The following is a 144179-nucleotide window of genomic DNA, read 5'->3' as shown; positions in this document are numbered from 1 at the left end:
TGGACCAAAGATTGAAAAAATGTTGGACATATGGCGAATGGTTAAACCCTCTGTTATTCCACTACCAGGGATGAGCCATAAAAAGTGTGTGATCGCATCCACCAGTACCAATATCTATCTATTGGCATTCTGAATTCTGGGTAATGGTCCGATATAATCAATGAACACCTTGTCAATTGGTGCATTCTTCCTGGTAGATTGCAGCAACCCTCTGCGCGCTTTAAGAGTTGGGTTTGGACTCCTTACATACATGGCATTGCTCTACTAATCTATGAATATCCTTATACAATGTCGCCCAGGTTAGATGCTCCCGAATCTTAGCAATAGTCTTGGCTACTCCCAAGTGACCTCCCACCATAGAATTATGGAAAAAATCGCTGTTGATATGCGGACTGCCCACTGGGCAATACATCCAGTTCTCCTGGGGCGGGCCAGTACCCAGCTTAATGCCTGGTTGTCAGTCTCTAATTTGAAATGTCTATGTTCTGGGTAGAAACGAAACCTTTCTAAAGTGAAGAATACTGCCAATGCTTCCCATTCGTACACAGAATATTTTAACTCGGCAGGCAAGAGTGTCCTGGATGCGTATGCTATCGGATGACATTCACCTTCATTGTCCTGGAGCAGCATAGCTGCCATCCCAGAATTAGATGCATGCATCTGAACAATAAAACGCTTACCAAAATCTGGTACAGACAACACAGGTGGGACCTGCCCCACTGAAAATCCACGTTCTTCTTCCAAAGTTGGTTTAGTGGAGGCACTACTTGTGCAAAATGGGGCACAAATTTACGGAAGAAATCAGCCATTCCTATAAATTGGGCAACTCCCTTCTTATTGGTAGTCTTAGGAGGCAGAAACTTATGTAGATCCCTCATTCTCCCCTGGTCAATCCTCACTCCCCTTGCCGAGACCAAATGACACAAAAACGAAATCTCCTTGCGTGCCAAACTTACCTTAGGAGGCTTGACCATGAGCTCAGCTTCTCGCAAGCAGAGTAAGATTTGCTGAAGGTGCTCCTCAAACGTAGGACTATATACTACCACATTGTCAAGGTAATTATAAACAAACTTGTATTTGAAATCCCCCAAGATGTTATCTAGTAGCTGATACAGTACTGCCGTGCCCGTGGACAACCCGAATGGGACACGATTAAACTCATAAAGGTTCCAGCCTGTGCTAAATGCAGTGACTGGTTTAGACTCTTCAAATAACGGAATGTGGTAGTAAGCCTGGTTGAGGTCCAGGATGGTAAAGACCTTTGCTCCCGCAAACCAGGTAAAACAATGGTGCAAGTCAGGCAACGCACCAACTCCAAAACAACCTTCTGGTTTAATCGTCTACAGTCCACCACCGGATGATACGCAGCCTCTGCCTTAGGCACCAAAAACATTGGAGAAGCATACGGAGAGGTCGACTTCCTGATCACTCCTTCCTCCAACATCTTATCAACTACTGGCACAATGCCTCCAGCTTTGGCAGTAACAATCTATACGGTGATTGTCGAACTAGCACATCATCAATCAAGCATATATGGTAACAAATTTTATCTGCTACACCCCAGGTTATTAGTCAGCACATCAGGAAAACGACTCAGAAGCACCAAGAATTCCGCTGCCTCACTACCTGGCAAATGACTGAACCCAAATTCAGAATCCTGAATAGATATATTGTTTACCTCAGTCTGACCCTGGAATGAACACAAACGAAACTTCTTTGGAGGTGCGATCTGAATATGAAACATCCTACTGGCGTAATCTAACACCAAACACATCCGTTGTATCGAATCAGAGCCCAATAACAAATTAACGGACAGGTTTTCCACCACTAACAAACGAATTGGCCACAAAACCCTTGTATTGATACACTTCCCCGGCAACAGCCCATGAGGGGGCAACCATTGCCCATTAACCGCACGACACCCCTCTGAGGTCAGTTGCTAGGGAGGTAGCTTACATACTGCTCGATACTTCTGATACCGTTGATGGTCTAACAAGGATGCACTACTGCCAGAATCTACCAACACCCAGACTGGTTCATGGTTCAAGGTGCTGCACACGAATGGCAGCAACTGGCTACCAACTGATCTTGTGCGATTACATTGCTTCATTGGATGCTTCTGACTAAAGGTGTCCCTGTTCTTTAATCGTCAGCTACTCAGGCGCAGTTTCCGTCTCTCTGGACAAACGCACCAAATGCTCGAAACTCCCACAACGAAAACAGCTCCTATTCCCAACATCATTTATCTTTCATTCAATACGATCAGGTTGCACCCAGGTAGCTAAAGGATCTGCCTCTCACACACTGGCTCTCTTACTATCAGCAAAACGGAGCTCCTCAATCTGATAAACCAAAGTCTCAATTTAACTGAAGACAGTTGGCTTAGGGGCAAACATAACCCATGACGTGCCCTCTGGTCCATTTCACTTATATTTATCTCCACCACAGTAATGGTGACACGAATTTCATCAATATACTGTTCAAGGGTCTCAGTTTGACGCTAGGCATGATAAAAATATTGGTCTGCCAAATCAAGCTTAATGCGTGGAGTGAATTTACGTTCAGTGATCTTCTGCCGCAAATTGGGAAGGCTACCCTTATCTCTCAACAATACTTCACTAATAATAATACTCAATAACCCCTTTGACAAAGGATAAATCAGTTGAAGAATAACTCGGTGGTCAAAACCTAGTGCATCCACATGCATTTCCAAACTTACCAATAAGCACAGAACCTTCACGGCACACGGCAACTCGCCTAACACCTGAATGCTCAATCGCTGAATTAAAAAAAAAAAAATAGGATTGGGTAACTTAACAAATGGCTTGAACAATGGCTGCCCAACGTTCGTTAATTTCCCTGTCAGCACTGATTCATTCACCGGTTCTTGTACCAGTGTACCTCCTCTTACACTCTCTTCCCCCTGCAACCCTGCTGCATTAAGATTGAACTGCAATGCCATAGCCCTCTGACGCAACTCCCAAATATTGGCGTTCTGTTTAGGAGTAACCTTCAACTGTTCTAAATCTCCCAATCTATTAACCCAATGAATGTGCTGAGATTGAACCCAGCTAATCTGTGTAATGGAATGGTTACTATCTCTCATAAACTCGAGATTCTCTCGCACACCGGAAAGTGACACAGCACACATGGGCAACACTAAACCTACCTCACTAATGCCTTCCACAGGCGAGGCATACCAGACAGTCCAAAGCTCCCCACAAACACGCACTCAAATCTCTCACCGCCCCATAAGTTGGCACTCCACGTACCTTAAGCTCATAAACTAGCTGCTCTCTCCTCAACTGGCTCAAACTGGCTTAGTCCCAGACACCCCCTGGGCTGCGGGTGACTCGCTTCATTGTCCTGTAACATAATACAGCCTACAGAGATTGCTCACACAAAAAATACAAGTTCAGATAAATAACCTAATTTATCACCAGATACAACAATGGATGGTGATGCCTTACCCAGGGACCCCGAAACACAACTACTCTCTGCTACCAATGATGTGTCAGCACAGCATGGAATTAAACTTTTACACAATGAGAAGAGCTCAGCACAATAGGCTGTTAGGAGGTAGGACTGGACCAAGTGACACATCAGGCAATCACCATTGACAGTTGCACTGAACATTTATTTGCTACTTTTAAACAAGACAAATAACAAATAAAACCATCAACACATTTTTAAAATTACCATTTATGTGAGAGCAAGTTACTTCAAAATTTAAACATTCATAAACCAAGGCACTTATGGCCTATTACACATTTAGTGAAATGAGTTAAAAATTATTTACTCAAGAACCATGATCAACCTGAAGAACAATTTACTAGAATCTAATGAGGAAATGTATTCTTTCCTTATTGCAGTGATTGGTATTACCAAAGTAATTCAGAGTACAGGCAACAACAAATCACATACCATGGTACACAACCATGTTACTTAAATGGCAGGCACCCTACAATGTAGGATATAAAATTTCGTGTGACCAAGTAACCTCGTGGGATTCAACAAACTTCGCCAGAAGTACGCCCGCCCACTCAGCTGTTTCCAGTACAGGCTCGGCATGGACCCCCAAATGGGAGTAGTTATGGTCATGAATAGGCACGAAAAATCCCAGAACTTGAGGGTATCTACATCAGACTGACACCTACCTCAAGTAACTAGAAACACAATAATTAATTACAGCACATCATCTGTAGAATTAATCAACCTGTTGATGAACATTAGATAAGCAGTATAAATCTATTATATTTTGTGCATAAGACCAATTATACATTAAGCCACAAGCTAACTAGATACATGGCCAGCCGACATGCACAGGCAAAAGGGACAGAAAGTACACAACCGCACAAGTAGGACCTAACCCAGGACCCCCACACCTGCTACCAAGACAAACAAAAGAAGTCCCAATAAAACGAAATCAAATGCAAGTAACTAGCATGCAGGCTAACAGTATATCAAGATGCACCCCCCCCCCCCCCCCCCCCTTACCGAGGGTGCAGAAGTCTGGAAGTTATTGCTCATGGTGGCACCAATGACATCTGTCGCTTGGGTTCTGAGGGCATCATCCTCAGTTCTTATGGTCAGTTGGCAGAAGTGGTTAAGACTGCCAGACTTGCTCATGGGGTGCAAGCACAGCTCATAGTTTGCAGAATTGTTCCCATGGAAGAGGCCAGGTGATACGGGATGATTTCGATTAGATTACATATTGGTCAGACAGAGATTCTGAAATCAGATACTGGACTCTAAGGCATACCCAGGAGCAGATATAAACTCGGATCACAATGTAGTAGTGATGAAGAGTAGGCTGAAGTTTAAGAGATTAGTCAGGAAGAATCAGTATGCAAAGGAGTGGGATACAGAAGTACTAAGGAATGATGAGATATGCTTGAAGTTCTCTAAGGCTGTAGATACAGCTATATGAAATAATTCAGTAGACAGCACAGTTGAAGAGGAATGGTCATCTCTAAAAATTGCAATCACAGAAGTTAGAAAGAAAAACATAGGTACAAAGAAGGTAACTGCAATGAAGCCATGGGTAATAGAAGAAATGAAAGAAGGAAGTACAAAACTGTTCGGGGAAATTCAGGAATGCATAAATTTAAGTTGTTGAGGAATAAGATAAATAGGAAGTGCAGGGAAGTTAAGACGAAATGGCTGCATGAAAAATGTGAAGATATCAAAAAAGAAACGATTGTCAGGAGGACTGACTCAGCATACAGGAAAGTCAAAATAGCCTTCAGTGAATTTAAAAGCAAGGGTATTAACATTAAAAGTGCAACAGGAATTCCACTGTTAAAAGCAGGGGAGAAAATGGATAGGTGGAAAGAGTGCATTGAAGGTCTCTATGAGGGGGAAGATTTGTCTGATGTGAGAGAAGAAGTAACAGGAGTCGATTTAGAAGAGATTGGGGGGGGGGGGGGGGGAGGCAACCATTATTAGAATCAGAATTTAAGAGAGCTTTCAAGGACTTAACATTAAATAAAGCAGAAGGGATAGATAATATTCTGTCAGCTTCTCTAAAATCATTTGGGGTATTGGAACAAAATAACTATACATGTTGGTGTCTAGAATGTACGGGTCTGGCGACATTCCATCTGACTTTCGGTAAAAATCATCTACACAATTCCGAAGACTGCAAGAGCTGAGAAGTGCAAGAATTATTGCACAAGCAAAATTGAGAATGTGTTAGATGACAATCAGTTTGACTTTAGGAAAGGTAAAGGCACCATAGAGGCAATTCTGACTTTGAAGTTGATAATAGTAACAGTACTAAAGAAAAATCAAGACACATTTGTAGGATTTGTCGACCTAGAAAATGGTGCAAGATGTTCGAAATTCTGGGAAAAATAGGGCTAAGCTATAGGGAAAGACTGCTAATATACAACATGTACAAGACTTAAGAGGGAATAATAAGAGTGGAGTGTGAAGAATGGAAGTTCTCAGATTAAAAATGGTGTAAGACAAGGACGTAGTCTTTCATCCCTACTGTTTAGTCTGTACATCTAAGAACCAATGATGGAAATAAAAGAAAGGTTCAAGAGTGGAATTAAAATTCGAGGTGAAAGGATGTTATTGTATGATTCACTGGTGACATTCCTATCCTAAGTGAAAGTGAAGAAGAATTATACTGAATGTGCTGAATGGAGTGTACTGTCTAATGAGTACAGAATATGGATTTAGAGTAGTTCAAAGAAAGGCAAAATTAACAAGAAGTAACAGAAGTGGGAACATTAGGATTGATGGTAATGAAGCAGATGAAGTTAGGGTATTCTTCTACCTAACCTAGGCAGCAAAATAATCAATGGCAGATGGAGCAAGGAGGACATCGAAACCAGACTAGCACTGGAGAAAAGGGCATTCTTGACCAAGAGAAGTCTACTGGTAACATTGACCTTACTTTGAGCAAAAAATTCTGAGAATGTACGTTTGGTGCCCAGCATTGTATGGTAATGAAACATGGACTGTGGGAAAACCAGACCAGAAGAAAACCAATGCTTTTGAGATGTCCTACAGATGAATGTTAAAAATTAGGTGGACTGGTAAGGTGAAAAATGTGGAGGTTCCCCACAGAATCAGAGAGGAAAGGAATGTGCAGAAAACACTGACAAGGAGAAGGGACAGGATGATAGGACATCTGCTAAGACATAATGGTATGACTTCCATGGTACTAGAGGGAGCTGTAGAGGGTAAAAACTGTAGAGGAAGACAGAGATGGGAATACATCCAGCAAATAATTGAAGACATAAGTTGCAAGTGCTACTCTGAGATGAAGAGGTTGGCATAGGAGAGGAATTTGTGGCGGGCCACATTAAACCAGTCAGAAGACTGATGACTCAAAAAAAGAAAGGTGGGGGTGGGGGGTAACAGGCTCGATTGGATCCTTTGGTTTGGGACTGGGTGCAGGCTCCATAGATTCTGTGATGGTCATATCTGCTGAATTTCTGGGCCTGTGTTATATGGTGCAGAGTTGTAGGACTCCGCTTGATAGGTCAGGGGTGCACTACACAAAAGAAGAATCTGCATGGATATCGAGTACTGGAGGAGAGCACATGAGGGTTTCTAGGCTAGGAGGTAGTTTGAGGTCTTCTAATGAACGCTCACCACTCGATACAGAGAGTAAAATTTTATCGCCTACAAAGTAGACATTTAGACTGTCAAAATTTTAACAGTGAAGTATAAGTATTTAACAATAAATTATTTTAACAAAGTTCCCAAATTGTTGCCCTCCAGGAAATATCTTGTGCTTCAATTATTCTCAGGATCAACAGTTGGCTGATGCCCAATGTAGGAAGCTTTGAAATACTTATCAAGTCTAGGAACTTTCACTGAAAAGACAGATTAGTGCCATAGGAGTGGGAGAGATCATTGCAGTTGATAAACTTATTGTGTCTGTTGAGGTCAAATTTGAGTGTGACAGTGAAGTTATAGCGACACTTGTAACTCGTCTAGATGAAATCAAGTTAATTGTTGGATGTGTTTCCGGCCATTCAGTTCTGCTGTGGCAGTTTTAGAGTCATCCAAGCAAAGTCTATGGGAGTGGAGAAGAAATACCCAGATAATACAATATTAGTGGGGTGTGACTTTAACCTACCGAGTATAGAATGGTACATGTATGTATTCAGTGAGTGTGGTACAGTCAGTTTTATGAAGTACTTCTGAACACATTTTCCAAAAACAGCCTTGAACAACTAGCTAGAGAACCACAAGCAATGCATATATTTTAGACCCTGTAGCCGACCTTTCATCAGTGTCAGAAAAGATATGGGGATTTTGGTGATCATGATGTCATTATAGTGATGATGGTTACTAAAGTTAATAAATCCCTCAAGAAGGCCAGGAGAGTGTTTATACTAGAAAGAGCAGATAAGCAGTTGTTAGCATATAACTTAGACAACAAATGGCCATCATTTAGCTTCATTATGGGCGATATAGAGGAATTATGGCCAATGTTTAAACTGTCCATTATGTGTGGTGTATTTACCATTGAGTCAGCCATAGTGCCGCTTCAATATTACAGCAGGGAGCAATTTTTGTACTTAGGCTTATCGCCTGTGTCTGTCACACTTATGGTAAGGATGGTTTGGAAATGGACACGAGTCTCCATCAAGAAATAAATAAAGATACTTCTCAATGCAACTTATGATGGAACTCCAACCACTTATTTCAGAGTTTAAATTGATTGCAAGTTTCGCTCTGGAGGTGTATGTGCGAAGTAAGTGGATAAAGGGTGGAAAAGACACTCTATGGTTTAGTAATCAGATTTGGAAAATGCTGGAGAAACAGACATTGTTGTATTTTCAATTCAAAAAAGAGTGCAAAAAAAGCTGACAGAAAAAAGTTAGTAAGAAATCCGTGCTCCGTCTGTAAGACGGAACTTAAGAACTTAAGAAAATTGTGGTTGTACATGAAATCACTAAGCGAGGTGTAGGCTTCTGTCCAGTCACTCACCAACCAGTCTGGGGCAGGAGAAGATATTTAAAGGAAAACTGAATTTCTAAATTTCACATCAAAGAAGTTATTCACACGTGAGTATCATAACTGTGTTTGATTTTTGTACAGACTCACGCATGGAGGACATAGACACTGGCATCTTTGGCACAGAGAAGCAATTGAAAGAATTGAAAACAAGTAAGTTGCCAGTCCAGATGGAATCGCAACTAGGTTGTGTAGAGAGTACTCTGCGGCATTAGTATCTTCATTGCCCTGCATTTATTGCGAGTGTCTCACCCAGTGAAAAGTCCCAAGCATGTGGAAAAAAGTGCAGGTGACTACTGTATATAAGAAAGGTAAAACAAGTGACTCACGATATCCAGTTTGCTGCAGAATTCTGTAACACATTCTGTGTTCAATGTGGCACAGACAAATAGCAATATTGTGCATGACCTGCTGAAGTGTCTGAGCATTGACACTGTCGATGACCTCGTGAATGGCTGTTTTCAGCTCAGCAATGGTTTTGGGGTTTTTCTGTACACCTTGTCTTTAATATGACCCCACAAAAAGGAGTTGCATATGTTCAGATCTGGAGAATATGGCGGCCAAACGAGGCCCATGTCAGTGGCCTCTGGGTACCCCAGAGTCAGAATGCGGTCCTCAAAGTGCTCCTCCAGGACATCAAACACTGTATTGCTTTGATGGGGTCAAGCTCTGTCATGCATGAAGTACATATTCTTGAAATCAGGGTCACTTTGGATAATTGGGATGAAATCATCTTACAAAACCTTCACATACTGCTCGGTAGTCACCGTGCCATCAAGGAATATTGCACCGATTGTTCCATTACTGGACATTGCACACCACATGGTCATCCATTGAACTTGTGGATAACATTGGAAGCTCACTGAGGCTTTTTTGCGGATGATGCTGTAGTATATCAAGAGGTTGTAACAATGGAAAATTGTACTGAAATGCAGGAGGATCTGCAACAAATTGATGCATAGTGCAGGGAATGGCAATTGAATCTCAATGTAGACAAGTGTAATGTGCTGCAAATACATAGAAAGAAAGATTCTTTATAATTTAGCTACAATATAGCAGATCAGCAACTGGAAGCAGTTAATTCCATAAATTATCTGGGAGTAGGCATTAGGCGTGATTTAAAATGGTATGACCATATAAAATTAATCGATGGTGAAGCAGATGCCAGACTGAGATTCATTGGAAGAATCCTAAGGAAATGCATTCCAAAAACAAAGTAAGTATGCTACAGTACACTTGTTCGCCTACTGCTTGAATACTGCACACCGGTGTGGGATCCGTATCAGATAGGGTCGATAGAAGAGGTAGAGAAAATCCAATGGAAAGCAGCGCGCTTGGTTACTGGATCATGTAGTAATCACAAAAGCGTTACGGAGATGATAGATAAACTCCAGTGGAAAACTCTGCAAGAGAGACGCTCAGTGGCTTAGTATGGGCTTTTGTTGAAGTTTCGAGAACATATCTTCACCGAGGAGTCAAGCAGTATATTGCTCCATCCTACGTATATCTCGCGAAGACACCATGAGGATAAAATCAGAGAGATTAGAGCCCACACAGAGGCATACCGAGAGTCTTTCTTTCCATGAACAATGTGAGACTGGAATAGAAGGGCGAACCGATAGAGGTACTCAAGGTACGCTCCACCACACTCCGTCAGGTGGCTTGTGGAATATGTATGTAGATGTAGATGAAGGGAAACAAACGTATTCCTATATTTCCAGAAATCATTTGACACAGTGCCCCATCGGAGACTACTGACGAAGGCCCGAACATGCAGTTTACGTTCCCAGATATGTGAGTAGCTAGAAGGCTTTTTAAGTAATAGAATCCAGTGCATTGTCCTCAATGGTGAGTGCTCATCACAGGCAGGGGTTTTGTCAGGAGTGCCCTCGGGAAGTGTGAGAGGACTATTTTTATTCTCTATGTACATAGATGACCTGACAGACAGGGTGAGCAGCAGTTTACAACTGAGAAGAGGGCTGTCTGGTGGACCACAGAGGGACTAGTTGGAGGCATGACAAGACTACCCCCAGGTGTGGACTTGGGAAGCTGTGGGGCAGGGAGAGTGGAGGGGACAGTGAGCGGGAAAGGAGAGGAGCAGGGAAGGGGGAAGACGGGTGTGTGCATTGGCAGAGGATGGCACAGAAAGAGGGCGAGGGAATGTGAACAGGGAGGACGTCATAGAACGGAGGGACCAGAAACTGTTGGGTGGGGGAGTGCGCAGGTTGCCTGAGGTTGAGGCCGGGATAATTTTGGGAGCAGAGAATATGTTGTAAGGATAACTCCCATCTGCACAGTTCAGAAAAACTGGCGATGGATGTGAGGATCCAGATTGTGGCTCGAGTTGTGAAGGAGCCATAGAAATCAAGCCTGTTATGTTCAGCTGCATGTTGTGCCACAGCATGGCCTACTTTGCTCTTGGTCAAAGTTTGGCAGTTGCCATTCATCATGGTGGACAGCTGGTTGGTAGTCATACCAATATAAGACGCTGTGCATTGATTGCAGCCGAGCAGGTATATGATATGGGTGCTTTCACACCTGGCCTGGCCTCTGATGGGGTAGGATAAGCCTGCGACAGGCCTGGAATAGAAAATGCTGGGTGAATGGACTGGGCATGGATATCTTTCCTGTGGCAAGGGGTTGGAGTTGCGAGTGGATTAGAGATGGACTAGCATCTTGGTTAGAATGTCCCTCATTTTGAGGCATGCTGATAGGTAATCAAAGCCACAATAAAGTATTTGGTTAAGTGTTCCAATCTGGGATGATATTGGGTGATGAAGGGATTACTCCTTCGTAACTTGTTCTTGGTGGTGGTGGTGGTGGTGGTGGTGGTGGTGGTGGTGGTGGTGGGAGGATTCCGGGTGTGTGTTGAAAATGGCATGGGAGATCTCTTTGCAGACTAGGTCTGTGGGATAGTGCCTTTCTCTGAAGGTGCAGGTGAGACCCTCAGCATTCTGGGCAAAGGAGTTCTTGTCACTGCAGATACACCTTCCCTTGGTGAACAGTCTGTTATGGGAGGGATTTTTTTTGTTTGGAAGGGATGACAGCTGTTGAAATGAAGGCACTGTTGGTGGTTGGTGGGTTTAATGTGGACAGAAATGTGGATGGGGTCATAAGACAAGACAAGAGGTTTGACTTTTGAGAGGCTCGGAAGATCTCCTTTAGGTGCCTTTGGCTCTGCCACCGAATTGTTTGTATACTTCCCCTTCAGAGGAGAAGTAGTCGTGAGTTAGGATAAAGTTAGTAGAGTGTATGAGGAATGAGGTAGTGGATTTGGAGTATGAAGGTCATTGGGAAAGGTAGTGTTCAATGGTGGCAAGGCTATGGGCATGAGAGATGTTAGTGTATTGGGAATTGGTGTCAGCAGTGAGAAGTAGGGATCCAGGTGGTGAAGGAGTACGGATGGTGGAGAGTCTGTGAAAGAATGGTTGGTGTCTTTGACGTGGGAGACTAGATTATGGTTGGTTGGTTGGAGATGTTGGTCAATAACAGCGAAAATTCTCAGTGGAGGCACAATAACCAGCTACGATAGGGAATCCAGGATTTGTGTGTTTTGGGGTAGCATTTGAAAGGTGCGTATGGAGGGCTGTTTTGCTCCTCATCTCCCCCCAGCCTTGTGATACTGCACCTGGTGGCTGTCTTGTCATGCCTTCTTCTAGTCTGTAGCTCTGACAGCGAACACTCCTTTCTCCTGGCATCCATATCCTGCTAGCCTCTCCTCTTCCCAGCATATAGTTGCTTCTGCTGAATGTGACAGTTGCATTCTGGTAGAAGCTGCCGGAAAAGGCAGTCGTGTGTGAGGTGTGCTTGGCATGTGTGAATGAATGTGTGTATGTGCTCTTCCTTTTCTTAAGAAAGATAACTGTGTGACAGTCTTTTCATTGTGCCTATCTGCATCTCAGCATGTCATCTCTTCGGCAAGTAGCAATCCATCTTCTTGCTTATATTGTTGATACTCCGACTTGGAGTTTCCATTGTTTAATTATCATTTGTCATTTAGAAATAGGGTGGATGAAGAGTTAAGGCGAATGCCACAGTGGTGTCTTTCAAAAGAGGTATCATTGATTTCTTTCCATATCCCTCCCTAATATGAGCTTGTGATCCATCTCTAATGACCTTGTTGTCAATAGAAAGTTAAAAATTAATCATCCTTCCTTTTTTTATCTCAATACTACACGAAGCTTCACCAGAAAGATAAAAATCTAAAGGGTGCAAGGTCAGGGCCATGAGGAGGATGAGATAGGAACTCTCAACCCACTTTACCAATAGTTTCCAGCGACAGTCGGGATGCATGAGATCGAGCATTGTCTTTCAAAACTAACGCACCATTCCTCTGTCATCCCAGACATTTCCATTTCAGTGCAAGCTTGACTTTGTTCTCAGTCATGCCTGATACTGCAATTGCTTCTCCGAAAAATTACAGGAAGTTGGACCATGGGTAGTCCAGAAAGACGATTACATAATCTTAACTGCCAACAGTTGCATTTTAAATTTGTTGCAGATAGGCAGTTCAGGGTGCTTCTGCTACAAGCTTTGACTCTTGTACCATGGTTCAAAATTACATATTTGTGTTTCATCACAGGCAGAAATCTTGTCCAAAATGTGTCTCGTTCGCTATTGAAAGAATTTTTGAGCATGGTGCAGATGTGAAATATATGTTCCTTGTGATCAACAGTAAAACATCTGGGAGCTCAACTTGCACAAGTCTTACAGTAAGTAGTTCAGTTAAGAGAGCTGTACCAAAAGTAAGGTTATCGTATCTTTTACAAATAGAAGACATTGTTTATTGTTATTAATTTATAAGTCATTGAAAAGCTTACATCTTGTCTATTTTTCAATGTATTTTCCATTTTTTCGACAAACTTTTGAAGATGATGCTCCAGCTTTTGTATTACTAAGTCAAAGAAGTCTCCCGCAAACCTGTTGAGGAAGTGTATGACCTCTGCTCAGACTTAATCATCGCTCTTGAAGCATTTGCCACCTAAGTGTTTCTTTAGGTTGGTGAAGAGGTGATAATCGCTGGGGGCTAAGTATGGGCTATACGGAGGATGGGGCAAATTTCTTCAAATCTCCTGTGTTTTACAAGTGACGTGGGGTCGAGCATTGTCATGAAGAAGCAATAGTCCTTCCTTCAGCTGTCGTCTCTGGCGATACTGGATTGCTCATCAGAGTTTGGTCAATGTTTCACAATATCTGTCTGAGTTTATTGTCATTCCAGGTTCCATGAAACTGATGAGCAGTGCCCCCTTCTGATCCCAAAACACAGAGGCCACAACCTTTTCTGCCGACTGCATTTGTTTGAATTTCTTTGGTGGCGGAGCCGGTGTGACGCCACTGACGAGATTGTCATTTTGTTTCGGGGGTGTAATGAAACACCCATGTTTCATCTCCCATGATGATAGAGTCCAGCAACTTCTCCTTGTTGCCTCCCCTCTCATATTGTTGAAGAAACTTGCGAGCACAGTCAAGGCGATGCTCCATATGTTCATCAATCAGTATCCTGGGAACCCAGCAAGCACACACCTAGTGATAACCCAATGTTTCTGTAAAATTCTTTCAGTTGTGCTGTGAGAAGCTTCAGAAATGCGATCAACAAGTTCACGGACAGTGACCCTCCGATCTTTGAGCAGATCGCTGTTGATCTTATGGACAATCGCGTCCGAAACCGGCAGTCTTCCATTCCATTGTTCATCATGAACTTCCATGCGACCCTCAGCAAAAGCCCTGCCCCATTTGCAGACATGCTGAATGGACATGCACTCCTGAACATAAAACTCAGTTGCAGATGAGTCTCCACGGGTGGTAACTTCCTTCCGTGGAAAAACCAGATTACTGCTCGAACCTCGCACTTGGCGGGAGCGGCGATCAACACTTCCATCTGTGACAGCTGCCAAGCCAACACTGAGCAACGTAGTGAATCGTGGACAGGCGGGCTCGAGAGTGGGGGAACCACTGCGCACAGCACTGTTGTTGGATTTAGCCTAACACCTTCCCTCGAGGCTGTAGCTCATTGGGAACTTTACTTTTGGTACAGTTCTCGTAGTTTTGAACGATGGAATGGATTTGCCCATTTACTTGATAAGTTTCAGCATTTGTTGAGCTGTAAGTCATCAATCCTCTTAGATAAGAGAATCTCTACAAGCTTGCAATGTTGAGGTCGATATTGCTACTGGACACCTGGAGCAGTGTTCCTCTGTTACACTTTTGCAGCCACTTTTAAACTTTTCCACTCACACATTAAAACTTGTGCAGTTCTTGCAACTACCAACATATTGTTTGTTCATCCAAAAGAATATTTCTGACAGTTGTACACTTTCTGAAAGTAAAAATCGTATCACAGAACTGTTTTTCAAAAGTTTTTCTTCGATTGGACACACCATCCTAATGAAGACCTTAGTTGTTATGTTTACGTAAATATTAATGAAACAAATTACTCACTCTTCACAAGGTTACCAGCCGTACTTACTGAAGTTTCAGTTCCCTGCATAAGAATTTGCCTTCACTGAATATATATGTGTGTGTGTTTAATTACTGAATGACCTTTGTTTCAGCTTAGATGTTAAGCCTAATTCTTTATAGGTGTCCAGGATAACTTAAGACTAGATGCCTCATGATAAAATAAAACTATATGTGTATGCCTAAATGAGAGGCATGATTCTGTTAGCGACTAGCAGTGTACCTTTGCTGCTATCCATTGATTTTTTTCTGATTTTCTAATACAGTATACATTCACTTGCCTTTTTAACAAATTCATTTCCATTACTTCTCATTGATGCTTGTGTCTTTGTCAGTGGTTGTATATTACAGTAAAGTACTGTAAAATAAAATGCCGTCACAGATGTATGTATTTATTTTGCACAGATCATCCCAGCGGAGTGTTAAAGGTTACGTGTACAGCAGCAGTGACTCCCGCAGTAGCATCTCGCGCAGTGCTTCTCGCAGCAGGTCACGATCTAGCCATTCGGATTCAAGTCGTTCAGGGTCTAGATCTCGGAGTTGCTCCAGCAGCTCCTCATTCACTAGCAGTTCTACTACCCGCTCTCGATCACCTTCTATTCCACGCCGCCGTGGCTCGCCAAGTTTCCTTGATCGTCGTCGTATCACCAGGTTAGTAAATTAAATAGGGGATTTTTTGTTACATTAGTGGCCATCTTGAATGATGGTTTCATGTTTATTTATCTAGTGAGAATTCAGTTGTCCAGGTATGTGGAAGTAGTTCTTTGTCTGAATGTAAATATGTTTTAAGAAGTATGACACTATTTATCAGTAGATACCCTTCACATTGCAACTTAACACGAAATGTTGTACTACAGTAAAATTAAAGGAATCCGTAAATTGTGCGAGTAAAAACAGAAGAAAAATGTTTTGGGGTTTTAAAAGTTCATTATTGAGCATTTCTTTTTATTCTTTTATCATTCATCTGCACTATAAATATGAAACTGTTTGATACTTCACATAGGTTCACTGCTGCCTCCTAAGTAATTAAAGTATGATAGTAATCGTACCTTCATCAACCATTGTAGCCAAACCATATAGTTAGTTTCTTCGGAAGCATCTCCAGAGAGCCCTCATTTGAAATATAGTATCCATGCAAATACATTTTGTACTTAATAATAAATTTCTTGCAGAGCAGAGTGAAGACATTATGTCTTCAAAAGAACTAAGTGTGTTAATAAGACTTATTGAGGGCTCTGTTGCACTTTTGGCAGAGTTCCTGTTATTCATAGTTAGTGATAAGCAGTAGGAGATTAGGTTTCATTACGCTGTTTGTGTGTATTGCACTTAAAAGCTTCTTGCACTGCATATGTTTCTGATTGTAGCTACAATCTATTTTGTAAAAAAAGATAGAAAAAAAATTGTTATATCGTGCATGCTAGGCTTTTAAAAATACAATTCCTTCATTTGAAACTTGAGATTTTTCTTCAGTTGTCTTTTACGAATCCAGCTGTGCAACCTATTCAACATTTTGAGCTGGTATTTATTAAACAAAGAGTCATCAGCATTATTTTAATGTTAAGCATTATCCCTTCTGTTGATGTAGTATTTTCTTAAAGGGGATTTTTGACTAAGAAAGTGCATTATCTTAGAATAATTTGATGTACCTCTTTGAAATCTTATTTTATGTGGCCCCATCCACTAGTTACTTTCTCATTCTTTTCTTTAAATAATAATAATAATAAAAGACAGCATTTACTGTGGTTCTGCACCATCTCCAGTTGAATCTTGACCTCAGTCCTGTCACAGCACATAGTCTTTTGTTTTAACAACTGAAGTAATAACATGATACAATATGACAACATTTGATCTATAAAGTTCATTTATGCTGTTTGGGAATACATTGCTATGCATGGACACAACCGTTTTTCAGTAGGCATTGTTTGTCAGTAGATTCTGTCTAAAATGTTTTAAGTTATTTAAGTCACCAATGACTTTAGCTATACAGTAGTTGTTGAAACCTTCTGCAGCATAATATTTACACATGTTTCTGACTTATTACATTTGTAATGTGTAGTTTGCATTTTGTGACAGGGATGCTGGAAAATCCAAATCAAGGTCGAGTTCCAGATCATCTCTAAGCCTTGATTAGCCTGCATCATGGCAGTATAGGATGCTTGTGACATGAACACATAGTGACATGATCTATTGCTGCTAGTGTACATTACTTTTCATTCACAGCTTGTAAACACAAGGACTACAATCTCATTGTCAAATAGAGACCGCGACTGTGTTACTAACTTGTCAGCACAGTCATTCAGAGTGTATATGTACATATGTACCCATGTACACAATTTATGTGTAAATTATTAAAATTTCTTTTATTTTTGTGTTGTTTTATTTTATTTTATCCCTTTTTCTTTTATTTTCACAGTGAAAATCACATTAACTTTATTTTCTATCATTTTCGTATATCTGTCCACCAGGAAAATACTAGGTACATGACACACACACACACACACACACACACACACACACACAAAACTGAATGGGATGGTATGATATTCTTGTCATGGAATAGAATTTACATTACACCTAGTGGCTGCACAGTATCTCAGCTTGTTAGTTAATAAGCACTCAGCAGATGTACATTTTATATAATTTCTGTATGAAATTAGACAGCTTTTGAAATTGTATACTGTGAACATAGTTTGTGTAGTAAAGAGAAAAGACAGAGTTGGAGACTTTGTTTCTTTTATCTTCAAGCCAACAGAATCTTCTTCCTCCTGCATGTGCAAAAAACAGTAGAAAGGATATACTTTTGTATTGTATACAACACTCACTTGTACCAGGTAAGTATACATATGTGCAGCTTTTTGTAATATTTTTCTTTTATTTAGTAGTACCTCCTTTATAAATTTGTTCTCTATTCCATGAGCACAACAGTGAGGAGTAGCAACCATAATGTAATAATCCTGCGGAGTAAGTGGTGCCTTTCAGGTTTTATATTATTTGTGCATAATTCATTTGTGTATTTTGCAAGCTCTATTGCTGCCACCTGTTCTGGCAAAAGAATGATGTTGAAAAGATCACCAAGAAGAATCCACACTTCTGAAATATCAAATTAATTTCTAAATGCAGCAGTGATACAGGAATGACAGGCAAAAAAATAAACTTTATACAATTGATAGTATTAGAAGAAACTTGGGTAACTAACTTCAAACCACCTATAGTCCAGCATTATTCATGACTTGGTCTTCAGAGTGAGTGCTGTTGTGCATGCTAAAGAATTGCTTATTATCACTGCAATGCATAACCAGATTTTCAATAAAATTCATGTTCTTATTGCTGATCACTTTCCTGTATTTACTGAATTCACTTTATAGTCTGCATTCAAAAAATTATATTTTAAGGTAGTGTGTGCACTTATTACAGCAATATTTATTATCAAATTCAGCTTACAGTTAAAATTTGATATTTCCCTGTCTTGCCAGTTTTAACCTATCTCAGATATTAAAAGTATTGAATTATTAAAATTACCTAATATATGAAAAATTACTGTTGTGAAAAGGCAGTATATCTTTTCCAGAAAACACGAGCCATAATGTGGCAGCTATGCATCATTATATAACAGTAACACAAATCATATCAATAACACTTGCCTTGGATATACCAAATGGGTTGTTGATGGATATTGTAGTGGCTAGTTCTCATATGCCCAACAGGCAGTCATGTAGTGCTAGGTTTAATTTGGTTGAAAGCCACAGAAACAGCCAAGTACTTGCTTCTTTAGGTATGGCTCTTATAGATGGCACTTTTAGGCATTTTCTTCGGTATAAATGTTGTGTGAATTGTAATAATAGTGGAAATTAAACAGTTTTAATTAAAAAGGCACACATCTGTATTTAGCATAATGCATTTCTGTCTTAAAAAAACTGAAATAATAGAGCAGCAGTGGACCAAACTTGTTGTGTTCCTACAGATGGACTTTCTCTGCTGACATGATATAAACTTTAAAACATATCTTTGGTGCTGTTGTCTGTCTTCATTTGTGCACAGACAGCATGACTTGCTGTTAACCACTACAGGCATTGCGTGTTGTCAGCCTCCAGAAGTAAGCTATCTTACACTACTTCTCTCTACCAGAGGGCACCAGTCGTTGAAGTCCAAGAGACTGCGTAAAAACTTGAGTTACGCAGGGCCTAGGCACGAGTGATAATGGTGCAAGAGAAGGGCACAGCCAGCTTATATTTGAATGTAATGCATTTGTTATATTTCCTTTGAAATGTTTGCATATACATTAATCAGTGTACTACTTACTGCACTTAAGCTATGCCATAAGTTCTTAAAATGTATAGCAAAGTTATTTCTCATTTTGTCAATATTCTACCAGCTGCAACAATTGAACAAAACTTTGGTGGTAACTGAATTGGAATGTTGTGAGATTATGTCATAAATTGCATGAATTAGTTTGAAATGTAGTTTCCATTTTTGCTCTTGGAGAATCTCTCATGGATTCCTTTTCATCATGTTAACTTCCATATTGCTTATTCTTAGTAACCCATTTCCTATTCTTGTATGAATTTTCAAATTCTGCTGCTTTGTATTTCTTTAACACAATGGTGGACAGACACAGCATGTACCACATTCCAAATAACAGCCATTACATAAAGAATAGATTGCTACTTACCATAAGGATTGACGCTTTGAGTTGCAGACAAGCAGAACAGAAAGACTTGCACATAGAGCTTTCGGCCGAAGCCTTCTTCAGAAAAGAAAGGAAAACATACACACATTCACACAAGCAAGCACACGTCATGTACACATAACCACTATACGCAGCATTCTGTGTTGAACAAAAGCAGCAGTCTGGAGTGGGGCAGGGTCCGGATAGGTCAAGAGAAGAGTGCTGTCTGGCAGATCTTGCAGGGACTAGAAGACAGCAGGATATAACTGTCAGGCACAGTGTCAGGATACTTGGCGGCGAGGGGTGTCAATTAGCGGAAAAAGAGAGGAGCAGAGAAGGGCGAAGACTGGTGGATTCATTGATAGAGAGCAGCCCACAATGAGGGTGAGGGGATGTGAATTGAAAGGAGATGATAGGGCAGAGGCTTTGTGGGGACCGTACATTATAGGAGGTTGTGGGACAGAGAATGTGTTGTAAGGATAACACCGAATTGCACAGTTCAGAAAAGCTGGTGGTAAAGGGGTGGATCCAGGTGGCACAGGTTGTGAAGCAGTCACTGAAGTCAAAACATGTTACATTCAGATGCATGTTGTGCCACAGGGTGGTCTGCTTTGCTCTTGGACACAGTTTGACTGTGGTTGTTCATCCTGGTGGACAGGTGGTTGTTATTCATACCAATATAAAAAGCTGTGCCATGATTGCAGCAGAGCTGTTATATGAAATAGCTGCTTTCACAGGTGCCGTGCAGGAGGTCCTGGGTTCAATTCCCAGTTGGGTTGGGTGTTTTTTCCACCTGGGGGCTGGGTGTTTGTGTTGCCCTCATCATTTCATCATCATTCATGAAAGTGGTGAGATTGGACTGGGTAAAGATTGGGAATTTGTACAGGCGCTGATAACCACACAGTTGAGCACCCCATAATGCAAACATCATCAAACAAGTGGCCTGGACTCTGATGGGGTAGGATAAGCATGTGACTGGACTTGAACATGTAGTGCTGGGCAAGTGGATTGAGCAGATCGTGCACATGGGTTTTCCACAGGGATGCTATCCCTGTGGCAAGTGGTTGGGTTTAGTAGTGGCACAGAGGAGGACTAAGATGTTGTGGAGGTTGGGCAGATGACGAAACACCACTTTAGGGAGAGACTGGAATAATCTTGGGTACAGTGTCACACATTTCAGGGCATGATGACAGATAATCTTTTTGCTGTGCCTGTCTGCTACTCAATGTGTCATTCTTAAGATGAGAAGCTCTCTATCATTTTTAGAATTGTTGATATTCCAACCTGGACTTTCCATTGTTTGACTACAAATAACTATATATTTTGTTCCTTGTTGGCAGTTGAATCATCCCCTTTACAGCGTCGTCATTATTCTTGATTTGTTGTTCCAGGAAGCTAAATGTGTTAACAGATGAGTGTTTTCTAATTTTTCCTGTTCATCCTGGGTCCTTAATTCATGAAATTATTCACATTGATGGATCTGTTTGCAATGACATTGATATTTTTTCCTGCCGTACACTGCAATATCATCATCCCAGTCTTTTTTGTTTATTATAGTTATCTCAAAGACTTCTTATATCTTATTCATAGCCATTCTCTTTATATTATCGTGTGGTAATCATAATCTTTTACATCATTGGCAAATGCCAAGGTGCGTATTCTATTGACCATCCTAAATGTTGCTTTCGTCATTTTGTATATTACAGTGATCAGTATTACAAGGGAAAAACATAAAACTTGACATTGAGAACAGGAAGCAGGAGTTTATAAAATACAATGTTCATCTTGTAACGAGAAGTACTACAAATATGCAGGGAGAACCTTCTTGATGAGATGTAAACAACACGGAAATAACTTTAGGCTAGGTGTTACAGAAAACCAGTAGTGGTTAAGCATGTGTATCAGACAGGCTACCCACTAAAAGAAACTGAAGAGGTTTTAGAGGCATTTTACTTTCAGACAAAGGGAAAGAAACTTGAAACAGCAAGCCACCAAGACATATTTAATAATTTGCTTGGTGTCAGATGAGACAGCCAGAATGGAATCTGAGGTAGTTTCACGATATCAGTATAGACACAGTATGTGTGTTAATCTTTCACGTATAACTAATGTTAACATACACTTTGTCAAAGCATATTTTTTATCTTTGTAAGGGAAAGTAACAGTGTACAAGGTTATTGTACTAGAAATCAACGTATGTGGCAATAAGCGATTGTGATTGGAGACATTGCAGAAGAAGAAGTAGTATGGCGAATGAGTGATAGTGTGATGGGGCAGGACAGAGAAATGCCAGTTAGTAGTTTTATAGTAAAATTAAAAAGTTACATATTTGGTCATTAGTCATATGTGTTTGATCCGTGGTTGGTAATGCCACTCATGTAAGTGATATTCATGGTATATTCTCTTTCAGTTAGAGCGAGTGTGAGTTTCATGTTGAGTAAAACTACCACTGCAGCTGTATGGTTGCTTTATTTAAGAAGCATGACAGATTTATCAACGTTATTTACCTCAGGTGAAGTCAGTTACAACATGATACAGGAGTACAATTAATATTAAGCTTTTCCCCAATTCCTGGAATTGCACTCCATTCTAAACCTCTTGTCGCAGCCCATGGTAGATTAATATGGAAGGGAGCCCGATAGCCTGAATCTTATACTAGTGGATTAGACAAGTAAAGTACAGGGCAGTGGCCAGCCACCAGCACTGCCCAGTACTCCACTCATCTGGGGATGGACTGAAATTCCAGGTATTGCAGAAAAGTTTGGTATCAATTGTTCTTCGGTATCATGTTGTAACTGTCTTCACCTAATAATGTAACTAATGTTACAAAACCAGTAGTGCTTTTTAAATAAAGTAACTGTACGACTGCAGAGGTGTTCTTTAGTCTACATGAAGTTTTTTACCTATGTATGTCGCTGGATAAATTTTTGCATTCAACCAAAAGTTTGTTTCAAGAATTTGCTCATTGAAAGTTGCATGGTTATAATAATTGAAAATAAGATAAACTTGCATATTTTGCACTACATTGATGAGATGTCATAATTCAAGAAAGTTATGATAAACTGGTATTTATATGTTAGTAGCTGCTTTAGACTATAATTTAAAAACATCTACTAAAACTAAAGCATTAATATTCTTAGAAACAAATAATTTCAATTGAAGGTCATCTTCAATGGGATGTGATAATTGCTGTCATTTCAGATATACCACTGCCACATTTTTAGTAACTTGAGGCAAAAGTGTTGTTAAATAGACTGAAGTTACCAGTTGATGTGCACTGCAGTTATGAAGTTTTCTAATGTTATGTCACTTACTACAATACTGTGAGCATTAGGATGCTGCTTTCCAAAGAAATCCTAAAGTGAATATGTGAGCATCAGTATGCTCCTTCTCAAAGAAATCCTAAAGTGAAAACAGTTATTACGAAATGAAGTTCCTAAGCTTGGAAAAACAGAAAATCTTTATTTAAGGGGAGAACCAGTAATATTAGGGAAAAATAAAGATTAAAATAAAAATGAAAAAAAAAACAAGTTCCTTGAATTCTGGAGGATTGAATGCCACATCAGAATCATACAAGAAGAAGGTGTGTGGGAAGTTCACTTGAAGCATGGCAAGTTAAAAGAAGAGATTGTATAAATTACAATATTTGTAAACACAAAGTTTCATATTGTAACATATATTGTATGGAAAAACACTGGAAGATTATGCTTTTGACATACAATGTGGAAACAGTTGACTCTGTCAGGAAGGTACAATCTACACCACAAAAAAGCTAAGAAAATATTATTACTTTGTAACCACTTAATCTGAATATGCAGTTGTTCCAAAACCTTGACTGTGTCATTACACTGAAAGCATCACATTAAACCAACATATTACAAAGAGTAGCCTACCCACTTTCTATGTTTTTGGGAAAGCAGACCTGTGTAATCCTTACTATTAAAAATATAAAAGGGGGAAACATTCCATGTGGGAAAAATATATCTAAAAACAAAGATGATGTAACGTACCAAACGAAAGCATTGGTATGTTGATAGAGACACTAACAAACACAAACACGCACACAAAATTCAAGCTTTCGCAACCCATAGTTGCTTCATCAGAAAAGAGGGAAGGAGAGGGAAAGATGAAAGGATGTGGGTTTTAAGGGAGAGGGTAAGAAGTCATTCCAATTCCGGGAGCAGAAAGACTTACCTTAGGGGGGAAAAAGGGACAGGTGTATACACACACCCATCCGCACCTATACAGACACAAGCAGACATATGTAAAGGCAAAGAGTTGGGACAGAGATGTCAGTTGAGGCGGAAGTACAGAGGCAAAGATGTTGTTGAATGACAGGTGAGGTATGAGCAGCGGCAACTTCAAATTGGCGGAGTTTGAGCCCTGGTGGGTAACAGGAAGAAAGAATATATTGAATCTTCAATATATTCTCTCTTCCCGTTATCCACCAGGCCTGTTGCATATCATCACATTCCATCAGTTGTCGTCACCTTGTTACACCAATATGATTCTTTATGCATTCTTCAAGTGTGGGTACCTAGCTACATATCCTGCATAGTTTATAACTCGCAAATGTTCGCCTTCAATCTTGGTACTGCGAACCATTGTGATCACTATTGCGCACCATTATTCATTCGGTGTTCCTGGTGCAAGTTAATGGTTTGTTTTGAACATTTCTTGAATCTTAACATTGTTCATTTTGTGAAGTGTAATATATAAATCTCATAGAAGGCTGATCTGTGCACCTCCCAGACACTCATTTTCTGCTGCCCTCCTGACGCACATGGTAATTCATTAGAAGCTAATGTTTTTCCCAATCATTACTGTTAACACAACACTTTCAAATGAGCCTTACTAAAGATTGAACTTATGACCTTGCACTCAAGGGGTTCCATGTGAGTCACAGACACCAAAAAGACTGCTATAGATTTGGGTTTTCAGCCAAAAGACGTTTTTCTTAAAAGTAGAAAACAAACATACGTGACCACATCTCTGGCCACAACAACCAGCCTACAGTCAGATATGGTGGTCATGTGTCAGTGGCTTGTGCTTGTGTGAATATGTATGTGTTTTCTAATTCCGAAGAAGGCTTTTTGGCTGAAAGTTCAAATTTAGAGCAGTCTTACTGTTGTGCCTCTCAGCACCTCCTCTTTATGGCGAGTAGCAATCTATCATTGTCATTGTTCCATCCCATATTTCCACTGTTTGACATTCAGTATCAACTTAATCTAAAAATAAAAATGTCTGGCAATATCTTCCACTTTTTGACCATACCTAACCAATATCAACCTCATGAAATTGCTTTGCACTTTCATTATTGTATTTTGCATTTTTTATTCTCCTCTATGTCATTTTTTATCTGCTGCAGGTTAAGTGTTTGCTAACCTATAATCTGTGACCCCCAATACAGAGATACTATTCTGTTCGTACTAACCCACCTTCCTTCACGTACCTTGTGGGTACCTTTCATCTTCGGTTCTGACTGTTCGACTACTTCCGCATTATTTTATCTCCATTATAGCCATTCCCCACATCTTGTTCTGCTTTTACCATAAAGAAAGTACGTGTGGTTCTAAGCTTGTAATATTCTCTGAGTGTTACTTTGTATATTTTTACATACATTATGAGTAACAGCATCACCTAAAGACAGCTACATTTTCTGGGTTTATCTGAAGTTTCTATCATTACTTTTCCACTCACTTTATGTATTACTTTAGAAATAAAATATCAGTTAGTGCCGAAATAAAAATGGTTGCCAAATATCTATACTTCAAGTGAAATGTAGTTTTAACACATTAAAAAAGAGAAAAACAGCATACACATACCAGTGATGTGTTTACCGCTAAAGTTTACAGTAAGAAAGATACTGTTATCTTTATTTATGGCCCATTTAGAACTTTTGTACTCATCTTTTCTTAAAATACGTGATGTTGACATGCATCAGATAACTTTTTACTCAGTGCGTGCTCTTGTGGATTAGTTACTGCTTGAAGATTGTTTGTTGTACTTATCCTCTTTAAGAAGAATTGTTACTTTTGTGTAACAATTCTTCTAAGTAAAATTACAGTGGTGCATTAATGTTTCGATGTCGTAGTATATATTTTAATGAAAGGTGCATACTAAGTCTGCTGTTTTGTCCTTCTGGTTGTGTTTTAGAATGCAATGTTGATGCATGAAGTTCATAGAATTTTCTTGAATATGAAAAATCATGACATACCACAGTCTGTGCAATACATGTACATAATTTACTTCGGCAGCTTAAAATGTGTAAGGTCAGGACAAGATTTATAATATCTGCTTTTCCTAAAAAGTTATTTATTTCAGTAGGCTCTTTATACAAATTAACTTATTTTGATGTTTAGGAAAGTTCCAGTAGAAAGAAAATAACTTAGGGGTAAAGGAGACTAGTCAAAAGAATTTATCCAAACATAACCACACCAAATGACCAGTTTTGGATTTTATTTCTCTTGTTTGAGATAATAATTGCACATATCATCATATAATCTCATAAAGAAAACTTCACAATACTTCAGTTTGCTGAACAAGACAATTCCAAAAATCTCTTTCCTCAAGTTGTCTTGAGATTATAGACATAAAATTGTGTTTGATATGATCCAAGATGAAAGTTGGGGAAACAGTTTCTTTTGTATGATAATTTGTGGTTGTTAGTTTACTTCTTGATGCACTATACCAGTTTTTGTGCAAGGCATGTGGAAAATGTCTATATTGGTTCAGACATACACACTGTTAATATTCTTGTGTTTTATATGGGCAGCCACCTGAAAAAGAATTACATTTATTGCAAACTGATGGCTTACTTAATTGAGTAACATAAATCCATTATAATTTTGCTTTTATGTGACTAGAAGATACACACTACATTAAGTCTGACCAGCCATGAATTGATGGCACTTGAGGTGAAAGTGTTACTGGTACTCGTGCATCCACCACAGAAGCAGTATAAATGGGGTATTGCACTAGACAGATGTGGGCAGCCAGTACTAGAACCTGGAGGTACTGTGTTGTAGGTCTTGAAGAAATTTGTTTCAGTACTTCTGTTGATTAATGCAACATGTAAATTACATAGATGTGCCCTTACATTATGTTGGAAGCAGTGGGTATGGGAAGCCACAAACTATTGCCAATGAGGGTCTCAGAAACCAGACATATCTTTTTCATAGAGATGGAGACCTGTCCAACACACTATATATGACCCAGTCTTGATCAATTAGTATTCCTTTATTACAGTAAGAAATACAGCAGCCAGCCACTTTTATATATTTTTTTATTTATGCCAATGTGTGATTCAGGCTTGCACTCATCTGCAATTGGCATATTTCATATCTCAATCATCAGTTAGCACATACTAAAAAGAAGAGTGGAAAACTAGCTGCAGTATTCAAATTGAAGTCAATGTTTTTAAAGATATACTAACTGAAGGTTGAGGTACATAAGACACCAATGGAAGATGGGCAAGAGCCCAAAACACATATACATAAAAAGTAGGTGGTTGCTGTATTTCTTAAAGCAATTAGTAATGGTTTTTCTGTCTTAAGTCTTGGTTTCACATATCTAGAAGGCAGTGAGAACACACTGTCCCATGTCCTGGAAACATGCTATCATTATATGATTTTATTTCCATCTTGAACTATGGTTCTCCACAGCCCCCACCCCCCTCCAGATGCCAGTAAAATTTGGAATGCTCATGTCACGAAGAACAAGCACATGTAGGTTAGCATAGTATTCTGTGATGAATCTCATTCCACGTAAGTACAGATCACATCTGTGTGAATGCAACATTGTTCATCTCGCTCATTTACTGCCAAGACCTTTAATATAGTATAGTGAGTATTCTTTCTGTTGTTTATATTTCATCAATTGTTTTCTAGTATTGTATTAATGTAAAAGATGTGTCTGCATTGTGGGTTCTGTGTAAAACTGCTTTTTTCCAAGAAGCCTGTGGATCGTATAAATAGTAAGTATATTAAACATACTATCAAAGATACGGGAGAAAAACATACAGAATATAGAATTCATTTTAATGAAAGTTACCTGCATATTTTTATATAACATTGTCGGAGAACAGCGATCTTACTGTGGTATAATTATTTAAAACAGTCTTGATTGCAGCTGATGTTAACTTCTGATTGGTTTCAGCCTTTTAGTTACGGGCCATCACCAGAGTTTGCACCATCCAGATCTTGCAAACGCTGATGGTGGCCTGTAATGAAAAGGCTGAAACCAGTCAGAAGTTAACATCAGCTGCGATCAAGACTACTTTTAAATAAATTTCAAGTTACCTGCTCCTCTAAATGATCTAATGATTTAAAGACTTTTCAAAAACTACAGTATTTGTTGATAACCCAACCATACTAACCTGGGGTGCAAACTCAGCTGTGCGGGGGTATAACCTAGATTGTCCAGAATAGGCCTATAACTTGTTTAGGGCAAACTGTTTCTCTGTGAAAGCAATTTAAATGTCCACAAGGATGGTACCCACTTAATTAAAAAATATGCAATTAGTGCAAGGCGGTGTTAGTTAATATTGATGGCAAAATTTTCAGCTTACTCCCACATAATGTAAATGCTTAAGAAACAGGGAATTTCAAAACAAAATTGCTGTTGTTTCTGTTCAAATGTTATTTCTGTTTTGTTGATGAGCTTGCAAATAGAAGCTTACAAAATGAGTGATTGTCATACAGTTCTGCCTTTCTGTTTCAAATGCATGCACAGCAGATCATTATAATGTAATGATTGTGTATCTTGTATATGCATTACTGGAAGTGTACCAACATTACGTTTGTAATATTGTCCAGACAAAGGTTGGTTTGTATGTGGAGATTGGAGGCTTGCCTGCTCTGTCAAGCAATATATTGATGCATATATAACAACAGAGTACATGCTGTTACAGACACAAGTGTTTTGGAGTATACTGTTCAGACACATTGGTGAACATACACATCTGTTGCAGACAGCACACATTGCTGAATATGTGGCTCCACAATAGACAACCCGTATGTGTTCTTAATGTTGAACAAAAAATATTGTCAGTAACATATGGAGTGGGCATGGGATCATAGAAATTGGCTTGTGGACTATTTAGTACCACCTGTAGCCTTTACTGAGCGAGGTGGCGCAGTGGTTAGCACACTGGACTCGCATTCGGGAGGACGATGGTTCAATCCCGTCTCCGGCCATCCTGATTTAGGTTTTCCGTGATTTCCCTAAATCGTTTCAGGCAAATGCCGGGATGGTTCCTTTGAAAGGGCACGGCCGATTTCCTTTCCAATCCTTCCCTAACCCGAGCTTGCGCTCCGTCTCTAATGACCTCGTTGTCGACGGGACGTTAAACACTAACCACCACCACCACCACCACCTGTAGCCTTTCATGCGTGATACGTAGGTTGGAACTTAAATAGTGGCAACACTGCTGTCGAGACACTATGCAATGGGATGTACTATTGTCACTGGTAGCACATATTGTTGACATACCTACCTTACCTCCGAACAAATGAACTCGGCTGTCCCATGTCACCAGCGTGCGCACAATCGAAGGAAACGCGTTCACTTGTGAGCGAGCGGTCTAACGTAACAGTGTCACTATGTTTTCGAAACAGGAACAACGGAGATGGATCAAGATTGAATGTGCCAGAGGTCCTACAGCATGACAGTGTCACCAATGTCTCCAAGAGGCGTGCGGGGAATCGGCATTGCCTTACAGAACAGTGGCACATTGGGTGAAAGCCTTCAGCGAAGTTGGCAAACAGTGGTAGACATCCTTCGGGCAGGTCATCCTAGCATCTCTGAAGAAGAAGTGCATGCTGTTGCCACATTAGTGGACAGTGATCAATGTCATATGATTTGTGAGCTCGCTCATGAAACCAGATTAGTGCTTACGACTGTGCTTCGCATCCTGAAGCAATGCCTGGGCATGTGAAAAATTGGATCATGATGGGTTCCACATGAATTGACGGAAATGCAGAAATGGATATGTTACGACACTGCTCAAATGCACTTGGAGTGCTACGAGTGCGAAGGAGAGGCTTTCTTAGACTGTACTGTAACACTCAATGAGACATGGGCCACACCATACAAGCTAAAATTGAAATGCCAATTCAGCAAATGGCGTCATTATGGGTTGCCACGAAAGTCAAAAGAGCGTCAGAGCTCCAGTATGTTGAAAGTTATGGTGATTCTCGTGTATGACTGTGATGGTGTTACCCTAACGCATTATGTTCCTCCACGGCAAACCCTCAGTGCACAGTATTACTATTCGTTTCTGGAGCATCATCTGCAACCAGCTTTGTGAAAGAAGCGGCGACAATGCGCAGGTGCATACAGTGCAAGCTGTGGCTGCTCTGTTCGGTTGATGGGTCTGGGAAGTACTGTACCATCCACCATACTCCCCAGACTTAAGTCCTTGTGACTTTGATTTGATTCCAAAGATGAAGGAACCACTTCATGGCATTCGCTTCAGAACTGTTCCAGAGATTCGACAGGCAGTAGACCGCTCCATTCGCACCATCAACAGACCAGGCTCTGCTGACAGTACATTACATCTTTCACATGCTGGAAACGAGTTCTACACAACAATGGTGATTACTTTGAAGGACAGTAACAGGTGCAAACATGTAACTCTTTCGTATCGGTTGTGAATAAATAGTTGCCACTATTTAAGTTCCAACCGTCGTATCTTCCCCTATGGCGAAGGAATCTTCCAGCATGGTAACTGTCCTTGTGACAATCCAGAATTGTGCTACAGTTGTTTGTGGATCATTACAGTGAACTCATGTTGATGTCTGGGCCCAAATTCACCTCATCTGAATATAATGGAACAATTGTGTGACACCATAGGGTGCCAGCTCCATACACACAAACCACTGGCCTGCAATTTCCGGGAACTATGCAACCTGTGTTTAGATTTCTGGTGTCGTGTACCACTGGAAACCCACAAAAGACTATCTGTATCCATGCTACACAGAACTGCTGCTATATTGTGAACCAACACACTCTTAAGCAAGTGGTCACAGCATTTCAGCTCATCAGTGAGTCAACATCTGTACACCCCAAGCCACCATCTGATGTGTGATGGAGGCTGCACATCATTCTTTATTCATTTCTCCCCTCATGACTCCATGGTTAGCTGAAGAAAGAGTGTTGGTACCCCTCTGTATAAACATGAATTACTATAATTTTTCTGTTGTAGTAATTATGTGAGATTTATGTTGGAGGAAATAATTTTATTGGTTTTGGGATGCTGACTCTGATTTTGTGAATAAGGTTCTTCACAATGACCTAGATCTTCTTCTACCATCTTCAACTCCAATTTATTGAACATTGCTGTGGAACTCTAATCATCCTCTCCTCCTCTTCCCCCCCCCCCCCCCCCCCTCTCTCTCTCTCTCTCTCTCTCTCTCTCTCTCTCTCTCTCTGCGCGTGTATGTGCTTTCCTTTTTTCCATTAATTCAGCTTCATAAGGGTCACAGACTATTGACCACTACTCAAGATTTATATGCAAATAAAGACTTTTGTGGTGTGTCAGTGCAATAAAATCTTCTGGGTTTCTTGCCATATCAGTTTGTAGTAAGTCCTCAACATTTTGAATGGCACTTCCATTAGAAGATGGAAAGAGAGCATATGTCTTCTGAAATGTTGTGAACTCACTGCAAATAGATACAGCAAGAAACTTGACAAAATTTTGCTGAACAAGGATTTTGTAATTCCCTTAATGAATTACACTTCCTTAGGAGTCTTCCAACAAATCTCAATTTGGTGTCTTCCTTCCCCACAGCTAGATTTATGTGCTGCAACAATAATGGTAGTGCTACTACCAGCGTTACTTCCTTATAATAAGCTTTTTCTGTGGTAACATTATTTTTAACTTTTTTGATATTGTAGTTTCAGTAGTTTCCAGTCCCAAAACACTTTATTTCCATTCTGTCAGGATGTACAATTGCACTAACTTCATGAAATGTTCTGAAAGCTTGATGTTTATGACTATTACATTTATTTGTCTTATATATCTTCTACATTCCCAAGGAAAAAGTTTTCATTACAAACCTACTAATTTGATCATTTCGCTCTGAGAAATCATATTTGTATCACTGGCTAACACATTCGTTCATTTGAACTTAAACACCATAAGACACAGACAGATGAAATGACTATACTTAATTAAAATGCATGTTTGAGTAATGTAGATGTCTTTCATGAAGTCCACATTGAAAAAATGAACCCAATTTTTATTTGCTTCTGTGTGATATTTGGTTCAAATTCGAAAATATTTCCATTTGCATAGGAATGAAGGTCTAATCTAGAGAGACATCCATTACTTGGTTTATTCTTTATTTGGGTTGTTGTTGTTGTTGATTGTGTTTAATTTCATCACCACACCCATTGATTGGGCACTCTTGTTTCTTCTGGTCAGTCATGTCACCCTTCCCATATCACCATACAATTCTTGCCTTGCCACTTTGGTAAACAGTGGCATTCTATTATGATCCATTGTGATCTATAGTCTTCTTTTTTATCATCCACTGCAAAGATCTTCAAATTTTCTCTTCTTACCATTTCTTGTGCTGAATAATTTCATGAATTCATTAACTCTAATTTTCATTTCAATTATCTGAATGTTGCTTTTGTTCTTTATTGTCTCTCATCAGTGTTTCTCTACCGCAGTAATAAAGTTTGGGTAGCCCCATACCTTTACACAGTTTAATAATAATAATAATAACAACAACTCCATGTGGCTCAGCGTTTTTCCTATTGTGGTGTCATATAACATCATCAGCACATTACCAAAAAGTTACCTATTTGTTGTCAATTGTTCCTTGTGGTAAATGCATCATATCACAGGTAATAAAAAATTGTTGTTTGTTCTGCAGCACACTCATAGCTTTCAACTTTTCCAGAGAACACCTAACATTTTCATTGTTTCATAATTGTAGCTCTAAATGAGTTAATGAATAGGTCAACAGCGCCTTATACACTCATGATTTGAATATGAGATAGTTACTGCATTGGAAAAATGACTGGAATGTTATGAGATCTTATGTTGGCTTGAGTGTATGATGGGTGAAATGTGCAATGCTAGTGCATTTGCTCACTGTAATATTGTGGGTGCCAAATGCATTTGACATTCTATCTTCAAGGTAATGTCTCCCATGTGAAGGATGTACTGTGAATATTTTAATCTCAATGAAACTGCTGGCATCTTATTCAACAGTCATGACCAACAAAGAGTTGGTCCCAGAGATGATCCTCAGTTATCATATCATATGACAACAGATGGAAAGCCCACAGTTTGACACAGTACTAGTCAATTCAGTGCTGGATAACAATATTAGATGAGCAGTTGTACCATTACCTGAACTAATAAGTCATGGCACAATTGGTTCATGCCAATGGAAGGGCATGAGTATGTAAAAAGAAACCTCACTTGCAACAGGTTAGTGTAGAAGCAGGTGATAGGCATAAAGGTATGTGAGGGATGTTTACATGTGATTGAAATGTGTCACATGATACATCTGCCATCTTCTCTCACCAGGAAATGATACAGGAAAGTGTCATATAATTGCATGTTTGTTCATCCTATAGGTGACCTGTATCTACAGCAAGAAATGCATCAACCTGTTACTGTTTTTATTTAGGCCACAATTATATGTGCATCATTCCATGCTTCTGTGGTCCCCCACAGGTTACTTGAATTCAGTCCTGTTGAATACACATGGGACACTTACATGTGAAATTTGCACACCTCAAATCCAGCTCCAATCAATCGGAGTTGTGAGTAGATGTTGAGCCTCACATATCAGGATGGCTTACCAATGCTTTTGGTATCTCATGGAGTCCATGCCAAAATGCATCACTACCATCTTAAGGGCATTAGATGGTACAACAAGGTATTGAGTATGGCTCTCATAATTAAGTTGCTTATGTGCATACAACATTCAAAGGAAGTTAGTAGGGCTCAGGCATTAACAAAGAGAAGGATATTGAGTGGTAAGTGTAGATGTAGCTCTACACCTTCTTTGTTCTGCGATACTTGCATTTCCTAGTTGCGCTGTTTTTGATTCTATGTCTGTGTAGTTTTTATGCGTTCCTGTTCTTCAGTTATGTTTTCTGTGGGGATGTCTTCTGAAATTTGCAGTGTTACTCATTATTGATATAGACACCCTGTTCCTTCATCTTTCAGCAAAAGAATTTGTTGCATATTTGTGCTGTGAATTTTGTTTTTATTGTTTAACTTCCCCTGAAGATAAATAATCTTTGTTTTTATGAATCTTTCAAATAAGTTGTGTGTTACAAAGTGTGTTGCCATCTATATTGACAAATATTTAACTTGATGAACAGTACAGCCCTAAACTCGTTTTTTTCCAAAGTTTAATTAAATACATTACAATCACTAACTAATGAATATTCACAAAATTACTAGTTTGTTGCAGACTGTTGTTGAATGTTGTTTTTCATCATCAGGAGCCTATTATTGAATTGCAGTGATTTTCTCCTCTTGCTCTTCACATCTTTTGTAATTATTCTTTCATGAAGTTGCTGTAGCTAATAATTTACTTTTGTACTCTGTATCCAAACTGCACCTCTGCTTGTTTTGTTTCTTCAAGTGTGTTGGACACCATCTCATACTTGTTGATAATATTTAGTGCTCTCTCTCTCTCTCTCTCTCTCTCTCTCTCTCTCTCTCCCTCTCTCTCTCTGTGTGTTTGTGTGTGTGTGTGTGTGTGTGTGTGTGTGTGTGTGTGTGTGTGTGTGTGTGTTATTAAATTCATTATCGCACCTTGCTTTGTTGATATTATGATTGGTTATAGTCAAGGCATCTTTAATCTGTCTTTGTTTGCATTTTCTGTATTTCATTGTATGCTGCCACAGCTTCTTATGTATATTTCTAGTAACAGCCAGTTGTAATTCAGTGATGTGTGCTGTTGATCTATGTTGATACCGATATCAGTCACTTTTCTCAAATAGTTAATGTCCAGACCTATCAATTTGTCTGGGTCAACCAGTTGAAAGCAGTTTATGAGATTAAGTAAAATGTGTAACAGAGATTACCTGCAGGAGTTGTCATTTTTAAATTTACGTAACTGGTTAGAGTAAGGAAATACTCCATAATGATGATGTATTTTCTGTTTACTTAAATCCAGTTTACCTATGTTGTTCGCCTGTGAGACCTAACAAGTGGAGAAACTGCCAGCCAGATATACTTCACTTTGATGGAATCTAGTGTTGTTTCTCACAAACAAATTTTAGGCAACAGTTCCTGGGTCATTATGTTGAGATATAGTACCAAACAAATTGGAATCTGACATTCATGGATTTGTTATGTTCTTATGGTAATATAATTTAAAAGTGTGAGGGATCCATGCATTAAAAGTGCAGATCATTGTCCGATGATTATTTCGTATTTGTGTTTTCATTTTATTTTTGTTTCTTCCCCTTGATTTTTTGTTGTTTTTGTTCCTTGATTTTATCCCTTCTTTCTTTGAAATTGTTGATTAATGTCAGTGCCTCAAATCTTCGTGGCTGTTCTAGTACTGTCTCTAAACGCTATCAGTGAGTTTTCAAACTGCTTATTTAAAAAGAAATTGATTAAATAACATAATTGGTCTAAAAAAACAATGCCTTGAGAATGACAATACAATAATCAGTCATAATTTTTACACATGGATCTTAAATATGTAAGGTCAATCAAAAAGTTTCCAGTCAAAAGCCATACACTCTAAAATAGGTATCCCAATAAGGCGAAGTTGGTGTAAGCTTTGAGACAATCGTACCACTGATGCACCAGGTTGAAGATACCTGTATAGTAAAACACAGTGACCTACTGCATGAAGAAACTCGTAATTGCCTGCTGCATATCTTTGTCTGACAGGAACTGTTGACTCTTTAAGGCCTTTTTAAGGGACCAAAGGCATGATAACCACACTGAAAAAGATCAGAATTATAGAAGGGCAGCTGCTCACATGTCTACCACCAGATCGACCGGCATCCTGTGCCAAATCACAACCAGCATGGAACTTGACACACCATTCCATAGTGGTGGTTTTTGACAGATATTCTGCCCCATATGCATTCTTCATTCTCCAATTGATGTCTGTCTGCATTTGTCCTTTGGCAGCCAAGAAAAGAATAACACCACAGTAGTCGTGTTTGGATGCATATAGCAACAACTTTGCTGTACTTCACGTTTCCACGTTTACCACAAGCACCTCAGAATTACATAAATGCCACACTAATCCCATGCTTAAATGTCAGTGTTTCTATACCCACTTTGGAGCTGTACTACATTGCATATGAGCTGCTGCGATGCCCTCAAATGGAAACTTTTTGATCACCCCATATAATTTAGAATATCTTCTCACTGAAGAGTAGAAGCATTGAGTCACTGACAGGCACAGAAAAAAGAATGAACTTTGGCAGCTTTCAGACGAATCGTTTAACCACCTATAGTACACGTACACGTATGCGCGATTGTGTGTGTGTGTGTGTGTGTGTGTGTGTGTGTGTGTGTGTGTGTGTGTGTGCGCGCACATACAGAAGTGTACACACACACAAATCTGTGCAACTACATTGTGTTGGCTGACTAGTGTTGGCTTTGGTGTGGAGTGGGTAGAGGGATAAAATAGGTGGGAAGCAGGAGGGAGGGTTAAGGATAAGTGGCTGATGGTGAGGAAGGAGGCAGCAAATGTGCAGGATATGAATGTGGGAAGGAGAGGCAGCGAGGGCAAGGGATAGGAATGTCACATGGGCACTGGAGTCAGTGAGTTTGTGCAACAGAGGATGATTATGACGTGAAGTTGTGAGGCTATTGGGTAGAGGATATGGGTATGGGTTAGCATAGACTGAGTGCAGGAGAAATATGGGTATGAAGGATGTGTTGTAAAGATAACTCCCATCTATGTAGTTTAGGGAAGCTGGTGCTGGGGGAAGGATCCAGATGGCACAGCATGTTGTGTTCAGCAGCATGGCCATTCATTGTAGTAGACAGCTGGTTGTTGATTACGTGCATATAAGATGTTTTGCAGAAATTTCAGCAGAGCTGATATACGACATGGCCATTTTCACATTGGCCCTCCCTTTGATGGGATAGAATAAGCCTGTGGCATGACTAGAGTGAGATGAACTGAGTGTGTGATCAGGCAAGTCTTGCACCTGAGTCTTCCACAGCGATACAACCTCTGTCAAGAGTTTGGGAGTAGGGATAGATGAGCATATTGTGTAGTTTCAGCAGGTGGCAGAGTAGAAGGGAAGGAGAGCATTGTGGGTAGGATGTTTTTCATGTCAGGGTAATATGACAGATAGTCACAGCCCTGGTGAGGGACATGGTTCATTTGCTCCAGTCTGGGAAGATGCTGAGTGATGATGGGTGGCACTCCTTTGCAGTTGGTTCTTGGTGGTAGTTGGAGGATTGGGTGTGTGTGAGGATATGACATGGGAAATCTGTTTGCAGACAAAGTTTTGGGGATAGTACATGCCTGTGGAGGCTTTTGTGAGACTCAGCATACTGAGGAGGGGAATTCTAGTCACTGCAGATATGCCAACCATAGATAGCCAGGTTGCACGGGAAAAATTTTTTGGTGTGGAAGGGTTGGCAGCTGTTAAAATGCAGGTACTGTTGATAGCAGCTTCATATGAACAGAGGTAAGGATGGAGCTATCAGAGAGATGATGTCTTTCACTATGTTTCCTTCACACTTCCTTTGTATACACTTTCTTTGTATACGTATGTCACCGGCCCCAACCAGAATTGTTGCATGACACTTTTCAGCACCATTCATGGCTGCTTGGACTGTAGGATGTGCTATCCTCCTAGCCACCCATCAGCCAAGTCACAGTTAAATATTATCCAAGCAACAAATTACTACATTTCATGTCCAAATCAGTCACCCCTCCTCACATACTGATCCCGTCATCATCTTACATATGTCCGCTTTTTTCCCCAGTCCAATGATAATGTGTGAACGAAATATCCACAGGTGACAGGACTATTCGGCATCTCCATCACAATTTCTTCTGGTTTTCATTTCTCAGACCTGTGTCTTGTTATCTGTAGTTCCCTTTATAACCATCTAACACATTCATTCGTCCATTTGCCACATCTGTTACACATTTCCATTAGGCTTTTCTTTCCCACTGCCAACATCCCATCCCAAAAGGACCACTATTTTATTCACCTGCACCAGTTCTGAAAAGTATCTCTATCCTTAGCTAAAATCCAGTCCCATATCCTGTTCTTCACTTTCTGCCTAAACTATGAACTCCCCACCAACCCCTCAATGGCCAACCATAAAAATCGCTGTCTCTCGATCCCACCCTTCCTTTCATGATGAACTTCAAATTTTCAGATATCATCAGTCCCTACCCTTCAAAAACATGATACTACCTAAACAGATATCGGTGGTGCAGGCATTTCTGAACCAACTCTGTCCCTTCTAAAATATTCTGTCAACATTGCAGTTCCAACTACCTACGTCTTATCTCCCAAATTGAAATCCTTGCCTAAACACCTGGAAGAGCACTGCAGACACCACCTCCAAAAATTATCCAATGTCTTCACCCTCTTCTCCAGTTTCAGGGCACCACAACCCACCATCAACATCTATCCTACTCGTAGTGAACCCCTCACCAACTCTTCATAGCACCCAGGCCCTGCCTTGCTGACCTTTCCAATCTGCCACTTTCTCCAAAATGCCTACCAACATTTTACGAAAACCAAGAGCCCAAACAAGCCCAAAGCACCACTGTCAACCTGTACACCAAGAATCTCAATACTACAGAAGTTTCAGTCCTTTCCAAAGGCTTCACCTTCAGCCCTACACCTTAGTTCAGCCATACTGGACTCTTTAAAGACTTACTGTTCTTCTCCTGATCCCTACAGTGGAAATATTTCATTGCTACCAATCCCTCCAATCAAAACCAACTGAACTTACAATACTAGACATTGTCTCTTCCAGTTCATACCACCATCCAGCTGTGACACACACCCCTCTCCTTCCCAACCACCCCTTGGTTACCTTCCAGGAATTCCTTACCTCCATTTTAGCCTTATATTCTCTGCAGGTCCCTTCCCAAGAACAATTCTCAACAGAAAAAAGACCAGCCATCTGCAGCCTCAAGACAGACACTGACTCAATCATCTTCCTTGCTGGCAAAGACTGCACCACTGTCATGATGAACTGCAGTGAATACCTGACAGATGACATCCTTCAACTGTTGTGATCTTCCACCTATAAACTCTACTGTAGTGATCCCATCCCAGACTTCCCTACTCAAATGCTTAAGCCCATCCTAAAATCTTTCCCCTGAATCCATTTACCTCCTTATACCAGTGACACCTGCACTACCATCTTTTACATGCTTCCCAAAATCCATGAACCTAACATCTTAGATACTCCATTCTGTCTGGTTACTGTGCTCCCACTGAGAGAATGTCCACCTTCATTGACCAACACCTCCAACCAATTGTTCATAGTGTAGCCTCTCATATTAAACGTACAAACCACTTCCTACATACAAACCACTTCCTTCACTGACTGTCAACCACCTCCAACCTATTACTGCGTGGATAACTACTACTCACTGTTGATACCACCCCCGTGTACATCAATATACTAATTGCCCATGGCCTTGCTGCTTTCGAACACTGCCTCTTCCAACATCCTTCCATCTCCAAACCCACTACCTCAATATTTATACATCTAACCAGTTAAATCCTCTCACATAACAATTTCTCCTTTGAGGTATTATGTGGGTGCTCATGACGATGTCACAGATCTTTTTATATATCTATATAAAAAGATCTGTGACATGGTCATTAGCACCCACATGATACCCACCTAAGCAATCTGTTTATGGGTCATCTAGATGAAACAATCCTAGCCTCCCAAAACCACAAACTCCATGTCTAGTTCAGGTTCACTGATTATATCTTCATGGTCTGGACCCAGAGCCAAAACACCGGCTCGTTCCTCCTCAGCCTCAACACACTCTATCCCATTCGCCTCAAATGTTCCTCCTCAGCTCATCGTGCCACCTATCTCGATGTTGACCTCCACGTCATCGATAACTCCATCCATACTCTGCCCATATGAAGTCCACGAACCAGCAAGAGTAACAGCATTTTGACAACTGCCATTTCTTCCACATCAAACTAACACTCCCATTTAGCATGCCTACCCATGGATAGCATATCTGTAATGATGAAAATCTCAATGCCCAGAATGCTGAATGTTTTACAAAAGGACCTCGCAGAAAGGCAATATCCCCTAAACCTCATCCACAAACAGATTTCATGTGCCATATCCTCACACCCCCCTAATCCTCCCATTGCCTCCTAAGAACAGACTGCAAAGGTACACCCCAATTACATCCAATATCATGCCAGATGGGCAGTTCAACCATGAGTTCAACCATGCCCTTTGCCAGGGTGTTGACTATCATTTTACGGTGCAATGAGACACACGCTACCCACAGTACTTTCCAGCCCTCTTAAAATCATATTCTGCTCCCCAGCCAAATTATACAATATGCTAGTCCATCCCTGTGTTATGGTGCAATGAGACACATGCTAGCCACAGTCCTTTTCAGCCCTCTTAAAATCATATTCTGCTCCCCAGCCAAATTATACAATATGCTAGTCCATCCCTGTGTTATGGTGCAATGAGACACACGCTACCCACAGTCCTTTCCAGCCCTCTTAAAATCATATTCTGCTCCCCAGCCAAATTATACAGTATGCTAGTCCATCCCTGTGTTATTCCCAACCATCGCCCCTTCCCGGTGGTCATAACCCTGCCGAAGACCCACCCAAGTGCGAGACGTGCACAGTCACCTACCCAGCACATCCCATTCTAGTCCTGTCACAGGCTTATGCTATCTAATCAAAAGCAGGGCCACCTATGAAAGCAGTCAGGTCATGTACCAGCTCCGCTGCAATTTCTGCTCAGCATTTTATATGAACATAACCACCAACCAGCTAACAACCACCAGACAGTGGCCAAAGTTGGCCACTCTGTGACAGAACCTGCGGCTGAACACAAGTTTAAGCTCAATGGCTGCTTCACAGCGCATGCTATCTGGATCCTTTTGCCCCAGCACCAGCTCAGCTCCTCTGAACTATGTAGATGGGAGTTATTCTTGCAGCTTGCCCTTCATCCTTGTGAACCTCCTGGCCTCAGTTTCTGCTAACCCATTATCTGTACTTCTGCCCAACAGTGTGTCTTTGCTCTGTCCTGTACCTCCTCCCAGTCCACTACTCCACATCACAGTAATCTTGCACCTTACTTACTTATGCCACACACCTGCTGCCTCTCTCTGAGCCATTATGTACCCTTCTTCAACCCTTCCTTCTACTGCTTGCCCCCTGTTTTATCCCTCTATGTGTCCCACACATCACATCCCCTCACCCTAGTCTAGCTGGCGAACTACAGTCCTAGCATTATGTGTTTGGTCGGCATAGTTTTTCTACACAGGTGTGTGTGTGTGTGTGTGTGTGTGTGTGTGTGTGTGTGTGTGTGTGTTCGAGCTCATTAATGGACTCATCTGAAAGCCAGTGAAGCTTTCAATCTTTCCTGTGTGCCTGTCAATGACTCAATGCTTATACTACTTGGTAAGTTGTCTCCTTTCCTCCTAAATAACTTACATTCTGCCAAAACTTCTCATATTTAGAAAACTTTTTTCGCTTTTGATAGTTTGCAGTTTTCAGTGTTTTCATTCTCTGCCTTTGTTTTCTTGTGGCTATGGAAGTGAAACAAACACATGCAATAACTTATATGTGAATCAATAAAAACGTAATGAATGTACAGAAACATTTGAAATATCATGAAGTAAAGCTACATCTGATGTAATGCTTAGGTATACTTATTAACTTAAATTTTATATTTTAGTTTTCTGTATATGTAACATTACTTTTCAGTTAAAATATAAATGTATGCATATTTTTGGTGATCAGTACAGCTCTGAACCAAATTACATGATCTGAACCAAATTTCTTCATTTCATTACTTGAGCTGTTCCCCATTTGAAAATACCCTTAATATGATAAAGAAGAATAAAGAAGGACTAATACAATAATATTACATTCACTAAGCTTATGATAGCATTCATAATCTAAATAAAATAGAAAGAAACTTCCACATGGGAAAAATATATTAAAAACAAAGATTCCAAGACTTACCAAGCGGGAAAGTGCCGGTAAACAGGCACAATAAAATAACACACAAACACACACACAAAATTTCGAGCTTTCGCAACCGGCCCTCTCCCTAAAACCCACATCCTTTCATCTTTCCTTCTCCTTCCCTCTTTCCTGACGAAGCAACCACCGGTTGCGAAAGCTCGAAATTTTGTGTGTGTGTTATTTTATTGTGCCTGTCTACCGGCACTTTCCCGCTTGGTAAGTCTTGGAATCTTTGTTTTTAATACATTCATAATCTAATGTTGACATGAAAAGTGTCCTCATTTTCAAATTCTCACCTTGTTGGTCAATTCTGTTTTTATGTTCTAGATTGTGCAGTTGTTTTTAGTTGTGGGTTGTTGCAACATGTGCTTCTTGTACTGCTTGTGAGCATTTTCGAGAGTGCTATAAGCTTTTTTGAATCTGAAAATACCATTGTTTTCTTTATTAATTTCCCTGTGTTTATTTCAGTGTTAGTATGTTATGTCAATGAGCTTAAGTTAAGCAGCACATCTAAATATATATTCTTGTTGAAGATTTAGTTAGTCTCTTGCGCCATCAGCTGCCAGATAGGTAGGTTTATTGTTAATAGTTGGTTTACAAATGTAGGCTGTACAGAAATCAGTTTGCCATTTCATATGCTGTTTATTGTTTTAGAATTGTTAAAAATTTTATTTGATATTGTTATTATTTAAATTTTTCAGTAGTTTGCACTCAGATAAGAGGTTGTACTGTTGTATTGTTTCAAATGACATCAAGATTCACAGGAAGTAATCATCCACAGAAGCTGTAGTAGTCATGATTCTCCTGCAGAATATTTTTATCATCTCTCCAAAGGTAAGTTCAGTCATCTGATAGTTTGAGTTGTTTGCTTGAATAAATAATGGATGCTTTTGATGTTGCTGAATAATATAGTAAAGAAGCATGTTTTCATACACTGCTGCTCTTGTATGCCTGCATGGGTTTGTATGTGGCTTTGAGCATGTACATTTTGATTTCAATAGTTGTACATCATTTCTTCCTCTTCCTTTTTTTTATTGTGTTAGATGTCAATTTGTAAACAAATTAAGAATGTTTTGCTTTTACGTTAAAATGTTTGTTGGGTTGTGGAGGTGGGTTAGAGCGATATTAACATCGAAATGTGTAGAACCTATGTAAACAGGTCATATATTCAGTTTACACTGTGTCATTTCAAGTCCACAGTTTTTTTTATTCAGTGTTACTTTGTTAATGCTAGAGTGTATTTTATGGATAGCAAATACCTATACTCTCCTATGCACATTTAAGAAAATGCTTTTCCACACTATTCTATTGGCATCATATGCGTGATTGTGATACTACATTTGCTGATATCACTTTTTAGTGGTACTAGTGATTTGCACTGGAATGAACAATGTTGATCTGGGAGTACCCATGTAGATAATTATTTGTTGTCATAAGTGTTCCATTATAGTGAAGATTTCGTTTTATTTTGCCACTTTCTTTCTTGAATTCAATTGAGCTATTCAGATGGATTTTCTTGGTTAATAATGACAGCTGCTTTGCCTCTGAACCTACTGGACAGATTAACACTGCAGTAAATAGTCTTTGTGAGTTTGCTGCTGGATGAAATTGTGCAAATTTCACAATATTTCCTTGGAGCAACTGTCTTGAGATCTTCAGGTGGTTGAACCTTGCTAGTGGCTGTCAACTGACAGTATCTGCACATCGATGCCCCTGTATATAGAACATACGCAAAGAATGAGCAGGTGTGGAAATCACCCAAGTGCAATGATTTGCAGATAGATGGCGCTATAATTAAATACTCTCTGCTGAAAATCGCTGAGCAGCCCCCCTGCACATGCGCTGTACACTGCATTTACTAACAGTGTGGTCAGACATTACTCACTAAAAAACCATACTAGACCAATGTTACGATGGGTCTGTTATCAAAAAATCTTGATTTTTCTCTTTGTGATGTAATAGCAGCCAATGCAGGCTTGCAGTCTGTGCTCCGTTGAAATCACGCAACGCTGTTGAAGAGATTTTCAGCTGTATGGTATTTATTGCTTCCTTAATGATGCAATCCCAGATAGATGATGCCAAAGATAAAACTTCTATCTTTTCAAAAAACGTGACGTCCTGTATTCAGATAGTGTTCTGCAATTGCTGACTTCTCCAGTTGGCATAGGCGTGTATGACTCTGACATTCGTCGCAGCATTCTTGTACTGTGCAACAAGTCTGGCCTATGTATGCCGCCCCACACTGACAAGGAATCTTATGCACACACACGTCAGACCAAGATTATCCTTAACCAAACCCAACAGTTTCCTCAGTTTTGCAGATGGTCGAGAAACACGCTTATATAACACCTTCTGAAGACTCTTCTGATTCATGATGAAATGGCACCAAAATATAGCAAGAAGGCCAAAGTGGTGGGTGTCTTCATTTCTTCATTTTGCTCCATGGATTAAACTCACCTGTGCCTGAATGCATGATGTACCTGTCTCTCAGAATAACCATTTTGTCAGAACATTGTCTTCAAATGCCGTATCTCACTTGACAGACTTTCAGGATCAGATACCACACTCATCGGGAAGAACTCGATTACAGCACAAGTCGCTAAGAGTTTGCGTCAACAGTCCGCAATTCCTCCTAGACTCTATGGCCTACCCAAGATCCATAAGTATGGGGGTGCCTCTCTGTGCTATTGTAAGTAACATAGGAGTACCTACTTATTTTGTTGCTAAATATCTGACATCACTATTGGGACCTCTTGTAGGCAAGTGTGACTACCATATTTGAAATTCCGAAGATTTCATAGGCCACCTGAAAAGTTTTAGATTGTAATTGTCAGATCTCTTAGTAAGTTTTGATGTTGTGTCTTTATGTACAAAGGTGCCCTAGCAGGACTCTTTAGAGGTCATTAGCAATAAGTTTGAGGAGGACGTGGTGACATTATGTGAACATATGAGCTCACTTCAACGTACTTCTTATTTCATGACCAATATTTTAAACAAGTGGATGGTGTTGCCATGGGAAGCCATCTGTCTCCTGTAGCGGCCAATTCTGAAGAAAAAGCACTACAGTCAACCACACTCAAACCCTCTTGTTTTCTGTGGTATGTGGCTGATAAGCCTGTGGTGTTGCCACATGAATTTGATATTCTACCTATGTTTCTTCAGCATTTAAATTTGCTCCATCCAAATATAAACCACACAGTGGAAGTGGAAAAAGATAGTACTTTTCCATTTCCTGATGTTTTGATACGAAGGAAAGCAGATGTAACCTTGGGATACAGCGTCTACTGCAGGTCGACACATACAGATCTATATTTGCAGGCCACAAGCTGCCATCGCACTGCACAATGCGTTAATGCATTATGTACATTAGTTCACAGAACATGTGTGGTGTCTTATCCTGAAAGCCTGTTGAGTGAGATACAACATTTGAAGACAGTGTTGCGACAAAACAGTTATTCTGAGGGACAGATACCTAACGGCCCCCTGCGGGTCCGGGACCTAGAATAGGTCCGGCGTATTCCTGCCTGTCGTAAGAGGCGACTAGGAGGAGTTTCACACGTTTCGGCTTTTATGTGATGGTCCCCTGTAGGATTTGACCTCCATTCTTCAAAATTTTCTTGAAGAGCGAGTCAATTGGGGAAGAGCGCACCTTGTAAAGGTGCATCGTGTCCATCATGCATTGAGATCTTTAGCCCACTTTCTCATCGTCGCATTGCAGTTCTGCCCATTCTCCATCTCTTGGGCGAGGACACCTTCCTGGGTGCGTTTTCCACCATGCACTATGTAGTGTTGATTTCTGCATCGCTAATAACCATGGACTTCTTTGCCCTTGATATCCAGCACGGTAGCCAGTCCGTTGTGGTGGGACCGCCATGTACCCTGTTGGTTGTAGCCCCCAGACCACACAGGGATCACTTTGCTGATGCCTGCTCCGTTAACTCCCCACGTATGCCATGGGATAGTGCCCATCCCCCTGGGGCATCGGGATTCCTGGCAATGACCATCTTGCCAGGTGGTCTTTCCTGTGGCTGGGTGGTGCCCACGGGGAGGGCTTCTTGTCGGAGTGGGTGGCATCAGGGCGGATGACATGTGATGAAGTGCAGTCCATCATCTCTTGCTGGTGGTGAAACACCAGTAGTCTCTAAGCGATCACAAGCTCAATTCAACGCACAGAAGTATGACTCCAAATCGTTCCCCTCCCTGGCCACACCATGGGAGGAACTTCAGGCTAAGGATGGCAATGTATCTTATTCACCTGGTACCTTAATAATTAATGGAAAATCTTATATAAAGATGTGAAACAAATACTAACAAAGAGATAGAGGGGCTGGCCAGTACTTACCTCAGCTCAGTACTGCCGATAGATACACAAAAAACAACCAAAAATTTAAGTTCCTAGATTTTGGAATAAATGTTCCTTCATCAGGGAGGAGAGAGGGGAAAGAAAGGGAAGAAAGGAAAGTGGATTTAGTTACTCTCAACCCATGTCTTCCCTTTCTTTCCCCTCTCTCCTCCCTGATGAAGGAACATTTATTCCGAAAGCTAGGAACTTAAATTTTCGGTTGTTTTTTGTGTATCTATCGGCTGTACTGAGCTGAGGTAAGTACTGGCCAGCCCCTCTATCACCTGGTATCTTGAATGTTTGAGAGCTGATGGGGAATCTTTCATGGCAATGAAGCCCCAGTTTTTTGGTGACAATTTAGAGCACGAGTTTGGGGAGGTGGAGGGCTTGTCCAAAATGAGATCTGGGTCAGTCTTGATCAAAACAGCATCCTCTGCCCTGTCACAGGAGTTACTCGCTTGTGACAAGCTGGAGGATGTTTCTGTAACCATCACACCCCGTACGAACTTAAATATGGTCCAGAGCATCATATTTCACAGAGACCTTCTTTTGCAGTCCGACGATGAGCTGTGCACCAATTTAGAGCGGCGAGGTGTAAATTTCGTCCGGCGTGTCCACTGGGGTCCGAAGAATAATCAGGTTGCCACCGGTGCCTTCATCTTGGCCTTTGAGAGTGATACATTGCCCGAGAAGGTCAAGGTGATGGTCTACTGGTGTGATGTAAAGCCCTGTATCCCTCCCCCGATGCGGTGCTTTAAGTGTTGGAAGTTCGGCCATATGTATTCCCGCTGTACTTCCAGCGTCACATGCCGAGATTGTGGACGCCCATCACATCCCAATACGCCATGTGCCCTGCCTCCCATGTGTGTCAACTGTGGAGAGCACCATTCGCCTTGCTTGCCTGACTACAGGATTCTCCAGAAAGAAATGAAAATCATGGAGTACAAGACCCTGGACAGACTGACCTACACTGAGGCTAAGAGAAAATTTGATCGCCTGCATCCTGTGCGTATGACATTGTCTTACGCCACCACTACAACAGTTCTGGTACCATCAGCTCCGGCAACCCAGGTCACCTCTCAGAGCCGGAAGACTCCACCTACCCCCTTGATGATGGGAGACATTTCCCTCCCTGTTGCTCCTGCACCACCTACTTCTGGAGCAACAGCCCCCCAACCATTGGGGACATCCGTCCCCATTTCTAAGCCGGAGAAGCGTAAGTCTTCTTCAGTTTCTCTCGCTAGGAAGGGGTCCCTTGGGTCACTCCCTTCCCAGGTTTCTTCTAGTGAGAAAGACGACACCCATCAATGGCTGAAAAACCCAAAAGCAGCTGGTCATACGGCTTCACGCTCATCCTCAGTCCCGTAGACTGACCTAGTGTAGTCCTCCCAGCCAGGAAAACCCAAGGAGCAGCGAGAGAAATCCAAAAAGAAAACCTCTAAGACTAAGGAAATTGCGGTGGCACCCAAACCACCACTACCTGCAAGTTCTTCCCATGTGATCCTTCAGTGGAATTGCAGCAGTTTTTCCACCACCTGGCTGAGCTACAGCAACTGTTAAGCTTTACACGTGCTATCTGCATTGCCCTCCAGGAAAGCTGGTTCCCAGCAATGCAGACCCCTGCTCTCCGCAGCTACAAGGAACATTACGGGAACCATAGCGACTGTAACCTAGTGTCAGGTGGAGTTTGTGTTTATGTCCTAAACTCAGTCTGATGTGAACTGTGCCCCTTCAAACCCCTCTTGAAGCTGTGGCTGTCAGAATAAGGACGACGCAGGAAATAACTGTCTGCAATGTATATCTTCCTCCAGATGGTGCAGTACCCCTGAATGTATTAGCTGCACTGATTGGTCAACTCCCTAAACCTTTCCTACTTCTGGGAGATTTTAATTCCCATAACCCCTTGTGGGGTGGGACCATGCTTACTGGCCGAGGCAGAGATATCGAAACTTTACTGTCGCAATTCGACCTCTGCCTCTTAAAAACTGGGGCCGCCGCACATTTCAGAGTGGCCCATGGTAGTTACTCGGCCATTGATTTATAGATTTGCAGTCTATTTATCCACTGGAGAGTACATGACGACCTGTGTGTTAATGACCACTTCCCCATCTTCCTGTCACTGCCCCAGCATCAGACACACGGATGTCTCCCCAGATTGGCTTTGAACAAGGCGGACTGGGGAACTTTCACCTCTGCTGTGACCGCTGAATCTCCCCCACACGGTAACATCGATGTGATGGTTGAGCAGGTGACTAGCACAACTGTTTCTGCGGCAGAAAATGCAATCCCTAGCTCTTTAGCATGCTTGAGGCTTAAGGCAGTCCCTCAGTGGTCGCCGGAAGTCGCTGAAGCAATTAAGGAGCGTCAGTGAACTCTACAGTGGCATAAGCGGCACCCTTCCCTGGAGCACCTCTTAGCCTTTAAATGGCTCTGTGCCCGTGTTCACTACCTTATCAAACAACGGAAGGAGGAGTGTTGGGAGAGATAGGTCTTCACTATTGGGTGCCACACATCCAAGTCTGAGCAAAGATCAAACGTCTTTTCGGGTACCAGGCCCTGACAGCTGTCCCCGGTGTTACCATAAATGACGAGTTATGTACTTACGCAAACGCAATTATCGAGCACTTTGCTCAGGCCTCTGCATCAGAGAATTACCCCCCCCCCCCCCCCCCTCAGCCTTTCGCACACTCAAACAGCCGCTGGAAGGGAATGTCCTCTCATTCAATACATGCTGCAGTGAATCCTATAACGCCCCATTTACAGAGTGGAAGCTCCTCAGTTCCCTTGCACATTGCCCTGACACAGCTCCTGGGCCTGGTTGCATCCACAGCTAGATGATTAAACATCTCTCATCTGACTACAAACGACATCTTCTCATCATCTTCAACCAGATCTGGTGTGATGGCATCTTTCCATCACAATGGCTGGAGAGCACCATCATTCCGGTGCTCAAACCCAGTAAAAACCCACTTGATGTGGATAGCTATCAGCCCATCAGCCTCACCAACATTCTTTGTAAGCTGCTGGTATGTCGGCAGCTCTACAGAGCCCTTGTCCAATCCCGAATTGAATATGGGAGTGTGGTTTATGGTTCGGCAGCACCTTCAGCATTGCATTTACTCGACTCTGTGCACCACTGTGTGGTTCGATTAGTGACAGGAGCTTTTAGGATGAGTCCAGTGACCAGCGTATAGGTGGAGGCTGGTGTCCATCCACTGCAGATCAGACGTGCACAACTGCTCACCAGTTACACAGCACACATTCATAGTTCCCCTGAGCATCTGAATTACCATCTCCTTTTCCCACCCATGGCAGTTCATCTCCCGCATCGGCAGCCCAGATCAGTGCTAATGATTGCAGTTCGTGTGCAGTCCCTTCTCTCCGAACTGGAGTCCTTCCCTTTACCGCCTCTACTTGCGATCCGTTCAGGTACGCCTCCATGGTGTACACCTTGGCCACAGCTTTGTCTGGACCTTTTGCATGGCCCTAAGGACTCCGTTAACCCCGCTGCTCTCTGCTGTCACTTCCTCTCGATTCTTGACGTGTTCCAGGGCTCTGAAGTGGTTTACACCGACGGCTCAATGGCTAATGGTAATGTAGGCTTCGCATATGTTCATGGAGGACATACTGAGCAGCACGGCTTGCCAGTTGTCTGCAGTGTTTTCACTGTAGAGTTGGCGACCATATCTCGTGCTCTTGAGTACATCCGCTCATGCCCTGGCAAGTCATTTATCCTGTGTACTGACTCATTGAACAGCCTACAAGTTATCGACCAGTGCTACCCTCACCACACTCTGGTAGCGTCCATTCAGGAGTCCATCTATGCTCTGGAACAGTCCCGCTGTTCCGTGGTGTTTATGTGAGCCCCAGGACACGTCGGAATGCTCAGCAATGAACTTGCCGACAGGTTGGCCAAATAGATGTGTGTAAGTCTTCCATGCAGACCTCTCGCAGTGAATCAGTTGTCCTCTGCCGGCTCCGCATTGGCTATACATGGCTAACACATGGTTACCTACTCGATTGCGAGGACCCTCCTCAGTGTCGCTGTGGCTCCCAAATGACAGTTGTTCACCTCTTGCTGGACTGCCCACTTTTAGCCACTCTGCGGCAGACTTCTAACTTTCCCAGCACCCTGCCATCGGTATTGGGCGACAGTACCTCCACAACAGCTTTAGTTTTATGTTTTATCCGTGAGAGTGGGTTTTATATTTCTTTGTAGGTTTTAGCGCATGTCCTTTGTCCCTCTGTGTCCTCCAACCTAGTGCTTTTAGGGTGGAGGTTTCAATGTGCTGGAGAGTGACTGGCTTTCCCTTTTTATTCTCGTGGTTGGCCAGCTACTGTAATCTGCTTTCATGTTTTACTCCCTTCTGTTTCTAGCGTCTCTCTGTTGTTTCCTTGTTCTCTTTTGTTCCTTTTAGTATTTGTTGCCTTCCCTTCGTTCTTGTGGCTTTTCCTTTCTTTCCGTTTTGTATTATATGTTTGTCCGTTTTATTCTCACCATTGTGACATTGTTTTATTAGGAACAACAGACCGATGACCTCGTAGTTTGGTCCCTTCTCCTGCCTTTAGACCACTAGCAAGGTTAAACTACCTGAAGATGACGGACAGTTGCTCCGAGGAAATGTTGTGGAATTTGCATGTTGTCCAGCCGCAAACGCGTGAAGACTATTTACAACGTATCCCCTGGGGAAGCTTGAAGAGTCATAGATTAATATCTGTGTAACAGCCCAAGGTTTATATACAAGTGTCTCTGTTTTGATCTGACAGGGAGACTCATGTCATCACATTCTGTACTGTGCACTGATAGCTTTGCTCTGTTCTTTCTCACAAAGTTTATCTTATTCCCCATTTTCTTACATGAAACTGGTTTGAGAAGAATTACCTACATTCCAGTTAAGTGAGTCTCCTTTTTTATAATGTGTGCATAACTTTATTTTTTTAACACAATGTTAATTTGTTTGTTGTTCTGTTGATCTTTTGGAACGTAGTGACAGAGAAAGAACTCACAGTGACTGATCCATTGTAACAGCTTCTTAGAATGCAACTTTAACTGAAGCTCACTGCTGCTTACTTCATCCCTGGAGAAATATCTGGTGATGCTAACACACACATAATAACTATGAATCATACTCTTCTCTTTCTGGAAGGTCTTTGTGCACGCTCCAAATTGTCATCAGTGAAGAGAGAGAGAGTGTGTGTGTGTGTGTGTGTGTGTGTGTGTGTGTGTGTGTGTGTGTGTGTGTCTGCGTGCGTGCATGCGCATGCACGTGCGCGCGTGTGTGTTATATGCACTGATAAGCCAAAACATAACCACTGGTCATCGCAACATTGGATGCCATCTGATGGTGTTGCAGCACTTGATGTGATAGCAAAAGTATATAAGCAGGACAGACACAGACGGAGATCACCCCCACCGAAGATATGGGCTACAAATGGAAAAATCCATTGAAATAAGTGACGTTGGCAAGTGGCAGATTATTATTACGGAGAGCCTGTGAATGAGTACCTTCAAAATGGTGAAGCTGGTCAAGTGTTCACATGTTACTCTCGTGAGCATCTATGGAAAGAGACAGGAGGACAGTGAAACTACCACTAGCAGCTAAATAGATGGACATCCACGACTCTTTACAGAACACAGGGTTCAGAGGCTTGTCTGCTATTTAAAGTAGGATAGATGGCGATCTGTGGCATCCTTGCCAAAAGAGCACAATGCTGTTGCACACACAAGTGTTTTGGAGCACATCATTTATTGTACATTGCTGAATATGGAGCTCTGCAGCAGTTCCTTACCTGCTCACATTTTGACCCAACGACATCATCAGTTGCAATTGCAGTGGGCAGGAGAACATCGTGATTTGACAGTCGGTCAATGGAAACATGTCGACTCTTCAGATGAATCACATTTTTGCTACACTAAGTTGATGGTCTTCTCCATAAACACCACCACCAAAGCGAACAGCAGCTCAAAACATGCAGCACACCATGGATGCAGGCTGGTATGAGCAGTATTATGCTATGGGAGACATTCTCGTGTGGTTGGATGGGACCTATGGTAATATTTAAAGACATGCTGACAGCTGTGAACCACCTGCATCCCTTCATGCTTGATGTCTTCCCCAATAGCAATGTCATCTTTCAGCAGTATAATGGTCAATATCTTGGAGCCAGAACAGTGCTACAGTGGTTTCAGGAGCATTATAGTGAACTCACATTGCCACTTCAGTCACCAAATTTGCCTAATGTAAATCCTATGGAACTTATCTGGGCCACAATTGGCGTCATCACCACATACGCAGATCAGCGCTCCATTATTTGCACAGATTAAATGACCTGTGCATAGACGTCTAATGCCACATATTTTCCACAAATCTACCAACAATCTGTTGGATCCCTGATACACAGAATCAGTGATTTTTATCATTCCAAAGATGGACAGCTATTAAGCAGGTGGTCATAATGTTTTGGCTCTTCAGTGTGTGTGTGTGTGGGGGGAGGGGGGGGGGGGGGGACATACGCACATGCGTTTTATATACACTGATAAGCCAAAGCATTATGAGAGAGAGAGAGAGAGAGAGAGAGAGAGAGAGAGAGAATAGAATAGAATAGAAATGGGTAAATAATATATTAAACATGTGACAATATTGTGAAAGGAAAGTTGCCACTCACCATATAGTGGAGAAGCTGAGTCGCATATAGGCACAACAAAAAGACTGCCACAAATATAGCTCTCTGCCAGTAAGACCTTCGTCAAAATTAGACGACAAACAGACACATACACATTTGTGTAAACGCAACTCACACGCATGTGACTGCAGTTTTCCTTTTCACAATATTGTTACAGTCCATCCTGGATTTTCCATTGTTTGATATGTTAAACGTGATGTTTCAAGAGTGATTAACTTGCTGGTGTGGATAGAACATAGTGTGGCTGTAAAATATTTATCTTAGACAGGTAGTATAGATAATAATTTGTTGTATTAATAGTGATCAACATTTGGTTTCTTATTAATCATCTAACTGAAATGTGAATTATTTTTAACAGACAACTACTTACTGCAGTGAATAACAAAGGAGTTTTTGTTGTTGTTGTTGTTGTTGTTTTAGTATTATATGTCATATCGCTGTGTGTTGAAATTATCTGGATAACTTTAGTAGGTGAGGGTAGAAACATAAATGGAGTTTTAAGAACCAAAATATGTTTTGTGGAAGTTTCTAACAAATGAAGGCAAAGCACCATAGCATCAGCCACAGATAGATATAGGGGATAAAATAATTTCGTATTTGTGTCTTTTGTACATTATATTTCATGTTTAAAGGGACTCCAATTATGTTACTCTCTCGTAATGGTCTTCTTGTTTCCTTATTGTTTTCTTTCTCCATATCTCCTACTGAAAGGTCTTTGATGCAAAATATCAGATTTATGTACATTTCAAAGTTTGTGACACCTACTATTCTGAGACGCGTCAGCGATATAGCATTACACACCAAACACTCTAATCATCCACGTGGGTTAGAATGAAAATTTACTATTGCACAAAGAATGCCTCACGAAGCTGTGCATACAAAAACCAAAATGGTATCATTGGAAACTGTTTAATGGACACAAGAAAAAAAGGGGGCATACAGGTACTGGTCATGTCTGTATCAGCATAGAAAATCAATTGAAATACATAAATAACTGCGACTAGAGTAGAGTCAGTGTAAGGATATCCCTCACAGCTAGAAGTGCTGTTGCCAGCTTTCAACTGTAAAATGCAGATGGCTGTAGGTGAAAACAATAGCCATCTGTTTATGTGTTTGGCATGAGTCAACTGCAAATGTCAGGAAATTGTTATGCCAACTCAACTATAGTCACTTTTATTTGTCTGTCTGGTAACCTTTGTCCAGAATTTCACCTTAATCATTTCATTAATTTATTGGAAGTTAATGCAGCATTGATGTTTTGTGTGCACAGTTTTCGTGGCAACCGTGACACTTTCAGTTGCCACCGACTGGTTTGCCAAATCATATTTATATTACACACTTCATTTTCCTGAACAAATCTCTATCAGTGATTGCATAATTTCCTTTTGTTAGTTCATGACAAGTGTAGTGCCTAACATAAATATGATTTGACCTGTGACTTCTGAACAACAGTTGTCATGGTTCTGGACAGGAGCTTAATACAGATTCTCGTATGGACCACTGCACTGGACAAGCTGCCATTGCTGTTCACATGCCAAACTCTGCACAGATCACAAGCAGTGTTGTGTCCAAAGGTAATCTAAGACAAATGAGAACTGTTGACTGGAATCTGGACTATGATTGAGGGTGCCACTCACGAATCCTCCTCATATCAGTTCAGCTCACCTCCAGTGGTGCAGTGGAAATAAATGGTTAGGAATGAAAAGCACACTGTTGTGTATGTTTACAGCATTAATTTACCTTGTTAACTTGTTTTTGGCTCACAAGGACAACAATGTAAAAAGTGTTGCACATTGAGATTGAGGTACGAACACAGAGTAAAAATGAACCAGTATCCTTGTTTATTCATAAGAAATTATAATTAAAAGAGGCATTCAGTCACAGACAGGCAGAATGAAAAGAATACTAAAATACATAAACTTTTGGAGAAAGTCCTTCCTCAGAAGCAGAACTCTCACAAATTCACAATTCACGCAACTTACAAAATACCTTCCTTTCATGTCTCTTTTAATTCCAGGTAACAAAAAAAAAAAAAAAAATCACCCATGGCCAGGTCACTAGAGTATGGGGGTCGGAGAACAGGTGACATACCATTTTTGGTCAAGAATTGTTGTACAGACAAGGCTGTGTAAGCAGGGGGATTGTCACAATGAAAAATCCAGTCACCTAACTGCCAAAATCAGTCCCCTTCCTCCACATGCTGTTGCGTAATCTTTCCAAAACTTCCAAGCAGAAAGCATGTTTAACTGTCTGACCCTGTGAAACAACTCTGAATGGAAAACTCCTCTCACAAGGGTGAGATGAACTTGAAATTATCCATTGGTTTGACTGTTGCTTTGATTCAGGATGATAAGCGTAGCACCAAGTTTTGTAACCTGTGATGATTTTGCCGGCAGCAGTGGTCTTGCGGTTTTAGGCACGCAGTCCGGAACCGTGTGACTGCTACGGTCGCAGGTTCGAATCCTGCCTCGGGCATGGATGTGTAGTTAGGTTTAAGTAGTTCTCAGTTCTAGGGGACTAATGACCACAGCAGTTGAGTCCCATAGTGCTCAGTGCCATTTTTTTTGTGATGATTTTTGGAAGAAGTTTGGATAATTTTTGGGACTCTTCTTTCAAAGCACAGCATGCTTCCACACAATCTTGTTTTTGTTCGGCAGTCAGGAGTCGTGGCACAAATTTGGCAAGCCAATATATCCATGGCCAAGATAGATATGAAGCCCACACCTACTAGAGTAGAGGTTATATGCCAACTAGCTCTGCAGATGACGAAGAAATTGAAGAAATGTATGATGAAATAAAAGAAATTATTCAGATAGTGAAGGGAGATGAAAATTTAATAGTCATGGGTGACTGGAATTCGAGTGTAGGAAAAGGGAGAGAAGGAAACGTAGTAGGTGGATATGGATTGAGGCTAAGAAATGAAAGAGGAAGCCGCCTGGTAGAATTTTGCACAGAGTACAACTTAGTCATAACTAACACTTGGTTTAAGAATCATGAAAGAAGGTTGTATACATGGAAGAATCCTGGAGATACTAAAAGGTATCAGATAGATTATATAATGGTAAGACAGAGATTTAGGAACCAGATTTTAAATTGTAAGACATTTCCAGGGGCAGATGTGGACTCTGACCACAATCTATTGGTTATGACCTGTAGATTAAAACTGAAGAAACTGCAAAAAGGTGGGAAATTAAGGAGATGGGACCTGGATAAACTGAAAGAACCAGAGGTTGTACAGAGTTTCAGGGAAAGCATAAGGGAGCAATTGACAGGAATGGGGGAAAGAAATACAGTAGAAGAAGAATGGGTAGCTTTGAGGGATGAAGTAGTGAAGGCAGCAGAGGATCAAGTAGGTAAAAAGACGAGGGCTAGTAGAAATCCATGGGTAACAGAAGAAATATTGAATTTAATTGATGAAAGAAGAAAATATAAAAAATGCAATAACTGAAGCAGGAAAAAAGGAATACAAACGTATCAAAAATGAGATCGACAGGAAGTGCAAAATGGCTAAGCAAGGATGGCTAGAGGACAAATGTAAGGATGTAGAGGCTTGTCTCACCAGGGGTAAGATAGATAGTATGAACATCAAAAGCTCAGATGGAAACCCAGTTCTAAGCAAAGAAGGGAAAGCAGAAAGGTGGAAGGAGTATATAAGAGGTCTATACAAGGGTGATGTACTTGAGTATAATATTATGGAAATGGAAGAGGATTTAGATGAAGATGAAATGGGACATACGATACTGCGCAAAGAATTTGACAGAGCACTGAAAGACCTGAGTCGCAACAAAGCTTCGGGTGTAGACAACATTCCATTAGAACTACTGACAGCCTTGGGAGAGCCAGTCCTGACAAAACACTACCATCTGGTGAGCAAGATGTATGAGACAGGCGAAATACCCTCAGACTTCAAGAAGAATATAATAATTCCAATCCCAAAGAAAGCAGGTGCTGACAGATGTTAAAATTACCGAACAATCAGTTTGATAAGTCACGGATGCAAAATACTTATGCAAATTCTTTACAGACGAATGGAAAAACTGGTATAAGCCGACCTCGGGGAAGATCAGTTTGGTTTCCGTAGAAATGTAGGGACACGTGAGGCAATACTGACCCTACGACTTATCTTAGAAGCTAGATTAAGGAAAGGCAAACCTACGTTTCTAGCATTTGTAGACTTAGAGAAAGCTTTTGACAATGTTGACTGGAATACTCTCTTTCAAATTCTAAAGGTGGCAGGGGTAAAATACAGGGAGCAAAAGGGTATTTACAATTTGTACAGAAACCAGATGGCAGTTATAAGAGTCGAGGGACATGAACGGGAAGCAGTGGTTGGGAAGGGAGTAAGACAGGGTTGTAGCCTCTTTCCGATGTTATTCAATCTGTATCTTGAGCAAGCAGTAAAGGAAACAAAAGAAAAATTCGGAGTAGGTATTAAAATCCATGGAGAAGAAATAAAAACTCTGAAGTTCGCCGATGACATTGTCATTCTGTCAGAGACAGCAAGGGACTTGGAAGAGCAGTTGAATGGAATGGACAGTGTCTTGAGAGAAGTATATAAGATGAACATCAGCAAAAGCAAAACGAGGATAATGGAATGTAGTCGAATTAAGTCGGGTGATGCTGAGGGAATTAAATTAGGAAATGAGACACTTAAAGTAGTAAAGGAGTTTCGCTATTTGGGGAGCAAAATAACTGATGATAGTCGAAGTAGAGAGGATATAAAATGTAGACTGGCAATGGCAAGGAAAGCGTTTCTGAAGAAGAGAAATTAGTTAACATCGAGTATAGATTTAAGTGCCAGGAAGTCATTTCTGAAAGTATTTGTATGGAGTGTAGCCATGTGTGAAAGTGAAACATGGACGATAAATAGTTTGGACAAGAAGAGAATAGAAGCTTTCGAAATGTGGTGCTACAGAAGAATGCTGAAGATTAGATGGGTAGATCACATAACTAATGAGGAAGTATTGAATAGGATTGGGGAGAAGAGAAGTTTGTGGCACAACTTGACCAGAAGAAGGGATCGGTTGGTAAGACATGTACTGAGGCATCAAGGGATCACCAATTTAGTACTGGAGGGCAGTGTGGAGGGTAAAAATCGTAGAGGGAGACCAAGAGATGAATACACTAAGCAGATTCAGAAGGATGTAGGTTGCAGTAGGTACTGGGAGATGAAGCAGCTTGCACAGGATAGAGTAGCATGGAGATCTGCATCAAACCAGTCTCAGGACTGAAGACCACAACAACAACAACAACAACAACAACATATCCATTCCAAAATCTTCTATCACAATTTTCTGCACTGAATTTGGAGTCACTCCCGACAGCTCCACAAGTTTTTCAGTCACCCAGTATCAATCTCAGTCAGTGATTGTACAAATGTTTCCAACATTTTCACATGAAATGGGAAAACCTCTCTAACACTCATGTTTTCCCCATATCATCTGTGTACACCGTTTTTAACATTTCAAGAGTTTGTGCTGTTCACAGAAAGCAGCCATTGCAAAAATTTGACAATCACACAAAATAGTTGTCACTATCATCCCTACTGAAACTAGTGCTGATCTCCTGCAGTGACAGCACTCAGCTTACTGCCTCTGGAATATATGCTCTAAGCGCTCCTAGTGGCAAAGCTCGGTAATTCAAAAGCTCTTTCCACTAAACAATTAATTCAGTTTCTTTTGGGTATCCCCTCATACACTGATGGGCAACACCAAAAAATAATTAATGTAGAGTAATGAAATTTCAGGACATATTCAACATATGTAACATATTCAAGTGATTAACATTGCAAGATCACAGGCTGATGTAAGTGCAAGATAATCCTTTGCAAATGTGAAATGCTGGTACATTAATAACTAGTGTAACTGCCAGAATGCTGAATGCAAGCATGCAAATCTGCATGCATTGTGCTGTACAGGTGCTGGATGTCAGTTTGTGCAATGGAGTTCCATGCCTGTTGCACTTAGTCAGCCAATACAGGGATGGTTAATGCTGTTTTTAGATGACACTGGAGTTGTTGTCTGGTGACATCCCATAGCATGTGGGGTTACAACAGCAGTATGCGAGTGTGCATTATCCTCCTGCCCCCCCCCCCCCCCCCCCACTCCTCCTCCCAAAATCCTTTACATGAATGGCAGCACAACAGCTCAAATCACCAGACTGACATACAAATTTGCAGTCAGGGTGGTGATCAAGAGAGTGCTCCTGCTATGATACGAAATTGCACCCCAGGCCGTAACTCCAGCTGTAGGTCCAGTGTGTATCGCATACAGACAGGTTGGTTGCATGCCATCAACTGGTCTCCTCCTAACCAAACACATGGTCATCACTGGCACAGAAGGAGAGCCAGCTTTCATTGGAAAACACTGCCCTCCAATGAGTGTCACTTGACACCACTGAAGTTGCAAATGGCAGTGGTCTGGGGGCAGTGGAATGCACGCTACATGACATCTGGCTCGAAGCTATCCTTGAGGTAACTGATTTTCAATAGTTCATTATGTCACTGTGGTGCCTACTGCTGCTCAAATTGCTGCTGCAGATACTGTGCGGTGCACCAGAGCCATACACTGAACACAATGGACTTCGCTCTTGGTAGTGCTATGTGGCCATCTGAAGCCCAGTTGTCTTGTAACCATACATTTTTGTAACCATCACTGCCAGTAGTCATGTACAGTGGCCACATTCCTGCCAAGCCTTTCTACAATATTGCAGAACATCCAGCTTCTCTTGGCTCTGTTACACGACCTTATTTAAATTCAGTGAGGTGTTGATAATGGCTTCTTTGTCACCTTAAAGGCATTCTTGACTAACATCAACTCATCACATCCAATCTCAAAGGTAACTAATGCTCATTACCATTACAGTATATATTTAAAGCAGACCAGATTTGCATCATCATAGTGGCAGTACAGGCACCACTCTTAAGCTACTGGCTAAATTGGAATAGACATCATCTTTTAGATGTAGAAACATGCCTACCAACTTTTGTTCAGGTCGCACAACTCCTTTTTGATGTTGCAATTTTTTTCCTGTGAACATATTTCTAGTATTCTTTCCATTGTGCTTGTGTCAAACAACTCCTCCTTGGTGCTGCAATTTTTCCCTCATCAACATATTTTTAGTATTCTTTCCATTGTGCCTGTCTGCTACTCAATGCCTCCACTATCTGAGTAGCAATCAATCTTTTCCATTGTTTAAATATGAATAAACTTTTTTTGTTATGTTGACATAAGAAACAATAGATGAGTACAACCAACAGTATTTCAAGATTTTCTTAAGAGTTTTATTACTGCCCTTTCACTAATAGTTTCCTCTCAACATTTCCTGTAATCTTATTGGTACATGACTTGTGAAGCAGCAGTTTAAGCTGGCCCATAATAAGGAATTAAGTGGTTTATAGAAAATGAGGAATACTACATTTTTACTGTGTTATCTGCTACCATCCAAAAGCTTGTCTTCTATTCCTTGTTCTTCTTCCTCTTACTTTCCTTTAAGCATCATTGTTTCTTCATTTACTTTTCTTCCTTTTTCTCTTTGTAAAATCCACTTAACTGCAGAAAATTCATCTTTCTCAAATGTTATTGAAATTTCCATGATCACAAAAATTAACAAGGTTATTCATTTCTGCGATCAAAACTATTTCAATAAAAATGCTTGTAGCTATTAGGCACCGTGGTTCATAGACAAAGTTTAGTTTCATGAAATTCATCTTTCTTCTACTAGGACTGCAGCAGAAGCAGTTGGCGTTAGTTGTTTATTCTTGTATTTAGTGTGGCTACCTTATTAATCCTACTGACAATGGGAAACTGTTGAAACATACACATCAGTCTGTAATGATCTTGCTGTCAATGGGATGTGAAGTAAGTCATCATCTTTCAAAGTGTTCATAATCTGATGATATGATGGGGTTGGATAATAGAAAGTTACATTTGATGGTAGCTGAATAGATTGAAATTATTACAATTTCAACAAAGTTACTGTCTTTTTTCAATTTTTTTTCATTTTTAATACTGTCCAGTGTCAATATTTTTGTAGAGCATATGCAAAATACATCTCATTTTAGTATGGTGCTCGTTTACAGATGCTGGTGTATTTGTTTCAGTGCTCGAAAGCGCCCAATACCTTATCACCGCCCCACCCCTCCCACCCCATCGTCAGTGAGCAGCCGTCGTAGCTGGAGCAGCTGCAGTGTCTCTCCTTGCAGTAGCTGGTCAAGAGGCAGCAGATCTCCTGCCAACTCACCCAGTCGAAGCCCATCACCCTATAGTCGATAGGCTGATGGCACCTGGATGGTGAGCAACTCTGTGACCATTACTGCCTATTTAATTTGATCACAGTGATCCCTTTCTTGTATACACCATTCACAAAACCACCAATAAAACATACATAGTTACTTGTCTGTGCCTAGTCATTCACTCTGTAGGAAAAGGGCTGTGTTACATGTTCTATTAACTGAATGATCCAAACACTTCCTTGTATGTAAATACTGAAATTAGCAAAATGAAAGAAGAAGTTAACTGAAGACACAGATTATTATGAGATCCATGTTGATAATAATGAAAAGACATCTATTGTAAATAATTCTGAAGCTGTTCATTGCACATTTCGGATGATAATTATTAAAGGTTTTGTAGAAAGATACAAGTTGCTTCATCTTACATGCTGTAGAATTGTCTAGATTAGACTGGTATTTTGCCTCTTTGGCTCTTCAGTTCCGAAATAGGAAACACAAAGTGTTGTAATTAGAATTTTGCTTCAAATGACTTTCACATTTACAGGTGATGGCATTATTATGGAAAACAATGAGCCAAGGAAATTGTCTGACGATAACTCTTGTTTACCTAGGATCACAGAAGCTGCACATCTTATAAACCACAATAGTCTGGTGTTTTCTACTTCTCAGCTGGTCTGTATTGACTGTAACAATGGCTATAACACTCTAATCATTTTGTAAAAACAAAAAACCTTTGTTTGCTCATATTTACAGCCAGAGCTTACAACTTTACTGAATTATTATAAAAAATATTAAACATTTCTTTACTTAATAGTGTTAGCTTTTGTATATATTTTATCATGTATGACAGCACTAAATACAATGTGCAGTACATGGCAGCTGATATGGAATTAAAATGCAAAATGATGTTCAGACAGAAGTTTCATTATGTGTAATTTGCCAGTTGCTTTCCTTTATTCATTTTCTTTTGTGCAACTGTGTCGAAAACTGAAGTGCATTTCAGCAAGCCATGCTTTTTACTTCACATTTATGTGTTCATTTCCATATTTAAGCTTAACGGTATGCCTGCTATGTGGAATAAATATGGAAACATTGTTTGAACAGCTCCGCAAGTAACTCTGCCACTACATAATGTAGTCAACTTTTAAGTAACATTTTTTAATTAATGCACTTATAATTATTGTCCCCAAAAGTCCTAAAATCTTTTAGCTCAGCTGACATTAGCTGTATATTAACAAAACACGTCACCAAGCCACCAGATATAAACAAATATTAACAGAGCTGCAGTGTTATAAGGAGAGCTCATTTTAATGTTTGTACTTCCCAAGCCACCAATGACGTTTTGTATATTTATTGTACTGGCTGATTACATATGAGTGCAGATTACTGTGTAGAATGTTTGCATTGACTGAATTATAATGTAGCTCTATTTGCATTAGATTCATCCTCCTCATTTCTTTTTTCTGAGTTGTTTAGAGTCATCGCTTATTTTTGATGTTTTTTGTTGATTTTTCCTGCATGATTCTTGATAAAAGCAAATGCAAATAAGTTGCATTTTATTGTATGTCATAATGATGTGCTACTAAAAGAATTTTTATTGTACAGATTATCTTCAGCAAAACGGAATCTCTTATTATTCTGAGTGGAGCCATCTGTGCACATTAACATCATTGCACTTATCTTCCTTTAACTTGCAATTTTCTCATTTTTTATCTAGATTTTTTTCTAATTATATGAGAAATTTGATAGTAAAATTGATTTTTTTTTTAAATCTTACACACGTAAGACCAAGACTGTGCAATATATAAATATTACATATGTAATCTGTAAATATTTAATTTAAATTATTTATTTATTTATTTATTAGCATTTAAAATACATTGTAATCACTTATCTGCAACCACAATTCTCATAATAAGTGTAATCCTGATATTGATTTAGAGAAACAAGCTCTGCATTGCTCTAAAGTGATGGTTATCATGGAGATTAGAAAATACTCATTAATTCCTCTCATTATAGCACAGCATGACTCAAATCACACTGAACATACTTAAATGAACCTCAGAAATGAAGTAGAACAGCAATGTAAAATATTTATCACACCAATGTCATTTAAAATAAAGTTCCTGTTTATGTTAAAATGTATTTTGAAATAATTTGTAATATTTGGGCAACAGTGGTAATTTAATGACAGCAACTGTACACAGTACATGGTCTTTCAAGTATTGTATTAAACCAATTTCAAAGATACATGTGATGTAGAGTAAAAGTTACTAACACTTTGAATGTATAACTTCACTTTTGGAGGTGAAGTACACATTATTATTGAAGAATATCTAAAAATGACATTTTCTATGATACATATTCTTAAGTGATGGCATAATTTCCTTGCTATGACATGGAAAGTGTGGTTCTAGTCAAGAAAAAAAAACATTCCAAATGTTGAAACAGGCATTAGAAGTGCATTAATATTGCTCACTCTGTACCCTTTTATATTATGTTTCCTGTTTCCTTATTTTCAGAGTAAAGTGTTGTGATTGTGCAATTGTAAGTAAAGTCTTAATTGATGTGTGTTCATAGCCGTAAAGTTTCCTGCGTATGCACCATTCCAAAGATACACTTCAAGTAATTTTTATGTAATTATTGTGTGTTAAGAAACTCTAGTCATTTATTTTAATTGAGTAGACAGTCATCAATAGATAACTAGTCAAAAATTTTATTGACCTTTGAAATATTTGAGCTTATATGGTCCAAGGGTTAAATAATCAGTGAAAATATGAAGTTTTATTTTCCACTGTGATCATCAAAAGTACAGATTAAACTGAATAAAAAATGTTTTGTTGCAATTGCTTATATATTACCAGACTTAATCCTGCATGAATATTACTGGTAATATTCATGCAAGATTAATCATTCCTCACATGATGGCAAAGGAATGTTTATTTCAAAATGTGAATAAATGCTATGAATTCCACAGGAAATCAGCAATTTAAATGTTTGTTTGCATGTGTTTCTTTCATATAGCATACTTTTTATTATTTTGGTGATAAGTGGTGTAGTTCCTCAATACCGAAAATTTCTATAGATGTTACATTCTAGCCTGGGAGAGTCGATTGTGTGTAACTGTATAGTGTGAAAAAACTATTCACTGATGATCTCTATAGTATTATTTAACTACTGAAAGTACCAGTTGTGATAAAAATAATCAATAACTGTGCCCAAGTATTTTGTAACATTTCCTGCTCTATAATTATTAATATGAGAGATTATTGTGCTGTGAATTTCCTATTTGATAAAAAGATGTCTGCAACAAAGTTGCCAGTTAATATAATAGACAGAAGCCAAAAAAAAATTTTATTTTCTTTCCACTAAAATTTGTACTGCTAGTTGCTTAACACACACATTTTTGTGTGAAACCTTCATGCCAACTATAAGCAGTGTGGTTATCATTATCCACATTAAATCTTTGAATGCCACTAAATGGAACAGCATTCTGTTTATTTCATTTGAAGAGCTAGGACGTTTTGTAACAGCTACAACTCTCTGCAAATCAAGATTGTAATATTCATTCTGTTCACTTATTCGTATTTATGATAACCTCTGAAGTAAAATGTATTTGGCCAAGGCCTTCTGCAGCTTTTAAACTGAACAGTTCCATGTGAGAAGATGAGATAGTAACATCTATTATTTCTTAAGCTAATTGCTAGTTATGAACTTTTCGCAATTTGCAGCTCCATGTTTATGCAATTGATGACAGTCCTTCAACAATTGTATTTTTCTGTCGCAATGGAACAAAATAATCTTCAAGGAATCCTCTTTTTTTTTTTTTAATGAATACATGGAAAACTAATCCTCAAAATGTGATAAATCCAGTTAAATTTTTTTTTTACACTTCCAACCAATAGCAACAATATACACATTTTTTGAGATTCAAAGTTCAGTATTGTATACATTCATTTGTTCAGTAGAGCAAACAGGCTATGGGCACATTTTCTTGGAAATTTCATTAAATATGTATATCAGGTTACACACAGTTCATGAAATGAAAACATTTTAATGCTTGAAATAATCACACTTTGATATTTTTTTTATATATATTTAAAGAGTTCCTTTCTTACATTAATGAAGTTCACAACCTTTTGGCTCAGTAAAATATTTCTAGATGTATATTACTTACAAAAAGTATAGCATAGTGTTCTGCTGCCCACTGTTACAACAGAAAACTGATATTTTTGCACTAAATTGTGATAAAAGCTGTAAGAATCCTGTCACCATAAAGTTATACATTATTCATGCAGTCCATGCTGAGACTGGGAGTGGTGGTCGATGGGAGCAACTGTAAATGAGAAATGCCTTTGCAGTCACCATCAGCCACTGGGCAGAGTGTCAGCTTGGATTACACAAATAGTATTTAATGTAAATTTATCTTTGTCAACAGCAGCAATTACGTTATATAATATCATAACTAAAAATAGTTTGTTCAGTGTTTATAATATTAAAAGGACACTCACAAATTAAATATAAAACAGTGATTAAGGTAGCTAAAGTTGATTAATGTCATGAAGTTGTAGAACATACGAGGGTCAGGGGTAAGTCAAAAAGTAATGCCTTCTCTCTCTCTCTCTCTCTCTCTCTCTCTCTCTCCATTCATCTATCTATCTTTTTCTTTTTTTAGTATAATCTCTGTCCATTTCCAGTTTTTGGTTCATCTTTTCATCTTTTAACAAGGGCATGTATTACAGTGAGGTAAAAGCACAGTCCTGCTTCCCAAGCCACTAACACACGGATGTTTTCATGGCTGCCTAATCTTCTAAGTGAATCCTACAATGAGCTCCTTTTAGTGGCCCGAACAGATGAAAACCTGACAGTGCCAGGTGAAGGCTGTATGGAGCACGACTTCCCATCTAGTTTTCACAGTCTCTTCCGTTGTATGACAACTGGTGTTTGGTCTTGAACTGTCATGTAGAGGGTTGTGACTTAGTGGACAGAATTTACTGTGTCCCTGAGTACTGCATCATAACTTTCCCTGCCAATCACACTGTTTTGAACTTCTTATTTGGTGAGTTTCCAAGAGGCTATTCCATTAACTGCCTCTCCTTTCTGGTGCAAAAAAATGAAGCCGTGTTTTATATCCAGTCGCAATTTTTTCCAGCAACTCCTCTCCCTCCAAATGGAAACAATATATGACTTTGGAGGTAAGTGTTCTTCTTGTTACCCATGTTGCACAAACTTTAGGGTATCACTATTGTTGAATAATCCTCACCACACTGCCTTTACTGAAGGATCATCACACATCTAGAGTCACCCGGTGGTCTTTAATTTACATGTGACAGGATCCTTATTGACCATACACCTACTCCACAAGCCTCTTCCATTTTTTTCAGTTGTGTGCACTAGTGCACTCATGTTCATCCTAGATATGTTCTCCATTGTGTTACCTCGCCACCGAAGTCTGGGTCTTCTGCCTCCTCTCGTTCGCTCCATTGTTCTGCAGAATGCTATTCTAGTTATTCTAGTCTCTCTTATTCTAGCTGTATGGCCTTCCAGTTCACAGTTCAATGATTGTACAGCTCTCACAATTCTTCAGTTTTTCTTGTCCTCCATTCCTTCTCATTTTCATAATATACAGGACCAAAGACTTCCCCACCGTATTTTTGTTTTGAATATTTAGTTTTTCTTCAAATTTCTTTCTAAAATTAATGCTTCACATCTGTAAAATGTTATGGGTATGATAGTTAATTGATACAAGTGCATTCTGAAGTTTGTACTAAGTGATATTTTCTTTAAGATTGTGATAAGAGGATGATTAAAAATTTGGCATAAGTATTTTAAAGGTGACTGACAACATAGTTCCAGCTTATTGCATTTTCATTTGGGTAACAGTGCAAATTTTCCTACTTTCCATGATTTCCTATTGTTTCATAGTTACTGAAGAATGATTATTTGATTCTGAGCGTCTAGGCTGTAAAATTTTCCAGTTATCAGCACCATAATTAAAACTTTCTACATTGGTAAATAAAATATCTTGACCTATATGTAACAAAATGCTTTTAAATGTAAATAACAGAGCTAGCAAAAATATAACAACCTGCACTTAACTTTAAGTATTCATTAGTAGGTTTCATTTACTTGCAGTCTCTAATAATTTGAAATATATGTTACCTTTGCCAGTTTATGATCTCATAGCTAATGAAATGCAATCAGCAAAACTGCAAACTAAAAGAAAATATTATAAATCAAATGTATTCAGACTCTGCAATTCACATTGCTGCTCTTGAAATGAAGGCAGAATAATCCATAGCAATCTCCTGGCATTTTAACTGAATAATTTATTCATCCTTTTTTTCTACTCTGTCCTACACTTATTTTCTTACCTTATTAAATAATGTGACTGGTTTGGATATGCCATTACTTTAACAGCAAGGCCTTTCATTATTACCAGTCATTATAAGTACCTGGAGTTCTTGGACAGAAAAGTACTTTTTGCAACTATGACAGAGCTTTCTGGCTGTTTATTATTTAAATCTGTCCTTTGTAACTGTTATCACTGCTCTTCAATGGAAAGATGAAATGCTGTTTTAATAGTTTCAGTACATAATATAAAGATTGGCATTCTAGTGTTATGTTGGAATTATTTGTAAGGAACCACCACACTGTTGCTAGTCAATGCACAGGGATTTTGATTAGCCCACAGGCACACCAATCAACTTTTCTTAACTTCACATCACTTGCGTGTTTCTGTAGCATTTAGGTAAAGGGATCTTTCTTGTTGATGTACTGTGTATTTGTGTTGTTTTCAGGAAATTGTTAATCAGCTACAATGACTTTTCTGTTGTGTTTATTGTTTGAGAACTTGTGAAAACTTACTGTCACAATGTAGAATTTTATGTGTGCTATTTATTAGCTGGAAATAATACTCATGTATTATGTTGGTTAATAAAATAGTATGATTAAAATAAACTGGCTTATATTTTTCTGATCACATACGTACAACCGCAGTCAATTCACAAGTGTGCAGCCCTTTCAGTTTCAGATAAATTGTTCACGCAAAAATATGCTAAACAAAACTAAAATATAAGAATTTGTGTCAAATGCCATTTCCACTAAAGGAAATATGACACTTCTGAGGACCCATTTTAAATAAATGATTGATGATAAAGACACAAATTGGCAGAATTCTGTACCTCTGTTCAATCCTTTTTGAAACAGTGCCCAATGGTCCACTGTCATCATAGTACGAGGGTCACTCCAAAAGAAATGCACACTATTTTTGGAAAAATACAGTTTTCATTCTGCATGTGTGAAAGTTTTACAGTGTGTGGATACATCCTTCCTGCTTGTTGTCAAACTTAGTTCAACCTGTTCCCATGAGTGGCACCGTCACAGCATTTCTTCAAGATGGCTGCTACACTTGACATTCATCAGAAGCAACGTGCTGTCATAGAATTTCTGCGCTGTGAAAACGAGACAGTGGGAACATCCACAAGGGGTTCGGAGATGCTGCTGTCGATCGCAGTGCAGTTAGTCGGTGGGCAAGCAGGTTACGTGATGAAAGCGGGCACGGCAATATTGAGGATTGTCCTCGCAGCGGCAGACCTCATACTGCACACACTCCAGACAATGTGCAGAGTGTTAAAAAATTGGTGACTGCTGACAGACGCATCACAGTGAACGAATTGTCACGATGTTGGGATAGGGGAAGGAAGTGTTTGCAGAATACTGAAAGTGTTGGTGTTAAAAAAGGTTTGTGCCAGGTGGGCTCCCAGGATGTTGACAGTGGCTCACAAAGAAACAAGAAAAATTGTATGCAGCGAACTTTTGCAACAGTATGAGAATGCTGGAGATGAATTTCTTGGAAGAATTGTGACAGGTGATGAAACATGGCTCCATCATTTTTCACCAGAGACGAAGAGGCAATCAATGGAGTGGCATCATGCAAATTCACCCAAGAAAAAAAAAAATTAAAACTGCACCTTCTGTTGGAAAAGTTATGGCCACAGTGTTTTTCAATTCTGAAGGACTCTTGCTTGTGGACATCATGCCAAGTGGAAAAACCATAAATTCTGATGCATATGTGACGACACTGAAGAAACTTCAAGCTCAACTGAGTCATGTTCGACCACATCGGCAAAAGCAGAATTTTTTGCTGTTGCATGACAATGCACGGCCACAATCCAGTCAAAAAACCATGGAAGCGATCACAAAACTCAGATGGACAATACTGAAACACCTGCCTTACAGTCCTGACCTGGCTCCATGTGACTGACTATCATCTCTTTGGGAAACTGAAAGACTCTCTTCGTGGAACAAGGTATGAAAATGATGACTCCCTTGTGCATGCTGCCAAACAGTGGCTCCAACAGGTTGGTCCAGAATTTTACCGTGCACGGGTATACAGGTGCTGGTTCCAAGATGGTGTAAGGCAGTTGCGAGGGATGGAAATTATGTGGAGAAATGTAAATATTGTTCCTAAAGGATGTATCTACACACTGTAAAACTTTCAAACATGTAGAATAAAAGATGGATTTAAAAAAAAAATAGTGTGCATTTCTTTTGGAGTGACTCTCATGCAAAATTTAATTACTACACAATGTTACGATTTCCTTAAACCTCAGAGTAAATATTAGCACACTCAGTACAACAATACAACTCATATCTCTCTCTCTCTCTCTCTCTCTCTCACACACACACACACACACACACACACACACACACACACACACACACACTATAAAGCAATGTTAGGGATTAGGATATAATTATCATTAAGCTTATCTAACAAGAATGAACAAGAAAACTGACCATGACCCTTTTGGAGGAGCCACTCTGATGGATTAAGCCAGAGGACTCTTGTTTCAAAATGAGCAAATCAGGATTTGAGTCCTACTGCTGCAGACCACAAGTCCTGTGTCTTAACCATGTATTTTTGCTCTTTTGTTACAATTTCCTGTCCTGCCAGTGAGGAGTTCGCTGTACATATTCTGCAATCTTGGTCTTAATAAAGACATGAGAAACGAGGAGGAAGGGTGGAAGACAGGGTAATATGCAAGACAGAGATTGCTGTTTAAACATTGTGCACAAACTGATAAGAGTGAAAACCTAAGTGCATTGTATGTAACAGAGGTGGGTGGGGGGCAGTGAAAAATAAGACAGGTAAGAAAATGAAAGATGTAGAAAACTAGAACAGAGTGAAGGAAGCAGTAGTTTATGTGAAGAAATGCTGAGGCAGAAGAAATTACATATAAATTATGGCTAGGTGGGTGGTGACAACCAAAGACATGTTGTAACACTAGTTCCCAGCTGCGGAGTTCTGAGAAACTGGTGTATGTGGGAAAAATTCAGATGGCGCGTGTGGTGAAACAGGCACCGAGGTCACGATTGTCATATCATAGAGCACGCTCTGTAACAGCATATTCTGTGTTGGCAGTATACACCCTCTGCCTATTCCCATTCATCCTAACTGATAATTTGGTGGTAGTTATGCCAATGTAAAAGGCCAAACAGTGTTAACATAGCAGTTGGTATATGACGTGTGATTTCACAAGTGGCTCTCCCTTTGATAGTGTATGTATTGCCAGTTAGACGGCTGGTATAGGTGGTGGTAGGAGGGTGGACACAGCAAGTCTTGCAGCGGGGATGGTCACAGGGGTAGGAGCCATAGGGAAGGTGGGTAGGTGCGGAAGGAGCATAGGGATAGCCAAATGGTAAGGTGACCGCTCGTGATATGCAGGAAATCCATGTTCGAGTCCCGGTCAGACATAAATTTTCACTGTCTTAATTCCATTCTACAGCTGATGGTGGTCATTATTCACAACTGTGAAGTCATCTGACTTACAAAGGTAACAGTTAAAAATGCAACAGTGGATTTCATCCCTAAAATCTTAGAACATCAGTTGGTCATATTACTTTACTGTTAACAGTAAAATACTCAGTCTATGGTTGGCAGCATAGAATGATGCGTGATCTGTAAAAGCCCTATTGAGAGCCACCCTTGGCACACATAAGATTAAACTCCTCTGTGGTCTTTCCTTTGTGCCTCTGCTCCCTAGTTCTCAATCAATACAATGCTGCCTAGCAAACATATGATGATGCAACATATCACAAGTACAAAATTAAGTTGCTAATGACTTGTGGACAGAACGTGGCGTGTATCATTGTCATACTGTTGGCTGGAGTACATATGTGAGCATGAAAATTCATTAATGGCAACGCTGATAAGCTCACAGTGTGAGCTAAAAAAAAGCTTTTAAAAGTTTTTTCTTTATCTTCCTTCCCTAGTATTTCACTTACATTACCTATTCAAGTCACCACAAATCACTGTCTTTAGTTTCAAGATATGTCGGGGAATAACTTCAGTAGCATCTTACTAAAAGCACCATTTTGGCATTCGTCCTAATTCTTTCAAGCAAACAGTACAGCTGGACTGGATCTAAAAATGGTCCCTCTCAAGTTACAAACTTGACTGCTGAGGAAATTTATGAACTTTTTGCCCTCTTCATCGATGCATTTATTCTGTTGTATTTACCATCCTGCCATAGTACAGTGAATAAATAAGTAAATCACTTGCTACGCTTACAACTGAAGTTTAAAGTAATCTACACTCATGAGAAATAAATGGATACTAATTCATCGTATGTTTGGAGTAGAAGTAGATGCTTGGAATACTTCCTTACTGTGAATCCCATTGAACACAACAAAATTTTGCTGTGAACTTATTAATGCCTACTTTATTTTTGTTCCAAAGTGGTAATTCTACAGTGTATAATTATTTGTTGAATACTGCAGGTCTATTATGCCCAACAGAAAAAGAGTAATAATTGTATAATTTGACAAAATTAAATTCAGCAAACAAAATTTTATTTTTACCCTCCAAGTTAAGCAGTTATAAAAATAAGATATAACACATTTGTCTTAAAAAAATACTGTGAAAACATAACAAATTAAAAATTTCAGGTCTCCCTGTACAAGGAATGTGAGGAAATTCACAATTCACTAAACACGAATGTAACAGGTTTTAATGTTACAACAGTACTTCTTTATCGTTACTTTCACTTTCTCCATGCAATAGTTTGCTGCACTGAAGATGGTCCTCTCATTGCTTATTTCCTTTCCTTTCTCTTGCTTGCCTCCTCTTTGCCAGATATATGATCCAGAAAAATCCTATCAAATTTGCGAAAAGCACTCTCAACTGCAAAGAAAAGAATCTCAATCAGCTTCAATTGACAATTTCTATCTGTGAAAGGTACTAAACACAACATTAAATACCAGATATACACTGCTGTTTAGTTTATCATCTTTTTAAACAGTAATTATTTATAAAGGGTTGTTGTTACCGCAAAACTGTGTATTTTTGAGGGAAAAATGCAACTTCCTAGCAGAAGTAATTTGGAAAAAAAGTGGAAATGCCAGGGGATTCAGACTTATGACAGAATTGTGGAGGTTACATGTTTTATGATACCAAGTCCTTCCTTTAATGGTTCCCAATGGGTGTATTTAAATTGGGTAAAGATATTATCTACTGCTAGATAAAGTTAGCTGTGCTGATTTTGCATGAGGATGAAAATGCTTTGCCACTTTTTTATATTGTTTAAAAGAATAAGTATATAAATAAATGAAACTACTGTTCACCAGCACATTTGGAAGCAGATGAAGGCACTCATAAACAATGTGACTGTCACAATAAATGGTTCATGAATAGGTTACAATGTCATGTTAAGGCAAATTAATTTGCTACATAATCTGCTCTCAAAGCCAATGAAATTGTAAAAGAAAATTGGCATGTCAACAGGCTCAAAGTGGGCATAACTGTACACAATAACCTTAAAAAGACTATCATAAATTGTCATGTATGGCTACAATTCTACAATCAAATCTTGTTTAAATGGTTGCTGAGCCTTGGTTCCTGAATTTGAGTATCAGTGCTCTGGTGCCAAGATTGCAAGTGCTATGGTGGCAACAACAATGAAAAAATTATGTTTAAGCCATTTACCCCTGCGTCCATCTCTATGTACTACTATCAATCTAAAGAATCCACACAGTGTCACTAGAAACCATTTATACTTTCCACCGCCATATCTGCAAAATATTGTCCACCAACATGTTATTCCAATTACTCAGCTATTCATATGAATTCTTGTATAAAAAATGATAAGTTCGTAGGCATGTTGTAAACGAGCACAAAAATGCTACTACTGGAGCAGAAAAAAGACAAATATGCTTCTATTTAGTTAGTTAGTTATGTGTTCCATTGATCAGTAGCATGGAAAAACCGTTATGATGTGGAACGTGTCAAATTCACAAGAAATGCACACAGAAAACAAGTTTTTTTTCTCCTTATACCTAAATATTTCTATTATTTATCCCATTCCCTTAAATGGCACAAAATGCATATATTATATCTCCAGATTCATTTACTCATATTCAAGAATTCATCTATGGTATAGGAGTTGTCAAGGAGGTAGGATTTCAACTTGTTTTTGAAACTATTACTGCTGTCTGTCAGACATTTTATTTCATCTGATAATTTATCAAAAAGTTTTATAGCAGCATATTTTACCCCTTTCTGTGACAAAGATACGTTAAGTAAAGGATAGTGTAGGTCTTTCTTTTTTCTGGTATTGTAATCATGAATGTTGCTGTTGATTTTAAACTGGTCCATGTTGTTGAGAAAAAATTTCATTATTGAGTAAATGTACTGTGAAGCAGTTGTAAGAATTCCTAACCTTTTAAACAGATGCCTACAAGATGTGCGACTATGGACCCCACACATTACTCTAATTACTTTCTTTTGAGCAGTGAATACCTTTTGCCTAGGTGTTGAGTTGCCCCAGAATATTATTCCATATGACATCAGAGAGTGGAAGTATGCATAGTATGTTAGCTTACTAATTTCTACATCCTCAAAATTGGCAATTATTCTGATTGCAAAAGTTGCTGAACCTAGTCACTTTAGGGGATCCAAAATATGACTTTTCCAATTAAGATTCTCCTCTATACGTACACCCAAAAACTTAGTATGCTCTACCCTGGCTACTGACTTCTTTTGATGTGTTATGTTTATTGAAGGAATTATACTTTTTGCAGCAGAAAATTGGATGTACTGTGTTTTTTTCTTCTTTTTTTCAAAGTTCAGAGCAAGCCCATTCGCAGAAAACCAATTAATGACTTTTCCAAAGACCTTATTTGTATCATTTTCTATCGGACTTTCTTTTACTGGATTAATAATTATGCTTGTATCATCAGCAAACAGTGTCAGTTCAGCATCTTGTTTCACATAAGAAGGGAGGTCATTCACTTATATCAAGAACAGGAGGGAACTCATGATCGAACCTTGTGGAACACATAATGTAATTTCACCCCAGTAATATGAAGTGGGAAACTCCTCTGAATAACTTGAAGCATATAAAGAGACTTTTTGCTTCCTGTTCTGTGGATATGACTTAAACCACTCATATGCTGTTCCATTTATACCATAGAACTGTAATTTCTCTAACATAATGTCATGGTTCACACAATCAGATGCTTTGGATAAGTCACAGAATATTCCTACTGGTGACATTTTACTATTTAAAGACTCTATAATTTGGACAGTGAAATTGTATATTGCTGTCTCAGTGGAACAGCATTTCTGAAATCCGAACTGTGATTTACTAAGTATCCCATTACTGTTGAAATGGCTAACCACTCTTGAGTACATCACTTTCTCAAAAAATTTTGAAGATGCTCATTATACATATCATCCCAGTTTACATTTCCTAAACTTTCCCTGAAGTGATCTATACATACCGGGTTGAGTGCCCTCACTCTTTTATTTAATGGTTTCTGAAGTGTATGCCCTGTTAGGTTTTGTAAGTTAAGCAGTTGTGCATCATGGTCAGATCATACATTTACCACAGGGAAAGCATGTGTTTGTTCTACATCCTCTTGCTGTACAAATACATTATCTATTAGAGTACTACTGTCCTGAGCTATACGTGTAGAGAAATTGATCACTGATTCCAAGTTATGTGTTGTTAACAACACTTCTAGTTCACTTTTCTTATCAGAATTGCTTAGAAAGTTAACAATGAAATCACCACAGATTAATAACTTCTTCTTTTTGACTGATTTAAAAGTAGTGCACAGCTGCCTTATTCTATATTCCTAACTCACTGTCATTATCTCTTTGTGTCTGTCAGTCATTGTCTTCTGTGCCAAAGCCACAGTCCCTTGGTCCTGACCTACTATTACAGTCTCTTCTTGCTGTCACTGTCTCCATCTTGCTATAACTTACTGCTAATATCTCACACCTTCCCTCCTTGCTCTCTCTTCCCACTGTCTCTGTCTCTCGCTTCCTCATTGTTGATGTCACATACTCTGAATTCGGTGAGAGCCATTGATAATGAGAGACACTTTCTCTTCATTCCTCCCCCTTGGCACTGTCTCCTTCACTCTTTGCCTAACACAGCTCTGTCACGAAGTCTGTCTCCTCTTCCTCTCACACTGCCTTTGTCTCCTTCACTCTACATTGTCTACTATCTTCTAGTATTTATAACTTTTCCATCTTTTGCCACAGCCACTGTCTTCTTCTCTCTCAGCATAAAAAAAGCATGAATATCTTCACATGACCAATTTTTGGGAAGGTAGAATGAGGCAACTGGTACCTCACTTTTCAGTTGGGATCTTTTAAACAAACAGGAACATATTCACATTTTGTGCTCCAACAGGAACATTTTTTCACTGGTTCTCTTCTTTTCCCTGCTGCAGTAGAGCATTTAACTCCTATGAATGTGTACTTATGTGCAAATGAAAAAAACACAAAACAAATTTTGGGCCTCAAACCACATTTTTAGTGGAAAAAAAATTATATATACTGTATATATATAAAAAAAAATGCATGTGCCTCTGTATTACAAAATGGGGTTCCCAGATGATAATGGAGACACTTTACAGCATATTTCTCTGTGCTATGTCACTTTATAAACTATGTTTTTGGCTCACATCGGTCTTTACGTATACAAGTAGGGTATCTTTCAGCCTCCATACCTCGAAAGTAGACAAAGCTATGGAGAAAATTTTAACGGTTGTTTCAGATCAAGATCTTAGGAATACATTGTAAAAATACAGCCATTTACTGTGCACAGCAGTCTCGGAATATGTGGCTTGGTTTTGGTACCCAAAAAACAAGTTTTTGGGCTATTTCTCACTAATGTATAAAGATTTTTGAAAACAGGGACATGTCTCTTCCAGATAAATACCTAGAGAACATGCAGTTAAAATTTGAGCAATTTGCTTTAGTTGTTTATTATCTAGATTTTGCCTTGTACCAGATTTTATGAGTAGAAGTAGAGTACTTTAAACCCGTGTAGCTTGGAAACAGATAAAGATATCAAGAAAATTTTCAAGTCATTAAGGATCAGACCTTAGGAATATATCATGAAAATTTCAGCCATTTGCTGTATATAGGCATCTTGGAATCCTCAGCCGGGTTTTGGTGACAGTGAAAGCATAGTAAAAAAGACCCTTTTTGTGGGTTTTCTGAGGAACTGCCCATGAACTAATGGTGCTTCCATAAGTCCCACCATGCCCACTATAGACCACATAAAAAGAAAAGTGTGTAATATTCATATTTTGACCCTGCACTGTAGGATAATGATATTAAAGTGACCCTTCTGTTGGGTATATAAATAGTCCCAAGCCCAAGGGCTATCCAAAAAATGTGACCCTACCTTTTTATCACCTGAAATATGAGCACTGGAAAATCTAGTTTTTATTTGCGGCGTTTTGGAACATATGGATGCTGTCGCATCAATCACCTCTACTCATAAATTATATCACACTGAACTTACAAATGTTAGTGTAATTCAGTATTAACCTATCCAGTTCCATCATCATCTATTACTAATTATCTCCATGGGTAACCAACTACAAACAAGGGAAACAATAACTCTCATTTAAATCAACCAACCGTCACACATTCACAGACATTCAAATCAGTATTGCCAGAATATATTTTTCGACACCTGAGCCATTATACACAAATCAAAAAAAGTTTTGCATCACCTCAGTTCTGACAGTTCCTGAACCTGTACAGAAAATTGGAATAAAAATCAACATAAACTTCATTTCTACCCTTTTTATTGCACATGAAAACCACACATTGCATGTCGTGCCCCCATACAGTGAGACCATCAGAGGTGGTGGTCCAGATTGCTATATACACCAGTGCCTCTAATACCCAGTAGCACGTCCTCTTGCACTGATGCATGCCTGTATTCATCTTGGCATACTATCCACAAGTTCATCAAGGCACTGTTGGTCCAGATTCTCCCACTCCTCAATGGCGATTTGGTGCAGATCTCTCAGAGCGGTTGGTGGGTCACGTCGTCCATAAACAGCCCTTTTCAATCTACCCTAGGCATGTTCAATAGGGTTCATGTCTGGGGAACATGCTGGCCACTCTAGTCGAGTGATGTCGTTACCCTGAAGGAAGTCATTCACAAGATGTGTGCAATGGGGGTGCGAACTTTCGTCCATAAAGACAAGTGCCTTGCCAATATGCTGTCGATAAGGTTGGAGGATGGCAGTTGTGTATTGTACGCCATTATGGCACCTTCCATGACCACCAGCAGTGTAGGTTGGCCCAACATAATGCCACCCCCAAACAGCAGTGAACCTCCACCTTGTTGCACTCACTGGACAGTGTGTCTAAGGCGTTCAGGCTGACCAGGTTGCCTCCAAACAAGTCTCTGACGATTGTCTAGTTGAAGGCATATACAACACTCACTGGTGAAGAGAACGTGATGCCAATCCTGAGGGGTCCATCTGTACTGCGCTGCATGGTGTTGTGGTTGCAAAGATGGACCTCGTCATGGACATCGGGAGTGAAGTTGCACATCATGCAGCCTATTGCGCATAGTTTGAGTCATAACATGACGTCCTATGGCTGCACAAAAAGCATTATTCAAGATGGTGGCGTTGCTGTCAGGGTTCCTCCGAACCATAATCCTAGGTAGCGGTCATCCACTACAGTAGCAGCCCTTGGATGGCCTGAGTGAGGCATGTCATAGACGGTTCCTGTCTCTCTATATCTCCTCCATGTCGAAACAACATCACATTGGTTCACTCCGAGACGCCTGGACACTTTGCTTGTTGAGAGCCCTTCCTGGCACAAAATAACAATGCAATCACAATCAAACTGTGGTATTGACCATCTAGGCATGGTTGAACTACAGACAACATGAGCTGTGTACCTAATTCCTAGTGAAATGACTGGAACTGATTGACTGTTGGACCCCTTCCATCTAATAGGCACTGCTCACGTATGGTTGTTTATATCTCTGGGTGGGTTTAGTGACATCTCTGAACAGTCAAAGGGACTGTGTCTGTGATACAATATCTATAGCCAAAGTCTATCTTCAGGAATTGTGGGAACTGGGGTGATTAGCACAACTTTTTTTGGTGTATGTACACATATGATTATAATGTCTATTCCATTCTCTTGATATTTCCTCTGCAAGTGAAGGGTAATAATGTACTGGAATAATCATTTCCTCCTCCCCCCCCTCCTCCACCCCACCCCACCCCACATCCACTCCTATCCCATTTGCAGATGGTGTATGGGAGTAAAAGATTTCATTTTACTGTCATGATTTTTAAGTAAAATAAAAGTTAGCTAAAGTAATACTTCTTAACTTGTGTTGGAATGTGGGTTTTCAGAATTTTTAACATCTGTATGATGCACAGGGAATTTCCCATGTAGTCTTCCACTGGAGTTTGTGAACTTGGATAGATAAAAATCTACTCACCAAGTGGTGCCAAAATAGGCACATAAAACAAGGTTATAATTATGCAAATTATAATGAGGCACAATTATAACCTCCTTTTATGTGCGTGTTCTGCCACCACTTGGCGAGTAGATTCTTTTATCTATCCAATTACATTATACGTCAAAAATTTATTTGTTTTCATTGTAGTTTGTGAGATTTCAGTGATACTATGTGTGGACTAAACAACCCATGATGAAATGGCAGGTACTCTTTGAATCATATCTACAACTCCTATTAGTGAAACTTGGTAATACTTAAGGATTCATTGAACAAGGTGTTCCAAGTGACCTTGTTTATGAGTAAATTAAATTTCTTCCGAATTCTTCCATTAAGTCTCAGACTAGCATCCATTTTTCACATGGCTATATGTAAGTGGCCATTTCATTTTAAACTGGGTGGACATTTCAGGGTACTTGATCATTGTGACTGGTCATCAATTTTGTAATTAAATGATCTTCCACCTTCACAGATTTGTAGAGTGGCAATTCACTGAAAATTCTGACCACTGGCATAGGTAAATTGTCTGAACATCACTGAGTGAAGAATATGGGACACACAACAATGGCCAATACAGCATTAAATCATCACCAAAGACTAATAAGAATCATTTATAACAGTTTTATCATGCCATACACCTCTTCATGTACTCTGGCATGGAACAAGAAGAGACCACAAATGATCTTAACACAATGAATCTTTCATTGTAGCATAAATTTTAAGACATGATATTCAGTATTCACATGCACTTAAAACATTGTAAACATCTCAGGGCACATACCATAGTGCGAATCTCATTTTTATGCCACTTTGATACCCTGTATGTAATGTAGGTAGCTGCCTATTTAGTCAAATAGCTCTGCAGATGACCTACTTATAGACCTACAAATGCTGATCAACCATTACAGATCATTTCAAAACAGAAAAATTTAGGCCATTTATACAATAAATATTTATTTCAATATGTTGTGGAGCACATTACTTCCAATAAAAAACTTTGTGATTGATATTTAAGTGTGTTGAGTGGTAGAGGCTGTATGTCAGCCATCCACAATTCCTTATGAGGAACCTTGTGTTCACTGTGTTGCCTGTTTTACAGGTACATGTGGAGGTCTGTACAGACCTGGTTAGACAGGATGGATGGGAGAATCAAACACAGAGTGATTTAGATCGACTGCATAAACATGCTGCATGCTATGTTCTAGCTGGCAACACCGCTCCCATCACAAACATTAACCAATAACAAAACTATTTCATTCAAACTGTAGAAATGTTGCTCAGTTTCAGGTAATGATATGTGGGAATTTGGAACATTTGAAAGAGCTTCAATCTACGGGGAACTATAGGTATTTGGGAGAAGTATTATTCCAACATGTGATCACGTTACTGTATTTACCTGCAATTAATTTTGTCACTTAGTTGTATAAAGAGAAAAGTTTTGATGAATTACCATTGGTGGTACTAATCTTAGATTCAGATACTGCACTACTGTTAACCAAATCCAATTGGCTCTGACGGTGGGTCCATAGATGCGTAGTAGCTGCCCGATGGCTTCATTGTGTGATTTTCCCTAGGAAATAGAAATGAAATACAAAGTAAAAACACACAATACATTACTAGTGAAGAATAGGAACTATCTTTGGGAGAAAAGAACTATAGGAAGCTGCATGCTGCTGCTGAAAATTCAAAATTTAGTCTCTGAAAGTTGCAAAAAAGAGGAGGAGGAGGAGGAGGAGGAGAAGGGGTGGAATGGCAGCTCGTGCAATGTTCAACCAAATCCTATTTGAAATCAAGAAGTAACAACATTAAATGGAAGAAGAATCAATTAGTTCAGTTAGTAGTGTAACCTAAGATCTCATAGAATGTTTCTTCCTTCGTATGATATCTATAATTCAAGCTTTTGCAACCAATGGTTGCTTCATCAGGAAAGAGGGAAAGACGAAAGGATGTGGATTTTAAGGGAGAGGGTAAGGAGTCATTCCAATCCCGGGAGCAGAAAGACTTCAGAAAGACTTACCTTAGGGGGAAAAAAGGACAGGTATACACTCGCATACACACACATATCCATCCGCACATACACAGACATAAGCAGACATTTGTAAAGGCAAAGAGTTTGGGCAGAGATGTCAGTCGAGGCGAAAGTACAACGGCAAAGACGTTGTTGAATGACAGGTGAGGTATGAGCGGCAGCAACTTGAAATTATCAGAGGTTGAGGCCTGGCGGGTAAAAGAGAGGATACACTGAAGGGCAAGTTCCCATCTCCGGAGTTCTGACAGGTTGGCGTTAGTTGGGAGTATCCAGATAACCCGGACGGTGTAACACTGTGCCAAGATGTGCTGGCCGTGCACCAAGGCATATTTAGCCACAGGGTGATCTGATCCTCTTAACCAACAAACACTGTCTGCCTGTGTCCATTCATTCGAATGGACAGTTTGTTGCTGGTCATTCCCACATAGAAAGCGTCACAGTGTAGGCAGGTCAGTTGGTAAATCACTTGGGTGCTTTCACACGTGGCTCTGCCTTTGATCGTGTACACCTCCCGGATTACAGGACTGGAGTAGGTGGTGGTGAGAGGGTGCATGGGACAGGTTTTACACCGGGGGCGGTTACAAGGGTAGGAGCCAGAGGGTAGGGAAGGTGGTTTGTGGATTTCATAGGGATGAACTAAGAGGTTACGAAGGTTAGGTGGACAGCGGAAAGACACTCTTGGTGGAGTGGCGAGGATTTCATGAAGGATGGATCTCATTTCAGGGCAGGATTTGAGGAAGTCGTATCCCTGCTGGAGAGCCACATTCAGAGTCTGGTCCAGTCCCGGAAAGTATCCTGTCACAAGTGGGGCACTTTTGGGGTTCTTCTGTGGGAGGTTCTGGGTTTGAGGGGATGAGGAAGTGGCTCTGGTTATTTGCTTCTGTACCAGGTCGGGAGGGTAGTTGCGGGTTGCAAATCTGTTTTCAGGTTGTTGGTGTAATGGTTCAGGGATTCTGGACTGGTCAGATTCGTTTGCCACAAAGACCTAAGGTTGTAGGGAAGGGACCATTTGATGTGGAATGGGTGGCAGCTGTCATAATGGAGGTACTGTTGTTTGTTGGTGGGTTTGATGTGGACGGACGTGTGAAGCTGGCCATTGGACAGATGGAGGTCAACATCAAGGAAAGTGGCATGGGATTTGTAGTAGGACCAGGTGAATCTGATGGAACCATAGGAGTTGAGGTTGGAGAGAAAATTCTGGAGTTGTTCTTCACTGTGAGTCCAGATCATGAAGATCTCATCAATAAATCTGTACCAAACTTTGGGTTGGCAGGCCTGGGTAACCAAGAAGGCTTCCTCTAAGCGACCCATAAATAGGTTGGCATACGAGGGGTCCATCCTGGTACCCATGGCTGTTCCCTTTAATTGTAGGTATGTCTGGCCTTCGAAAGTGAAGAAGTTGTGGGTCAGAATGAAGCTGGCTAAGGTAATGAGGAAAGAGGTTTTAGGTAGGGTGGCAGGTGATTGGCGTGAAAGAAAGTGCTCCATCGCAGTGAGGCCCTGGATGTGCGGAATATTTGTGTATGAGGAAGTGGCATTAATGGTTACATGGATGGTTTCCGGGGGTAACAAATTGGGTAAGGATTCCAGGCGTTCGAGAAAGTGGTTGGTGTCTTTGATGAAGGATGGGAGACTGCTTGTAATGGGTTGAAGGTGTTGATCTACGTAGGCAGAGATACGTTCTGTGGGGGCTTGGTAACCAGCTACAATGGGGCGGCCGGGATGATTGGGTTTGTGAATTTTAGGAAGAAGATAGAAGGTAGGGGTGCGGGGTGTCGGTGGGGTCAGGAGGTTGATGGAGTCAGGCGAAAGGTTTTTTAGAGGGGCCTAAGGTTCTGAGGATCCCTTGAAGCTCTGCCTGGACATCAGGAATGGGATTACCTGCCAGTCTGGTTGAGAGTTATGTGGGTCTGAAAGATGCCAGTCTGGTTGTGAGTTACGTGGGTTCTGTAGCTATATACGTATATATAAAAACAAGGATGATGTGACTTACCAAACAAAAGCGCTGGCAGGTCAATAGACACACAAACAAACACAAACACACACACAAAATTCAGCCTTCGCAACCAACGGCTGCCTCTTCAGGAAAGAGGGAAGGAGAGGGAAAGATGAAAGGATGCGGGCTCTAAGAGAGAGGGCAAGGAGTCACTCCAATCCCGGGAGCGGAGAAGCCGTTGGTTGTGAAGGCTTGAATTTTGTGTGTGTGTTTGTGTGTCTATCGACCTGCCAGCACTTTTGTTTGGTAAGTCACATCATCCTTGTTTTTAGATATATTTTTCACACACACACACACACACACACACACACACACACTATATATAAGATTCCAAGACTTACCAAGCGGGAAAGCGCCGGTAGACAGGCACAATACAATAACACACAAACACACACACAAAATTACGAGCTTTCGCAACCGACGGTTGCTTCGTCAGGAAAGAGGGAAGGAGAAGGAAAGATGAAAGGATGTGGGTTTTAAGGGAGAGGGTAAGGAGCCATTCCAATCCCAGGAGCGGAAAGACTTACCTTAGGGGGAAAAAAGGATAGGTATATACTCACGCGCGCACACACACACACACACACACACACACACACACACACACACGCATACGCACACGCGCGTGCGCGCGCGCACACACACACACACACACACACACACACACACACACACACACACACACATCCATCCATACATATATATACAGACACAAGCAAACATATTTAAAGGCAAAGAGTTTGGGCAGAGATGTCAGTCGAGGCGGAAGTGCAGAGGCAAATGTGATGCTGAATGACAGGTGAGGTATGAGTGGCAGCAACTTGAAAGTAGTGGAGATTGAGGCCTGGTGGATAACGAGAAGAGAGGATATCTTGAAGGGCAAGTTCCCATCTCCGGAGTTCGGATAGGTTGGTGTTGGTGGGAAGTATCCAGATAACCCGGACGGTATAACACTGTGCCAAGATGTGCTGGCCATGCACCAAGGCATATTTAGCCACAGGGTGATCCTCATTACCAACAAACACTGTCTGCCTGTGTCCATTCATGCGAATCGACAGTTTGTTGCTGGTCATTCCCACATAGAAAGTGTCACAGCGTAGGCAGGTCAGTTGGTAAATCACGTGGGTACTTTCACACGTGGCTCTGCCTTTGATCGTGTACACCTTCCGGGTTACAGGACTGGAGTAGGTGGTGGTGGGAGGGTGCATAGGACAGGTTTTACACCGGGGGCGGTTACAAGGGTAGGAGCCAGAGGGTAGGGAAGGTGGTTTGGGGATTTCATAGGGATGAACCAAGAGGTTACGAAGGTTAGGTGGACAGCGGAAAGAGACTCTTGGTGGAGTTGGGAGGATTTCATGAAGGATGGATCTAATTTCGGGGCAGGATTTTAGGAAGTCGTATCCCTGCCCTGCTGGAGAGCCACATTCAGAGCCTGATCCAGTCCCAGGAAGTATCCTGTCACAAGTGGGGCACTTTTGGGGTTCTTCTGAGAGAGGTTCTGGGTTTGAGGGGATGAGGAAGTGGCTCTGGTTATTTGCTTCTGTACCAGGTCGGGAGGGTAGTTGCGGGATGCGAAAGCCGTTTTCAGTTTTTGGTGTAATGGTTTCCATGTGGAAGTTTCTTTAGACAGGCACAATAAATAAAACGCACACACAGAATTTATAGCTTTCGCAACCGACAGTTGCTTCTTCAGGAAAGAGGGAAAGACGAAAGGATGTGGGTTTTAAGGGAGAGGGTAAGGAGTCATTCCAATCCCGGGAGCGGAAAGACTTACCTTAGGGGGAAAAAAAGGACAGGTGTACACTCGCACACACACACATATCCATCCGCACATACACAGACACAAGCAGACATTTGTAAAGGTAAAGAGTTATATATGAAGGTTATGCTGACAGACTGTAGCATAGCTCAAGATCTAGGTTGGACTGAAAGGTGCCAGTCTGGTTGTGAGTTAAGTGGGTCTGAAAGGTGCCAGTCTGGTTGTGAATTAAGTGGGTTCTGTAGCTATATTTATGTTCTCACTGAAAATCCTTATTTTCCTACTCTCTTATAATATTTTCAAGTTTTTGAAGGTGTTAATAAAAAGACCATTCATGCTGAAAGCCTCCATCTTCCCATGCCATTCAGGTGCTTCAGAATCTAAAATATAAACAACAGTATGATACAGTTCCCACATGGGAAGTCTGCAGAAATTTTTCCAGAAGGAAGAAAGACTCTAAAATTTGCCATTTAAATAAAGAAACAGTTGGTCAGTTTTGAGGCTTGACAAGTCATAATTTTATAGGTGATACAAAAAACTTATTACATTGCAGAGAATTGATGGTTAACCACTCATTATAGGGCAGATGAGGGGCAGGTGCAAAAGGACAGGGCAGCTGGCTTATGGATGCCCATACTGGTTGACAGCATCAGGGGTCAAAGTTGCTGATGGGCTGTATCACTTAATTCAATACTTCCAAAGAAATACAACAGACTGAGAGCTACGAGATAAGGCTGCAGACAGACTGTACCATAGAAATTATGGATATAAAAATTGATTAAAATGAAAACAAAAATACACATAAACAAACTTCAACCTTTTATGATAAAGCAAAAATGAAGTGAATAAATATTTTAAAATGTAACAAATGGAATAAACAAATACATGACTAAATACAATATAAATTACAAAAGACAAACATTAATGGTGGTGTAATAATAGAACACCATATTTACACAGGCCTAAATGTACTACGGCAATGTGCTATACGATGTCCAGACAATTACCTGCAGGAAACAGGAAACAAAAGTCAAGATGGCAAGCCACAAACTGAGTTCAGTTATCCTGCCTATGAATTCAGCATTCTGCAGATGTTTTATTTTGCTCAAAGTAAGACATAGGACAGCAATGATCCAAACTAAAGAATAGTTGCAATGAATAATCAATTGGTATTCAAGATTATTAGGAAGTATGTTGTTGTTGTTGTGGTCTTCAGTCCAGAGGCTGGTTTGGTGCAGCTCTCCATGCTACTCTATCCTGTACAAGCCTCATCATCTCCAAATAATGACTGCAACCTTCATCCTTCTGAATCTGCTTAGTGTATTCATCTCTTGGTCTCCCTCTACAATTTGTACCCTCCACGCTTCCCTCCAATACTAAATTGGTGATCCTTCATGCCTCAGAATGTGTCCTACCAACCAATCCCTTCTTCTAGTCAAGCTGTGCCACAAATTCCTCTTCTCCCCACTTTCATTCAGTACCTCCTTATTAGTTACATGATCAACCGATCAGATCTTCAGAATTCTTCTGTAGCACCACATTTCAAAAGCTTCTATTCTATTCTAGTCAATGTTCATTGTCCACGTTTCACTTCCATACAGATACTTTCAAAAAAGGCTTCCTGTCACTTAAATCTATACCTGATGTTAACAAATTTCTCTTCCTCAGAAACGCTTTCCTTGCCGTAGCCAGACTATATTTTATATCCTCTCTACTTTGATTATCATCATTTACTTTGCTCCCCAAACAGCAGAGCTCATCTACTACTTTAAGTGTCTCATTTCCTAATCTAATTCCCACAGCACCAACTGATTTAATTCGACTACATTCCATTATCATCATTTTACTTTTGTTGATGTTTATCTTATATCCTCGTTCCAAGACACTGTCCACTCCATTCAGCTGCTCTTCCAGGTCCTTTGCTGTCTCTGATAGAGTAACAATGTCAAGTTTTTATTTCTTCTCCATGAATTTTAATTCCTACTCCAAATTTTTCTTTTGTTTGCTTTACTGCTTGCTCAATATAAAGACTGAATGACATTGCGGATAGGCTACAATGGTATCTCACTCCCTTCTCAAACAATGCTTCCCCTTTGTGCCCCTCGACTCTTGTAACTGTAATCTGATTTGTGCACAAGTTGTAAATAGCCTTTTGCTCCCTGTATTTTACACCTGTCACCTTCAGAATTTGAAAGAGAGTATTCCAGTCAACATTGTAGGTTTGCCTTTCCTTAACCTATCTTCTAAGATAAGTTGTAAGGTCAATACTGCCTCGCGCGTTCCAACACTTCTACGGAATCCAAACTTATCTTGCCCTAGGTTGGCCTCTACCAGTTTTTCCATTTGTTTGTAAAGAATTTGTGTTAGTATTTTGCAACCATGACTTATTAAACTGATAGTGTAGTAATTTTCACACCTGTCAGCACTTGCTTTCTTTGGAATTGGAATCATTATATTTTTCTTGAAGTCTGAATGAAGAAGCATAGTGGACATCAAATGAAAATGAGACAGATTGGAAAAAAATTAAGTGTTTACCATAAGTTTTAATACATTTATCGCCTATGAGTGCCTTCATGGAAAAAGTTTGTGGTTGCCTACAGAATCATGACTGTACCTAGGGATGCCACCTTTCAAGAAACCCTGAGCTGGACAACATCTCAATAATACAAAATGAAGCATATACTAATAGTTTACAACAAATATCATGAGTAATATATCCAATTTGTTGTACCTGTAATTTTTAAACATATGAAAATTTATTTTTAAAATTGTGTTAACACAAAAATTTTAAAAAAAGTATTCCTCCTTTTCATTCTTGTTCATGATATATAGATTTGCCATTTAAGCATGAAATGAATTAACAAAAGAACATTCACATGCAATATAGTAAGTTCAATTCAAAGTTCAGATGAAAAAGACAGAGGAAAAAATCTTGAGAAATGACCAGCAGTAACATGATCACTGTTTTTTTTTTATTTTTGAATGCATATTTTTCATTGTTCTTTACTGCTTTCAGCAGCTCTTCACCATCCCCCAACCCCCTCCCTTTCAGAAAGTTCAAGAATTCATGACAACTTTCAGAGAAAGCCACTTTCAAATTTGAGAGTAGTTCACTTTTATTTGAAGTTCTCTTTCCACTGTGGCCATGGATATCTGATTTTCTTTCTTCTGACCACTGGTTTTTCGTCGTACTCAAGATTCTTTCAGTAAATGAGTGACTGGCTGGAACTGAAAATATGTATGATATAAGCCTAAGCAATTGTTAAAAGGAAATGTCAACTGTGGTCTGCTGCTTGAAGAAATCTACCAAAATCTGGTCTTCTACTTTACATTTGTCACGTCCAGCATGCGAATTCCAGAAATTGCAGAAAGCATTGTATAACTGATCTTCACTCAGTCTGAGATTCAGTTTGTTGGTTGTCTTCAAAATATACTATCACTGCAGATGAAAATCTTGTTTTTTAAGGGAAAAATTTGTGAGACAGGGCACACTGTTCTCAGAAAAATCATAGTTCTGGGACAAATAATCAATGCAATGAGACAATAAAGATTGTGCATCATTTTCAAAACTTAGCTGATGTGATTCTGGTATTTCCTCTAGGATTTCATAAACTTTCTTTCCTAAGAATGTATCTTTTCCCCTGCTTTTTAGCTTACTTTTATGGTCCCTTAGTATTCTGTCCAACACAACAGAAGTAACTGAGCTGTTTTCCAGTTTTCTAAGAGCAGTTTAAAACTGCCAAAATATGCTGCATAAAATGTAGATAGCATTCACAAAGTGAATGTTGAGTTTCTTCAGCATCATATCTTAAACAGCCAATTCAACCTTGAACAATTTTTCTCACCCTTTGAAATAAAATATGACTTGATGGCAGGCCCGCAGTAAACAATTCCTCAATTGTGGGAAGTATGGAGTGTCACCTTATATGGACGGGTCTCAATATTTCCTTAAACTTTCTCCACAAACTCTGGAAATTCTCTCAGTAAGTGAAAGAAAATAAATTCATGGTAGGTTTTGAGAACTAATGCCTCTACATCATAATGAAATGTTTTAAGACCATGCTTTACAGTATTATTTATGACATGGCCGTTGCAATTGTCACTCAAACTGAATGGCGTTTAGTTTTTCAGCAAGACAAAATCCACATCTTTTTGCAATAATTCACTATGGCATTGTCAGCACTGTGTGTACTTCCTTGATTCGGATTAAAGCTATTAGAGTCTGTAAAGTTCTTTACTGCACAGGGAATGTCTTTGTGCGTTTCTTTGGAGTACTCATAAAAATCTAGCAGTCTCTGATGTATACCATGATTAACATCAAATTACTGGACTGCAGGGAAAAATTTTTATTTTTCCTCAGTGTTAAGCATCTGAGGAGACAGAGAAACAAAAAACTATATGAAAATCTCTTGTGGCAACATCTTGACTGAGATAGTCACTGCCTTGGTTTTTCCACATGAAATTTTAGATGCAATATTAGTGTCTGGAAATAAGGAACGAAGCAATTTCTTTTGGCAATCCAATGACTTGTATCTAGGCCAAGTTTTAGACTGTGATGAACAAATGCAACTACAGCATATACACGGTGTCTTCTTCAAACATATGTTTCTTCACAAAGAATGTTGTAATTGTTTTATTTTTACAATACTGCTGTTGCACCGGAATGTGTATTTTGCCTTCTGATGGTCCACTACAGTTTTTCTTCCTTCAAATTTTATTGAAAACAAGGTGGGGCAAACCACACACTTTGCTGTGACATCATTTTCTTTTGCCAACCATGTAGGAAAATGCTTCCCCCCCCCCCCCCCCCCCCCAACCAGTCTCTGTTGAAAGCCATATATGTTATAACTTCCTTCTTAGGAACAGACAAACTTGGAACCTTGTTCATTATTACAGGAAGGACAAAACATCTTTTCCAAACACCAAACCTTTCTGATTCTAAAACACTCAAATTGGATGTGAAATGCACTGGCAACTTAACTACCCAATAATCCCTCATTTAAAAGGCAAATGTATGTACTGAATCACATACAGATACTGGCGGAGAAAATTGACACACCATTCTCTCTCATCCTTTGCAATTTGGCACAAGATGCGATAAAAGTGTGCCTAAGTCCCCTTACCTGGGATCCTGGACAGTACTTTAAATTCCAGGACAATCTCACTGAAAATCGGACGAGTCGCAATCCTAATTTTGCCCGGGTAAGCACCTCTTCATCCATAGCAAACTGTAAACCACAAATGTCTTTCTTCTGGTTTCCAAAAGTATGGAAATTGCTTGGGTAAAGATCAGAACTATATGGAGGATGTATAACGGCTTTCCAGTGAAACTTCTGCAGTGTAGTCAAAACAGCCTTGGCAATATGTGGGCTCGCCCACATATCGACTATACTGCAGAAGTTTCACTGGGAAGCCCTTACATACCCTCCATATAGTTCTGATGTCTCCCCATGTGATTTCCATATTTTTAGAGCCCTGAAGAAAGACACTCTCGGGCATTGATTTGCTCTGGATGAAGAGGACATGCTTTGGTATGATCATGGTTCCACAGGTAACCACAAGCATTTTCCCATGAAGCCATTAACTATCCTGTCTCACAGTGGGATTAATTTATTACCAATTATGGTTATTACTTTTGAAATAATAAATAGTTTACTTATTTTTTCCATTGTCTTGTTTTCATTTGACTGCCCTATATATATATATATTGATGAAATAAGAGATACTTCAACAAAAACATTAGTAGGAGAGATGTACTTAAACAAAAATAGTAGGAAAAATGACTGTATGTGAATGATGTTTATGGTATCTGAGTAATACATGAGTAATAGTTTAACCAATGCTGTTCTAAAATATTAAAAAGACATCAGGGGAAACCAAGCAAAAGTAATCATAGAAGTTTACACCAATGGTTCACACCTCAGATCAAAAAATTAAGAACACAGGTCATCAATCTCAATAACAGATCAAAGAACAGTGAAGAAGATAGACTTCAGTATCTTGAACCCAAGAAGAGGTTGAGATCACAAATTATAAAACAGAAAAATGAATACTACATTCAGCAATCACAAAAAAAATGCAAGGCTGCTTGGAGAGGTATCAAATCAGACCTGATTATGCAAATAGAACAACTTGTGACAATACTAATATTGATAATACCAATATCACAACCAATGAAATGAGTAACTTCTTCATTAAATATGGTTACAAAGGACACTCAGCTCAACAAATGACAACTATAAATCAGTTATTAACAAACATCTAGGGAAAAAAGTTATTTCTATCACATAACACACCTTCATTCAAATGGGCACAAATTGCTGCCACTGGCCTTGCAGTAGCTATAGCAAAACTGATCAACTCAAAATCAGGAGACTGTTATAGCATGTAAAATTTTGTTATTAAAAGGATGGTGGACATTATACTACAGCCACATTGTGTGCTAATAGACTCGATTTCCATGAGTTGTTCTTTTGCATCTTTCTTAAAGGTAAAATAAGTTGTCCCTTTGGATAAGAAAGGAGACCAAGTCATGTGTTGATAACTATCATCTTATTTCTCTTGTACCAATACTTTCAAATGTACATAGTAGAACATTGCATGTACCAACAAATTTACAAACATTTCACCTGCAAACCCTCAGTATGGCTTCAAGGAAAATATTTATACTGAAAGCTCTCGAAAATGTTTTTTTCAATAATATTCAGTGCCTTTGAACCATAATCATCTGCTGATGCCTTACTGATAGACCTGAGCAAGGCATCTGATTCTGTGAGTCATCCGATTCTAATAAATAAGGTGCTATGGTATTCAAGATACAGGATAATGGGATCCTTATTGTTTGTAATCTGTTTTAATGACCTATCTAGTCCCATGTGATGAAATTCTGTTCTGTATGCTAATGATACCACTTTCATTGCGACTGGAAATGACATACAGGACCTAAAGAAAAAAATCTTAGCCAACCTAAGAATTCCTAGTATCTGGTTTAAAGACAGTGAACTAACTGTAAACCAGAAGAAAACTGAAAACATAATTTTTAGTTTATGCAACACCAACAACAATGTATCTATGTTAACCTTTGGGATACTTGGATTCCAAATTACTTTTTAACCTCTTCACAGATTCTATGTGCAGTAAATTATCTAGAGTTGTATAACTGTTACATAAATTGTGCAAGTGAAAACATTATGCTCAGCCCTGTTATGAATTTTTTCATAGCCACATAACATACTGCATACTGCTTGTTGCAGCTTCACTGGGGTGAAAATAGTTTTTACATGGCAGAAAAAGGCTATCATATGTGTAGCAGGTATTTCCAAAAGCAATATATTTTGCAGGCCGTTTATCAAGAAACTGGGCATCATGACATTTGCCTAGTCTACACGAAAGAAAATCAAAAGAGCTACAAATTAATGCAATCATTTCATTGTCACAATACACAACTCAAAGAAAAGATAGACCAAGCGTATGCAAGATTAAGTACGACTCACAATATCTATACATACCTCAGAGTAAAGCTGTTCAACGCACTGCCACCAGAAGCAAAAAGAACTTTACTTTGTTACCGATTTTCAGTGTCTCGTGTATCTGGATGCCATAACTAAATACAACCTCTGACAATAAAGTTATGTAGATGAACTATGAACTACAGTTACCTTACTATCCTTCGAGATAGTCACCTCCCATAACTACGCACCGTGGAGCTCTGTGATACATGTCCTGGAAACTTTGCACAAAGTCTTCCTTTGGGATGGTGTTTAAAAGCTCCAACATGTTTTGTTTTATGTCAGGAATTTCGTCAAATATCTTTCCTTTCAAAGTGAGTTTGAGTCGAGGGAATAGGAAGAAGACTGGAGGATTGAGATGCCGCAAGTATAATGAATATTTAAGTTCCACCACCCCCTTTTTTGCCAGGAACTGTTCGATGACATTGGCTGTGCGTGGGCTAGCATTGTCGTGAACAAAAAACCAGGAACCTTGTTGTGCATATTGGGGTCGTACCCTCAACATCATTCCCTCAGGTTGAAATTCCTCGTGGATAATGCCTTGACTATCAAAAAAGGTGATGTGCATCGTTTTGATGTGTGATTTTTTGCCTTTGACCTTTTTCCGATGAGGTGATGTCGGAGAAGCTCCATGCTTTGCCATTTCATTTCAGGGTCGTACCAGAGACACCAGGTTTCATCCTCAGTAACAATACAGTTCAAAAAACTGGGTGTTGCATCCACTGTTTCGACAAAATCCTGTGAAGCCTCTAAATGTGTGTGCTTCAGATCATAAGTCAACTGATGTGGCACAAGATGACAATACATTTTCCTCTTCCCTAACTCCTGAGTAAGGATTTGTCACACAGATTCACAGTTCATCTGCAGTTAATCTGCTATCATGCGCACAGTTAATTCAAGATTAACGTCCTCACTTTGTCAATGCTTTTGTCACCTGACGGTGGTCACCGGTCGCCCACTAGAGGGATTGTCAGAAACACTTTCCCAGCCTCCTTGGAAACGGGTACTTCATGGACAGTACTTGATCCCAATAAACATGTGCCAGCATTGCATGCATTTCTTTTGGTATCTTGTCAAGCTTCAAAGTGATTCTTTGCTCATTCATTGTCCTGTCGTCAGTTTTTTTTCTTTCTTTTTTTTTCCTTCTTTTAATCCCTACAGAAAGAACTGGCTCGTAAACCCCACAAGACAAAATATTCAATCTTTTGCCTTGACATCCCAGCTAATGGCTTTTACTTATTAATTACCATCAGTACTAAACTAGAGAAAGTCACAACAGACAGTTTATTGCTTGGACACTTATATAATACATTAAAAAAATTATGGTACTGAAAAATAAAATTCTTTCCATTTAAATTTACAAAAGGAGAGAAATGATATACCTCTAGCCTTGCAAGCATGTACAAGGAAAAGGCTTGGTACAGAGGCATAAATATGAAACGCTCCACTGCAAGCTGCTTAAGTGAACGATGCGATGTTCCATATGGTATAAATCCATCCAGTCCTTTATAGAAAAAATGGGGTATTGTTCCACCAAACAGCAAACTAAAAAGAATTATGTATTTTGTTAATTTAGAAAACTGAATAAATTTCAGCAGCACTTACATAGCATATTTTTATACGCATTTTTAATTTTAATACATTATTTAAAATGCTACAAATCTTGAAAAAAATTAAATTTATTTCTTGACATAACATAAAAATGTATTTCGTTACAATATTCCAACAATATTAAGTAACTAAGGCATATAAAATAATAAAAGACATTAAAATTAATAAATAAATAAAGACAGTAAATAAATGTTCAACACTTACAGCTACATGGATATCAAAACGAATATTTCACCGAAAGGTCTTTAAACAAAGTTTGCAGTCTATTCACTGAGTTACTGTTTTTATTTTTCTTGGCTTAGTAAGGGGAATAGGTAAAAAATACCATTATAGGTCAGATAGAGAAAAGTGGAATCTAGTATCACTCAACTACCAGAATGGATGTTATAAGATTTCAGACTTATTAACAGTGGTACTACCCTTGCAGCAGGTTATTGAGAATTATTTATTTCTGATTTACACATTTTAACCATTAACTAGATAGTAAAACAGACTGTATGTTGCACATAAAATTGTATATATTTTATATATTTTTCCAGACCTGGAAGTGGAAGCTGTTTAAAAAACATGTACTAGTAAAAACTTCAGTTCTAAATGGAACGCACATTGAAAGAGAGTCACTAGGGCCAGTGGATAAAGTGTTTGTATGTACTCCTGTCATGAAACTCTGCCAGATCAACTCACAATGTACATTAACAACAGGGAGTGCAACTATGAAAGGTAATGGACAAATTGTTACTGTTGTTTTCAATGACGACACATGCCAACTAACAAAGTATTAGAATTCCTCAAAGAAAATTTGGACAGGAATACCATGTCACATTCTGCTCAGTAGTCCCTCTCCTTCCATAACATAATGAAAACAAGTCCAAAGCTGAGTTTTGTGGTTCTCAGAAAGGAGTTTTGGAGACAAACAAGCACCAAATGTGTGGTACCCTAATTGTTTACAGAACCTCGTGTGCAAAACTCCAAGAAATATCTGGAAAGTTATCTGACAATTGCCATAACAAGAAATGCATTTTTCGCAATTTTTTCATTAATTATCTGTACTAGTTCATTGAAGAGCCATTTCTGTCGTAATCCTTAATATCTGTCAATTCACTTTTAAACATTTTGTGGGCTCTGTAGGTCAAAAAGAAGCAGTGCCACTTTCTCATTATCCCAGCTGTCCCTTTTTCCATTCTATATGAATATGGTTACCTCCTGGATAACTCTTGAAGTAAAAAATGATGCACTAAAGTTATTTCAAACAGTTAGAGAAATTAATTAACAAGGTAATCTCCCTACATTTTTAACAATAAACAAACCTAAACTCTGAAACAACTAGTGTAAAAGAAGAAAAAACTGTGTGCCCGACCAAGATTCGAACTCGGGACCTTTAATCTGCCAGGAAGTTTCACATCAGCGCACACTCCGCTGCAGAGTGAAAATCTCATTCTGGAAACATCCCCCAGGCTGTGGCTAAGCCATGTCTCCGCAATATCCTTTCTTTCAGGAGTGCTAGTTCTGCAAGGTTCGCAGGAGAGCTTCTGTAAAGTTTGGAAGGTAGGAGACGGATACTGGCAGAAGTAAAGCTGTGAGTTCCGAGCGTGAGTCGTACTTCGGTAGCTCAGATGGTAGAGCACTTGCCCGCGAAAGGCAAAGGTCCCGAGTTCGAGTCTCGGTCGGGCACACAGTTTTAATCTTCCAGGAAGTTTCACATCAGCGCACACTCTGCTGCAGAGTGAAAATCTCATTCTGGGATCAGTAAAATTATTTTAGCATCTTGGTATTCCTGGAGGGCTGTCAGTCATGGAAAATAACAAGTGCAATAGACATTTAAGACCCTTGGAACAGGTCTATCTGGATCTGTGGCCTGGATACAGATAAGGGGGAAGCATATGGGGTCATCCACGGATGGAGGGGACTGGATGTCCCTATGCAAATGCATTCAAATTTGAAAGCTGCCTGGGTTGACTGTCAGGGTTGACACTCTGAACTACAAAAAAGACATAGTTTGGATGGTTAGGGACTTGGTGGCTGGTAGTTTTGTAACTGTTTAGCAGTTTTTGATGTAGAGAAAAGGTAAGGTCCTGGCTTCCATCGGAAGACTGTCAACAGGACTCATACGATAGGTGCTGATGGCTAGCTCTATCCCACAATGATGAACTGAAGCTAACAGTTGCAAAGGTGATGGTGCTGCTGAACCACATGTCTGGCAACCACATATCTAGCATCTGTAGTCTAGTTGTGATGAGACCAGTGCCCTGCTGAAGTGCAGGGGAGTGGTGCAATCCGTACCCTAAGAGGTATAGCTAAGGAAGAGCAGAGCACTAAGCTTTGTCTTGCAACTGAAGAGTGTAAGGTAAACACCAGTTTGCTATCAAACAGGAGACCAAAAAATTGGACACTGCAGCTACTTTGAGGCATTGGTTCCCCAGGTGATCTCCGGTGGACCATCGTGTAGCAACCAAAATTCACAACCCACGTTATCATAGATGGAAACTGCAAGCCATGGCAAAAGGCCCAGGCATGGCTGCCAGAAGTTAAAGTGCAGGTAAGGTCACAGGCTGAGAGCTGTACCAAATGCAAAAGTTGTCAACATAAAGAGCAGAAAAAAGCACAAGCCATGGAGCCCATAAATGACTTTAATTAAAAGGGTAACAACACTGAAACATGAGACATGCTGTTACCCTAGACCTGCAGAGAGCCGAGACACATACTGACACTAATTCGAACAATTGTGGTGACAAAAAGTTCCTGGAAAAAATTGATAAAGCACACAAAAAAATCCAACCGTGGAGCATGATCAAGATATTGTGATGCCAAGCAGCACTGAATGCTTTATGCTGCAAGTCTAGGAAGGTAGTGATCAGGTACTGGTGCTTTGTAAAAGTCTGCCACATTGGTGTTTCCAGTCCGACTAAGTTGTGGGCTAACGGTCCCAGAAACCAGACAGATGGATTGATTAAATGTCACATGTCTCAAGCATTCAGCATAGTTGCTCTTGGCCAATGTCCATAGTAAGTTAGACTGACTGATCTGCAGCTGTCAGTGGAAGTTGGTTTTTTGAAGTTTGGCTTTTTAGCTAGTTTAGAAGTTGAGTTGATGCTACTATGTCACTGCTGTGAGGCTAATTCACCAGTAAGTCAGATAAGAATGAAAACCAGGAACATATAGTATTTGCAGTTCATAATCACATGTTGAATCTTATGACTGTCAATTGAATTTGAGACTGGAGTCAAGTTGTGTGATGAGTCTAGGGTTACAAGCAATTCCATTGATTAAAATGTTAATTATGTGACTCTTTGACCTACCATTTGCATGTCTGAATGCTTAAAAGATGAGAGTATCCATCCGTGAGATAACTATTCCAAACCAGAAATCAGGAGACGCATTCCGGACTATATGACACTTCCTCACAGTGGATAATGCACAGGAGGAAAGAAGGGGGGAGGAGTGAGTTGCTGCATCAATTAGATCATCTCAGAATGCATTATTTCCCTGTCTGGAGGTAGGTAAGTACTACAGAAGCTGATACCAGTAGCTATCAAAATCTGCACAGCTACCACCTCTAACTCCGTATGATGGGGCACCCATTAGCTATGAACTCCTGAGTAAACAAGACCCTTCCTGCTACCATCTCAGGACTAGCACAGTTTCTACAATATGCAGATAATGCTTGAGGTATTGAATTGGAATGAAGGGGTTAAAGGGACCAAACTACAAGGCCATCAGCCCCTCTGTCCTATATGCACCACGCTGGGAATAGTTCTCGGAGAGAAAGGACACAGAAGACAAATGCAGACTAGCCAACTGCAACCAAGAAAAAAGCAGGTAGAAATGAAAGAGGAGTGCGTTACTCAGCCCACAAAGCACCTGGAGACACCTGGAACATGTTAGACTGTGCGAGAAACATCCTTTGCATCTGACAAGTGTTTCTTCAGCCTTTTGTTACTACAAGAAAACCAGCAATATGGACAAGTTGATAAAATTCAGGACAGGGAAGAACAACAACAACAACAACAACAACAACCTGTTAAAAATGTCAAATGTAAAATAACAAGAACAACAAATAGGTGGGAAAGGCATGAGACAGGTTGGACCACCGAGCAAGGGCAGCCACGTGTCCTCTGGGTCAGAGCAGTCCCTCAAGCTGTCAGTGAGGCCAAGATATCCTATCTCACAGAAAGGAGTAGAAGCCACCTCCACAAGTAAAACATAAAACCAGATCAGCCACTTCGACATTGTCTGATAGCATCAGAGGCATCATGCCAGTAAGTTTAAGATTTCACCATAATGTGGCCAAGTTGGAGCAATCCAGCAGAATGTTGGCCACCATCAGGAGACACCTTACTGACAATGGTGTGGATTTTCATACTATAGAATGTGGCCATTTGTCAGCCAATTGTGGTCAATGCAAAGCTAACAGAATGGTGGATTCCCTGCGAGAAGCATGAAGGGAAGATTGCGACATGGTTGTGGTTCACTTTACTGCCCACAGTTTGTTCAGAGAAACCAGGATACACTATTCTATGTTTCAAGCTTCCAACAATTGACAGCGGCTACAAGTCTGGTTCTGGTACCCTCATCTCCAAAGATGTAAGATGCAAATGATCATATTTCTTCTTGGCCTCTTGATATGTCAGTTGGTCAAGGGTCTTGTATTTTCTTTTCTTGTTGGAAGATGGTGCAGTCCAGAGAACAGGGGGAATGTTGCTTTCCACTGAACAGGGGGAATGTGCTCTCCAGAACTGACACAGACGAGGGAGGGCACATGAAACGTTTGTATGCAACTGATATCTGCAATCCCTACAGAAAGGACAGGCATTACAATGAAAAGATGTGCCTGAATCTCATGCATTCTCATGCATTTGAAGCACCACGTGGGTTGGGGTAATTACAGTTTCATACTACATTGATAACCATCACCTTGACCTTTCTGGGCCTTCAAAGGTCAAGATGAAGGCACTAATGACCTTTGGTCCCCGTTGGACACAACAGACATAATGTGTGCCCCATTGCTTCAAACTGGCATGTAACTTGTCCTCGGTCTGTAAAAGAAGGTTGCAGTGAAAGATCACCCTGTACCACATTAAGATAGTTATAGGGGGTGGTAGTTACAGAAATGCCACCCAGCTTGTTACAGACAAGCAGCACTCATGACTGGGCAAGGGATGCCATTTTAATCAGGACTGAGCCACTCTTCATTTCTGTAATCGCTGCCACTTCCCCAAACCTTTCTTTAAGGTGTTCAACAAAGAATAATGCTTTTATAGCCAAAACGGTATCCTCATCAGTCTTAGAGCAAACTAAGTATTTGGGGGAAGTATTTCTCCCCTTATCTCTCAGACTTGCATTCCTCCCAAGGGGTAGTCAAAGAAGGTAGCATTTTGGGGTCCTATCTCCCAGCATTGAAACAATCTTTTCTTTCAGAAGAGACTGCCGGAGCCGTGGGGCCACCAGTGGAAGAACGCTTAATCTGCTTCATACACAAGTCATCCACTAACTCTGACAGGCCTTCTACCCATTCCACAGCAATGGTTGCCTAGCCAGTAATCCATTGCCTGGAGACCATGTACCCCAGCCATAATGGGCACATGCTCCTTTTTGGATTCTGTGCAGTGGTTCCAGCTCAGACGCCAATAGCACACACTGTGCTTGGTCATGGGGTTATCAGCATGCAGGTACTTGATGACTCCCCCACCCCACCCATGTTCAGTTTGGGCATGCTACCGCTACCATGTTGGGCAACCTTCCTTGCATGATCCCACTTCTGTAAAATTTGGAAGAGGTGTGATGTGTCAAAACCAACAGTAGGGACCATGTAGTTTAGGATGAAAAGGTATACACAGGGCTGGAAGAGATAACTATGGTGCGGGGAGGAGCGAAAAATGAATGTCCAAAATCAGAAACCAAATCCAAGTGTGGTTGGCACCAAGAAGACCATCCAATTGAAAGGCAAAGACAGAAAAGAATAGTAGAAGGATGGACTTGCAGCACAGAAAGGGAAGTAGTGCTGTAAGGGCTGAGGGCCTGTGTTGGCCTAGCACATACTTACAAACGTGTTGAGAGTCCTCTGGCAGGGATGTTTGAGGACAAGGTAGTAACTGCCAGAGAACTGTGTTTCTTGCAGGGCTGAACAGACTATTAAGTAGGATGACACTGTCAAAATGCAAAATCCCATGGTGTAGAATTCCCCTTTATCTTCCAAAACTAATTGTGGGTGGCCACCCCCTTAAGAACTAATCTCTAAATTTTTATGCACAAAGTTAAATAAATAACATGAAAATTAAGGCCCTACACATAGTTCTTAAATTGGGAATTTGCACAAAATTTTACTTTGACTAACGCTATCTGACTGGAGAAGTAAGTTGGTTATGGTTTTCAAATGATTGCTAATATCTTCCTGGATATAGATAAAAAGCTACAACTTAAAAGTAACTGAAGGGATTGAACAGAAACAATGATTAAATTCAGTACTCACATTTATTCACAAACACATTTATGGGATCAACATATAACGTGAATATTCAAAAACCTTTGACAATCATATATATTCAAATTTGCATGAAGATTAAATGAAAAGCAGTGTCTCTTCAGAATTTACTCTCTCCCAAAGTTCAGCGATAACTGTTTAATCCCGTAATTCTCGATCGGAACAGTAACTGAAACCCAGAAGTCCACACACTTACAAACAGTGCAAAAGGAGATGAGACAGGCAATCGTGTTGGATTCCTCAAGTGTTGACTACTCTGCTGTGCAGTGATTTATGTATGCTTACTGTTAAGTGTGACTGTACTGTGCCGAGCTTGCGCTGCAGCCGTGCTGGCCTCATCGCAAAGGTGGAATCATCAGCATCTTAGCAGTACTCCAAGGTGCAGCAGCCTCTACTGTGCTGCTATGCCAAGTCAATCAGGACACCAAGACATCCCAACATGAATTTGATGTGAATACACGCAACCTATCCTGATCTGCCTCCCTCATGGCACTCACTCACACCCTGTCCATTCCTTGCCACCAAAAGCTGCAATCACAAAATTATGAACCACGGCAGTACAATCACAAAGATTTCCTCCAAGGGAGAACACTGCCAAAAATAGTGTGTCTTTTTCAGCTTCTGATGACAACATGAAACTCTCTCTACTACCAAAAAGCATTTTATTTTATCACTTTGATCTGACATCACACACCTTTACACCAACCACACATTCTCCCGCCAATGTCCACAGCCTTGCAGCGGGGTTCACAAAATTTAGAGAAGACCACTGGAAGGCTGGACAGTGTTTCCTGTGGCTGTCCTTTCTACAAGTAGCAGATGCTACCTTCAAAAGAAGTCATAAAACACAGAAAGGCATCCCCAAATCCCGCACAAGTGCTGTACTGCCTCTGGCTGGATGTAAGCCACAAGCAGTAGTGTTGTGGCTGCCACCTCCTCTGGGTTCCGGGCCGACCTTCCAGGAATCTTATGCCACTCATACCTCCACACCATCCACCATTCACTGACCTGCATGCCTGAGGCATTTCCTGTTACTCTGTCTCAAGTTCAACAAGCTGCACATCTGCACGTGCTCCAGAAACATTCATAATCCTTTAAACTGTCACTGAGTTAATAGAGTTATACAAAATACACAAGGTATCCTACTGTCAGTCACCGCACTTTTAATATCAATAACATTTTCATATCGATTTTGCCTATTGTCAGACTCAGAAGGATAAATATATTCTAATTTTTGATGAAAATGGCATGCAAAATGCTTGTCACATTTAAAAGTTCAGAGAGATGCTGTAACACATTGGTGTGCAAAACTTAAGTAATATAGCTCAATGAAACTTGGACCATACATAGAAAGAATTACAACAGTAAAGCACACAAGGCAAGTGAATGAAACAGGCCATGAGATAAACAGAAATGACCATTTTATTCAAAGATAATAACTAGACTAAAGTCACCGCAATTTATGATTGTTGCCCGGGCATTACAAAAGGTGGGACATTGTCCTTAATAGGGTGTGTGATCAGCCTAGTCGGCAATGCATGCTCTGCAAAGTGTTCCCATGCTGACCACACTGTTGGTAATGATTTCTCGTGGTACGCCGTTCCATTTCTCCACCAGCACAGTTGACAGTAGGTTGATGGTCGTTGATGCATGGTTGTACAGCAATGCACTCCACACCTGCCCGATGGGTTTAAATCGAGGGAATGGTTGGCCAGTCCATTTGCCAAATTTCCTCCACATTTGAAGAGCTCCTCCACCTGAGCAGTTCAATGCAGTCGCAAAGTGTCACCCATAAAAATGAAGTTTCACCAAAAAGGGCACCTAAAAAGACACATATGGAGAAAGAGTACAGAGCCATAATAATGTCGAGCAGTGAGTATACAGCGTTCACAGATTTGGAAGTCAGTACACACATTTTCTCACTTGCTCCAACCATCAATTTTTCAATGGCACAGACTGCCGGTCTGTGCTCGTAATTTATGATTAAATTTATCAGATATCATTATGCTTCCACAAACCATAACATCTGTAACACTAAAACAATCACATGTGTTCTTGAGTGCACTACATGCTTCCAGATCTTACCATATAGAAGTACATAAAGCACTCAGAAACATTGTTTAACACGATCATTTTGGTGGTCTTGATGTTATGGTGTAGGGAAGCATTAAGTTACATGGGCGTACCAAAATCCAAATTCTTGAACATGGTACATTCACCAGTCAACATTATTGTGACATTATACTCCATTCCCATGTGCTTATTTTAAGGGTCCATTCAACCCTGACTTTATTTGTACAGATGACAATATGTGACTGCATTAAACAGTGTAGATGGAGCAGCTCTTGCAACAAGAGAATACTTCGCAAATGGGCTGGCCTGCCTGTTCTTAGGTTCAAATCCCATTGAGCACGTGCGGGATGCTTTGAAGAGAGAGAATGCGGCATGTCCACATGCACCAACAACTATCCAGCAGTTGTCAACCATGCTGGTGGAGGAATGTAATGCCCTACCACAACAACTCTTTACTAACACTGTGGCCATCATTGGAGCACTCTGCAGACCATACACTGACAACCATGATCACACATGTTATTAAGAACAATGTCTCACCTTCTGTAACATCCAGGAAGCCCTCATAAATCGTGGTCACTTCAGTATCACTATTGACTCTGAACAAAAGTGTGATTTCTGTTTGTCTCACTGCATATTTCTTTCACTCACTGACCTTTTGTAATATACTGTAGCAGTTCTTTCTATGTACGTCCCAAGTTTCATTGAGCTATGTTACACGGCAGTGACACACCAGGCGAAAGTTACTTCTGTCCTTAAGTTTTGCACACCACTGTATCAGTTACAGTTCCACTGAATGGTCACTCTCTGAGTGTTATGTGGAGGAAGAAGGGATGTGAAGGGACCAGTGGCAGAAAGTCATGCCTATGATCATAATTAACCACCATTTAGGAGGGTATGATATCCATGAAGAGGAATTTAGAATGGTTAGGGAAAGGGGGGGGGGGGGGGGGGGTAGGGGGCAAGATTGCTTCTTCTTTTCCTTCGTGTCTTTTGAAGGTTTTTAACTTATGTGGGTGTTTTATTTGTTTCAAGATCATATACAGATTAAGAACTGACAGCAATGCAACCTGCAGCCTGTGGCTCCTTCAGCCACTGGCATGTGTCGAGTTGTGAACCTGCACGTTTCTGGAGGGGTGGCTCCCAAGAGGGGAACAGTTGATATTATCTGTGCAGTCAAAGATTATTCAACAGTTGTTGCAAAATTACTCAAAATGTTGACAGGACAAAGGCATTCATATTTCTTACTAGCACTAAAGTGTGATAATCAATCAAGAGTATATTTTCCACTTCATTTTGTAAGCAGGGCACATTGGTGAGCATCTGGGGTGTTGATTCTGGCAGTTAAAGTTTGGAAGGTGTTTAGAGGTGTTCCAACATGCTGTGGGTGGCACAGTTACCACATGTGAGCCTGCAAGGACATGGGGATGTGGTCTGGCCAAAATCAAGGCACTTAAAATGCTGCATGGGCGGTGGCACAACAGGTTCAGAACCACAATGGTAGTCCATAGTCATTACTATTTTCCAGAAGAGAAGTCACTTTAAATGCTACGATGTATGCTGCTGTGTCTATTTGGTGGTCTTTTGGACCTGGTAGACAAACTGTACCTCCTATTGTTCCAGAATGGTACAGCTTTTGATGTAAAACCTGGCTGCCAGCTGGCAACTACAGAGATTAATTCTGAGTCATTCATTTAATATGCCAATAAAACTAACTGAATTTGAAGTCTGGCCATCTGCACAATCTGGCAACACTATAGGATGTGAATGTTTCGAAATAAAGTTTTTGTCCTCTGATAGACATGTTGCAGACCTGTATCTACTCATTTCCAAGTAGTAAATTGCACACTGTAAACCAAAGTCATAAATTCCTGTTCACTCCTTCCTTTGCTTTTATTTTTTAAAACCTCATTTACATTGTCTCTTAACAGTTGCATACGAATGCTGTATGTTGCAGTGGCCAACGCCAATGGGAGGGGTCAGCGACTGATCCCACAGCCATCACACATTCTCTACCTAGGATAAATCACATTACTTATGTACTTCCATAATTTGGGAAGATTAGAAGATTAAAATGTTGATTATTATTACTGATAACGGGTTTCTGGGACATTTTTAGTAAAAAATAAATAGTTTTTTCACATTTATTTGTATTAATTTCAAAATTACAAGGATTACTCAGATTCACATTCAGAACACTTTACAATACGAATTACTTCTTCTTTCTTGGTGTGTGCAGGGCAGATATACTTCCTGCAAGAAGTGCAAGTCTTCATGTACTTACGGTCTTTGCTTCTGGCGCATAAGTAACAGCATACTTTCTTTGGCAGATTATGCACAGCTGCACGTGTTACTTTCCATCGCGACTCCGTAACATTGTTTCCTCTGCTCACAGCACCTTGATTTTGATTACACTCATACCCAAAAGTTGATAACACTGTAGTGTATTTTGAGTTCTTACACACTTATCTTATCTATCCATTCCTGACTTTGTACAATTGTAGAATGGGACGATGTGTGGCTTCTCTTCCGTCACATTCATATCATGATGTTGGGTTGACAATACTGTAACAACCTTTCCTTTCTTAGGCACGTAACTGACTAAAGTGTCATCATCACTAAAGGCAAATCTGATTGTTACCGGTGTAGCTTTTTTTAGACAAACAGGATGGAGTTCTGTAGGAACATTGCATTTGTCACTTCGAATAGTACCAACTATAGTCATTTTCTCTTTCAAAAGATCAGATGCGAGTGGAACAGTAGTGAACTTTCTGTCCACGGTAACATTTTTTCCAGATTGTTTCAAGTTAGACATTTCAATCAATCTTCTATTTCAGGGCCACTGTTATGGTTCTCCTCATTAGCGTGCTTTCCATCGTAAGGACCCACAGCGAAGTATAGTACCAACTATAGTCATTTTCTCTTTCAAAAGATCAGATGCGAGTGGAACAGTAGTGAACTTTCTGTCCACGGTAACATTTTTTCCAGATTGTTTCAAGTTAGACATTTCAATCAATCTTCTATTTCAGGGCCACTGTTATGGTTCTCCTCATTAGCGTGCTTTCCATCGTAAGGACCCACAGCGAAGCAGTATGTCGTATCTGAATCACATAACAGGTTCACCTCTATTCCATATTTTCCTGGTTTTGTTGGAATATATAGCCTGAATGGCAATCACCCATGCAAGGTCACAAGTTATTCATCCATTGTGACTGACTCACTAGGATTATAAATCTCAGGAAATTTACTATCCTGTTCCATATATCCCTGATAGGAGCAAATTTGTTGGTCTGTTTTCTAGCTGCTCGAGTTAGAGCGTCATCAAAACACATGCACTTCAGTAAAAGCCTCAGTCTATGCTCCGAAAATGAAGCTCAGTACATCGGAAAGTTTTCTTCACTAAATATATCACGTAAACTGTCCTTGTTCTGTCTATGGACTCCACAGTTCAATAGAATTCCAATTGCTGACACAATTTCTTCCCTTTGAAATGCTTTCGAATTTGTTTCTGAAAATATCTTCAGTTGATTCCCTAAGATTTCCAAGCTTTTGATTGGTATACATCAAAATGTTATCCAGGATGTTATCATCGAAGTACCTGAGAAAAGCTTTACCTGGTGTATCAGATTTTATCCCTGGCTTAGTTTCTTTCGGGGTTCTCATTACGTCAGTAACAGACCTTCTCCTTTGATTTACATAAGGGCTTCTCTTCCATATCATACTTGATTGAGCCACCATGTCTTTTTCAAGTAGACCAATTTGTGCTTTCGGCCTGGGTCATCATCTTGTTGGTTGAATATCTATAAAAATATGATAACAGAACCCAACACTAGCAAACTAAGCACTCTACCAAGACACACTTCCTAATATACTCCAAAATATCTGCAAAAAGTAATAAAAATCAATACTTACCATGTTCACTTTTATCCAACTTGCTGCTGTCAGAAACTACTTGATCTGGAAACTACATCTTCAGTTTCAATGCTTGAGCTTTCGGATAGTTCACCACTAAATTCATTGTCTGAACTCTCAAGCAAATTTCTAATTTTATCATCTGTCAATTTCATCCTCTTGTACATTCTGTCAAATGCCACAAAGATATTATCTTCCACTCACCACACTGTTTACCGAGTGACTGCGAGTGGTGATTGTTGACCTGCTACATCTTCGGTTATAATAATCGCTATAACTCAACAATGAGTGTAAACCAAAAGCTGTTCTTGTTGTCGATTGTAGCAATTATAATTACGATAAATTTCGTGTATTTATTAAATAAACTACTGAACAGGACAGGAGTTTTAGCCTAAAAACTTCGTTGGGGTCAGTTACTGACAAACCCCCCCCCCCCCCCCCAATTGGTATGCAACTGTTAAAAGTATACATTCAACAGAAACTCAAAGATCATTTGCTACACTTTCTAATCCAACAGTAATGGTGAAAACTTCCGGAAACATTTCCACAAAAGAGTCCTTGGTCGTGTCAATACCAGAACAACTTATCCTTGATAGTTTTCTTGCCCTGCAGTAGCCATTTGGCACTGGCAACAAGGCACCTCGCCCCAGCTGGCATCCACTCAGGTGGTCGCAATGCCGTGTGCCCTTGGACATATTTCTGCTCTCATACAAGCAAACACAAAATTGTATATTACTGTAGTTAGATTTTTCATGTGAAATAACCTTGATAAATGGCAAGAACACTATGTAGTAACACAATGGTATAGCTACTGCTCACACAGCACATGACATGAGGAATACTGAAGCACATAAACTACCATCACAGTGAAAAGTTACCTAAAACAAAATTAGGTTGATGGATAAGATCGAAACATTTATGCTTGGCATGTTGGTAAGCTGGTTAAAATGAGCGTATTTATCAGCTGTCATTTTTTACTTGAAGTTCTAATATTTGTCTAGCAGTTACATATTGAATTTTGCAAATTTGAATCTTACAAACAACAATTACGAAACAATGGAAAGTCCAGGATAGAGTACCAATATTATGAAAGGGATATATTGCTATTTACCATACAAAGAACGGACACACAGAGTTGCAGACAGGCACAACGAGAAGACTGCTATACAATGAAGCTTTCAGCAAGAAGGCCTTTTTCTGAAGTAAAAAACACACACATATTTACACAACCACAACTCTCTCTCTCTCTCTCTCTCTCTCTCTCTCTCACACACACACACACACACACACACACACACACACACACACACACACACAATCACCAAAGTCTCTGGCCACTGTGGCTGGACTATGGGCTGCAAAGGTGCCTGATGGGAGAAGCAATCTGGTGTGTGTGTGTGTTTTGATTTAGGGTGCAAAAATAGCTAGGATCATACACACTCATGTCAAAACTATAGAACACAAAGACAGAGCGGAGTTAAAAAAGACTACATGTCTACCCCAATTGATGTAAGAGAAGACAGCTAAAAAAAGGGACACGGAAAAGGTCTATAAAATACACCATAGAGAAATGGAGATCCAGAACTGAAATATAAATGGCCTTCGCCATATTGCTATGACGGATAAAATGTAAAATGCGGTCGACAGCCTGCGCACCGTTTGCTAAAATGACCAATAAATCAGATGGCAAATCCAAGTGGGAATGTAAGTATTTAAAAAATGGACATTCCGTCAAAAAATGATGGACCATTAAAACTTTGGCGCAATGTGCACAAAGTGGTGAGGGAGTGCCACGTAACAAATGGCGATGGCTAAAAAGGCAGTGCCCAATAAGCAACCTAGTTAAAATTACCTCCTCGCAGTGAAAGGGTTGAGAGGTGGTCATCCAAGCCACTGGGAGAGGTTTAATAACCTGGAACTTAGTCCTATGAAGGGCAATGCCAAAGTGACATCACCTCTGGACAGACAGCAACACAGAGATCATCGGAAGGAATATAAGCACTAATGGGCTGAGGTACAAGGACTGCAGCCTTGGCAGCAGTGTCAGCAGCCTTGTTTCCTGGTAGACAGACATGACCAGGAACCCACAGAAACATCACAGTGGCTCCATCAAGAGTGAGCAAATGACAGTTTTACTGGACCCAATGCACTAAGGATGAGCAGTGTACTGGGCAAAGAGGCGAGAGTCTGAACAGAGGACACAATTCAAAAGCTTTGTCACCGGATGTACTCCGTGGCCTGATACAGGGCAAAGAGCTATGCTGTAAATACCGAGTAGTGTGCCGGAAGCCGATACCACAAAATGGCGGCACCAATGACGAATGACGAAGGCACACCCGACACCACAGTCAGTCCTAGAGCCATCAGTGTACACAAAGGTACTATCGCGAAGTTCCATGTGGAGGTTGTGAAAATGAGGGCTATAGAGCGAGACGAAGCCAAGATGGTGAAGGGTTCACACCCACTGGGAAAGTTACAGGTAGCATGAAGTTAAGCTTCCAGAGGAAGAGCCGAAAGCGAACTCCAGGAGGTAACACAGAAGCAATCTGGTGTGAGTGGTGGGGGTAAGGTTGAGGCATATGGTGGGGTAAGGAAGTGGCAAGGGGCGGACAGGGGAGGGACAGCAGGGTAGGTGTGGTAAAGAGTGTAGTGCTGCTTCTGGTATGTGCAAGGTCATGGTGGGTCGGGATGGGGCTCCTAAGTGCATGTGGGAAGTTTGAGGGGTATGGAGGGTGAAAGGGGAGCAGAAAAGGATAGAAGAAGAGAAGGGGAAAAAGAATTGTGGGTTTGTTGGTGAAATAAATGGCTACATAGTGCTGGAATGGGAGCAAGGATGGTAATTTGGCTTCTCAGAGACCTTCGTGAGATGCTTGGTATATTTGGAGAGGGAATGCTCTTCACTGCAGATATGGTGACCAAGGATAGCTAGGTGTATGGAATTGACTTTTTGGCATGGAATGGGTGGCAGCTGGACAGTGAAGGACATGATCCAGCAAAGGTTGAGGCCAGGGGAGGGGGGAGAGGTGTATGGGGACACAGGATATTTTGTTTTACAGGGCGAGTTCCCACCTGCGCAATTCAGATATGCTGGTATCGGTAGGATCAGATTGTGTAGCATGTGAACCAATCACTGAAGTATGTCACACTGTGTTAGGTATCAAGTTCAGCAACTGAGTGGTCCAGCTGTCTCTTGGCCACATTTTGTCAGTGACCATTCATGTGGACAAACAGCTTGTTAGCTGCCACGCCCACATAGAAAGCAGCTTGGTTTGTAATCACATGATTGCTTCCACAGGTAATTCTGCCTTTGATGGGATAGGAGATGCCTGTGACCCGTATGGTGTAGATGGTGGTGGGAGGATGTATGGGATTTGTCTTGCATTTATACCTATTGCAGGTATATGAACCATGAGGGACAGAGTTGAGTAAGGAGAGAGAAGGATATTGTGTAGGTTTGGTGGGTGGCAGAATACCATTGTGGGAGGGATGCGATGGATAATGGACAGGACATACCCATTTCAGGGTACGATGAGATGTAGTTGAAACCTGGCAGAGAATGTGTTTCAGTTGCTCCAGTCCTCCTTGCCTCATGTGTCCCTCCCTTCTCCCTCTCCTGAAAGACCTGCCACTCACTATCCCATTAACCTCTTCTTGCTTCATGTGTCCCTATCCACCTCCTGCCTAGGCAAATGCAATCAATACTCGATGATTAATAATTAGTCTCGTCACAACTGCAGTAGAGTGTGTTTAGGTGGTTATGTGTATGGATGAGTGTACTTTTGCTAGAAAAAGAGTAAGAGCTAAGACACTAGTGTGAATACTGTTTCAATTACACTTGTGCCACACATGAATCTTATAAAAGAAATATTTGTGGTGTATGTGTGACAAATGCCATCAGACAAATCACATCAGAAAATGTCTTTCTCGATTCAACAACGATCGTGCCTGCACCGATAATTTTCCACATTCAGGGAGCCCCAATAATTGGTAAATGCGATGAGCAGCTACCATTTAACCTTCATTTGACATTTTCATTCAATGTGGTAGGTTCAAAGCACATGTGCAGGTGTACTGTACACACTAATTCAAAACAACAAAAATCAAATTGATGACTAAATTTGCATTTTTCTGTAATTACCTCACTTAACTCACTGAGATTCCTATGCAATTTTATGTCTAATGACACATTATAATCTCAGTACTTCAACTTCTTAAGAAGAAATTAATAGCTGAGGCCTAACAGAAGACATTCTATCGAGCAAATGGCAGTGTCAACAGATAATATTTTGAATCTGGTGGCACAAAAAGCTTGTCATGTACTAAGAACTGTTCCTGAAGGGCATGTCCATAGCAACTGGCATTTGTTGCCAATTAGGGAACCACCTATCAGCCACAGTGTAAGTAAAACAGTCACGATAACTGCACCGAGTGTTGCTATTGCACAATGACACCTCCTTGCACTCTTCTGATTTAACAAAAGAAGCTACGAAGGAAATTCCTTTCCAGATGAAAATACACTTAGAACCTGGCTTGACAACACTGTTAACTCTTAACCAGTAGATTTCCAAAAATGTCAAATCTCCAAACTACCTGAGCACTGACAGGCTGTTTTACATAATTTGAGATAATATATTTTGTATGATTTAATTTTTCTTTTTTGCTTGCTGTTAACATTCAATAAACTAATGGAACACTGCAATAAAAACAAGTACTGCAATAATACAAATGAATTACAATTTGTCATGATAACCTTAGAGCAAAATTCTGTTTTCAAGCATGTCTAAACATCAGAAATTTTTAAGATGTGACATTATGCAATTCAGACTTCGAAACAGTCTATACCTGCATACTGTTCTGTGTCATACTCAAGTAGTACTGCAGGGAAATGCGGTAGTTGGAGTAGAACCATAAAGTCTGGAACTTTCCACTTTGTGTCTACTGTGGGCAACATTTACCATTAGACCATGAGACGATATAGCATTGCAACTGTAGTGGAAAACAATATTTCTTCCAGATACTTACACACCCTATGATGTTGCCACACCATGTAGATGGGCCATACTAAGAATTCTATGATGTTGCCACACCATGCAGATGGGCCATACTAAGAATTCTAAGTTTTCTTGTCACTTCAAGTAAACAATTTGGAATTACTCTTTGTGGCAGCTATATTTCATGTCAAAGGCTGTACATAATTCCCTGTTCAATGTAGAATCAAGTCATGGTAAGTATTATACCCTATGTCATGTTAAACCTTTTGTGTATGTGTGGAGGGAGGAGGAGAGGGGGAGGCAGGAGGAGTAACTGGAATAAAACCAAGAGAGGAACTAGAAAGAAAGGTTCGCAACACCTGTTGCCTTAATCACAAGAGGGCGCCACTCTACATATGAGGGCTATCCACAAAGTACATTACGTTTTGGAATTAAAAATAAATAAAGTATTGGAAATTTTTTTATTGTATACAGATGAAAGCCACACTTAAATACTACTTTTCTACATAGTTGCCATTTAAATTAAGGCACTTATCATAGCAATGGACGAGCTTGGAAATTCCTTCGTCATTAAATTCGGCCGCCTGCGCCTTCAACCACGTGGTCACCTCTTCTTAAAGCTGTGCATCGTCATCAAAACACTGTATAGCCAACCATTCCTTCATTGCTGGGAATAAGTGGAAGTCGCTCGGTGCCAGGTCGGGACTGTACGGCGGATGAGGAAAAAACTCCCACTTAAAAGATTCGAGAACTTCATGAGTGGCATTTGCCATGTGGGCCCGGGGGTTGTCGTGAATCAGCTTACGAGAAAGATGGCGACTCATTACTCGATCGCATCGTTACTGGTGATGAAACATGGGTTAAGCATGTGAACTGCGAGACAAAATTGCACTCAATGCAGTGGGGGCACACAAATTCCCCCCAAAAACCCAAGAAATGCGTGCAGACAGTGTCGGCAAGGAAGGTGATGGCGACTGTCTTTTGGGACAGAAAAGGTGTGATTTTTGTGGATTTCCTGGAAAGAGGCACTACAATAAACTCTCAAACGTACTGCCAAACTCTGCACAACCTCAGAAGAGCAATACAAAACAAGCGCAGGGGAAAGTTGGGTTCAAAGATCTTGCTGATTCACGACAATGCCCGGGCCCACGCGGCAAATGCCACTCGTGAAGTTCTCGGATCTTTTAAGTGGGAGTTGTTTCCTCTTCCGCCGTACAGTCCCGACCTGGCACTGAGCGACTTCCACTTATTCCCAGCAATGAAGAACTGGTTGGCTATGCAGCGTTTTGATGACGACGCACAGCTTCAAGATGAGGTAACCACGTGGTTGAAGGCGCAGGCAGCCGAATTTTACGACGAAGGAATTTCCAAGCACGTCCATCACTACGATAAGTGCCTCAATTTAAATAGCAACTATGTAGAAAAGTAGTATTTAAGTGTGGCTTTCATCTGTATATAATTTAAAAAATTCCAATACTTTATTTATTTTTAATTCCAAAACGTAATGTACTTTGTGGATAGCCATCGTATTTTCCAGTGCTGCCACCTCTCCAAACATGTTCTCAATGTGTTCTATAACAAATTTGGTTTTAAATCTTAATAAGATATCACTATCCATTCTTGTACAAACTGGATATTGCAGGGAATATTCTACATCTAAATATACATGGATACTCTGCAAATCACATGTAAGTGCCTGGCAGAGGGTTCATCGAACCACCTTTCCAATTGTCTATTACTCCAATCTCGTATAGCAAATGGAAAGAACGAACGCCTATATCTTTCTGTACGAGCTCTGACTTCCCTTATTTCATTGTAGTGATCGTTTCTCCTTATGAACGTCAGTGTCAACAAATTATTTTCGCATTTGGAGGAGGAAGTTGGTGATTGGAATTTAATGAGAAGATTCTGTCGCAACGAAAAATGCCTTTCTTCTAATGATGACCAGCCCAATGTTGTTATTGTTGTGATCTTCAGTCCTGAGACTGGTTTGATGCAACTCTCCATGCTACTCTATCCTGTGCAAGCTTCTTCATCTCTCAGTACCTACTGCAACCTACATCCGTCTGAATCAGCTTAGTGTATTCGTCTCTTGGTCTCCCTCTACGATTTTTACCCTCCACACTGCCCTCCAATACTAAATTGGTGATCCCTTGATGCCTCAGAACATGTCCTACCAACCGATCCCTTCTTCTAGTCAAGCTGTGCCACAAACTTCACTTCTCCACAATCTTATTCAATACCTCCTCATTAGTTATATGATCTACCCACTTAATCTTCGGCATTCTTCTGTAGCACCACATTTCGAAAGCTTCTATTCTCTTCTTGTCCAAACTAGTTATCGTCCATATTTCACTTCCATACATGGCTACACTCCATACAAATACTTTCATAAATGACTTCCTGACACTTAAATCTAGACTCGATGTTAACAAATTTCTCTTCTTCAGAAACGCTTTCCTTGCCATTGCCAGTCTACATTTTATATCCTCTCTACTTCAACCATCATCAGTTATTTTGCTCCCCAAATAGCAAAACTCCTTTACTACTTTAAGTGTCTCATTTCCTAATCTGATTCCCTCAGCATCACCCGACTTTAATCGACTACATTCCATTATCCTCGTTTTGCTTTTGTTGATGTTCATCTTATACCCTCCTTTCATGACACTGTCCATTCCGTTCAACTGCTCTTCCAAGCCCTTTTCTGTCTCTGACAGAATTACAATGTCATCGGCGAACCTCAAAGTTTTTATTTCTTCTCGATGGGTTTTAATACCTACTCTGAATTTTTCTTTGGTTTTCTTTACTGCTTGCTCAATATACAGATTGAATAACATCGAGGAGAGGCTACAACCCTGTCTCACTCCCTTCCCAACCACTGCTTCCCTTCCATGCCGCACGACTCTTATAACTGCCATCTGGTTTCTGTACAAATTGTAAATAGCCTTTCGCTCCCTGTACTTGACCCTTGCCACCTTCAGAATTTGAAAGAGAGTATTCCAGTCAACACTGTCAAAAGCTTTCTCTAAGTCTACAAATGCTAGAGATGTAGGTTTGCCTTTCCTTAATCTAGCTTCTAAGATAAGTCATAGGGTCAGTATTGCCTCACATGTCCCTACATTTCTACGGAAACCAAACTGATCTTCCCCGAGGTCAGCTTATACCAGTTTTTCCATTTGTCTGTAAAGAATTTGCATAAGTATTTTGCATCCGTGACTTATCAAACTGATTGTTCGGTAATTTTAACATCTGTCAGCACCTGCTTTCTTTGTGATTGGAATTATTATACTCTTCTTGAAGTCTGAGGGTATTTCGCCTGTTTCATACATCTTGCCCACCAGATGGTAGAGTTTTCTCAGGACTGGCTCTCCCAAGGTCGTCAATAGTTCCAATGGAATGTTGTCTACTCCTGAGGCCTTGTTTCGACTCAGGTCTTTCAGTGCTCTGTCAAACTCTTCACGCAGTATCGTATCTCCCATTTCATCTTCATCTACATCCTCTTCCGTTTCCATAATATTGTCCTCAAGTACATCACCCTTGTATAGACCCTCTATATACTCCTTCCACCTTTCTGCTTTCCCTTCTTTGCTTAGAACTGGGTTTCCATATGAGCTTTTGATATTCATACAAGTGGTTCTCTTTTCTCAAAAAGTCTCTTTAATTTTCCTGTAGGCAGTATCTATCTTAGCCCTTGTGAGATAAGCCTCTACATCCTTGCATTTGTCCTCTAGCCATCCCTGCTTAGCCATTTTGCACTTCCTGTCGATCTCGTTTTTGAGACGCCTGTATTCCTTTTTGTCTGCTTCATTTACTGCATTTTTATATTTTCTCCTTTCCTCAATTAAATTCAATATTTCTTCTGTTACCCAAGGATTTCTACTAGCCCTCGTCTTTTTACCAACTTGATCCTCTGCTGCCTTCACTACTTCATCCCTCAAAGCTACCCATTCTTCTTCTACTGTATTTCTTTCCCCCATTCCTATCAATTGTCCCCTTATGCTCTCCCTGAAACTCTGTACAACCTCTGGTTTAGTCAGTTTATCCAGGTCCCATCTCTTAAATTCCCACCTTTCTGCTGTTCTGCATCTACAGTTCATAACCAAAAGATTGTGGTCAGAGTCCACATCTTCCCCTGGAAATACCTTACAATTTAAAACTTGGTTCCTAAATCTCTGTCTTACCATTATATAATCTATCTGAAACCTGTCAGTATCTCCAGGCTTCTTCCATGTATACAAACTTCTTTTACGATTCTTGAACCAAGTGTTAGTTATGACTAAGTTGTGCTCTGTGCAAAATTCTACCAGGCGGCTTCCTCTTTCATTTCTTAGGCCCAATCCATAGTCACCTACTATGTTTCCTTCTCTCCCTTTTTCTACTACCGAATTCCAGTCACCCATGAATATTAAATTTTCGTCTCCCTTCACTATCTGAATAATTTCTTTTATTTCATCATACATTTCTTCAATTTCTTTGTCATCTGCAGAGCTGGTTGGCATATAAACTTGTACTACTGTAGTAGGCATATGGGCTTCGTGTCTATCTTGGCCACAATAATGCGTTCACTATGCTGTTTGTATTAGCTTACCCGCACTCCTAATTTTTTTATTCATTATTAAACCGGCTCCTGCATTACCCTACTTGATTTTGTATTTATAACCCTGTATTCGCCTGAGCAAAAGTCTTGTTCCTCCTGCCAGTAAACCTCACTAATTCCCACTATATCAAACATTAACCTATCCATTTCTCTTTCTAAATTTTTTAATCTACCTGCTCGATTAAGGGATCTGACATTCCACACTTCGATCCGTAGAACGCCAGTTTTCTTTCTCCTGATAACGACGTCCTCCTGAGTAGTCCCCACCCAGAGATCCAAATGGGGGACTATTTTACCTCTGGAATATTTTACCCAAGAGGATGCCATCATCATTAAACCATACAGTAAAGCTGCATGCCCTCGGGAAAAATTCTACATCTACATTTATACTCATCTACATTTATACTCCGCAAGCTACCCAACGGTGTGTAGCGGAGGGCACTTTACGTGCCACTGTCATTACCTCCCTTTTCTGTTCCAGTCGCCTATGGTTCGCGGGAAGAACGACAGCCGGAAAGCCTCCATGAGCACTCGAATCTCTCTAATTTTACATTCGTGATCTCCTCGGGAGGTATAAGTAGGGGGAAGCAATATATTTGATACCCTATCCAGAAACACACCCTCTCTAAACCTGGTGAGCAAGCTACACTGCAATGCAGAGCGCCTCTCTTGCAGAGTCTGCCACTCGAGTCTGCTAAACATCTCTGTAACGCTATCACGGTTACCAAATAACCCTGTGACGAAACGCGCCGCTCTCCTTTGGATCTTCTCTATCTCCGCCGTCAACCCGATCTCGTACGGATCCCACACTGATGAGCAATACTCTAGTATAGGTTGAACGAGTGTTTTGTAAGCCACCTCCTTTGTTGATGGACTACATTTTTTAAGGACTCTCCCAATGAATCTCAACCTGGTACCCACTTTACCAACAATTAATTTTATATGATCATTCCACTTCAAATCATTCTGCACGCATACTCCCAGATAATTTACAGAAGTAACTGCTACCAGTGTTTGTTCCGCTACCATATAATCATACAATAAAGGATCCTTCTTTCTATGTATTCGCAATACATTACATTTGTCTATGTTAAGGGTCAGTTGCCACTCCCTGCACCAAGTGCCTATCTGCTGCAGATCTTCCTGCATTTCGCTACAATTTTCTAATGCTTCAACTTCCCTGTATACTACATCATCATCTGCGAAAAGCCGCATGGTACTTCCGACACTATATACTAGGTCATTTATATATATTGTGAAAAGCAATGGTCCCATAACACTTCCCTGTGACATGCTGTAGTTTCCCCTTGCTTTCCGCCATTCGCAATATCAGCACAGCAAGGCCAATTTGGTTAGTGTTACAAGGCCAGATCACTCAATCATCCAGACTGTTGCCCCTGCAACTACTGAAAAGGCTGCTGCCCCTCTTTAGGAACCACATGTTTGACTGGCCTCTCAACAGATGCCCCTCCGTTGTGGTTGCACCTATGGTATGGCTATCTGTATTGCTGAGGCACGCAAGCCTCCCCACCAACGGCAAGGTCCATGGTTCTTGGGGGGAGGGACCAGCCCAGCCCAAATCCTGTATCATTTCAGTGACACTCTCTCCCATATTTTGCAATAATACAAAACATGCTGTCCTTGTTTGAACTTTTTCAATGTTCTCTGTCAGTCCTATCTGGTAAAGATCCCACACTATGCACCAGTATTCTAAAAGTGGATGGACAAGCACAGTGTAGGCGGATCAGTTACATTTTCTACGTGTCCTACCAAAAAAATGTAGTCTTTGATTAGCCTTCCCCACAACATTTTCTATGTGTTCCTTCCAATTTAAGTTGTTCATAATTGTAATTCCTGGGTATTTAGTTGAATTTACGGCCCATCAGATTTGACTCATTTATCATGTAACTGAAGTTTAAAGAATTCCTTTTAGCACTTATGTGGATGACCTCACACTTTTCATTATTTAGGGTCAACTGCCAATTTTTGCACCATTCAGAAATGTTTTCTAAATCTTTTTCAATTTGTTTTGATGACTTTGTTAGTGGATAAACAACAGCTTCATCAACAAACAACCTAAGACGGCTCCTTATATAGTCTCCCAAATCATTTATATAGATAAGGAACAGCAATGAGCCTATTACACTACCTTGTGGAATGACAGAAATCAATTCTGTTTTACTCGATGACTTTCCATCAATTATTATGAACTGTGACCTTTCTGACAGGAAGTCACAAATCCAGTCATATATCTGAGACAATATTCCACAAGCACACAATTTCACAACAAGCCAATTCTGTGGTACAGTGTCAAAAGCCTTCCGAGAAAGACAGAATCGATCTGAAAACCCTTTTCAATAGCACTCAACACTTCCTGCAGTCCTGGTGCAAAAACCAGGTAGGCACACACACTATGGCTTACCTGATGAGATCTCAGATCAGACACTCTACTTTAATAATGCACAGATGCAAAATTGGCATATAAAATGTGAAAGTCACATTCAATTTAAGTAATTTGAAAATAGTGAGCCATTGTGGTTTATAGTTTATCCACTACATTCTGCTTTCACTATGTAACAGGTCTAGTCCCTCTTATAGAGTATTATGAACATAAAGCTGGTAATGTGGTAACGCCCAGTAGTAAAAGTCATTGGACTACATGACATTTCAAAAAATAGCATCATTTGCTGAACTATCAATAGTGTATACCTCAGGTTGCATATTGCAAAATTCGAGTAGACTTTCATGTTGTACATATGATGTCTGCTACTTTGCTAATGAAGTGTTTCATGTGGATGCCTCGAAGACAACATGATAAATATTCCATCAACAAGCAACAGTGATCTTTTTCTGGATATAATTTTTTCTGGGAGTGAATTAGAAGCAGAAACTGTTCCCCATGATGAACATATTTCACCATTGCCAAATGTTAGGTAAGAAAATAGATGGAGCACGTGGTGGAACAGAGAAAAAAAAAAGAGAGAACATTGGCACCACTGCAAACTATTCTGGGTCTCTCTCTCTAATTTATTGATTGAAAGTTGCAAGAGCATGGGAGTGGTCAGGAGACTAAGAAATGTCACAGGGCAGATACTTAGCTCTACTGAACTACAGAATTCACAACAAATTGTCGAAGAGTTCTTAAACAGATACTGTATAGTAATGGAAAGTCCTAGTGGAAAGTAAATAGTTCCAGGATTAAAAAGTAACAACTTATCAAATAGTAATGGCATTGAATTGTCCCAAGGAACAGAAAAAAAGACTGAAAACTCTGCTAGCTTTTGGACAAATATTTTTGAGCAATACAGCTTCACAGTTCTGTTTATAACCTATAGGCACAGTGACAAAAATGTAAATTAAATAGCTAACATGTGTAAATATTCCAGGCCACTGATGATGCCTTGCAGAAAATAAAGGCAAAACGCATATGGCACTAAAATTGTGTTTTATTCAGTTGCTGTCAGACGGTCCATAAGTAAAAATTATCAATATACTGTAATACTGCCACTTTTATTTAATTTTTAACATCCAGTCAGCAAATAATACAGCTGTAGATCTCTCCAATTTCTATTTTCTGCTATTCATTTTAACGCCATTGTGTTCAGTGTCAATCTAAGGATTTAACACTTCTCAGTTTCCCTGCACATCAAAATGAAGAAGCTTCACACACACACACACACACACACACACACACACACACACACACACACACACGTAACTAACTCTTTGCATTCTATGTTTAACAGTCTCTCCCTGTGAGGTTGATTAAAGACTGATTATCTCAAGGACACTTCACATAATTACAGTTGCCAGGTTACATACTTGTAGATTTGATGAAAAACTTTTACTTCATTGAAGTATTCTCAAAGATGTAGATTACTGCTTCTGTACTGCAGGTAACTCTCTCCTGATACAGGAAGCTGTCTTTCACTACAATAGCATTCAGTCTATTGAAGAACTGATTATATACTTCAGTTGGGTACCATATTTCATGGTAAAAGCAGGCTGAACTGTGTCAGTATGAGATGGATTGGGTCAACTGGTTCTTCAAGGTAAATCTAAAACATTAACACTCATTTTACAGGAACTATTTACCTACATCTATTCAGTAACAAGATGGCAAATTTCTCTTATATGCTCAATGTTATACAAACCCTATAAAAATATGAAAAACCAATCATTTTAAATAAGGCTAATACACTGACATTAAATTATGAGGTACCACAACATCACACATCCTGTGTGTAGAGCAGTACATTCTATTAGAGCATCCTCTGCTAAATAACTACAGACTGTACACAAAGTTCATTATGAATTCACGTTTTTATTCTAGAATGTTTATGAATATCACAGCTATTCCAAACACAATAAGTTAAACAGCAAGGAAAATAATATCCTTACCCATATAATCCATATGCAATTAAACTATCTTGGTTTAAGACTTTATTTCCGGAGAGGTACTGAAATGCCAGATTTCCTAGCACTGCAATTACACAGCTGAAAAAAGAATGATGTTTGTTATTTACGTGAAGCAAACAGTTTTATTATTATGTAAGTGATACAAATAATACTAAATGAAAAATTATATTATTCTTTGAGTGACGGAATGATTGAAATCTATCTGAAGTGTATTTCAACAATACTACGAAAAGGATAGATCTTACTCATTATAAAGATGACAACTGCAAACAGTCTCAATGAAAAGACATTGAGCTTTTAGCCAAAGCCTATGTAGAGATCACAGAGTTAGAAATCAGAACAGAACATTTATGTTTCATGAACTTAGAAAGACATATGAGAGAGAGAGAGAGAGAGAGAGAGAGAGAGAGAGAGAGAGAGAGAGAGAGCAAGTAGCATCATGTGATTAGGGATGTAGATTGGAAACTGTTAATAAGTAGTGTTAAGCAACATGTTTGAGTTCCAGTAAATGTAACACATTACAGCAGTTATAGCTGGTGATACCAACATGATGATAAGAAGACATGGTGACAAGCACAAGCATGCTCATGGATCAACAGGAAGCAAAGAAGGTTAGCATCAAAATTCTGCCTTTTGGAGTGACGAGTACAAAATATCAAGAAGAGAGAGTTTGGCATTTACAAAACTGTTATAGAAGAGACTAAATTTAACTATCTACTTCCAAAATTAAAGCCAAAATACTGTGAGAATATTCGAGACAGTATTTGTTGCCTATGGAACGTCTACACAGTCTATTCAAAGAAAGCAAAAATAAGCATATTAAGAAACTAGTCAGTGGTTGTTGATCTGGGAGACGAAAAGCCTAGTCAGTTATTACATAGGATGCAAGCCTCAGCAGGAGTAGATATTTCGGAAAAGATGCTTAACACACTATAGCTAGAAAAACTTCCAGTTTCTATAAGGAACATTTTCATTGTCAGTGAAATGGGACCCAAAAAAGTGGCTATGATGGCTGACAGAATAATATGAATGAAACCCGGATTGTTTGTCATGAAAAGTAATGCTTGTAATCAACAGGATGTCCTGGTAAAGATAAGTGACATAATGAGAAGAGGTTCAGGGCTGGAGCAACAAACAACTGCACTGTCAACTGGTTATAAGGGCAGGTCTCGTCACAGAAACTTTGACTGTAATAAGAGCCACAACAAATCTCGGCAACCCCACAGGCAAGTACCATTATTACCACTTTTGCTTTGGACAGCACTGCAAACCTGGAAAATGCACACTTCCACATAACTTGCCCAAACAGGGAAATGTGGCCCAGCAGCAAATTAGTGGCAAGTTCTGCTGCCCAAGGCTATTGCCATGAAACCCTCTATTTGTATTTAAAAAAAAGTGGGGGGGGGGGGGGAGAGGGAACTGCAATTTTTATTTGAAAGTGGGGCTGACACATCCATAATTCCAACAAAATCAAAGGTTAATTTGAATCACCATACAAATTGTATGGTCACTTACCTAATAGCATCAAAAGACTGACAGATAGCCATATAGCATTTACAAGGAAATTAAAAGAATTTCTTAATGGCAACTCCTCCTACCTCAAAAAAAAAAAAAAAAAAAAAAAAGAAGAAGAAGAAAAGAATAAAAAAAAAATTTGTGTCATGTAATATTTTGTCTAATGTAATATCTTGTATAGACACCTTTTATTAACCTGACACGTTCCACCATTACAAAGTGTCGTATTCATGATCTATGGAACAAGTACTAATCTAATCTAATAATGGTACCAAAATTCCTACATTCTGGATTGAACTACGTAATATTGATTTGGGACTGCGACGTCAATTTCAATGACTGTTTATCATTGTGAAAATCAATCAAAGTATATTGAGGATTGATTTTTTTAAATAACTTCCACTAATTAGTAAACATCCATAATAAAAGATTAATAGATGATGAAGGCAATCTCTCTTCTGAGGACAAAGTTATGTCTATCTCAGAGGAAAATGCTGCGAGTACCATGAGTCAAAATACAAAATGTACAGACCTATTGTTGCAGTATCCAGATTTAGCTAAACCTGACTTGGTGCTCACCGAAATTAAACATGGTGTCAAACACAACATTACTACCGAAGGACCACCTGTTTTTCCTAGGGCAAGACAGTCAGATCCAGAATGCGTGGGAGTGGCAAAACAAGAATTTAAATTCATGTCGGACAATGGCATCATTAGGTCATCTAACTCTACATGGGCTAGTTCTCCTCACATGGTCTTGCGGTCGCGTTCTCGCTTCCCAAGCACAGGGTCCCGGGTTCGATTCCCGTCGGGGTCAGGGATTTTCACCTGCCTTGAGATGACTGGGTGTTTGTGTTGTCCTCACAATTTCATCATCATTCCTGAAAGTGGTGAGTTTGGACTGAGCAAAGGTTGGGAATTTGTATGGGCGCTGATAATCGAGCAGTTGAGCGCCCCACAAATCAAACGTCGTCATCATCTTCACATGGTACCCAAGATGTATGGCTTGATACATCTGTGTCGGTATTATACATTATTCAATGAAAGAACAGATCCCGACCATTATCCTGCACCTCCAATAGAGGATTCCCCTTGTATTCTGCAAGACAAAAACATATTTTCTAAAACTGAATTGTTTAAGGCTCATTATCAAATACCCATTTCTGAAGAAGATAAGCACAAGACAGCTACAATCATGCCAGCCTGGGTTGTACGAATTTAATGCAATGAATTTCAGCCTGCAGAATGCAACTTCAACATTATAGGAATTCATTACTGAAGTTACTTTTGGATTGGATTTTGTTTCCTTGTCTCAACAACATTTTAATGGCCTCATCCAGTATTGAAGAACACCAAGCATACGTCAAACTAGACCTAGAGTGATATTCTAAATAGAGACTTCGAATCAACATCTCAAAATCAATTTTGGGATTAAATGAAACAACATCCTTTGAGTACTGGGTGGCACCAAAGGGATCCTGTCTGCTACCTGAGAAAGTGCAAGTAATTTTTGGAGTACAAGTTACCTGACAAACTCCATGAGCCCCATACATTTCTTGGCACTGTCAACAACTATCATCACTATCTTGAAGAAATCGCACAAACTCAAGCTGTATTATGTGCCCATCTTAAGGGAGCAAAAATGAATGATGACAGACAGAAAGTGAAGAAAATGTTTGAGACATGTAAACATGATATTGCAAATGTTGCATTATTGGCTTTTCCTAACTCAGAGTTACCCCTAGTCTATCCACACACACATCAGATGTTGCTGTTGGTTCCATACACCAAAAACTGGAAAAGAGAAACTGGAAACCAGTTGTATTCATTTCACAGAATCTGAGCCAATCCTGGAAGGTTTACAGTATCTATGATCAAGAGTTATTGGAAATTTACCTTTCTGTAAATCTTCACTGACCATAAACCACTCACACTTGTTTTTAAACAAAGCAATGACAAGGCATCTCCTCAACAGATGAGACAGCTGCAGTATATTTCACAATTTTCGACTGATATTTGTCATGTCAGTGATGTCTATGTCTATGTGATTACTCTGCTATTCACAATAAAGTACATGGCAGAGGGTTCAACAAACCACCTTCAAGCACTAAAATTTTTCTGTGTGAGCTCTGATTTCTGTTATTTTATCATGATGATCATTTCTCCCTATGTAGGTGGTTGCCAATAGAATGTTTTTGCAATCGGAGGAGAAAACTGGTGATAGAAATTTCATAAGAAGATCCTGTCGCAACGAAAAACACCTTTGTTTTGATGATTGCCTATCCCATTTATGTATCATGTCTGTGGCACTACCTTCCCTATTTCATGATAATACAAAACGAGCTGCCCTTATTTCAACTTTTTTGATGTCATCCGTCAGTCTCACCTGATGCGGATCCCACACAACACAGCAGTACTCCAGAATAGGGTGGGTAAGTGTGGTGTAAGCAGTCCCTTTAGTAGACCTATTGCACTTTTTAAGTGCTCTGCCAAAGAATCACAGTCTTTGGTTTGTTCTATTCACAACATTATCTATGTGATTGTTCCAATTTTGGTTTTTTGTCATTGGAATCTACACTCAGCTGGCGGCTACACGGGTAGCGGAGGCTGTGTGGCGTGGACTGGGCGGTTTTTTGGGTTAGAAGGCCTCAGGAAAGTACGGGGTGGGCTGCAATCTCAAAGGGTACATGACAAATACAAGACGTGCTTGGATCAAGAAACAGTCAGAATTGTAGTTGAAAATTGTTGTAGTTGTGCTGGGAAAGTCCCTGAGCTTCAAGCGCTAATAGAAAGCACAGAAGCTGAAATCGTTATAGATACAGAAAGCTGGCTACAGCCAGAAATAGGTTCTGCAGAAATTTTTACAAAGTCTCAGATGGTGTTCAGGAAAGATAGATTAGGCAGAATTGGTGGTGGAGTGTTTGTGTCTGTCAGTAGTGGTTTATCTTGTAGTGAAGTCGAAGTAGATACTCCATGTGAATTGGTATGGGTGGTGGTTACATTTAACAGCCGAACTAAGTTAATAATTGGCTCCTTCTACTGACCCCCAGGCTCCGATGATACAGTTGCTGAACAGTTCAGAGAAAATTTGTCTTGTAACAAATAAATACCCCACTCACACGGTTATAGTTGGTGGGGACTTCAACCTTCCTTCGATATGTTGGCAAAAATACTTGTTCAAAACCGGTGGTAGGCAGAAAACATCTTCCGAAATTGTCCTAAATGCTTTCTCTGAAAATTATTTCGAGCAGTTAGTCCACGAACCCATGCAAATTGTAAATGGTTGCGAAAATACACTAGACCTCTTAGCCACAAACAATCCAGAGCTGATAGAGAGCATCATGACTGATACAGGGATTAGTGATCACAAGGTCGTTGTAGCTAGGCTCAATACCATTTCTTCATAATCCACCAGAAACAAATGCAAAATAATTTTATTTAAAAAAGCAGATAAAGTGTCACTAGAAGCCTTCCTAAGAGACAATCTCCATTCCTTCCGAACTGACTATGCAAATGTAGACGAGATGTGGCTAAAATTCAAAGATATAGTAGCAACAGCAATTGAAAGATTCATACCTCATAAATTGGTAAGAGATGGAACTGATCCCCCATGGTAAACAAAACAGGTCCGAATGCTGGTGCAGAGGCAACGGAAAAAGCATGCGAAGATCAGAAGAACGCGAAATCCTGAAAGCTAGCTAAAATTTACAGACGTGCGAAATTTGGCACGGACTTCAATGCAAGATGCCTTTAATAGGTTCCACAACGAAACATTGTCTCGAAATTTCGTAGAAAATCCGAAGAAATTCTGGTCGTATGTAAAATACACAAGCGGCAAGACGCAGTCAATACCTTCGCTGCGCAGTGCCGATGGTACTGTTATCGACGACTGTGCCGCTAAAGCGGAGTTATTGAACGCAGTTTTCCGAAATTCCTTCACCAGGGAAGACGAATGGAATATTCCAGAATTTGAAAGACGAACAGCTGCTAGCATGAGTTTCTTAGAAGTAGATGCCTTAGGAGTTGTGAAACAACTGAAATCGCTTGATACAGGCAAGTCTTCAGGTCCAGATTGCATACCGATTAGGATCCTTTCAGATTATGCTGATACAATAGCTCACTACTTAGCAATCATATACAACCGCTCGCTCTGTACCTACAGATTGGAAAATTGCGCAGCTTGCACCAATGTTTAAGAAGGGTATTAGGAGTAATCCATCGAACTACAGACCTATATCATTGACATCGGTTTGCAGTAGGGTTTTGGAGCATATACTGTATTCAAACATTATGAATCACCTCGAAGGGAACAATCTATTGATACGTAATCAGCATGGTTTCAGAAAACATCGTTCTTGTGCAATGTAGCTAGCTCTTCATTCGCATGAAGTAATGGCTGCTATCAACAAGGGATCTCAAGTTGATTCCATGTTTCTAGATTTCCGGAAAGCTTTTGACACCGTTCCTCACAAGCGACTTCTAATCAAGCTGCGGGCCTATGGGGTATCGTCTCAGTTGTGCAACTGGATTCGTGATTTCCTGTCAGGAAGGTCGCACTTCATAGTAATAGACAGCAAATCATTGAGTAAAACTGAAGTGATATCAGGTGTTCCCCAGGGAAGCGTCCTGGGACCTCTGCTGTTCCCGATCTATATAAATGACCTGGGTCACAATCTGAGCAGTTCTCTTAGGTTGTTCGCAGATGATGCTGTAATTTACTGTCTAGTAAGGTCATCTGAAGACCAGTATCAGTTGCAAAGCGATTTAGAAAAGATTGCTGTATGGTGTGGCAGGTGGCAGTTGACGCTAAATAACGAAAAGTGTGGGGTGATCCACATGAGTTCCAAAAGAAATCCGTTGGAATCCGATTACTCGATAAATAGTACAATTCTCAAGGTTGTCAATTCAACTAAGTACCTGGGTGTTAAAATTACGAACAACTTCAGTTGGAAAGACCACATCAATCATATTGTGGGAAGGTGAGCCAAAGGTTGCGTTTCATTGGCAGGACACTTAGAAGATGCAACAAGTCCACTAAAGAGACAGTTTACACTACACTCCGAAATTTCAGTCACCAACTTTCTCTTCCGAATGCGAAAATATTTTGTTGAGCCCAACCTATATAGGTAGGAATGATCATCAAAATAAAATAAGAGAAATCAGAGCTCGAACAGAAAGGTTTAGGAGTTCATTTTTCCAGCGCGCTGTTCGGGAGTGGAATGGTAGAGAGATAGTATGATTGTGGTTCGAAGAACCCTCTGCCAAGCACTTAAACGTGAATTGGAGAGTAGTCATGTAGATGTAGATGTAATCCCTGAGTATTTAGTTGAATTTACAGCCTTCAGGTTTGTGTGACTTATCAAATAATCAAAATTTAGAGGATTTCTTTTAGTATCCATGTGAATAACTTCACACTTTTCTTTATTCAGGGTCAACTGCCACTTTTCACACCATACAGGTATCTTATCTAAATCATTTTGCAATTCGTTTTGGTCATCAGATGACTTTACAAGATGATAAATGACAGCATCATCAGCAAACAATCTAAGAGGGCTAATCAGATTGTCTACTATGTTGTTAATATAGATCACGACAATGATGACAATATTGTTGCAAATGCCCTATCTATAGTTGAAGTAACAATGATAGACTATGATGAAATCACCAAGAGCCAAATGCAAGGTCAATAACTGCAGCAACTCTGAACAGGGAACAACTCCTTAAACTTCAAGTCATATCTACTTCCATCAGGAAAAACACTGTGGTGTGACATGTCAACTACAAATAGCAGAACTTACATTCCTCACACTTTTTTTATCAAGTACCTCTCCATATTCATAGTTTAGCTCATTCTGGCATAAACACTACAGTGAAACTGCTAACTAGTAGAATTATTTAGTCAAACATAAATAGTGATATGCAACAATGGACGAAATCCTGTATTAATTCACAATATAAAATCACAATTCAAAAAATTTGTAGAAACTGATGAACTTTTCAGTGTTGACCACATTGACCTGACTGGATGTTTGGCTCCTTCTAATGGCATTACTTTCTGCTCGATTTGTATTGATCATTTCACATTCTATATGGAAGTCATACCAATCGAACACAGTTGAATAAGTAGCAAAGGCCTTATACCAGCAACAAATTGTAAGATTCGGCATTCCATCACAGGTTATCACTGACCATGGAACACAGCTTCCATCACATTTGTTAATAATTTGGGAATAGCATGCGGAATGAAACTTCAACACACAACAATGTGTCATCCTCAATGCAATGGCAAGGCTGAATGACTACATAGGACCTTGAAGTCCGCAATCAACACCCATAACACTTCTACCTGTAAAGAAACTGTACACCTACCATTCTACTAGGGGTTGCAAACTGCAGTACACGAGAAACAAACTATTCCATTGCCCAGATGTTATATGGAAAGACTATAAGACTAGTCAACCTACATATTACACCAACATCAGTATTTATACCAAGAGACATACAGACATGTTCCCTGTCTTCCTGAGGTACAATAGGGTTAGAAAACACTAGAGCCTACATATAATGGTCCTTTCCCTGTCATAGCAAGGCACAAATAATGTTTCATCGTTGAGAGGCAATTCAGACACATAAATGTGTCTGTGAATAGATTAAAACCTATCTCTTGCAGGAAAAAAGGGAATCAGAAAAGGATCTTCCAAACTGTCCCGAGGACATCCAACCGTAACATTTTGCAAAGGAACCACCTCCAAATATCAGGATATCGAAGTCAGAAAGGACTACGGGGTTTTCTTCACCTTGATTCTTGAATCTATGTCAGGAAAATAAATGAATTATCACATCAGACACTGTAAACTTGTAATAATGTTATCTCTATATCCCATTTGTAGCATTTGAACCTTGTTTTTTCACAATGTGCTTTATGGGGTGTTCAAAAATTCAGTGTCCAAAGTAACAGGAATGATACAGCAGTTAAAAACAAATATATTTCATAAACAACCATATATCAGAAACACATATTGTTGGAATACTGAGAGTGCAAGAGGTTATTGTGTGTGACAGAAAAAAATGGTGTTAAATGTTTTCCATTGCTTTATTGTTCTGATCACTACTACATCACAATAAATATTAAAAATGTGCACAGTTAACTTTAGCACAGAGCCAATCTCAACCTAGCAGGCAATCCAGTGTTCACTGGCAAATGCATTGTGTGTTCTGTATTTGTGTGACCGCTGCAAGAATTCTTGCAACCAATTCCACCTCCGAGAAACAGGGGTAAAATACACATAGGCTTTCATGTGGTCCAAGAGAAAGAAGTCTAATGAGTTGAAGTCTGGGGATCTTGCAGGCCAATGTTCTCCCCATGTGCATCACTCCATATAGAGACAGCACCTGTCATCCACACACAAGTGCCACCCACTGTTTATTGACTCAGTGTCAAAGAGCATGACATCACAACTTAGAATGTATCCCACACGAACATTTGGTGTAACGACATTAGAGAGAAATATATTTATTTTTGTCTCGTTTATCATCCCTTTTTGTTGGACACTGAATTTTTGAACAAGATGTACTTGTTTTGTTTTAATGTTGTGTTGACTATTTGTAAGAAACTGTCTCCACCACCAAGCATTAATTTGTAACTTCATTACTAGCGAGCGAGTAGTGTAGATATCACAGTGATGGAACAGAACATTTAAATTTTACTAAGTTGACGAAAAAAACATCTTCATGATGAGCAGAAATATATCCTTTTCATAATATTGTTGATATTCCAACCTGAAGTATATTTCTATAGTATAACTGAGAAGGTAAAAATTCCTGTCACAGGTGTCATAAATAAGGAAACACTGAGCTACCGAAGCACAACTCACGCCCGGTACTCACAGCTTTACTTCTGCCAGTATCTCGTCTCCTACCTTCCAAACTTTACAGAAGCTCTCCTGCGAAACTTGCAAAACTAACACTCCTGAAAGAAAGGATACTGCGGGGACATGGCTTAGCCACAGCCTGGAGATTGTTTCCAGAAGTAAAGCTGTGAGTACAGGGCGTGAGTCGTGCTTCAGTAGCTCAGTTGGTTAGAGCACTTGCCCGCGAAAGGCAAAGGTCTCGAGTTCGAGTCTCGGTCGGGCACACAGTTTTACTCTGCCAGGAAGTTTCATATCAGCGCACACTCTGCTGCAGAGTGAAAATCTCATTCTGGAAGGAAACACTTTTTCCGACAACTGGTAACATCCATTAATTTTCTGTACAGTCTCTCCCCTTTTGGAATTAGGCTTAATTTTTCATCTAAATAAGTACATTACCTAGCAGCTCTTATGTCTTATTTCACTTCAATTTCTGCTTGTACATATGAGAAAAATCCTTGCTACTTCCCTTTAATAAATAAGCTTAATAAATATTTCCTGTCAGAAAAGTTCTTTTCTACATTCTTTCATGGTGATTTGTAGCATTTATCATCTGAAATTTTGTCTGCCTTTAATGTGTTTCTATTTTATAGCATTCATAGAAATTCACCTTCTTCCAGGTGCTGTTATTTAGTGTACTGCAGCCCCCCTGTCTCTCTGCCTTCCTGTTTCAAAGTTTTTTTTTAATTATTATTATTATTATTATTATTATTATTATTATTATTATTATTATTATTATTATTATTATTATTATTACTAAATTGGAAACTCATGTTTATAAGTGTACTACAAACATCAGCCCTTCTATACAGATGAAAGTAATACAACAAGTTGACTAGGTTTATGAGCCAGAAGACACCTAAAATTATCAGCACTACTTTTCATTCATGAAAATGGAAAGAAAAACTATTAGAAGGATCATAAATATGAGGAAGATGTACATTACAATAGCAAGCACTCAAAAAGACTAGACAGAGATAATGTGCTAAACAGAGCTGACCTTTGGAAGTCAGTCTTCACAATAACTAAATTTTCAAGTGCATAGTTGAAGATACAGTAGTGGACAGAGCTTGAGGTTTAGGTCGTTTAAGGCCCATGTACTGTTTTGCTGCCTTAGACAGGCAAAATTGTATATTAATTTCCAACAAGTGTCGTTTACATGATCCAGAGGTGGTGGTGGTGGTGACGAATGGCCAAGTGCGAGTAGGACTCCACTTAATTATGTACATAGATATTTCTGGGAATTGAAAAACGCAATGAGTTTTGCCCGTTATTGATATTGGCAAGATAAAACTATTTAAATATATATATATCACAATCTTTACAGTATCTCCTGTAACTAAACCGGGCGTAGGAAAATAAGTGAGCAGGGGACTTCAGTGTATATATGTAGAGTGAGATGATTTAATAAAATATTTTTTTTATTTAATTAAGTCTTCTTGATTTTCAAGCTGCATCAATTCCAACTGCTCTAAGTTACCCAACTCATCTTCTGTGCACGCGTCGTTTCGCCCCCCTTTTATGGGTGACAGTAGGTGTAATCATAGGCATATAAGTGGGAAATAGTGCCAGTCCCAGCAGTCAGTAGTTCTTCTCCTGCTGATGATGGCAGAGCTAGCTGTCGAGAGCTCAAGAACTTTATTGGAATTGACACAGCTTGAAAAACGAGAAGATTTTATTCCGTCATGTCGCTGTGAAAGACTCCAAGGACACACTTTTTTTTTTATTTACTTACTAACACATGACTATAACTTACACCTTATGTTTACATGCACTAACATTTATCTATTACACCTCTGATGGACGATGGATGCAATGTGTGTTCTAATGACAAATATATTTTTTACGTGATATAATTACAACATAATAATTTTCATATTTTTTTCATTTAATTGCACTGTAAAAACTTTCTTCTTGACAAATTTCATGAGTCTAGCTCAATGGGAATTACCCTCTAGGGTATGATGAGTGAGTTTGTGCATAACAAAATAGGCGAGACAAATAGCCATATCTTTTGACTGCGCTGACTTTGAAGCTTAAATTTTTTTACAACACCAAGAGACTATATAACTCAGTGTTTCACACAAATTTCAACTTGTTATTTCACCCCATTCCTGTGAAAAAGGGAACTTAATCATCATTCGGATGGACAAACGGACGGACGGACAACCAAGTGATACTATAATGGTCCATTTTTACCAACTGAAGTACAGAATAGTGAAACTAAACACAAATCAGAGAATGATAATGGCAATCAAATAAATCCTACAAGATGATGTGTTTTGAGCCAGGACTGTTCCTGTTACGATGTGTTTGTGTGTGTATCAACATGCCAGCGCTTTCGTTTGATAAGTCACATCATCTTTGTTTTTAGCTACAAGATGATGATTAACATATGATAGATACAACTGAGAATATGGAATATGGACTGGGGTTTGGTATATATGCTGGTTTAATCAGTAACTTATTTCTGTCTAAGTCAATTCAAAATTTTGTTACATTTTAGGCTAACAATTAGATACTATTAATAAACCACAGTACAATATCCTGTTATTTATTCAAAGGATATGATTCTTGGGTTTAGTGACATCATATCCTACACAAATAGCATCTGAGATTTTTTTTTTTAACTTGCATTGGTAGATGTCTGCCGTATGTTTTGCTAATAGTAGTTTCTGGTTGACTGTGGGTTAGATCATGTTTTTTATTGGACCTATATATATCTAGAGGAGATAGTGACAGGGATGTTGTTTTGGAGTGTGTTGTATACTAGGCCTAAAATATTTTTTTTATTTATGCAATTGTGAAGGTAGCCCAAGCTCTTAGTTAAATTTGAAGATGATAGGTTGGTTGACAGTTGGCAAAGCCAACAAATGTGTCACTACAATCTCATTTTTTACACACATTGTGAATACTACAGTTATATGATCAAAACATCAACCTTCCCACTATGGTCTGATATTTTCAAGTTTTTGACATGTTTGAAGGTGTTGATAACAGGAACAGTCCTGGCTCAAAACACCCTTTCCTCTTAGATGTGACTTGCCAAATTTTATTTCACTAATGTTTTTGTGCTGTTAGTACAATCAACACCTGGCAATTTCTTGAGATTCGTATCTTCAATATGTTAATGACATCAGTCTACTGACATGGTATCATACTGTTAAATAATACAGCAATTTGTGCAGTACCTATCCTTTCACTGATGTGTAGCAAACAGAACACCTTTCATTAATTACCACAAATCAGCATGGAATATCAGTCACAACATGTAAAAAACACTGTTGTGGTTATGGTGACTTGTTCTGAATGTGGTAGTTTACTTATCACCACACAAAACATTTGGACACTTCCTTGTTACTTACCTGAAGCAATTTGAGCATTGTCAGCTCTGAAAGTTGGATCCTACTGACATAGAACACAATGAGCTAAAACTGCAAGAACACTGACACGGTGAAAAATATTTGTATTTTCAATTATTTCGAAAGATGACCACCTGACAAACACACACACAAAAGTTTGCTCACGCACATCACTTTTTGAAATTAGTGGAAATACAAAAATATTTTCACTGTGTCGCAGTTCTAGCTCAAAGTTTTTTTACTAGGTGTGTGTGTGCGCCCAGGCGCTTCAAAACCTTCCAGATTTTCGTTCTGTTTTCATTATGACTGTCAATGGCTCCAACCTTCCACTATTCAATGAGTGGTCTCAGTCATTCCTAAATTATTTACATTCTGCCATGAATGTCAGTTCAAAACCAGTAGCAGCGATATTTGTGTGAGTATTATTAACAGTGGCTGATTACTTTTGTTTTCTTCTTTGCAAGAATCAACTTGTATTTTGTACAGAGCCATGGTTTGTCAGTTTCCAACAAAACAGCAAGCACCAAAATAATATTATGTAACACAGCACTTTGGAATTAATATCACTGTTTAGTTGATGTAACAAAAAGTGCATTAGATATGAACTGAAAATAGCCATTGGGCTACGTTATGGAACAAAAATTCATTTTCGCTCATTAAAAACAAAATAGGCACCTTCCAAAAAAAAAACTACATCATAGGTTCAGCTACACCTCAAGTCAGTAGTTACGACGAAGATTTTAGGGAGGCTGTTACAGCAACCAACCCAAGTGCATCATCTAACAACAGTTTCATATTTATCCAGTGCAGCCATAGGCCTTACACTTATGAAGCTTTAAGTTTTGAGTGTGCTTGGGTGAACTGTATCGTACACAATTTTTGGTATAATTTCGTACATTGCCTAACCATGAATATGTGCACTTAATATTGATGGGACAACAAAAGGAAATAATTGGTCAAACTAAAACCTCATTAAGAAATGGGAACTTTTTCTATGACATAAAGGATGTATAGTAAAAGAACAGTCTTGTTACTGTCTTCACTTGTACAAAACCGAATTATACTCTTAGAATCAACGTCCACTGGTAACGGCCTTTGAATACCTGTTGATAGATTTTGTCCTTATGGGATGTGTGTAGAGTTGTTCAAAGTATTTCTCCATCAGACTATATATTGGTTTCGACAGAGCCATTTTCCCCTGCAAAGATAAAAATGAATTTAAATAATAATAAACACAGCTTGTGGATGCTATCAACTTGTGAATATAGAGCTCAGTTGTAACTGTCATTAACAGTGACTACAATATGTATTAGCATTTCGCAATCTCTGCAATCGTCTTAATACTGGCATATTAAACGTAAAACGGAGTCTGCGCTAGAAACATGACTAAGCAGGTATAAAATATTAATTACTGAATATGTCTTCTATGCCGTGAAATATGCTAACCCGTTAACTCATAAAACGCCACGCTAAAATTTGTACAGCGTTGTTATAAGCTGCAAAAACTGTAACTTCTGCGCAATGATTCAAGATTTTAACACTTATAACCTTTCACCCCAAACGTCACCCGCAGCCACTGTTTTGATAGCATTATTTACCTCCTGAAAACAATGTAATCTTTGAAAGAAGGCAATCAAGAACCGAAAGATACATGCCCGTTCCAGCAGGAATAACTGCTGTGCTCGTCACTTTTGAAGAAGCTACACGTACACTACGCCTACCATTACTTTGCAGGGGCTTCTCTCATCTTATACGTGCAGTAAATGCTAATAAACCAACGTGTTTGCAGTTCATGCGAAAGCGCTTGTCTCGCCAAGGGTCTTCGTAGCTTGTTTAGGAATTCAACCCCAATTTTCTCTTTCCTAACAGACGTAACTCGGAAATACGGAGTTTCTAAAGAAGTACTTCGTTGGTTTAACTACAGTTGCTTCCTAAATAATCAATTTCCCTTGGAACCCCTGTTTCCACGTGCAAGAAAGGGAAATGGCCGCAACGGACAGGAAAGGACACAAGGTGCACTCAGTGTGTATGCATGGGGGCTTCATTCGACATGGTGAAGAGGCTATTCCGACAGCCATTGAGGGGACAGGGTGCAACAAACTGCAGATTGTGGCATACGTCGGAATAAATGATGCCTGTCGTCTGGGCTCCAAGGTCACTCTTGTGTCATTCCAGCGACTGGCAGAGAAGGATGAGAAGACCAGCATTGTGTCTGGAGTATCAATGAAACACACAATTTTGCAACATTGTCCCCAGAAGTGATCGTGGCCATTCAGTTCTGAGTTGAATGGAAGGACTAACCAGACACTTCGAAGGTTCTGTGACAAGATAGGCTGCAACTTCCTCGACTTGCGCCACAAGGTTGAGAAGCGTAGGATCCCCATAATAGTTCAGGTGTTCACTACACATCAGAGGCTGCTACTCAGGTAGCTGACTATGTGTGGAGTGCACACAAGGGTCTTTTAGATTAGGTAACTCTCCATCCAATCCAGATGACGATGATTGTAGGAAACCAAGAAGTATAAGTGAAAGATAGAAAGAAATGCCTCCCACTGGCGAGAGCATTAAAACCCTAATGGTAAACTGCCAAACCATTCACAACAAAGTGCCAGAGTTTGAAGTGCTCATGAAAAGAGGTGAAGCTCAGATAATATTAGATACAGAGAGCTAGGTGGATTCTGAAACTGATAGCAAGAAGATTTTGCGGGAAAATTTAGGTTTATACTGCTAGGATAGGCAAATGGGAAATGGAGGTGCATTTTTATCACAGTTGACCAGCAACTTAAGTCCACCGAGACAGAAACTGAAGCTGCATGTCATATTTTTTGGGCAAGACTTTGTATCAAAGACAGGCATAAAATAATAATTAATCCTCCTATTCTCCACCAGACTCATCTTCTGATGTAACTGAATACTTTAAAGAAAATCTCAGTTCACTTGTACGTAAGTTCTCCAATCATACCGTAACCATCGGTGGAGAGTTTAATCGCCCAACAATTAATTGAGAATATTAGTTTTGTCAGTGGTGAGCATGGTAAGACATCTTGTGAAACTTTACTAAATGCCTGCTGTGAAAACTACCCAGAAATGATAGTTAGGGACCTCGCTCATGATGGGAACGTATTGAATCCAATGGCAAGAAACAGACCTGACCTCTTTGAGGATGACTACATCGAAAGTAATATCAGTGACCATGATGTGGTTGTTGCAACAATGATTACCAAAGTAGAAAGGACAACTGAAACAAGCAACAAGATATATATGTTCAGTAAACTAGATAAAAAATCAGTAGTGTCAAATCATAACGAGGAGCTTGAAATTTTCAGCACAGGGCAGAAGTATGTAGAGGAACTATGGCTCAGATAGTGACTATGCACTGGATAGATATGTACCTATCAGAACAGTTCATAATGGAGGGAACCTCTGTGATGTATAGTTACTGTAAAGAAACTTCTAAGAAACAGATTTTATTGCACAATATGTGTACAACAAAGCATAGGGCTATAGGTTGAGAGATTTTGAATGAAACGTGTTTGGCTGTCAACAGAGCAATGTGTGATGCCTTAAATGACTATCGTAACAGAATATTGTCCAGTGAACTTTCACAGAACCCACAGAAATTCTGGTCCTATGAAAAGGCTGTTAGTGGCACCAAACTTAGAGTCAAGGCACTTGCAAAAGAGACAGGAACTAAAACTGAGAGTAGCAAAGGAAACCAAAAACGCTAAACTCCATTTTCAAATGTTCCTTTACAAAGGAAAACTCAGGAAAACTACCCCATTTAATCTTCATCACACTGAAAGAATGAATGAAGTAATTATTAATGTCAGTGGTGTTGAGAAACAGCTGAAGTAGTTAGAATGGAAAAAAGTTCCTGACAATGATGGAATCCCTGTATGATTCAATATTGAATTTGCAGTTGAGTTAGACTCTCTTCGGACTATAATCTATTGCAGATCCCTCGAACATAAAATTGTCTGTACAGAGTTCTTGGAAAAAGGACAGGTCACATCTATCTACAAGAAGGGTAGTAGAAGTGATTGAGAAAACTACTGTCCAACAACCTTGAAATCGATTTTCTGTGGAATCTTAGAACATATTCTGAGCTCAAAGATAATGAGGTATCTTGAACAGAATGATCTCCTCAATGCCAGCCGGCATGGATTTCGCAAACACGGATCATGTGAAACCCAACTCGCACTTTTCTCGTGCACTTTATTGAAAGCTTTGGATCAAGACAACCAGGTAGATGCAGTATTTCTTGATTTACAAAAAGCATTCGATTCAGTACTGTACCTACATTTATTGTCAGAACTATGATCACATGGGGTATCAAGAGAAATTTGTGACTGAATTGCGAACTTTTTGGTATGGAGGACACAGCATGTTATCTTGGATAGAGAGTAATCATCAGATTTAGAAGTAACTTCGGGTGTGCCCCAGGGAAATGTGTTTGGACCCTTGCTTTTCATAAAACTAAAACTAAACTCCACCCAAATAGACCATGAAGGCCCAACCATACCAAATGGCCATTGCATCATCCTCAGCCTGCAGGTGTCACTGGATGCCGACGTGGAGGGGCATTTAGTCAGCATGCCATTCTTCCAGCTGTATGTCAGTTTACGAGACTGCCCTTGCATTTTATGTTGTATATTAATGACCTTGCAGATAATATTAATAATAAAACCAGGATTTTGGCAGTTGATGAAGTTATCTATAATGAAGTACTATTTGAAAGAAGCTGAATAAATATTCAGGCAGATCTTTGTAAGATTTTGATGTGATCCAGAGATTGGCAACTTGCTCTAAATGTTCAGAAATGTAAAACTATGCCCTTCACAAAACTAAAAAACGTAGTATCCTATGATTATAATATCAATGTGTCATTACTGGAATCGGCCAACTCATACAGATCCCTGTATGAAATACTTTATAGGGATATGAAATGAAATGATCACATAGATTCAGTCATAGATAAAGAAGGTGGTAGACTTTAGTTTATTGGTTCGATACTGGGAAAGTGCAATCATTCTACAAAGGAGACTGCTTGCAAATCACAAATCACTATTGAACATATATAGAGAAGGGCAGCATGAAAGGACACACATTTGTTTAATCCATGGGAGGGCACCACAGAGATTCTGGAGGAACTGAACAGGAAGACTCTAGAAGATAATTCTAAACTATCACAAGAAGTTTCAAGAACTGGCTTTAATGTTTAGTCTTGGAACATACTACAGCCCCCTATGTATTACTCTTATAGGGACTGTGAGGATAAGATAAGAATAATTACTGCACATACAGAGGCATTCAAACAATCATTCTTACCACACTACATATGGAATTGAATAGGAAGAAATTCTAATATCTGGTACAACAGATTTTACCCTCTGACATACACCTCACGTTGGTTTTCAGAGTATATATGTAGATGTAGATTTAGATGTATATTTGCTGACGTCAGTGTCTACATTCCTGGAATTGATGACATCAGCATCAACTTTTCCCGGAATTGCTAACTTTGGCAATCTCAGCTGGGGCAGTGATATTATTCCCTGAATCTGCCTCTTTCCCTACCCATTGTAGCCAATGGCATCACTTGTTTTGTGAATAGGTGGAGTAACAATAATATGTAACCTCAGCCCCCCCCCCCCCCCACACTTCAAGCAATTTTATTTTTTGTAGTTCAATTGGACAAGCATCGTCATTTACCAGTTGCACATATATATAGCATTAAGTGCTGTCAGCAGATAGCAATCAACTGGGAAGAACAAACCTATCAGTAAGTATTTGTCATGTCTTTTTGCTATAACAATTTGGTTATTTTGCATATGCACATCACAGCATTTCAACATTATACTGCTTCCATGCATGTGTATTTTACAGACTCACTGAGATAAATTAATAAATTTTATATTAAGCTTTTTGTTGTTATTGTTACAGATGAGGAGACACAGAGGTTCCTGTTTGAACCACAGCAGCTGCTGCAGCAGTTACTGTCCACAGGATGTCTTCATCACAACCTTTGGAACTCAGTCTCTTTTGGTTATATAGCAACGCAATCACAACAGTTCCCACAACAGTTAAGTGCTAGTGGAATACTGTTATTTACTAATATGTACAGTCTGACTGCAAGTGGACTTAAGGTTGCAAAGTTAGGCCTAGTGCCTCACAGTCACTTTCATGTGGTGACTGAGATAGAGAACATTCAACTTCTTGGTTCTAGAGTTCAGTATTTGTGACGTGGATAGGACTATCTGCATAGTATGATTGAGTTCAGAGAGAGAAACATGATGGAATAGCATGTTGAAGTGTGAGGCATCAATTACCGACATGTATGGAGACACAATGCTTGAATAGAAATCTGAAAGTGCAGTCCTATACATTAAACGTTCCAGTGTGGTGAATTTAAACAACATGTACAACACTTTACTGATTGTGGAAGACAGGCTGAGTTATAGACACCCCTATATTAGAGCTGCATTTTGCGACTTTATTGACTATTCATGTCTACACAATGTAAATGTAAATCAGTTAGAATGCTGTATAAATGACTATATGCATTCAACACCAAGATATAGATTTGGAAGTCATATAAGCAGGAAACCTGTGAAGACTGAATTTACTGAAGGATGCATATGTATGTAATTACATATATATAGATCTGAGTACAATTGAGGCTGAATTCAAGGCATATACACAAAAGAAAAAAGTTTTCCATCGCTCCGGTTCCCAGAAGAAGATAGACGTTGACTATGGGTGTTGCATCACAGACATAGTCCCTTTGATTGTTCAGAGATGTCACTAAATCCACTCAAAGAAATAAACCACCATGCACACAGGTGCCGACTCTATAGGGCCTGAGGGAGACAGAGCCCTCTCAAAAATTCGTTTGGGGTGGCGGAGCCCTCCCCCCCCCCCCCAAAAAAAATTAAGAAAATTATTAGTTATATTATGCTTTGTAATATAACAAAATTATGTTGGAATTTTTTATTTTCCTTGTTTGACGATAGTTACCTTTTAAAATACATTCAGTAATGAGTTAAAACAAATAATTATTATGGTAGTAGGCAGGTTAACTGAAAACGAGTGGTGTGAATCATGATAGTGTTATGGTGCTGCGGGCATGCTTAGAAGTTGTCCTGGTGCGCCAACCTTTGGGTAAAGTCTGGCGCCGGCAGGCCAGCACTGCAGCTGCGGCGACATCAAAAGGACTGGAACAGAAGTGCCTGGAACCCTCTGCCTCATGTCGCCTTGACACTTCAAGATATTACGAAGCCATGGCTATATAAAGCCCACCCTGCTGTCACAGTCATTCAGTGTGGGTAGTTTCGTTCAATGCACACTGCATACATGTTTAGTGTCCCAACTTTAGTGCCTGTTGGACTATTTTATATGACTGTATTTTATTTGTTTACCTTAGTCTATTAGTGTATTGTGAATTAAGTTTGCAATGGATAAATTTGTTACCAAATAGGCGCGCTTGGAAGGTGATAATACTGCAAGTCAATCTCCAACAATTATTGTGTCGTCAATTGCTTCATCGTCTTCAGGCGAGAACCATTGACAGCCAAAACCTGGACAATCTGGCAAAGGAAGATCATTTCAGAAGTCTTGGTTGATCAAATATACATGGCTAGAATATTATGCATCTACCGAAAAAGTTTTATGTAAAACCTACAAAGAGGCAGATGCTGAAAATCTATTACAATTTTCTTCAAAAAAAGAAGATGCATTTTCTTCTGTAGGGTTTTCTAACTGGAAAAAAGGCTTTGGAAAAATTCTGTCTTTATGAAAATACATTTACTCATAAAGAAGGTGTTCTGAATCTAAATTCTATCACTAACCAAAGTGTGGCCTCCCAATTGAATTAACAGTTAGATAGTGATATCAAGAAAGGCCATTTTGCTCTTGGACAAATTTTACTACTGTGTAATTTCTATACTGACAAGGACTAGCAATTAGAGGCTATGGAGATGTCAACTCAAATTTTTTTTCAGTTGTTGGAACTCTGAAAGAATGATATACCTGAGTTTAAAGATTGGTTAGCGCATTGGGATATAAGTAGACGTCCCACGATATTCAAAACGAGATCATTGATCTACTAGGAAAGTCTGTGTTGAGAAAGGTATTGGCTTCAATCAAGAATAATGAACATTTTTTTATTATGGTTGACGAAACAAGTGATTCTTCAATTTACGAACGAGTGTCATTTTATATTCATACTGTCGATGATTCCTTAATCATCAACAAAGATTTTATTGGCTTATACATGACCCCAAAACTGAATCACAAACTCTTTTTAGTGTTTTAAAAGACGTTTTTGCTCGTCTTGATTTGTCAATGGATAACTTAAGAGGACAGTGCTATGATGGTGCTTGGAATATGAGAGGTAAGTTTAAAGGAATAAGAAAGTTATTTTTGGATATACAACCAAAAGCACATTATGTGCACTACACTGCTCACACTTTAGACTTGGCTATTGTAGACAGTCTCTGCCATCTTACATCTATGAGGGATACTGTGGCTTTACCCAAGGACTTAATAAACAGCATAAGGGTATCCAACAAAAGGATGGGATTTTTCAGAAGCATACACTGTGAGAGCGCCGACAACCAAGCTGGTCTGTGATCCCTTTGCCTGACTTGATAGACTATGAGAAATTCTAGTATCTTGAGAATATTGAAAAACTTTGAAGACCTTCTAGAGTTTTTGAAACATTTTCTCCAGAGAACAAAACAGAGACAGGTTACAAATGTGCAGGCTACCTTGAGTCAGTGTTACAGTGCAATACATATTTCTTTTTACGTCTTTATTGCAATGCAATGAACCAAGTAGAGGACGTCAATGAAAAATTTCAGTGCCTCCATCTAAGTGTTGCTGATCCGGAAAAAATATATGAGGGCTTGATTTGTATATTGAATGGAAGATGTGATAGTTCTGAACACTTTTGGAAATTCTGTTTAAAAGAAAAACCTTCACAATTTGATGATCCTTCACTTACTCGGAATCGAAGTATACCAAAGAAGGATGAAAACAATGAAGCCAGCTCACTGCACACTTTCAAAACCCGAGAGGAATACTACAAAGCTCTTTACATTGAAGTTTCTGAAACGGTGCAATCTTGCATTACTAAGTGGTTTGCTTCAACAGGACTCACACAGTCCTTGCTTTTAGTAAACTGAGGTGAAACAAATTTGGAAAAATGAACAGTTTTTCAAATATTATCAAAACATCGAGAGACTGCACTTACACTTGAATTTGTTAGCTGATATCGCTAATAAAAAATGCATCATGTGAGAAAGTACATTACACAAGAACCAGCAGTTGGAGAAACGTTATGTGAAGTAGTGAAGTGCATTACGCTTCTCCAAGTAGTTCCAATCATGACAGCAACAGCAGAATGGTCATTTAGCGTACTTAGATGCCTGAAGTCAAATCTCTGATCAACAATGGGACAGAAGCGATTGAACAACTTGGCTGTTCTTCATGCCCACCAAGATGTTTTGGATGAATTGGACATCTGACCAGTCATCAACGACTTCATATTCCGTAATCCAGTCAGACAGTCAACATTTGCACCTTTCTAAAGACACTCTAGCCCTAATAATGGCATTTAGAGCAATATTAAAAATCTTATAAAATAGAGAATTAAATACATACACTATGTTAAATTTTCTGTTTCGAAATATTAATACTAGTCTAGTACTGTATATTACTATGGTACTGTATTAGTTATCTTCAAATATTTAAATATTTTTAGGGTGTATGACCCAATTAAAACCAGCTATTTAAACACTTTTTCACTGAAAGTATTAGGCATACTGTATTAACTTAATTAACTATATTAAAGCATTAACGCTGAGATATTGCTTTTATTTAATGAACCCTGAGCCTTACTCAAAGTAAGCTTAAATTAGCTATTTCACTTATTAATCAAAGTGCTAATACTGAGTGACAGCAATATTTTATATTTTATTCTTTTAATGAATGTTTAGGATTTATTTAAATATAATTCCAGTCTTTTCGCAGTTATATATTCACTGCTATGTAATAGTCTATAAGTACGATTATTATTGTAAATTAAATAAGCTTTTAAAGAAAATACCATACGTGTTTATGCTTTGTTTCTTTTTTCAAAGCCAAAAAATGTGTCAGGCTTGCCGAGTTTCCCAGAGTGTCGAGTTATCGAGAGTCCAGTTTTCGGGTTCTAATGTTGATCAAATGACCCTAAAATGCTCATAAAACTTTAAAACTCCCTACTTTTCATCTAAAATTTAGAAAATTTCCTGGGGAAAGACCTCCAGTATGGGCCCCTCCAATATTTTCTTTTTAAGTTGGTGCCCCTGACCACGCATGAGCAGCGCCTATTAGATGGAGGGGGTCCATTAGCCGATCTCTTGCAGTCATTCCATCAGGAAGGACGTACACGGCTCATGTTGTCTATAGTTCAACCAAGCCTAGACGGTCAATACCACAGTTCGATCGCGTTCGCATTGTTACTTTGTGCCAGGAAGGGCTCTCAACAAGGTCCAGTTGTCTCAGAATGAGCCAAAAGCGATGTTGTTCCGACATGGAGATATACAGAGACATGGAGATATACAGAGACAGGAACTGTGGATGACAAGCCTCGCTCAGGACGCCCAAGGGCTAGTACTGCAGGGCATGACCGCTACCTACAGATTATGGTTCGGGGGAACCTTGACAGCAAACGCCACCATGTTGAATAATGCTTTTCGCACAGCCACAGGACGTCGTGTTATGACTCAAGCTGTGCGCAATAGGCTGCGTGATGTGCAACTTCACTCCTGACGTCCATGGCGAGGTTCATCTTTGCAACCACGACACAATGCTGTGTGGTACAGATGGGCCCAACAACATTCCAAAAGGACTGCTCAGGATTGGCATTATGTTCTCTTCGCTGATGAGTGCCGCATATGCTTTTAGCCAGACAATCGTCGGAGACGTGTTTAGAGGCACCCTGGTCAGGCTGAAAGCCTTAGACACACTGTCCAGCGAGTGCAGCAAGGAGGAGGTTCCCTGATGTTTTGGGCTGGCATATTCTTCAGACATGAACCATGGGATAGATTGAAAAGGGGTGTTTATGGGCTATGTAACCCACCAACTACTCTGAGAGATCTTCACTAAATCGCCATTGAGGAGTGGGA

General features: G+C 39.8%; 2 protein-coding genes across 7 annotated transcripts in view; one reads left to right on the top strand and one right to left on the bottom strand.

Annotated features, from left to right (window-relative positions):
• Positions 1–17307, top strand: part of LOC126354423 (serine/arginine repetitive matrix protein 2) — a 232460-nt gene extending 215153 nt beyond the window's left edge. For both annotated transcript variants that reach the window (XM_050004061.1, XM_050004070.1), the window contains 2 exons: positions 15346–15591; positions 17014–17307. In XM_050004061.1, coding sequence (XP_049860018.1) covers positions 15346–15591; positions 17014–17071 — 304 coding nt within the window. In that variant the 3' untranslated portion in view covers positions 17072–17307. The remainder of the gene's footprint in view (positions 1–15345; positions 15592–17013) is intronic.
• A 54581-nt stretch (positions 17308–71888) lies between these two features.
• Positions 71889–134813, bottom strand: LOC126354401 (peroxisomal membrane protein 2). 5 transcript variants are annotated; one of them, XM_050004015.1, is made up of 6 exons: positions 134733–134813; positions 134115–134209; positions 120210–120305; positions 93529–93691; positions 80308–80427; positions 71889–72241 (listed from the first exon to the last, which is right to left on the bottom strand). In XM_050004015.1, exons 1-6 carry the CDS (start codon positions 134733–134735, stop codon positions 72146–72148), a joined length of 573 nt encoding a protein of 190 aa, XP_049859972.1. In that variant the 5' UTR covers positions 134736–134813; the 3' UTR covers positions 71889–72145. The 5 variants fall into 5 exon arrangements, with proteins under 5 accessions (XP_049859972.1, XP_049860004.1, XP_049859980.1 ...); XM_050004047.1 differs by having other exon boundaries at positions 134667–134767; XM_050004023.1 differs by having other exon boundaries at positions 134424–134760.
• Between the last annotated feature and the right edge of the window lie 9366 nt (positions 134814–144179).

Source organism: Schistocerca gregaria, chromosome 1 (genome assembly GCF_023897955.1).
Source record: "Schistocerca gregaria isolate iqSchGreg1 chromosome 1, iqSchGreg1.2, whole genome shotgun sequence".
NCBI lineage: Eukaryota > Metazoa > Arthropoda > Insecta > Orthoptera > Acrididae > Schistocerca > Schistocerca gregaria.
This window is presented reverse-complemented; position numbering and strand designations above follow the sequence as displayed.

Coding starts and splice junctions, on each gene's coding strand:
- LOC126354401 (XM_050004015.1), bottom strand. Junction 80,428..93,528: donor ACATGCTTGCAAGGCTAGAG/GTATATCATTTC, acceptor TCTATTTCCTAG/GGAAAATCACACAATGAAGC. Junction 72,242..80,307: donor TAAGATTAGTACCACCAATG/GTAATTCATCAA, acceptor TTTTCTTTGCAG/TTGAGAGTGCTTTTCGCAAA.